Source organism: Amia ocellicauda, chromosome 9 (genome assembly GCF_036373705.1).
Source record: "Amia ocellicauda isolate fAmiCal2 chromosome 9, fAmiCal2.hap1, whole genome shotgun sequence".
Classification (NCBI taxonomy): domain Eukaryota; kingdom Metazoa; phylum Chordata; class Actinopteri; order Amiiformes; family Amiidae; genus Amia; species Amia ocellicauda.
Genome location: NC_089858.1, coordinates 17,115,274 through 17,255,515, shown reverse-complemented (window position 1 = coordinate 17,255,515; position 140,242 = coordinate 17,115,274). Strand labels below are relative to the sequence as shown.

Genomic DNA, 140,242 nt, shown 5'->3' with positions numbered 1-140,242 from the left:
CTCTCGCCGTCTGGTCGGGTGTGGAGGCGCTGCAGCTTTCCCAAACTGACCTACACGCTGAATTTGTACCTGCCTTTTATTATATAGCATTTATTTAGGTTTTCTGTGTGTGTTGACATACCCTGTGACAGTATGTGTAGCAAGTCATGGGCATAGATACATGGGACGAGGAGCTCTAATTTTAAAACAAATCTATATATATATTTTCTCAAAATCCATCTGATGAGCCATGCAAATTAGTCACTCTTTCCTGTCCATTGCACCGTCTTCTCTGTAACAACATTTGGTGCTGTGTCTCCAAATGCATAACTTCTCGTTTTAAGATTTTATTTTAATTGCTCAAGGCATTTCCAGTCTCTCTGTGTGTAAAAAGTATTTGTCTTATATGTAATGTATATATGTATACATACAAATTCTAAACATCTCTTCCCTATAAAGCAAGTAGAACTGAGGTTTGCCATTCATTACAAATTATTTTATTCAAGATATTTACAGAATCCTATTGGTCAAGACTCTATAGTTATTGGAAATCATGTTCCTCATGACAATTACTGTGTACTGTATGCTTGTGCTGCAGTTTGTCACAGTTTGCATTGGGTGGGTCGTGCCTTTAAACAGTTGTGGCCCCAGACCTCTGGCCTTGCAGACCTTTGGACCATTGGACTGCAACTTCCCATCCACTTCCCAGAGGCCTCTGTCAGACTGCAGATGCTTTATCTGTAAGTTATGGGCTTATTGGAAGTGCGCTAAGGGCTTGGCACAGCACAGCCTCTCTGCTGGAGCAGTTAAGTGCTTGACGTGGCTGCCCACTGCCCACTTATTGCGGAGCCACGGGACCTGCTTTTGCCTCGGCACTGGCATCTTTAGGTGTGCGTCGCTGCAGCATTTTTTTTTGTTTTACTTAGTTTCTGCCTGTTTTGATGTCATTGAATGCCTTTACAATTAAAAAATGTTCCAGTCTTCAGCCTGGTCCCCCTATATTCTATATTGTGTGGTAGTCTTGCCACAAAGCCAGTGGCATGCACGAGGTTAGGCAAAAAGACCTGCCGGCTATGAGGCACAAAATTGTGCTTATTGTATTAATCAAATATGATCTTCATTCCTCCCACTTCCGCAACTCTCCTTTGTGCTAAACATTGACCTTGGTTCTGCGGTTTAAACTGGCATCTGTAGGTGCCTTTTTCTTTAATTGTTGGTGAATATGTTAATGTAGTCCTGGAGGGTCACGAGTGCAACTTCGTAGGCAGTCATTTTTCAGTACTAATTGTTGTTTGTTATTATAATTGGATTATTATTAGATTCGATGACTAGTGTTGAAGCGCATTCAGTGTTCTGCCCAGTGTGCTGCATGCTGGTTTACAGTACTGTCTGCAGAAAAAGTTTTATTTTGCTTTAATTTCTGAGTAACCAAAAAAACATAAATCTTAGAGAAAGGGAGAGAGAAATCACAGTGGTGCATTAAAATGGCGGAGTCAGGGGGAGAGCCTTCCTCTTCATAAAGGCAACTGTGAGAGGAGAGAGACAGCACTCACACTGGCCACCACAGCATATGCTAATGAGAGCTCTTACAGGAGAGGAAGGAAATAGCTCTACATGTACCCGTATATATTGTGCCACCCCAGTGATGCATGCCTATGCGGTAGCAGCACTTTTGCTCATTAACAAAACATGACAGCTAAAAGGATTATTAGCCTAATTTCAAGACAGGATGTCGGAAGGCATAAAAAAATAAAAGAAATCCATTATCATAATTGCATTGCGCAAGGGAAAAAAAAAGGAAAAGGAAGGAAGGAAGAGAGAGGGAGAGAGAGAAAAGCAGGGGGGGGGAGGTTGGGCAATCTATTCTCCTCCTCCCATACTCTGCTCCCCCCTGATTCTGAGAGTTGACATGGTATATTCCTCTCACAATAAAATACCCCTCACTGAAGCTTCATGTTGCACATCACTTACTGGTTTCAGACCAGTGACCTCTAGTCTGGCAGGAGACACAGCAGCGGCAGGGAGGCAGCGCAGGGCCGTCTTGCCCATACTGGGCTACACCTGAGCTGCCATCCTGCTGTTTTGTTGTCCGTATTCTGAGGTCTGAAAAATGAAATCCAGGCTGAACTGCAGCCTACGATCTTGTACGATACCAAGGAGTACAATAACTTTCAGCAGCGCTGTCGCATATCCACAGCCTACAGCTCTGCAGCCTTCGTATCGAAACTCTGCACAGCTTGCCAAGCCATCTTTAGGTAAGTTTTTTTTTTTTTTTTTCTTTTCTTCCTCTCCCCTCCTGTCATCGGATGCATGTTAACAGATTTGCTTTTCTTCTATTTCTGTTCTCTTAATTGTTGTAATTATTTTTATTTTTATTAAGAACAATTAGCACATTGTGAGGTGATAAGAGACACAGTTATGCTCTACAGCTGTCTGGGATGTCCAGATAAAAGGGTGGGGTTTCTTATGAGAATCATTGTTCTGAATTATAGGAAAATCAACAAAACACAACTGAATGTCTCGTCCAAGACTGATCCTCATAAGATATATTTTTTTAATGAAATGTAACAATTCTGACAATCAGAGCTGGGTATTTGCATTAGATACATAATTTATTTACATGGGTGTTTTTTGTTGTTGTTGTTGCTTTAAATGTATGCGTTTAGGTTTACATATACATACATGTGTTAGAGTGTATCTATATGTACATGTTAATATGTATATATTCAGGTTGGTGTACTTTAGCAAATAGGCTGTTGTATGCTTTATAATGAGATGGATTCATACACATCAACTTTGAAAGAGCCATTTGGTGTATGCAGGTTTTTCGCAAAGTGTAGATTTGCCCAAGACCATACTGTAAAACATTTTTTTTAATTATTTTTTGGCTCACAAGGGGCGAGTTCAGCTGCGGTGTCTGTTCTATCCAGGCTGTGGAAGCTTGACTGTTTTGGCGTGTTCTGGAAAACCGATCAGCGTTCCATTACAAAACAAGAAAAATGCAAATACTCTCCATGTATTGAATGATATGAAGGGAGAATTTGGCAAATGTTATCCCATATGTTTAGAGACTTCTAGAAAAATGGTAGTGTAGCTACTATCTGCGAAAGATGCTAATTTCTCTCTTCACGGGATGTGGCTCACACTGTACTTGCGTATCCCATTTAATTTCACGTTCAGTGTTTTTGAGCCATGCATGGCTGGTAACAATTAAAATGATGCATAGCATGGTTTATTTTTAAGTAAATGTGTATTTCATGTCTTTAAATCGTTTACATTTATAGATTGTTCTAAATTGCATACATACATTTTCTCTCTAGTGCTAAAAATAATGTAAAACATGTATTCTTTCGTGTGACCCCTTGGTTAAGCTCCCTGCCAAGCAAATGACCTGGAATAGCGAGGCAGGAATTACAGATGTAAGTGGAAGGTGGCGGTAAACCCATACTTCATAAGAGTTGTTTTGCTTTGCTGGTAGAAACGGCTTATCGCTGCTTTTTTGACAAATCACCTAATCTGAAAGCGGTTTTAATTTGTCAGACTGAATGCTCTGAGAGAGTTCTAGAAAGTACAGTAATTGATAGTCTGCTCTCCTGGTTACATGGATGGTAATGGCTTGCCATCATTATCAGTTGCGTTAGTGGGAGGGAATCTCATTGTGGACGCCATGTCTTAGGCTCCTCTGCGACGGAGATGGGCTTGGATCTTGCCAAGTGGGCCTCTCCCATGTTGCATCACCAAAAATTATTTATAAAAACATCTGTATATAGTTTGGGGAAAATACATTTAAATAACCTGTGGATTTCTTCATGTAACCCTGAAGAGGGTTCTGTGTTGTTCTCTGACCATCACGATGGGTCTTGTCTGGCTTTTCCTATTCCTTTTTTTTTTTTTTTTTCTGGAATCAGGACTGTGTGCACAAACTAGACCTCGCCCAAACCCACGCAGTTAGCCCTGGTTTCCAATTGCCAACCAGGGCTAGCTTGAACACCGCCCCTGAACATTTTGGGTGGGAGGGTTGATTTCTGTCCATCCCGGACCACAGCCCAGCTGATGTGAATCAGGCCTCTGCTGTGCTTTATGGGGGTGGCTGAATGGTGCAAACCTCTCCCTTTCTCTCGCCCTCTCTCCCCATGTGGGCTTTGTGCCAGTGACGTCCAGTCCTTTCTGTCTTATACAGTGAGATTCAGTGCACACATTGAGCACAGATTTATAAATAAATAAATATAACTTGTTAGTTAAAAAAAAAAAAAACGTGTGTGTGGCGGGGGGTATATTGTGACCGTGAATTGTGACTTGTAGCTTATCCAGAGTCAGGCCTTTGAAATCAAAGATTAACCCAAGTTATCTTTATACATTTCGTAACCAGAATGAATGGAATTACACTTTGAACTTGTATGTATGTATGTATTTATTTTTTGGTTTATATTCAGCTCAGGTCTTACCCAGAGTTAAAAACTGAGATCTTGGTCACAAGCGAAATGTCCAGAAGTCTCAGGTCCCAGTTTGTTGAAGGCAACTACCCCTCCCTCCCATTGCCTTGATTGTGCACTGGGGGAGGCAGAAAGCCACTGCAGTGTCGCACTTGCCTTGTGGAGAGCTGCCCATTGAAAATGCAGGGGCACCACAGACTGGAACCAACTGCATTGCCATTGTGGGGATCTTGGGGAAGGAAGAGGACCCACTCTGTTGAATTGGGGTTAACCATTTCACCTGCCCTCCATGCGTAGAGGTGCCAGAGACGGGGAAGAGCCTGGTCTTTCACCCATACTGGAGTCGACCGTTTGACCACAAACCACTTCTTATAATTTGCCTATAATATGATGTCTGGTAATTAGTTTAGCATGTACTCTACTTTCAGTAAAGCTTTTATTCCCAGCCATTAAATAAGACTGTGCCTTTGCTGTTTTGCTCAGTCTTTTACCCACGCATTTCCAGCACTGACAGGGTGCAGTTCCCTCTTCCTGCCCTGGGTGTCTGTAAGCCCACCAGAACAGCCTGGCTTGCAGAAAATTCCACGGCCTTCCCAGCTGACAATCAGATTCTTATCAGATTGTTCTGCGGAAGGTTCACTCATCCCTTTAATATTCTAGAAGGGTGATGGTGCCTCCGAATGGATCCTGATTACTGGAGACAGTTGGGGAGGCTTGTGTGTGATGCACCATAAAGTAGGTTATTAAATTAACCCTTTCACGTCTGTGTGCCTCCAGGGCTTCCTGAAGAACGAGCGAGACAATGCGCTGCTGTCAGCCATCGAGGAGTCGCGGCGGAGGGTGAGTGGCAGCCTGCAGTGTGGGGGCGATGGTGCAGTGGGCAGAAGCCGGGCCCCTCTGCGTCTGGAGACGGCTGCAAAGAAAGGATGGGTTTAGTTTCTGTGTTCCTCCCAAAAACGTGATGAGTGCCACCGCCCTGCCCCACCCTGACAGCAGTTTGGGTGGCATGGTGGCACTGTATTGTTCCTGTGCCTTGTTTTCCCCACACGTCTCTGTATTTCAGTATATCATACATACAAGTGTTCCTAAATTGACACCTCTGAAAACTCATATAATGTCTACAGCCCCCCCCACTGATTTTGGGGGGAGGCGTTTCACCAGCCGCTTATGAGTGACATCCTACAGGCCGCATGCTCGAGGCCACGCCCTCTGCTGCACCAAATATACACCAACATTTTATACAGTGGAGGGGGGACGGCGGGAAGGGGACTGATAACTTGGGAGATAAAACTAAAAATATGAGCTGAAGCTTAAACATGAAATGGCTGATAACACAATATGTGAGCCTGTTACTTGATCCGCTTCAAACAAAGGCTGATGAATAGAACAGTTCATGTTTGGTAAGGCCAGTCACTTGTTCTCTAACACCCAACATCACGAGCAGGGCTGAGGATGCGGGCTGTACTCTGGCATGGCTACATTGCCAGATCAGCCTTTTCTGCAGCTTCTAGACAATGATGTGCAGGATCCTGAACACGGTTGAGCCCGTTCTTCTCTCAGAGTCGCGGCCAGCTCACGTTGGCGTGGCGAAGGCAGTCCGCGCCACAGCTTACGTACAAGATCTTGGCTGCCAGCAGTCGACAGTGTAGCACTGCCCAACCTGACGCCCTGATTGCCCGGTTTATCTATACAGTACTCCTTCTCAAATGCGACATTTCCCTTGATTGATATTCAGCTAAATATAAGACCTTATTACCTTGTTACTAATATTAATACTAATATTTCTCTGCTAATATTCCCCATTCCTCCTCCTTCTATTACGTAAAGTTCATGCCAGTTTAATTAGAATCCTTTTGCAATTATTAAGTGTTCCCAAGGTGTGACAATTAATAGAAAAATGTCTTCAGACCGTAATGAGGTCCAAGCTAAATCGGGAGCAGTGGAGTCCTATATAGCGCCGGTTTCCCTCACTTGGCGTTTTGTTAATCCCAGCGGATCGGACCTAGTTTGGAACCTCCTTGTTGCCTCCCAAGGACAAGCAGCGGAACACAGTTAATCTTTTCCCAGCATGGATTTTATTGTGTTTTATTTTTAATATGCTGTCAAATAAGACCCATTATACATAACTCTAGAGACCTGGACCTATACTCTTTGGTCACTTTTTTTTTTTTTTTTTATGCATCAGCTGCTTTCCATTAACAGTGAGGCTGTGTGTTTAATTATTCAGCAGTCAGATAAGATCCACAGGAAGTGGGAACCTCATTCAAACTCTTATCTCCATTATTTTTAAATGACAGGCAGTCAGAACCTCTGAACTACTGCTTGTAGTTTTATAGACAATAAATAATCTGGAGTCTCTTTATTCCTACTTATATTTCTCTCTCTCTCTCTCTCTCTCTCTCTATCCCTTTCTCCCTTTCTTTTTCTCACCCTCCCTCCCTCAGACATTCCTGCTGGCGGAGGAGTATCACCGCGAGTCGATGCTTGTGCAGTGGGAGCAGGTGAAACAGCGGGTCCTGCACACCCTGCTGGCCGCTGGGGAGGATGCACTCGACTTCAGCCAGGAGGCAGAGGTCAGTCAGCCTTCCACTGCCTTTTGTGGGAACTGGACTAGGACAACATCTCGTTGTTGCCCACAGCTCCATCCCGTTCCTTACACACCCCTTGAAGAGATGCTGTCTGTGATGCCAGTGGATTTTGTGCAGCTGCTGGCGTCACAGTTCAGTGGAGTGGAATCACCAGGGGGTGGGGGCGGGGGATGTAGGGGATGAAGGAATTCTTCTTGCAGTACAGATTTCAAGCACAAGCTATTAAAGTTATTTTCACCCCAAAAAGCAAAAAGCCAGCCTTGTGTGGCCCGTTTTAATTATTAACAAGTGGTTAAATTTTGCATGTGTGACCTGCCGTTCACTCCCACCGTAAGCCTTCCCTCACCCCCCGCGTTGCCCCAAAGACTGATACAGACTGGGGGGGGGTATTCCTCACAGCTACGTGCTGTATTTCTAGCCAGGGACCCCAGAGGCATTCGCCTGTAGATCCTGCACTGCTCTCCTATGAAGGACGGCTCCAAAGTGTTTCTTCAGAGTAATGTGGGAACCACAGGAGACCACCGCTGGGCACAGTAACCAGGCCAGTTGCGCGAAATAACAAGCAAGAACACTTCAAAAAGAGCCGCCACCGTATCTCCAGGACTGAGACTGGGATAAATCATCCCTTTGAAGGAAGCAGATAACTCGTTAACTCGGTAACTGTACCCTATGTATTTGCAGCCCAGCTTCGTGAGTGAAGTGGGGGCTCCTGGCCGCAGTGCCCTGGACAATGTGGAGATGGCCTATGCGAGACAGGTAAGATGCACCTTTCAGTGCCCTCGTAACAGGTGTCATACATCACCAGGTCTGTCATACCTGGTGCACTGAATTCCCATGTGTGAACGTGTCAAACCACGACTTCGCATGGATGTCATATTTACATTTTGGTTAATTTATCTGTGTGTTATATTTTCGTTAGTATGTGACGTGTGAGTTTGTATGAGGTTGAAGGTGCTTTGAACGCACTCCTGTGCCCATGTGCCCCTGATAGCTCCCGCACTGTGATGTCTGGCAGCACTCTAATCCGTGCCGAGCACCAGAGTCTCGTGCACAAACTAGGGCATGCTCTTCTTACGTAAGCTAGCGCTGCTCCACAAAGGCTTGTGACTGACTGACTGAGGGAGGGAGAGTGTGTGATGGGAATGACTCTCCGACATGCTTTAGTGAACAGAACCAGGTAGGGGGGGCACCCATCAGCCCTGCAAGTCTAGTCTTCATGGAGCCAATTTCTTGGCTAAATCACTTTTAGTGGTTGTGTTACTCTGTTTAATCAATTCATTATCTATTTATTTCTTATTTGTTATACCCCGGCAGATTTACGCCTTCAACGAGAAGATCGTGAGCGGGCATCTGCATCCCAACCTGGGGGATTTGTGTGCCTCCGTTGCCGAAAGCCTGGATGACAAGGTAGGCCCACTGCTGGCCCAGTAGAACCCATTGGAACCCTGTGAACCCCTTTTACTGTTTCTTACACACTCCTTTAAGGAAGAGCATCCTCCGGTGCAGGAAAGCCACCCAAATGGGCATCCCGAGACACACGCTCCTTACAAGATCACTGAGCCCCAGTCTAAGGAAACTCATACTGAGTAATATCTTAGAAGCTCCTGCAACAAAGTGCACTCTGACTGCAGTGATGTCAGCAGAATTGCACCCCCCCCACCACATTATGCGTTTATCACAATACATGGTCTGTATGGACCCAATCATTGCAAGCATTCCCACACAGACTGCCCACCACCTCCAGTTATTTAGTCTGGAGTGGCATCAGGGAGGCTGGGTGGCCCCCCACCCACAGGTGTGTCTGAGCTGCTGATTGAGCTCTGTATGTGTCCTGCAGAACGTGATGGACATGTGGACAATGGTGAAACAGATGACCGACGTCCTGCTGGTCCCGGCCAAAGAAACCCTCAAGAGCCGCATTGCTGTGGAAATGGAGATGGGCTTCGTCAGGCAGGCGCTGCAGTTCCTGGAAAACAGGTCAGGGGACCAGAGGAGGGAAGGGAAGGGGTTAGAGGGAGGTGAGAGGATAACAGGAAGGAAAGGTACAGAGGGAGAAGGAAGGAGGGAATGAGAGAGCAGACAGGAGAGGGAGGGCAGTAGACAGACAGACAGACAGCCTTCTGTCAGTCATCGAGGGGCAGGCGGTGCGGTGTGCTTGTGTTGCAGAAGTGGGCCGGTACGTCATTCTATATCCACACCAGTTTACAGTCCATCCGTCCGTCCGTCTGTCCCAACACTGAAATATGCTCCTAATCCTGATGCAGTTGAAGAAAAGCAATGCAGAGCACACAGCGTCCAGCTCTCACACTGGGCAGTGGGGCCGGGGGGCTCCTGACACTAACACACTCGTACCCTTCATTCTTCCTGCTGCAGCTACAAGACCTACACCATGGTGACGGTGTCTGGGAACCTGTACCAGGCCCAGCTGGGTGGCGTGCCGGGCACTTATCAGCTGGTCCACAGCTTCCTCAACATCAAGCTGCCAGGGCCCATGCCAGGAATGCAGGTAAGCACACGGTTTGGCAGGATCGGAGCCGCAGGGTTGGTGCCAAGGCCGTCGCGCATTGCAGAGGGAGGCATGAGAGGGCACTGCAGCATGCCCCCTCCCTGCCGGGCTGTCTGAGTGGCCATGACGCCAGCAGCTGCCAGGAAAATGTTTTGCATTTTCATTCACCCAAGGTTTTCTGCGCTTTTGATAATTTGTCGTCTTAAGCTTCTGTTGAGTCCAGCTTCAGTCATCATCCCTCGTGTTAAATTGTTGAATTTCATTCGTTCATTTATCATTTCTGTGATTAATAATATGCATCTTTATGTAGGGTTCAGTTTAGTGCTGTTTTCCTCATCTTCTCTCCCTGCCCAGGCTGCTGTCTGGAATCGCACTCATTGTTGTCTCTCTCCAGGATGGGGAGGTGGAGGGGCACCCAGTGTGGGCTCTCGTATACTACTGCCTGCGCTGTGGAGACCTGTCCGCTGCCATGCAGGTGGTGAACCGAGCGCAGCACCAGCTGGGCGAGTTCAAGAACTGGTTCCAGGAGTACATGAACAGCCCTGACCGCCGGTGAGCCCCGACAACCTGCCTTTGCCAGCAGGGTGCCCAACACATCTGCTTCCTGTAAGAAAGGAAAAAGAAAAAAAAAAAAAAACTCTTGGTGTCCTCGTTCAATGTAGGACGTGCCAGAGGTTTATATTGTAAACCAGCGTGGGCTCACAAAGATGCTGGGGTGGGGCTGGAGCCGGAGGAAGGCAGAGATGAAACGGTCTGTCTAACCCGCTCTGCTTTAAATCCCTTCCACTCCGCAAGCGCTCGTACTGCTGCTCGAGCCACTGCAGTGAAGGAGGACCGGCTCGTAACGAGACAGCGAACGTGTCATTGAGCAGTTAATTATAGTGATAAGACTGACACGAATAAAGGGGCAGGCTAAAGCCAGCTGATGCCGGCTGTGCCAATTGCTTGGATTCCCTTGTAAGGCCCTAAGGATAATTGATTGATAGGTTGATGGCAGGTAGAATGATGTACAAGTCATTTTGGGCATATTTCTGGTTCATCACTTGTCTTCAGTCGGAACCCTTTCACTGTTAAATTGAAATACTTAAGTGGAAATGAAGATACGCACACGCACTGAAGACTTTTGCTGTTGGGTTCGTGTCTCGGCCCCCGGATCGAGTGACTCTGCCCAGCACTCTGATTTCATGCTCTCTCTCCCTCCCCGGCAGGCTGGCCCCCACCACGGAGAACAAGCTGCGGCTGCATTACAGACGGGTCCTGCGGAACAGCGCTGACCCGTACAAGCGAGCCGTGTACTGTCTGATTGGCAAGTGCGACATCGCTGACAACCACGGGGAGGTGGCCGACAAGACCGAGGACTACCTGTGGCTCAAGGTTTGTACCGATCGTATTTTACAAAGACGGCGTACGGGCAGGACTGATAAATCGATTAATGACTGTACTGTACGGTGGAGTTAATGCCTGCTGTTCTGTGTGTAGCTCAACCAGGTGTGTTTTGAGGACGACACCAGCAGCTCCCCCCAGGACAGGCTGACGCTGCCCCAGCTGCAGAAACAGCTGCTGGAGGACTATGGTGAGCTGGCGTCTCGGCTGCTGGCCTGTTGGTCTTCAGCGTTTGTTACTGTGGTTGACAATGCTTCTCTTCTCTGTGTGCGTTTATCTTGTGTCTGAGATGACGTTGCAAAGCTGCAATGTGTTAAATTACACACACAGACACAAGAAGTTAAACCATTAAATAAACATAAAATGTTACTTTTTTGCCTTTTCACAATAAATGTTGCTCTGCTTGTTGTACCCTGCACATCAGTGTGGATTGGAGACCAATTCCACTTAATTAAACCTTGTGTCTAGCGCGAACGGGTCATCCTGCAGGAGTAATTCTGTGTGCGTTTGTGTTGTTTATCTTCTCAGGGGAGTCGCACTTTGCGGCCAACCAGCAGCCCTTACTGTACTTCCAGGTGCTGTTCCTGACTGCGCAGTTCGAGGCGGCCGTGGCGTTCCTCTTCCGGGTGGAGCGTCTGCGCAGTCATGCCGTGCACGTGGCCCTGGTGCTGTACGAGCTGCGACTGCTGCTCAAGTCCTCGGGGCAGAGCGCCCAGCTGTGTGAGAGAAACCTCCCCTCTGCTCCACCTCTTTCTGTTGCAAACTCTCCCCTTCTCCCCCCTCAGCTGTCTGTCACTGGCCCCCTCTCTTTGCCGTCTGTCACTAACTGTCTCTCACACTCTTTCTCCTCTCTGTCTTCCATGTCTCACCATATCTTGCCTTCATGCAGCACATCTGAAATCCTGTCTGTGATACTCTTGGTTGCCACCAGGTAGTGCTAGAGGCTGGACTTTAGCTGAGTAGCTTCCTGTTGTTCATTACAGAACATCTTTCTATTGCAGTGAGTCAGGTGCCTGGGGACCCCCCCATGATTAGACGGCTCAATTTCATCCGCTTGCTGATGCTCTACACACGCAAGTTTGAGTCCACGGACCCTAGAGAAGCTCTGCAGTACTTCTATTTCCTGAGGTGTGTTTATTGTACTGTTCATATGCTTATTTATGGGATTTAAATATATTTTTGGTTACTTGCACGGGGTTAGAGATTAAAAACTCAGAGTTCACTTGAAAAATAGTTCAGTTGGTGCCGGATGATTTGGGCTCAGGATTTGGCCTCAATTCTGGTGCTGAGTCTTTTAAATAGCCTCTCTGCTGCATGCGTTCTGGGTGGGGCTGGAGGCATTATGGAAACATCTGGAATCATGTCCCCCCGTGTCTCCCTGCAGGAATGAGAAGGACAGTCAGGGGGAGAGCATGTTCCTGCGCTGTGTCAGTGAGCTGGTGATCGAGAGCCGGGAGGTGAGTGCGGGCGAGTCGGCACTATGCCGCGGGGTAGCAGGGGTTCATCTCCATTATCTTGTTTGTCAACATGACCGTTTCAGCCCAAGGGCTCAGATTGCTGCTGACGCTGCTCTGTTTTGTTTTTTTAATCAAGGCATTAATCTGTACACACACACACACATATATATTATTAACATCTGTATCACTTATTCAGATTGTTTTAATTTATTTCCCAGTTTGACATGCTGTTAGGTCGGCTGGAGAAGGACGGCAGCAGAAAGGTAATTAAAATCTCCTCCATTAGAAGAGAATTATCTGGGAATTTGAAGTGCTTGTTTGATTATTCAATATAAAAAAAAAAAATGTTTTTATCTCCCATTTCAATTCTGTCAGCCTGGAGTCATAGATAAATTTGCCGGAGACACCACAGCCATTATAAGCAAAGTTGCGCTTGAAGCCGAGAACAAGGGGCTGTTTGAGGAGGCTGTGAAGCTGTACGAGCTGGCCAAGGTGAGGTTAAAAAAAGTCTTCTGGGTTCTGTGTGATACGTCACCCTAGGGAGAGTCCCTGTGAAGCCTTGGTTGACCTTTACCGAATCTGCATGCTACACGTGTCCCGGAGCCGTCCTGAGTCGTGTGCTTTTGACAGCGAGATTTAAACGCATGCACTCCCAGGTGTCGTCATTTCTAAATGTGACGTATATGCGTGGCTGTACCGTGCTTTTCTGTCTACGCTTCTGTACTCTATGCAGGCTGGCTATGTCTTTATTCAGAGCTGAAAGACTAACCCCCAGCCGTGACATTTCAGCCCCTTAGTACCGAGAGACCTGTACCATATGGACAGAGACCATGCTCTCTAGGCTTCAACCAGCATTTATATACAGTATGGATACATATTGAATAATGCATCTGTTTCAATGAAGCAATTGATTAATTCTGTAAAGTATATGTTTAAAATGTGCAAACTATCACTATGAATTTGAAAGTCATTACAAGGAAGAGTGTGTGGATAGAAGCTCAGACTTCAGCTTGGACATCCCTCTTGTCTAAGCAGTGGTCTTTTTCTCCGGTGCAGAATCCCGACAAGGTCCTGGAGCTGATGAATAAGCTGTTGAGCCCCGTGATCTCCCAGGTCAGCGCGCCCCAGTCCAACAAGGAGCGGCTGAAGAACATGGCGCTGGGCATCGCAGAGCGGTACGCTGGCCCCGGGGTCACTGTGTCCAGTCTATTTGTCTGTTAATCTGTAGGAAGGCTTTGAACCAGACATCGGGGTTTCTCAGGCTTTGCTAAAAACTGTCAATGTTTTTCTCTGGTTGTGCCATGTAACTACTGCAGTGTTTTTGTGGATTTGTGTAAGTGTATCTATATATAACAATCGGTGACACTCAGTGGGGTAGTTCATCTTTGAATCTGGAAGGAGTGATAATTAAAAGGTTCAGCCACAGTAGGTTTGTGTCAGGTGGAGCTGTGGTTCCCTCCGTCCTGTGCGGTCCTTCCACTCTCCATCCCCTGTGTTTGTCTAGAATCCTCTCATTGCATGCAAGTCATTGGTATAAAGTCTCCATTGTCCCGTGTTCTCACAGGACGTACTGCAGTAAAACCTGTGAACGTCCCACTGAGCTGCAGCTGACCAGGGCCTAATACTGCGCACTCTCTCTCTCTCTCTCATGCAGCTATAGGACTCACGGCATAGCTGGAGAGAAGTCTGTGGACAGCACCTTCTACCTCCTGCTGGATCTCATCACATTTTTCGATGAGTACCACGCAGGGCACATCGACAGAGCGTATGACGTGAGTCCCGAGATCAGTTGTTTGTAGTGCTATGAGATCTGTGGCACAAAAAGCAAAAGCACAACTGTAGATCATATCTCATTGACTCCCAAGAGAGATCTGTTAATTCATTATATTTATGTCCGTGCCTCCATGCAGGTGATGGAGCGGTTGAAGCTGGTCCCTTTGAGCCAAGATAGTGTGGAGGCCAGAGTTGCTGCCTTCAGGAATTTCAGTGACGAGGTGAGACTTTTATTTATTCATTTATTTTGTATATATTTATCCATGTATGTATTTTCTCTGTACCCTCTAATCTCTCCCCTGTTCCCTCTCTCCCCCTCCTTCTCTCTTAGGTGCGGCACAACTTGTCGGAGGTGCTGCTGGCCACCATGAACATCCTGTTCACGCAGTACAAGAGGCTGAAGGGGGCCGGTGCCGCCACCCCTGGCCGGCTGCAGCGCTCCATGGAGGACAGGGACTCGGTGAGCCGGGGCACATTCCCACATTCCCGGGCTGTCCTGGATGACTGTTCGATAAGGGGCATAAACGAGAGGGAGAAATGCATATTGCAGTGCCTTGGGTCTTTGTTTCAGGGAAATTAAGGGGGTGGGGCAGGGGGGGAAGGGAGGAGGAATGGAGAGACCCTCAATTGGTACATCGGCCTCGATTGGTGTGGCCCCCTACAGCTGCGTTCGCCCCAGAATCTCATTCAGGGGTTTGATGATGCGAGAGATCCTCAAGGATTTGTAAGAACGCTGCCCTTGACATTAAAATTGGCAATTAAAAGGAAGTAATAGCATTTATTTGTTTTAATATAATGTTATGTATTTCTTTATTTCCCCCCCAGGAGCTGCGCAGTCAAGCTCGCGCCCTGATCACCTTTGCTGGAATGATCCCCTACCGCATGGCTGGAGACACCAATGCCAGGCTGGTTCAGATGGAGGTCCTGATGAACTGACTTCTTCTCTCTCTCCCTTTCAAACCCTCTGTTCTTTTAGGGTAACGCTTCCCCTCCCCCCCGCCAGATTTCTGTTTTGTATTTTTCACCAATTTAAATAAAAAAAAAAAATGCTTTAGTTTACTTTTTTTTGTTTCATGATCATTTATTTATTTCATTTGCGTTCTAATGAGTTCAGTTTCTGTGTGTGTGTTTGTTTTGGTTCTTTGTGCTTTTTTTTTTTTTGTCCTTCAAAGTCATCAAAGTCGTTCCCGAGTTATCTGCTTGCTCACAGCGTTTTGAGTTTCACATCGCAGTCCCAGTGCTCTTGTCATGTCCGTATCGCTCCTCAGCGGCAGTGGGAGGCTGTCCTCGTGTTCACTTACCTCTTTGATTGCTGTTGCTCAGGTGCGGCCCACGGTAGCTAGATTGCAGTTTTGTGTTCTCATCCAGAAGAGACTTCTGACTCGTCTTTAAGAGCACAGGTGATGTGTGATCTGTACATTAATCCACGCCCTTGAAATACCAAAGCTTGCCCTACTACTGTTCATATTAAAACAGACATTGTGAAGATGGGAAGCTGCACTGCACCTGTTTGTTGCAAAGACAGTAATAACCCTAGCTGGGTTTGGCACAGAAGGCTTTCACGAGTGGAGGGTTTAGACTACAGTGGGATTGGACTCGCACTACTTTTTTAATTTTATCTTCAAGATGTGTTCCGTTTTAGTTTTGTTGTTTTACACCTGAGGACACCAGAGGCAATATTTGCAAATCTTTTTGTTTTTTGTTTTTTTTCCCTTATGCAAATTTGCAAATCTGTGGAAATAAGTATTTACACAGCCTTGACAATGCAAATGTATTCAGATCCCAGCACCAGTAAGTCTATAGTATAAAGGAAAAGCAGACTGCCTTTTTTTTTTTTTTTAGTTTAGTTTTTCCCCTTGGGGCGTTGGAGGAATGTATGGATTGATAGTACTGGATTGATGTTAACTGGTATTTCCTGATGTAGCCAGTAGGTGGCAACATACTGTTAATAGGAAGTGTAATGTAATAGAAGATGAGTGCCTGTCCTAATAGTCTTATTAGTCTAAAAGACTATTAAATACCAGATGTTACACCACGGGAATGGCCTGCTCCCTCAAAGGGGTAGATTATATGCAAAACTGTATTTATGTCATTCCTGTAACGCAAAAAAGCACCAGTGTTACCTGGAAATGTTTTCAGGACAGTCATGCAGAAAATTATTCTCTGTTCTCAGAAAGGTATTCCTGAGGGCTTGAGTTAGCTAGTTACTCCCTTTTAAAATGAAGACAGTCCATTAAAACCAGACTCCTGGTTGACAAAACCCCCACTTTCTATGAAAATTAAGCTCAAGCTAGTGAGACTGGAGGGAGAGGCCCTTTAAATGGCCAGCCCTGTCTCTGCTTTTTCATTTGTTTTTATTTTGAATTGAAGACTTGGGGTCTGTGTGTCTTCACAGCAGAAAGTAGCTTTTTGTGTGAGATTGTGTTTATGTGAGTGTGCTTGCAATGTTTACCTGTTGCATTTCCCGGTCCCCACTAAACGCTTTGAGTGTAGAAAAGACGGGGCTCCCTTGCTGCGTGGCTTGTGAATCTGTGAGATCTGTGATTTTATTTACAGGTGAAGTCTGCATTTCACACAAGTGCAGGGTAACATTACAAAAAGTCAAACAAAAGTCAGAGATGCATGTGCATGGAAGGGCAGGAATGCGCTGCTGTTGGCAGATTACAAATATTGAAATGGCTGTTGCTCGATGCCTCGTACCCAGGGCCTGCGTCAGGGAGCGAGCACCCTGTGTTGCACCACGGAAATCTGGCGGCTGTGAAGAGCCTCACTCTGGCCAGGTGTGGCTGCTGCAGCTGGTGTTGTGAATCAGGCCGACGCCACACACCTGCTCTTACCCGGCTATTTCACAACACCAGGGTGGCACCACACCACTGACTTCAGGATGGGACGCAGCCCCGGAGCAGAACAGCCGCCTGCAAAGAACGAGAACTGTACCTGTGAGCGCATTGCACTGGAGCGCCCGCCTCAGCTGTGCTGTGCTGAGAGTGTGACTGTGCAGGTCTATCTGTGGGGGGGTGTGAGAAGGAGGGCGTTAGAGTACATGGCCCCAAAATCCCAAGGACCCACACTTGCAAAACTTGTTCTCTCATTTACTTCTCTTCTGCTGCCCAATGTATCCTGCATACTGGGAAAACTGACCTGACATGTTGACTGCCCTTTTTGATCAATAAAATCAGTACACAAAGAATAATGTGCTGGTGCATATTTTGTTTGTTTGTTTGTGTGTTTGATTCTATTTCTTGCTTATTAGTTTTAAGTGAGGGGACATATTGATGTAATTTAATAAGCTTTTTTTTAGAATCTGCCCAGAATTTGTATTTATTGTACTTAAAATAATGAAGTTTTTTACTATATGATATTTATTATACATATTCTATCTCTTATTTTCTTTTAACAAAAACAATGATTCAATCCAGTACAGACCTACAATAATATAGCAAAGCCAAGTAACAGTTATGAATATGCACTCCTGTGAATCTCTCCACGGGTGAGCTGGTTTACTGTGGCCAGGAGAACAAGACACCAGAGCATGTGTAACGGAACAAGTTAATGAGAAACAAAATGTTCTTTTCTGCAGTGATGTAAGACAGATTTACTGAACTGTAACTTCCTTTTCATGATTAATCGGCACTTTGTCACGGCCAGCGGTGACGGAGCGAGAGATGCCAGACAGGCGCCTGTGTCTCCCCTCCTCTGTAGAGGCAGAGAGAAACTTTAAATACTCTAACATAACTCAAATGACTGTCAAACTGTCGCAGTCTGTCATACTAACTGTTAGTTTTGAAACAGTTTTCATCTAAAATCACAAAAACCCAGTGGAGTGCCTGGGGGGGAATCCTATGTAGACTTAAGCGGTTCTCCACAAATTATTCTTTGCCTTCAGTCAGACAGATTGCTTTGTGTTATTTTATCTCTGGTGAAATAAAACCCAGAGAGAAACATTACTGGCTGAGCACCATTACAGAACACACACAAATTAACATTACACTGGGACCCAAAGTTAAGACATTATCAGGTTTTCTGGAAGTGCAGTTTTAATCATAGAAAAAGACTGGTGACTGATCTTGATTTGACCTTTTTGCACAGCCCTTTTGAAGCTCTAGAACTGAATGTGGAATAATATTATGGGATGTACAGGCATTCTGTGGCACACCATGGGAAAAAGTACATTACAGTGCAGTGAGATCATGGTAAAATCTGATGCAGCCCTTGGGAAACCATGGCACAGTGTGAGTCTAGGGATAGGAAACCACTGTGAGGATTGAACTTGTTAAGCTGTCATGATGGACTGGTTTAAAATATTCTATGGTGATCCTTCCATAGAACTGGAGATTTCCTATGGAACTATGGTGCCCTGTTCAACTCCGAGGCCCACTCTAAATTCTGCTGGCTTCCATTTCGTCCTGACAGTGGTCCAGCTTGCTAGCTGGTTCTCTCCTGTTTGCCCCTTGTGACTTTGTCAAGGCCTTTATCAGAGTGCAGATCTTGGAAGGTAACTGAGGCGTTTCGCTACACAATCTCCTTGTGGCTGAAATCGCCCCACGGTGGTAATTCCACCCCTCCCCCCTGAGTTAGGGGAAATTTCCAGGCCCATCCTGCCAGGCACGAGCTGTGAGTAACATGGTGGAAGAAAAAATGTAAATAAAAAATTAAAGCAGTTTTCGCTGGTTCGACGGGGTATAAAGCCCTTCTGGTCTCCTCAGCTTTCCCATTTCATCAAACTCTCTCCTTGGCTTAATGGTGTGAGCTGGGTATGGCCGACGTCCCACAGCCCGCAACGATGGTCAATGGAGGCCAGCTGTCCCCACGAGGGCGATTCCAGGACCGCTCCTTTGTGGGTGAGGATGACTCCAAATCCAATTATGAGAAGTCGGGGAGCAGAGTCAACAGCCTGGTGTCTGAAAACCCCTCATTCTCAATGAGCCCCTTCGGCTACAACACACTGGATGCCGTGCCCAGCCACGAACACTACGCCAACACTGAGGTCCCTGGAAGAGTCCGCAAACAGAGGCCATCGCTGTTCCAGCTGACTATCGGCACAGAGGTGAGAATACAGTTCTCCAGCATTTCTCTCCTGCACAGGAGGAGGAAGGGCCGTAAGCTGCAGAGTGCACAAGCTTCAGCAGACCCCTGTTGTTATAGAGGTGATAGAGACATCTGTCTTGAGTATTCCCAGGGTGATCTCAAATGTTCCTCGGGTGTTTGCTTTGCAGCTTCCCACGCACCTATAAGATGCACACATTCAAGTGTGTGGAGATGATGAAAAAACGAAATGTGGGATATTTATAGAGATTTTCCTCTAACTATAATCTGTTGTGTGCACCCTTTATTCATTACTCTCAACCCAGGTCAATCTGAAGCTGTTTTATTTTTGTTTTGTTGAGTCTATGATGATGTCCTGTCCTGTCCTCTGTCCCCCAGGAGGACAGCTGCCCCCCGCCGGTGTACAACGACGTGAAGAGTGAGCAGGTGGATGGGGGGAAAGAGGAGGAGGGGGAGCAGGCTGCTGGGCTGATCGTGGAGCCTACGCGGTTCGGCTGGGTGAAGGGTGTGATGGTAAGGCTGGGACCGTTAAAATTACCAATAACCTACTCTTGGATGTGCGACACAATGGCCATGTTCCGCTTTGTGGGATTAACCTAAAAGATATATATATATTTTCAGAGACATTGACAAGATGCCCAGCCAAAGCTTTTGTTATGTTTTATTTTGCTTTGAAGTTTGTGCCTAGGCTAACTTCTGATATGCAGAATTTAAACTTGCCGATCAATGACCTTGGCACCTCTGTGAAATACACCATCTGTGAGACTGGACAGGTGCCTCTTGTCCCAGCTGTTATAGTCAGTGAGTTTGTGCTTTCTGAGGATGTTGTCATTGATGTTGCTTTCACTCCATGCACGGCCTGGGCGATCCCATGGCATGTGGGTCAGGGCTGACTTCCAAGTCCTGGAGAGAAAGTAATGGCTGTTATTTCTCTGCTCTCCAGATCCGCTGCATGCTCAATATCTGGGGCGTCATCCTCTACTTGCGTTTGCCCTGGATCACCTCACAGGCAGGCATTGGTATGTGTGTGCCAGGGTGTACAAATGTACTGGGGCAGACCAAAGCTCAACACGTAAGAATGCTACAGGATGTTCCCCAGACCTGCTGCAGTAAAAAACTTATTTGGCAACACTTTTTTTATTTCTGTGGGTAAAGTTGCACAGTTTTGTAATCTAACATAAGGTCACTATAAATATTTGTGAGACACCAAAGTGCTATTTCTCAGAGGTTGCATTTCTCTAAACCAGCAGGTCACATTAATAAATAAAAGAGGGGCGAGAGTCAGTTGCTGGGAAATAGTCTGTGTGCTGGAGTGAGATCCTGCTGTGCTGAGGATGGAGCAGTGCACACCGGCTGTCTGTGTAGTGTGTTGTTGCCTGCCTGGCAAAGGGGTTGTGAATTTGCCACCAGATTGTATCACTGTCCATCTTCTAAGTCCCATTTCCACCCTCAGGGCTGACCTGGATCATCATCCTGCTGTCTTCCTGTATCACCGGCATCACCGGACTGTCCACCAGTGCCATCGCCACCAACGGAAAGGTCAAAGGAGGTACGGCTGCTCTCCTCGCCCATGTGGGCCAAGCCGTGATTGTCATGCTGTTCTGAAGGGGTGACTACCTTGGTCACGGAGAGCTGTGTTGTGGTCATTTTGAAAGGCAGACAGACAGGCAGACAGGTAGACAGACAGACAGGCAGGCAGGCAGGCAGCTTGGCAGGAAGACAGGCAGGTAACATTACTTGAAATTGTGCTGGTGCTGCAGCTGAATGCCAGCTATGGCAATTACTGGGCTGCTCTCTGCTTCCTCAGTAAAAGGAGTCTCCCCTTCTCCTTCACTCCGCAGGCGGGACATACTTCCTGATCTCCCGCAGCCTGGGGCCGGAACTGGGTGGCTCCATTGGGCTTATCTTCGCGTTCGCCAATGCTGTGGCCGTGGCCATGCACACTGTGGGCTTCGCCGAAACCGTGCAGGTTCTCATGCAGGTCAGGAGGAGGCATGGGGGTTGGGGAAGTGGGCAAACATTAATCGGCTATTAGTTAGCAGCTATTTAGTTGTCAGCTTTCTGTTTTCTGTTTTGATTTAAATAATTAACCTGAATTTGATGTGCCAGGCAAAGTCTTTGAGGAACAGTTCTTTATTTGCATTGTAAGGGAGACCACTTCTGATATTGGGGTTGTTTTCAGTCACCGCTTTTTTGTTAGCAAGTACATATAAATTTGACAAATATGGTTAGTTTTGGGGTCTCCAAACAACAAATGAGTCTCACTGGAGGGTTCTGGGCAGTGGGGCTTCTCTAGTGAAGTTCCTGTGTTACTGACATCACTTTCTATCTCCCAGGAGAACGGCTCCAGTATGGTGGACCGCCTCAATGACATTCGCATCATCGGGGTGATCACTGTCACTTTCCTGCTGGCGATCTCGCTAGCTGGCATGGAATGGGAGGCCAAGGTGGGCACACACACACACACACACATCTTCGAGGAGTGTCAAAGGCAAAAGGAGTTCTAGTCTCAGTCTGTTGTGAGCTCTGCAGAAGACACTTAAGAGGTTTCAATGAAAATGCCTGGGAAATCAGACCTGGTATATTATATATAAACCCATATTTTTGCAGTGTAGAATCGTAAAGGTCTGTAGGATTTGTTGATGCACTCTGTTGCTCTGTGATGCACAGAGTTGGGTTTGTGTACTGATTCAAGTGTCATTGTTTTATTTATTTATGTACTGTATGTATTTATTTTGTGCAGGCCCAGGTTCTGTTCTTCCTGGTCATCATGATCTCCTTTGTGAACTACATCGTGGGGACGATCATACCTGCGACTGTGGAGAAACAGGCTAAAGGCTTCTTCAGTTACAGAGGTGAAGCTGCTGTTTTCTCTCTCGGCGTTCTAGAGGCCTGCACTGCAATCCACACCATTCCACTGTCGTGACTCCCGAAGTGCCAAAAAACAAACAGATTTGCCTTCTTGCTGTATACTTACCTGTGCTTTGTCTTCATTAGGGTGTGCTTTTTCTGCTTTAAGTCGAACAGTTTTGTTCTCTATTTACTGGAACACCAATCCCATTACAGTCTATCCCTTTTCCAGCTGACATTTTCGCTGAAAACTTTGTGCCACACTGGAGAGGAGCTGAGGGGAGCTTCTTTGGCATGTTCTCCATATTCTTCCCCTCCGCAACAGGCATCCTCGCAGGAGCCAACATCTCGGGGGACCTGAAGGTAGGCGGGGAGGTGGTAGCTTTTTTAAGTATTGCACTACTGGTTGCTCCACTTTGCAGGTGCAGGTGGGGTTTATCGCTGGCTACAACCAATCAACCCATCTCTCTACCTCTCTGCTTGTCTCTCTTTCTCTTTCTACAATCTCAGGACCCCGCGGTAGCCATTCCTAGAGGAACCATGCTGGCAATTTTCTGGACAACGATATCCTATCTCATAATCTCAGCAACTATTGGTGAGTCAGAGCAGCCTAACTTTTTCAAGTCTAAGTCAATTCTGCTGAACATAAATGGGCGGCACAACCCCCCCACACTGGCTAATGAATTGCAATATCCGTATGAAGTGGAGATTTCAGTGTTTAAGAAAAAAATCACAATAAGAGAAAACTAAAACAGGAATGTCAATGTCAGATTTGTAGGTTCAGTATTTATTTAATTGCATATTTTTGTGTTTCATTCTGTGTGTGTGTGTGTGTGTGTGTGTGTTCTCAGGATCGTGTGTCATTCGTGATGCTTCCGGTAGTATAAACGACACCCTGCAGACCACTGGGAAGGATTGCGTGGGTCTGGGCTGCAATTATGGCTGGGATTTCTCCGAATGTACCAACAATGGTACATGCCCCTATGGTATCAGCAACTACTACCAGGTAACTGAATAAAGGCTGATAAGCAAGGATTCGGAAACAGCCAGATTAACTCCTCTCTGCCCCACTGATCTGTCAGTCTGCTGCCCTGGCTTAGCTGTGCGTGGGTCGATCTTGCCCAGAGGTGTCTGTTCTCATTTTGCAGCTACTGCTTTCAAGTGGGGCCCTGGTGCATAGATATATGTATAACTATCGAAGTATATACTTGAAAACAAAATCTGTGAAAATCTGCTGACGTGTCATGGTGGTTTTTGTAGTGAGAAGAGAAAACCTGCGTGAAATCAACACATTCATTTTATTTGCTGTATCTTGCATACCAGTTGTGGATCATGCATCATTCCTACATGGAAATGTCTCTGTGTCTTCCCAAGCACTGACACAGTGAGTCCTGACTCTGGCAGGGCAGTGGGACAGTGGGGAAATGCCAGGGGGGCTTGTACTGTGCGTGGTGCCCTCACTCACACACTCTCTGTCTTTCTGTCTCTCTCTTGCTCTCTTTCTCTATGCAGAGTATGAGCATGGTGTCTGGGTTTGCTCCTCTCATCACGGCTGGGATTTTCGGGGCGACCCTGTCCTCAGCCCTGGCCTGCCTCGTCTCAGCGCCCAAAGTCTTCCAGGTACAGCCCTCCCCGACCCCCTCCACTACCTACATCCCTGCAGCAACTGTTTCTGTTGTGTATGAGGTCAAGCTTGAGCAGAGAAAAATCCCAGTTTTTAAGTATTTGCTTTTTAATTGGTGTTTTCAAAGATATGTTTTTGTAAAAATGTTGAGTTGCTTTTGGTTTTACAGTTGTACTGAAGTTACCCTCCTGTTAAAAAGAACAGGATTAAAATTAATAACCTACAATGCACAATAAGGGGAAGTAAATGATTGTCTTGCAAAAGGCTACATGCTGTTTAATTTTGTTTCTCATTAAGGCCTCAGTTTTATCTATCTGTAAGACTTTGTTCTTTATTTTGTTTTACATGAAAGTCCAACAAGGTTGCTTCCAGCGCAGGAATAACACTGCGTGGGATCAGTTATGTACAATTTGAGGGCTTTGATATTTTATTCATGCAACAAAATGAAGGCCTTCTCAAAGAGAAAATGTGTGCACTAATTAGTTCCCACTCGTCTGTGTTTGTTTACAGTGTCTCTGCAAAGACAACCTCTACCCTCTAATCGGCGTCTTTGGCAAAGGCTATGGGAAGAATGATGAGCCAATCAGAGGCTATATTCTGACCTATGTCATTGCCGTCTGCTTCATTTTGATTGGTAGGTTCGCCCCTTTAGTAGTCCATGAGGTCAATGTGTGCAACAGAGTCACAAGCCCCTGCATAAGGCGAGGATGACAGTGTAAATAACCTTCTGCCCATCTTATCCCTGACCTGGGGCCTTATCCATCTTAGACCGTTGTTTCTCTTTTCCATGCCCAGCTGAGCTGAACACCATCGCTCCCATCATCTCCAACTTCTTCCTGTGCTCATACGCTCTCATCAACTTCAGCTGCTTCCACGCCTCCATCACCAACTCCCCAGGTAAGGTTGTGGCGCAGTAACCCAGACTCCCCTCGCCCGCCCACTTCCCCGACGTAGAACACCACTGATTGGAATTCTTGGCTCCAAGATTCTCTGCTGGCAAACTATTCTATTAAATCTTGAATTCGTAAGCAGAACTGAGTTTTGAAAACACAAACAGAAGAGTAAGCAGAGTCTCTCCCAGGCTCGGCCGGTGCCACGCAGACACTGACACTGATCTGAACTGTGCTCTAGAGCAACTGTGGCAACAACCGCTACACTGTGCTCTCCAGCCCTTTACTGTATTCCAGAGCTGTGTCAGATTGAAATGAGCGGCCTTGGCACTGAGACAATACAAGTGCCTCAGTCTTGTACTTCCTGCTGGGTCTGAATGTAGAGAGGCCATTGATACCACGGAGGGAGGTGGGGCTATTTCCAATACCTGACTCTGGCTGGCTCTTTTCTTAGGCAGTTTATTCTGTGTCTTCCTGCTTCACCCCCTAGGGTGGCGCCCTTCATTCAGGTTTTACAGTAAGTGGGCGTCTCTGGTGGGCGCCATTGTCTCTGTGGTGATCATGTTCCTGCTGACGTGGTGGGCGGCTCTGATCGCTCTGGGAATCGTTATCTTCCTCCTGGGCTACGTGCTCTACAAGAAACCCTGTGAGTCCCTCCCAAGAGGCACAATAACAAGAATACACACACACACACACACACACACACACACACACATTGGCCCTCGAGACACACACCACACACTGCCACTGCTAAGACCTTACCTTGACCCTGATTGACTGTCTTCTGTTGTGAATTTCAGCCGTTAACTGGGGTTCCTCAGTCCAGGCTGGGTCATACAACATGGCTCTGTCCTATTCCATCGGACTGAACCATGTGGAAGACCACATCAAGAACTACAGGTGATTACCCCAACGCTGGGGTTTAATTGTGTCATCACACTGGGCTTGTAAGTGGTGGGTCATGGGCTCAGATCCTGGGTGAGACAAGGTTCTCTGAGGTGCTGAGCAAGGTTCTCTACCCAGAATGCTCCAATGAAAACCTAGCTATGTAATAGTGTACCTGTGTAAGTCACACCAGCAAAATAAATTAAATTAAGTGTGTTTCTGTTACAATTCTGCGGTGGGGCAGCAGGACCCTCTTCAGGACCCTCTTCAGCACTCTTCAACTCTAGCATTGTCTGGAGTCCTAGAGGTTAGTCAGCCCCTGACTCTCAACACTATTGCAACTCAGTGCCTGTGGTTTGTGATGTGCTGTCTCTCTCCCCTGCCTTAGGCCACAGTGTTTGGTCCTCACTGGGCCGCCCAGCTGCCGTCCTGTCCTCGTTGACTTTGTTGCCACCTTCACTAAAAACCTGAGCCTCATGATGTGTGGAAACGTTGTCATTGTGAGTCCCGCTCCTCCTTCTCTGCCATTGATTTATTTCCTGTACCCCTCCCGCATGAGCACAAGCAATTCCAAACTACTGGAAAGGAATTACAATATTTGTACGGCTGACCATGAAGGACCGCTCATGACTTTGTCTGGCTCTCTTCCTTTCAGGGGCCACCCACTGTGGATGCCCAGGAGGTGGCGTTCAGCAGCAGCCATGTGACCTGGTTGAACCAGAGGAAGGTGAGGTCGTTCTACCATGGGATTGTGGCGGAGGACCTGCGCAGCGGGGCACGGATGCTGCTCCAGGTGAGCCACCAGCTTCCCCAGTACCAGTGTAGGTCCAGCAAAGTGAACAGAGCTGGCTGATGTATGAAGACGAGGCACCATGTGGGCCCAAACACACCCAGGCTCCTTTGTCCTGTCCTGCTGTGCATTATAGTTGATAGACATTTGTTTTCCACCTGTCTCTGAAACAATCCATCTATATATCTTTATTTTTTTTAACTGAAGTCTGTCTCAAACTGGTCCCCTGACTTCTTTGTGCAATAAATTAAATGTTGCAGTTCTTGTTGTTTTCATGAAATGCCTTTCTGTGTGGTATACATTCAGGCTGCGGGTCTTGGCAGGATCAAGCCAAATGTCCTCTTAATGGGATTCAAGAAGAATTGGCAGAGCGATCGACCCTGCAACATTGAGAACTATATCGGCATCATACAGTGAGTGGAGCATAGTCCTCACTCTTCTCCCCTGATGCGCCCACACTGCCATTCCCAGAATCCTCTCTTTACTTCAGGATTTGTGAGAGTGTTTCGATGTAAAGACACCGATTCCTACGACGTGAAAATGGACTTGCAATTTGACTACCAGCGTGTGAATGCTTTGGTGTGTGTTTTTATTTCTTCTTTCCAGCGATGCCTTTGACCTCCGCTACGGAGTCTGTCTGTTTCGAAAGAAGGAAGGCCTGGACCTGTCAAGAAGCATGCAAGCAGACAGTAAGTGAAGAGCTACCGAGAATAAAGCAGAGCAGCAGCCGTGGAAGGGGGCGGGGAGAGAGTGCAGAACATGGGTTTCTGGATTCAATTCGCTTCAGTTTCACACCCAGCTGTGGAAACCCTGTGTCCAGCAGTAGTGTGTCTCTGATAATTCGTTAGTAATTGTATCTGTTTGGGGATGAAGTAGGCAGTATTTGGAAGTACAAGTAATGTACCTCTCTCATGTCCCCACTCAACCCAGTATTTGAGCACAGAACCCATCTCCATGGCAACAGAACCTCTCCAGCACATGGGGGATTTTCGGTGCCTCCTGCTTCACATGGTACTAAAAATACATGTGCTCTCACTCTCTCTCTCTGTCCCTCTCTCTAAATATACATGTATTCACAGAGATGATTGTGTATATCACTTATTTATACTTTTGCATTGTATACCAATGTTTGGTTAATGCATTGATGTAAATTGACTGCAACATGTCCACCTGATGCGGACTGCTCTATCCCAGGGATTCCTGATATGTTAGGGCCCGAAGAGCAGCCCAGCACTGCTTTCCAGACCAAGCAGGGCAAGAAGACCATTGACATTTACTGGCTCTTTGACGATGGGGGTAAGTCAACATTTATCCATCATGTGACCTTTCAAGAACCTGTAATGAGAAGTGTGAGGGGAGAGGGTATGAGGACGTGTCTCAAATACTGTTGTCTTGAGACTCTGACCCCCATGTGCCCCAATGGACTTCTGGTGTGCATTGCCACCTGGTTTCAGACCCCTTAGGAAACATTTATATGGGAATTCAGCGTAGCGTGTGTGTTGAGCCATGTGTCCCCCCTTGCCTGCAGGCCTGACCCTGCTCATCCCGTACCTCCTGACGCGGAGGAAGCGCTGGCAGACCTGCAAGGTGCGTGTCTTCGTGGGTGGAGAGATCAACAAGGTGGATGAGCAGAGGAAGGCGTGAGTACTCCACAATCCCTCCTCCATCACCCTCGACTGGCCTGGTGCATGCTGGGTACTGCTCAGACTTTCTTCTCTATGGCACACACTGTGACAGACAAATGAATTAGATTATTCTTTAAATATATATATATATATATATATATATATATATATATATATATATATATATCACATCTAAGCTAACCCTGCTGACATACAGCTTGAACTTGTTGTTGTTATTGTCCACAACAATAGCATCTGGCATCTAGTTGCAGTTACGCGCTCTGAACAACACAGCCTAAATTACGTAGACATTTCTGTAGCAAAATCCCAAATGTGTATCTTGCAGAAGCCTCCAAATGCAACTAACTGCTTATGGCGCTGTCAGGATGAATAGAATGAGTGGGGCTTCACTCTGTAACGGCATGTGCTTCCCACTGTGGGTTTGCTCTGGCCCCTCTGGGCAGATTAACTTCAGTAATATGGGTTTCCTGTGCTGAGGTATCAGAACCTGCTCCCTGTCTCCTCTCCAGGTTCATGGCTCTGCTCAACAAGTTTCGTCTGGGTTTCCATGATGTCCAGGTGCTTCCAGACATCAACGAGGCACCACGCCCTGAACAGTGAGACCTTTTGTCTTTCTTTCTTTCTTTGTTTTCTTTCCTCTGCTCTTGTTTTTCCACATTTGCATTAGGTCTCTCCTAATTCCTGACATTTTGTCACTTTGAGTTTTTTTTATATTTTTCCATCAATTGAAATTATTACTTTTTTACTTCACTTCTGTTTACTTCACGTGTTTTTAGGTCCCTGTAGGTTTCAGCATGCACCTGCCTTCCAGTCATGCCCACACTTTGAGGACGGGATACAGAGACTGTCTTGCACGTTTTGTGTTCATGATGAGATATATATACTAATATTAAAGTTAGTTATGTGATACATGCAGACATCTTAAACAACTTCTCCAGTCTCCCTGCAGATATGTGACTATGAATTGGAGCTCTGTCTGTTTTCATTGCTGATCTCTATCCTGTGGGGCTCCGGCAACACTTGTTTTCTTTGCATAGCTTGAAGAGATTTGAGGACCTGCTGGGACCTTACCGACTGAACGGCGTCTTCAAGGACGAAAACGTGGTCAATTCAATGAAAAGAGAATCCCCCTGGATGATAACAGATGAAGAGCTAGAGAGAAACAAGGCCAAGGTGAACGTGCACTCCCTCTGCCCTACTAAGTTGATTCATGAAGCCAGTGATAAAGTGCTCATACTACTTCAAATGGAATTCACAAACAAATAAGTGTAGCTGGAGATTTTCTTTCTCTCACAGTCCCCGTAATTAAATTTGGTAGAAAAATGTTACTGACGAGATCATGCATATTGATAGCTATTCTATCCTTTTGCCAATGGTGAAAGTTAGATTAGAATGACTTTCAATAAAATGTGCTCTTTCCTTTCACAATAGTCCCTCCGACAGGTCCGTCTGAACGAAATTGTGCTGGATTACTCCAGAGATGCAGCGCTGGTCGTCCTGTGAGTATGCAAACTGGCACAAGGGCACACAGCGATCCCCAAGCATAATAGGCAGAGCACCACGCCACACAGCTCTGTGGGGTTTATACTTAAAACATTATCGCAACAATTTTGAGATCTGCTGATAGGAGGCTGTTGTGCCTGGGGGGTTTTATGGTTGTTTTTAAAAGCATTTATCATCAAAAACCAGTGTGGCATGTGGCTCATTTGCATTTTTAATTAAAAAGAATATAGAGGTCGGTAGGGGTCAATTTCTTTCTTAATGACCATCAGACACGCACCACTTTAGACCTTCCCACCCTGATTTCTATCTCACTCAGATCATTAATGTAGCAAGTTTTACTGTTTTACAAGGTCCCATTAGTTCCAGCCAGTGCTTACCCTTCAGCCCATGTTGTTTTACAGTGCTGTTGAATGTCAGCGTGTGTGCTTAGATTGCTTTCCTGCGCCACCCTCTAGGCAGGTGGGTGCTGTTGAAGCAGAAGGTCTTATTAAGAGTCTAGCACAGCTTGCAGAGCTTCCTTGCAGTTTAAATCTGTACAGCATAACAGATGCACAAGCTCTCTGGCAAAGACACTGAGCAGAAGAGGAATGGGGCCCTGGCTCTGGCACAGAAGTGATTTTGACTCACCGTGTTTATTCCAACATCTTCACTGCCTGCCTGGCACTGCCTATGAAAGCTTCAGGAAACCTTGCACCTAAATCGACTGTGAAAAATGTTCAGTATATCATTATATAGTGATCCCATTGATTGAGACCCCAGGCTGCTATTTGTCACTCAGGAATAGGACTGCTATTGATAAACAAGCGAGTCTAGAGGGGTTGGTGTGGGCAGGATTTCTGCTGTGTGGGTGCAAGTACTGGGCCTGGCCTAGGGTTTCACTGTTGCCTCTCTCTGCCAGGACCATGCCAGTGGGCCAGAGAGGGAAGTGCCCCAGCACTCTCTACATGGCCTGGCTGGAGACCCTCTCCCAGGACCTGCGACCCCCAGTCCTCTTCGTCAGGGGCAACCAGGAGAACGTCTTGACCTTCTACTGCCAATAGCACTAACACACGGGCTACGCTCTGCTACTGCCCTCACACACACACACACTCAAACAGACGACAAACCACACCTGGGACTGGTCTTCTTGCCAGCAGCACAGATGCAGAGGTCCAGGAATGGCCCTGATTGAGGCGTCTCTGGGGAGCTGGGGTGAGGGAGAGGGTAGAAAAAACATTTCCAATTCATGTTACCAAGCCTTTGTATTCTATTTTTTATTTATCATATTAACAGTATCCATTATCCATATACCCTGAGGACTGCAGCATAAACTGTAGTGTAATATTGAGTCCTCAGACCTGCCCTGTGTATATAACCAATAGGACCTCAGTGTAGTAGCTAATTGCTGTTTAACCTGCAGTTCTGAAGAAATCTTCTTATGAAGATTATACATGTATGTGTTTGAAATGTAACATTCTAAATAAAATTGTTTGTTTGCACTCTATTCCAAACTCCCGTTGCTGGTAGGTCAATATACACGCTATGTCCTGCTGAAGGTATAGGTTTAATTGGTGAAAAATGAATTAGACACGAGGTAATGGACTTTTGAAAAGCCAGGCTTAAGATGTGCAAGAAGTAGAAGAATAATTGTGGGGTTTGGGTTTTTTCAAGACAATAAGTTGTCAGGCTGATTTTCTTCATATTTACACCATTTAGCATAATATCACATTCAAGCACTGTACTGGACTGCACAATTGTGTTTGTGTTAATGTTAAAAGGCAATGGGGTTGCTGTTATTTCAAAATAAACGAAATAATAACAGTCCTGGCAGCGGGATGCAGGGTAAGCATTTTGAATCTTTTATGGACTTTCTTTCCTTCTTTCTTTATAATTGTCAAAGTTGCCTTCATTGCTGGAAAGTCCTCGCACCGAGACTGGCGCACATTGCATCATTCCTACACTGTATTGCTCTCTGCCTCTTCCCAACGCGCCTGCGCACGACGCGGCGCTCCTTCGGAACCTCCACGTCTGAGGCGAGCTGCGTCTGGCCAATCAGAGCTGGGTCGAGCTCCAGCCGGCCAATCAGAGCTGGGTCGAGCTCCAGCCGGCCAATCAGAGCTGGATCGAGCTCCAGCCGGCCAATCAGAGGCGGCCACAGTGTGTTTAGGAAACAACCCTGCCCGACGCTGTATTATTACCCGAAACTTCCTCTCTGCGGCGCCGAGAAACTTTACACAGAGGCGGGCGGCTGGCTCTCTGATCGCTGTCTGTAATTAAGCAAGACAAAGGGCTTCTAATTGGGCATCTGCTTTTGAGGACGAATCGTTTTGATTTGAGCCACGACCCGAGTTTCTTTGCGTTACTCGAACCACTGTAAGCTGATCTTCATTTCTCGGGGAGGAAACGAAACATTAAAAACAAAATGGACAATCCAGGAAATCCCCCCGAGCTGGGGACGATCACTGTGGTGGTCAAAAGCCCCAATCAGGCTCATGAAGACCGGGTGATTGAAGGCGTGCAGCTGGCGTGGACGGTGGGGCAGCTGAAGACGCACTTGTCACACGTGTACCCGACCAGTCCTGTGAGTTACTGTGTTTACGTAGCAAATGCGTGTCGGAATTACGAGGCGCTTACTACACTCCTACTATAATAGTAGTAGTAGTTATCATGCATACTGCAGTTCACTGGTAAAAACGACAATGTGTTACTCAGTGTTCCTCTATGGGCACATCTCTGGGTATCTGTGTAGGTATGTTCAGTATATGCAGTCATCATCTCAATAATAAGACCTTTTTAGAGTTTGTCTGCACTTTGTTCTTCTGCAGATGCAATTAAACCAGATATCCACTCGGAAAACAGCATAGTGCGTTTGAAATGAGCACTTTTGTTAAAAATGTCGAAAGTGTGTGTGTGTCGATGTCGTTTTCGAGGTCAGGCACTGTAGATAGTTGGTCTTTTTGTGTGTGTGTGCATTGCATTGCAACTTGCATATCTACACGGGTTGGGGGGGAGAAAGTCCACCTGGATAAATAGGAGGCATGGGGCTCTTCCCGTCACCTGCTGTAACTCACCTGTCTCTCCTGCGCAGCCTGAGAAAGACCAGAGGCTCATCTATTCCGGGAAACTGCTGCCAGACCACCTACACATTAAAGACGTGTTTCGAAAGGTAAATTGTATTATATTTATTTGAATGCCCCCTCCCAAAAAGCACTGGCTGGCCTTGATATGCAAAGAGCTCTTCACAATTAAGCTTCTGCAATGGTGAATTTCAATGTGGGATACACACACAAGAGGTTTTTACAATTGCATTTAAGTTTCCCCCCAGTATTTTAAGTTCAGTTATACAATACAATGACGTTTAGTGCTGAAATTAGTTATGCATTGACAGGGTTAGAATCCCCATTAAACTTAGACTTCCTTTAATGTTAGGATTGTACTGAGTTAGTGGGCATAGCTTCAGATTTTACTGTTGGCTAATGGCTTAAAATGGTGCAGGTTTTCTATTGATGTAGTACAGTGGTGTCTGATGGTTTGGCACTACAAGGTAGTATCGCAGTTCAGAACTGAAGATTCTCATGGGCCTAATATACTGTTTTCCCTGTGAGGCAATAAGGAAATTGAAATGTAAATTTAGAAATGGCCACTCAGATTTTGAGTAATTGTTATACAAATGAGAGAGAGTATTACTAGTCAGATTGCCAGTACCCTGAGACTCGCTGTACTGCTTTTCAGGGCCGCTGTTATATCGTGCTTCTCTCCCAGTTAACCGTGGAACCCTGTGTTTTCCTTGCAGTCGGACTCCATGCCTACTATTCACTTGGTGTGCAGCTTCAAGCCTCGTCCAGGAGCACAACAGGGTTCTCACTCCAAGGCATGCAGCTTTTCATTTATTTGTTCTTAACCTACCTCATCACTGTGAGTTTTGCTGAGGTCTTTGCACTGCTTTAATCCTGGAAGTGTTTCTTGCCATCAGTCTCAAAAGCACCTGCAGCACCACAGATGGACACAATTATCCAGTCCCTTCCTGCCAGAGAAACCTGAGCATTTGAATGGCATTGTGTAAAAAAACAACAACAAAAACCTGTAGGGGACAAAGCTAAAATGAAACTGAGTATTGTTTTGTTTTTAGTCCCCCAAATCCCCCCCCCTTTCTTGTTTTTCACCTGCCTTACTTATTGCTGGAAGAATCAGGTTCTGAAACTTGGCTAGATTTTAATGCCTTCAGAAAGGGCATTACATTTTTTCAGTTCTCTAACCATGTAGCAGCAACAAATCCTGTGTCCCTGGTGTTTGTGCCGACTTGAACACCTTCACTCCGGGTTTGTTGGGATGGATCACCACACATGCACTTTAACCACTAACCAGCCGATAAGCAGCATCACACACTTGCTTTACTTGGGTAGTGTTTGGCCTGGTAGCGTGAGTGAATTCTCCTGGGCTTACGTTGACGTGTTCAGAGAACAGCAGGTGCTTATTTATCTGTCAAGGTCCTGTGCTGATAATTTGCATTCTTTCTGGAACTGTTCTAATTATAGAAAGCTTGAATTTCAGATGTGTATATTAATGTGCATCTTTCAGTCTTGATAACAGTGTTTGTGCTCCTGTCTGGGGTTTAGCTTACAGGAGCCTCACAGCACGGGGAGACGGCGCACATGGAGTCTGGGAATACTGCCTCCGCCACTGCCCCCCCGCCCCATGAGGATGGACTGCGACACAGAGGGAATCCCCAAGGTGTTTCTTCTGCCACGTGAGTGTGCCCTTATTCTAAAGCAAACCCACAGCGCAGTCTGCAAAACCACCCACCAGCAGAGCAGAGGGCACGGGGTGCTACGCCCTGTATTCTCACTTTCTTCACTGTGGCTTTTCCAGGCTGGGAGCAGCTGAGATGCACCACCCGGCTTTTGCCACTTACTCCATGTACAGCCCCCAGCAGCTCCTGTGGCTCCAGCAGATGTATGCCAGGCAGTACTACATGCAGTAGTAAGTACAGTTGGGTTGTATTAGCAACTCATTGCTTGTGTATGGTGGGAGATGATGCTGTAGGCTTGGATTCTTCAGGTGGGATGTTGATCCACCAGGGAATTGGACTGTGTACATGGTTAACAAAAATGAGATGAAAAGCTTTGATGGTGTTCCTGCCGCCTTCTCATTTATTTTGTTGTTGTTCTTGTTGTTGAACTCCAGTCAGGCGGCTCTGGCAGCTGCTTCCTCTTCCTCCTCCCACGTGACTGCTGGAAGCCCCTCCTTGCCAGTGGTTTCCCCGCCTGCCCCAGCTTTGGCGAATCAAGCACCGGTGGACAACCTCCCAGCCAATCAGGACGCACCACAGCCCCAGCTCATCAACCCAGGGGCCAATCAGAACCTGCGGATGAATGCCCAGGGCGGGCCGGTGATGGAGGATGAGGAGGACATGAACCGTGATTGGCTCGACTGGATTTACACGGCTGCCCGCTTCTCGGTCTTCCTCAGCATCTTGTACTTCTACTCCAGCGTGAGCCGCTTCGTGCTGGTGATGAGCAGTCTGCTGATTATGTACCTGTGAGTATGCATCGCCTTTTACTGGCCCTTACCGATGTTAGAGCTGTGTCTCACTGGGAAGCCATGTGGGGAGCAATGCCTGCTAAGCTCCATGGAAGTGCATGGTGCTGGGGCGCCAATAGCTGAAGCAGGGCCAGTTTGCATGTGCCTGGTACACAACCTCGGCACAGTGCTTGTACAGTGCATTAAAACAAACATAGACCTTGGTGCACATTTCAAGGGGCTCTGCTATACTTGAGCTGAGCTTAAGAACATAAGAAAGTTTACAAACAAGAGGAGGCCATTCGACCCATCATGCTCATTTGGTGTCCATTATCCAAGTCATCCAAGGATCCTATCCAGTCTATTTTTGAATTTTCCAAATTTTCAGCTCAACCACATCGCTGGGGAGTTTGTTCAGATTGTGACGACACTCTGTGTAAAGAAGCGTCACCTGTTTTCCGTTTTGATGCCTTGAAGACAAATTTCCATTTGTGTCCCCGGGTGCGTGTGTCCCTGCTGATCTGGAAAAGCTCCTCTGGTTTGATGTGGTCGATGCCTTTCATAATTTTGAAGACTTGATTCAAGTCCCCACGTAGTCTCCTCTGTTTCAGGGTGAAAAGGTTCAGTTCCTCAGTCTCTCAGTAGGACATTCCCTTCAGACCTGGAATAAGTTTGGTTGCTCTCCTCTGAACTGCCTCTAGAGCAGCGATATCTTTCTTGAAGTGTGGAGCCCAGAACTGTCCACAGTATCCAGATGAGCTCTAACTAGGGCATTGTACAGTCTGAACATCACTGCCCTTGTTCTCAATTCTACACTTTTGACAATATACCCTAACATTGTTTGCTTTTTTTTTTATTGCTTCCCCACATTGTTTGGATGGAGTAAGCGAGGAGTCCACGTAGACTCCTAGGTCTTTCTCATGCGTTACTTAATCTAGTTCTATTCCTCCCATAGTGTAATTATAGTGGACATTTTTGTTACCTGCATGTAATACCTTGCACTTGTCCACATTGAATCTCATCTGCCAGGTGTCGGCCCACAACTGAATATTATCTAAGCCCCTTTGAATAGCCTGTGCTGCCAAAATTGTATCTGCTGAGCTGCCTATTTTTAGTATCATCTGCAAATTTGACAAGTTTGCTAACTATCCCAGAGTCCAGATCAGGCTTAGCTAGACTTAGTGTGAGGCCCAGCCCCACTGTTTGTTTGTTTGCCGGCACTGTGTGTGTGTGGTGTGAAGAAACTGGTGGAACAGGATGGCTGAAGGAGGAACATCGTGACCTCGCTGGAGGTTTGGCAAGGATACAACAGTTTTCGCTCTATAAGAAAACGCTCAATTCACACAAAGGTGGAGTGTTTAATATTTAGTTTTGGAGGTACCTCAAGGTGTTCAGGATGTTATTAGCTTGGTTCTGATCAGACTCGTGTTTGACTCATAGATGTCTTCGCTGTCTGCTGTTTGTGTAGTTAAGCCCTGTGTTTACACTGAACGGGCTGTTCTCCCTCTTATCAGTGACGGCTTACATAATTGTCAGCATAGCTGGCATTCTACTGCACGGGTTCTTGAACGACAGCATGTCAAACTCGGTGCACAGCAAAGTAAGCCCGCCCGCCCCAGGCAGGTATCGCAGCCAGGGCCACTCTATCGGGGCTGTCTGCACTCTGTCTGTTTAAAGGAAGTTATTCTGTACTACTTCAGTCACCATGACTTTTTAGTAATTTTTTTAACAAATGCATAGACTGTGTTCAACTTGATGCTTCTAGAAAACTTTTTCACGTACATTAATACTTACCCATTGTTGACTTAAGATTAAAAAAAAAAAAAAAAAAGATTTGCAATTCAAGGGCATCGGTCGAGCTGACATGAGTACTTGGAGTAGTTCTAAACGCAAGGAGCTTATAGCGAGGTGAGGGAAAAATAAACAAGAGAAAATCCTTATCTTCATGTTGATTTTATGGGCATTTAGGCGTTGCAGGAAGCTGACTCAACGTTCGAAAAGCTTGAATCGTGGTTGTGTGTGCTCTTCCAGGTCACTGGTGGGACGGCTTGCTATCATCTTGTCTGCTCCATTTCGGCCCTCTGATATTACTGGGCGTGAATTTGTGAATCGATTTACTTCCCCTGAAATCTGAATGGATCACGACGCCTTGGTGAACGGATTGCTTTCTGCCCATATGGCCTTACTTATTTCCGAATGTTTGTGTTCCTCTTCCTCTCAGGCACACCGCGGGCTGGTTCCCCTTCAGACGGAGAGCGGCGCAGCCAGGCCGTGACATCCCCCTGCCGCCCGAGGTCGTCCAGAACCAGCACAACCAGATCCGAAACCAGCTCCAGGTAAGGACGCTGACACCGGATAAGGGAGTCCTGGCGTGCCACGCAGCAGGGGGCCGGCAGGTGCTCCGTGATGCAGGACGCTGAAAATGCACCAGTCTTTTTGTGAGCAGCTTCTCACACCTCAGAGATCGGAGCCGTGTCAGTCTGATTCTGCAGAGCCGCCCTGGCCACAGACCCAGCAGGCTTTGTGGGTCACCCTTAAATATGTCTTTGATTTAGATAAAGCAGGTATTTGAATAAATTAATACATTTAACAAATTTGCAAACAAATGCCTGAATCGATAACTAGCTGGTCTATATTTCAGGTCTTGCCCGAAATTGGTGATTCAGGGTTACCTATAAAACTGAACTGATTTCCGGACTGGTGCTGGACACCCCTGTCTTTGTGCATCAGGGCTGTTCTGTTTCCTCGCCTATCTTTGCTATTGGACAGCCTAGTTTAACATCCCACCACCCCCGCTCCTTCCTTCTCTGCCCCCCAACACAGACAGCCGTTGTCACTGTCCCCCCACAGAAATACCTGTGTGTGCATCTGTTGCCGGGGGTCTCAATGTCTTAATTGTCTTCACAGGAGGAGCAGCTGCAGCCAGAGGGGGATGGGCAGGAGGAGGCCACTCTGCAGGATGTAGACATGGAGCCCCAGAGGGTCTCGTTGGTGGGCATGGCCTGGGTTTTCTTCAAGACTTTCTTCTCCTCCCTGATCCCAGAGGGACCGCAGGCCATGGTCAACTGACCAGGCCCCGAGCCCCGGGCCTCCGCAGGGTAACCTTGAGCATCATTGTAAAGATGTATCAACATTGGGCAGGACTGCACGGCCTCGGGTTGAAATGCCTTTCCTGATGAATTCCCTGGCCTTCAGGAAGAAGTCTCCTGTGCTGGAAGAGTCTTCCCTTTGACATGTGTATTTAAGAAAAAAAAAGAAAAAATCCCATTTCCTCAGAAGCCACAATGCTTGCCTGTCATTGGCTGGAAATAAATTGTTAATGTCCCTGTTGCAATATTGTAAATAATGTAAATATGTGCAGGCAATGGAAATATCAGAAATGGTTGTACAGTTGGAGAAGAGCACTTTATGTAGAAAGGAGAATCAGTTCGACACCTCCCCCCTCCCCCTTTTTCCTTATAATGCTGCTGTACAAAATGCTGTTTAGATACGACGAATTCTGCCTTGTGCTCCCCATCAACGGCTCTGTCTGCAGAAGGACTTTTAGGTGGAAAGGCCTGAAGTAAGAGGCTGGTAATTGGAAGTAAATACATCCTGCAGAATTTCCCTGTGTCTCTCCAAGACATCTTATTCTTGTTAATGACCAATGGACTGAGCCATTCACTAGTGTCTTCTGGCTCAAAATATGAAGCTTACAGGAAGAAAGGGGGATTATGGTCCTGTACCTGTATATGTTTGTTTAAAAAAAATTAAAAAAATTATAGTAATTGAAAACCTGTTAAATCTTTGGAATTATGTTTTTGTGTGTATATCTAAACTTTGTATACATGCAAGTGCAATCCTTATTCCTTTTGGGATGGTTTCTTGGAAAATCACAGACCTACACTGAGTGTAATTTGTGACCTTACCCTTGTAAATTGATGAGGCTTCTTAATGAGCAGTGTTGCCTGGCTTGTACCATAGAACCACTTTATAATTGCTATTAAAATATATATTTGTGGAAGATTTATTAAATAAATGCATTTCTTGTATCTCTCCTCCTTCGTCTTCTCCTGTTATAAAGAATGTGTTGGTGTGGCCAAGCAGAGGTGTGTTGGTTATAAAACACAGCCCCTTATCAGACCTGCACCACTGTGCTGAACAATGTGTGAATGTGGATGTGTTTATTTTGACTTACGGTCTCGGTCCCTGCTCCCGTACTTGAGAGCTCCACTTCTACGGTCACCCTCGGCATCTCCAGTGTTTATTTAACCTTGTGTTCAGTTGGTGGTTCCCAGGCATGTATGACTGTAAGGCATCAGGGTCACTTGCATATTTGAACTGAATGTCATGGTGATTATTAAGAGGATATACACTGTGTAGTGGAAAAGCGTTTCACTCTCTCCCCATCCCGGGTGCAATTTTGCCTGAGACTTGTCTTGCTTCTAGAACAGTTTTTAATTCAAAATGGAGACTTCAAAGCAAGATATTCCCAGCCAGGTAATGAAGGAACAGCATGTCAGCCATCGTGGGTTTAAAAAAAAAAAAAACTTTCATGACCATCTTTATTTTTATCCTTTACCCTTGAAACATTAGACATCCCCTGCTTTTTGTAATGAAAGGGCAGCAGTTCAGTTTAAATCCCTTATTAAAATTGATCTCCCAGGGGAAGTGTAAACTATGTTACTCTAATCAATAAACAGAACGTTGAGCTCACCAAGAACTTAGTTCGGTGCCCAACATGCAGGCTGTCACCCAGTAAAGTTGCCAATTATAGCATCCTTGCAAGTGTGTGTTTATAGACCTGCTTTTCCTTTCCTTACAGTCTTTTGGTTTTGGTTTTAAGTTCCCTTCAGAAGCCAATTGGCTCAGCCCCTCATCCTACTGTGACTTCTGCAGTTCAATGACCTGTAGAAGCCAGAGAGGGGTTACTCTGTGTTATTCACCTTCTGAACTCCAATCTTCCTTAAATTCTGGGAAACAATAGTATGGATGGGACCAGGGCTATCTGCAGGGTATCTAGTGAGCACAAAGAGGATCAGGCCTGAGCAAAGGCCGTGCCCCCCTTGCTTTGGTCATCATGGGTACTGCATCTTGATGACTATATTTTTAATACAGGCTGATCGTTGATACTGCATGAACATAAGTGATCTATTCCACAATTTCCCCCAATTTGCAGGAGCTTTAAGAGTCGACACCATTAAGCTTAAATGTGTAGAATTTGAATGGCGCAGAATCTGTAAAAGCTTCCAGTGGGCTAATGAGTACATGTCCAGTGTCCATCGCAAGCAAGTAATAATTAACCCCTTTAATTAGTGCATTGCACAAATGTTCCCTACTTACACAATTTTTCGACAGACTTTTATCTTCTCAGAGAAGAGATCTTCACCACCTTCCAGTCAGCATCCCCACGCTTCTGTCAACAGAATGTACAACCGCTCTGCTCCTCCAGGCTCCTTAAACAAACAGCCCCGGTGCCGAGAAACATGAGCCTTTGCAGCCGCCCCCCGACCCGGGGGAGAGGGGGCTGCACGTCACATTTCCTCTGCGGAGGAGGGCTCCCAGCGTAGAGGCCCCTGTCTGTGTGCTGTGCTCTGGGCTGGGTCAGTCAGCTGCTGGGTGCGTCTTGTGCATTGTAGAGAAGATGTTCCCCATCGTGTTGCTGTGGTGCTTCGCCGGTATGTGTCTGGCTTGTCTGGACAACCAGGATGCCGCCTTTAAAGCCACAGGGATCGCCTGCAGGATCACCAAGCCGGCCGCCCTTGTGTGTGAGTACAGGACGTCTGTGGCCAGTCTACAGGGACTGCTGCCAGCCAATGCTCACTCAGTCTCTGATGGTACCGGCTCCATTTTAACAACCTGAATTGGATTCGTGCCCATCAATCCAATTTCCTAGTTTTAACCATTGATGGTCTGTTTAGCATTTTGCATCGGTGTTGGATTCTAAGTAGGACAGACAGTTTGCAGTAGTATGGTTGGAGAAAGTGGGGTAAGTGCGTCTGTAGAAGTCCTCCTGAGAAGCCTGCAGGTATGTGTCCACTTCACTCATTGCTTTCATGAAGGGGCACGTGTTTCCTTATGCAAAGTTAATTTAAACCAATCCGTTCAAATGCTGTGAACACTTCCATAAGAACTGATCTGAAGATGAGCGTCATACATTCACAGTCTCCCATGCCAGCAGGTACGCTCAGTCTCTATACGTAGACACACGGGACAGAAAGACGGAGTGATAAGGTGCATTTAAATTAACAATTAACACTGTATTTTCTTTCAAATAATCTGTCAGGCTTTTTATCCATTTATTTATTCTCTCATTAACCCGATCTGGGTGGCTGAAGGAAGGCTGTTTGTCGTTGCAGTGAATGAACAGACCACTAATGTCATCCAGGCTGCGTTTCAGCATGCCAGGTACCCTGACATGAAAGGAGAAAAATACATCCTGTTCATTGGGAAGGTTTACTACGGTTTAAACAAGTAAGTGTTCCAAATCACCCCTTATTCTTTGAGTGTGTGTCCTTATATATTGTATAACAAACAAGAAGCAGTTTTGACAGAAGGCTTCTTGTGGACATCTATCTTTGTATCTTTATATTGCTATATGTGTAAACTATTTACAATTCAGCCCTTTAGGATTTTACAATTTTTTCTCTAACAGTTTGGAGATCCACAACCTCTCAATTGGAAAGAGTGAAGTGGAGCTGAGGCAGGACAACGACGTGCTGATTGACATTGCAAGCATCAGTGTCACCTTCAATGGCACTCTAAAGTATGGTTATGGAAACTGGCTGTGAGTACCGCTCCTCGCCTGTCACTCTACACACGAGCCGTGCAGCCGCAGAGGGAGCTGTACTTCGAGTAACCTGTACATCTTGCCTCAACAGGTTTGACATGGGGTCGTTTGTGGATTTTGAATTGGAATCTCACGTGGATCTCAAAATTCCAACCGATCTGTGTGAGTGCAAACTTGACGTCACATCTCAGTCTACCTTTCAGTTAAATCTGGACCCTCACCTTCCCCCCACCCTCTGCTGCAGGGAGCTAAGAGGCCTCCCTGCAGGTTCCTGCTGCTCTCTGGCTCTAACCCCCCGTCCTCTTGTCTCCTCCAGACTGCAGTAATGACCGGGTTGCTGCAGACACCACTGGCTGCTCTATCAACTTCCACAAGCTGCAGCTGCACCTCCAGGGGGACCGGCAGTAAGTTGGCCTGCACCTTTCATCAGGGGAAATATGGCTGATGCACCATAGATTGATTCACCACAGAGAGATCACAAAATATGATACTGTTTATCCTGCTGTTTTAATTCTAATTCCAAGTTTATAATTTATATTTGTTTGTTCTTTTCATTATTACAGGCCAGGATGGATAAAGAGAATGTTTACAGATTTTGTGATGTTTACAGTTAAAAGGACCGTCGGTAGGCAGGTAAGAAACTGACCTGAGTTTTTTTGTTTGTTTTAGACTTGCTCATAAAATCAGGAAAATCCATAAACATTCACTCACTCACTCACATGGCCTGTAACTCAACACTGCCACCTTCTGGACTAACATTTGTCTGCTTGTTTTCTTGGATTAAACAAATAGGCAGCTCAGTGATATGGGCCAGAAAATAGTTTGCATCCACCTAGTAGCAGGCAGCTCTGCATGGCTGGTCAGTGATGGGTGAGATCTTTGGATGCTGAACACATGAGCGAGATGTTCTTTGTCTGTATCTTCCCGGCAGATCTGCAGGGAAATTAACAAGGCGGCGGATATCCTGGCGGAATTCATCCAGCAGCGGGCAGGTAGGGTATCCATCACTGCTGAAGGATGCCTCGCTGTGGGTCACACAGGCAGGCAGGGCGCAGAGAGACTGTGGAGGGCACTCACACACACTTACACACACAGACCAAAACTGGGACTGCTTTGCACCAGGATCTATTAAGTCACTTGAATACCATAACCCCTATACACACCCTGACACGTACATTCATAAACACAAAGCAGATGCCTGCAGATAATGCTGCAAATTCAATCAAAAAGTCTGATTAAATCAAAGTCCCCCCGTGCACAATAGTTAAACAGCCGCTTGCCTCTCGGCTCAACGCACAGACTTATAATAATGATCCTTCCTCCCAAATCTCACAGAGCTATTCCTGAGCGATGGGGATATAGGGGTAGACATCACCCTCACGGCCTCCCCTAAGTTGACCGACCACTACATCGAGTCTTACCACAAGGTAGGCAGCCGTGTCAGGGGTAACAGGCCCCTGCGTTGTACCTGTGCCAATGCAACATGCCTGCAGAGGGAGTGCATCTTACTGCCCGCTCTACTGACCGTTATTCTCAACTACCTTCTGCCTTTGCTGTTAAAAGGATGTCTGAGCTGGTGAGCCTGAGTTCTAAATATAATATAAAAAATAAACATAATTATAATTATAGAATGACCATTCAAAAACCTGTGATCAGACATAAGTTTAATTGTGCTTTACACTCCGAATCTCTGCCCTTTAGTAAAGACTGCGTGTCTGTAATACAGCACGCTACAATGTGAACAGTATTGCCATGAGCAAACAGCCTTCTCAGCTCTTAAATAAGTACGAACCCCAGCCACATCTGCAAGGTCGACTTCTGCCCTAGATACCGAACTCCTGACCGAATAACAAACGCTGGTTGATGTGAAAGCAGAATTGTGTGCACATTGTCTCTGTTCAAATCTGCTTTGTCTGCATGTTCCTTATATACAGTGGAGTATAAATGCCTTATTCAGAGTTAAACAAAATAGAGGACTGGCCTGTGTGCCCTGGCTCTCCCAAGGCCTTTGTAATAAACCTGCTGATTCCTGAGTCTGGACTCTGACTCCATTTGTAAGAGAAAATACTAATACTACAACAATAATAACCGTTTGAGTAGCAACAGCTGATCGTCTTACTGCTCCAATTTCCCAGACATTAGAATTGCATCAGTGTGTTTATGCAATTGTTTTACCCCTTGTTTGCATCCCCCCCAACCCCCTCACCATGCACAGGGAGTGGCCAGGGCCATGAACATCACGGTGCCCATTGTTGACTCTGGGTTCTGCCCCACGCTGCTGACCGAGCATCGGATGCTGTACTTCTGGATCTCAGACCAGGTGCTGCAGGGGCTGGTGTCCTTCGCTCACCAGGGCGGGCGCTTCTCTCGCTCCGTCGTCGGCCAGGAGCTGAAGGTCTGTGGTGCTGGCAGAACATTCATAACTAAAAATCAATAGATATCTGCATGTAAAGTCACTTGAATGCATTTCTAACAAAAATCATAATAAATATTTACATTAAAAAGTTGAAAAGATAATATCCTGAGGTGGGGTCTCTGCCACGGTGGAGTTTCTGTAAATGAAATACATATACAAAAGGTGTGCATTGTCAAAATCTATATTATTTCTGTTTAGGATCTTTTCCACGTGAATCTGGACGCTACCACGCCGCAGCTCGTGAGCCAGGTGAGTGAGCGCGTTGGAGAGTGTCGACAGCAGCCGAGCCAGACATTTTTTATGTAGATAAAGCAAATACAAAAAACTGCAGCGTCATCCAAGATAAAAAGATATGGGTGTCAGGGTATCTGCTTGGAGAGAGGCACGTGTGGCTGGTTTGACTAGCCCTGACATTTTAGGGATGTGTTTTGCCTGAAGTATTGTTTTTCCACCTGCAATTTGAAATATGTTCTGCTTAAATACACAGAACAAAACAACAACAACACAAAGAAAAGCTTTATAATTTGTGTATCTCTTTCACATTTACATAAATCCAGTGATTGACTGGAGTTGAATTTCTTTTTGAGTGAGCCGGGAACTGTGACTCAACAATCTAGAGTAATGAACAAGATTATGTCACTCGATGTTTGTCCATGTCTGTGACTTTGTGTGTCTCTCTCTCTCTGTCTGTCTGTCCGTCCATCTACCTCCATGTGTCTGTCTGTATGTGTCTGTTTCTCTGTCTTTTTGCGTGTGTATCTGCCTGTGTGCATTTGACTCTGTGTCAGCTCCTGTCCTCTGAGCAACCGCTGGCAAAGATGTGGAGCCTGTTGCCGCCCCAGCTCTGGACCACCCCACAGGGCACCAGTGTCAGGACCGTCGCTGCTGTAGAGCTGAAAAGCAGCTCCAGTGACCCCGAGCCATCCCTGCTCTTCCACACGGTCAGCTGTCTGATTGACTGATAGCCATAGATTACTTGTAGTTTCTATCCATATATCTATCCCTCTCTCTGCCTGTGTTTATTACTCTAGTGTAGAAAGCGGTCCGAGAGAGAACACCACAGCCGTCACTCATGGTTTTGGAAGGACAGTCAGTCAGTAGCTTTGGGCCCAGATATTGAATCTATTCTCTCATAGTGTAATATTGTAACTTGGGTCTTATATATTCCTGAACTATCTGATACAGTCTATAACTGATTATATGAAGTGTATACATTGTCTGTTCTGAATCTGAAAGTAAAAAAACAAAAACAAAAAGATTTCTGTCCGCTTGGCACAACCCCATTTTATTTGGTCCACTTGGTGCCGCAGGAGGTTGAAGTAGTTGTCCAATCCTCTTACGCTGACAAGCAACTGATCCTGGATGTCAAGCCGACAGAGTGAGTATCAGCCTCCTGTCCAGCAGTCGCACCATACTATACTTTACTATTTATTACCATTTATTACTTTACCACATGTTTACCATGCTACACCACACTGCACCTTACTGTATTTGTATCCACAGTACACAGCATTTCAGTCTTGTAGGGGACAAAAGTGTCACAGCCTCATATTTGGCCCATGGTAATATATCATGCAAAAAGTCAGAAAACGTAGAAATCAGCGTCTAACACAGTCATTATGTCTGACTTCTTCCCTAGGATCGTCATCCTAAAAACCTTGACCGCCGGAGGGCAAGAGCTGGTGAGTCTTCAATGGATTTAGTTGGCTTGACAGTAATGGCAAATGCTTTGGTTCTGGTTACAGAGCTCTCGAGAGGGATATGAAATTTGTATTCACTCGTAGCATCACTTTTGCTACTTACTTTAGGATGAAGACGTGGATGTGGAGTACCTGAAGGAGGTGGTACGAAAGATTGGCATCCCAAAAGTGGTGTCCGGTAAGTCACACTCCGCAGGTCTGTCTCTGGGCCACGTTTAATGAGAGGCTTCTTTAAAGCTCAGGGGGCAGGCATGTTCAAATTACTTAGTGCTCTGTTATTTTCCACAAAAACTACACTGACGCTGCCCAGTGAGACTTCCTGGCTGGAGGAAGCGGGTAAATGTCTGAATAGTTAATAGTAACAGTGTCAGCTCTCCTTCACTGAAGCTGACGGTGTGTGGTTCAACTAGACAGAGTTATGGCAAATCAGTATCTGTTGTTCATTCCAGCTTCATGTGTTAGACTTTACTTCCCCTAAATAATACATTCCTTTTCCTGCATCAGATCTCGAACCCGGGTTGACCAAAATGATGGATTCTCACGGACTACACCTGTTTGATATCATCAATCCTGAGGTTATATCACAACAGGTAAGTGTGGTCTTAAAATTATTAGTGTGAGTGTTTGACTGTTTTCATGCACAAGCGAAATATAACAAAATTGCTCTGCTAAATGCTAAATGTCTTTCGTTTGTTTATTTCCATCATTTGTATAAAGCACACTATAATTTATAGAAAGCCACCTTGGATATAGGCATCAAACAAATGAAGAAACAATAAGCAGACAGAGGGAGACAGAGACACAGTGGCAGAGATGTGTGTTGAGGTATTCCTGCAGTCCGTCACTGGGCATGTACACTGAATATGAACGGTCTGTTTCCCTGCAGGGCTACGTCGTTGTCCAGCTGGACTTTGGTTTTCCTCATCATTTGCTGGTGGAATTTCTCCAAAAAACTCTGCAGAGTAGTGCAGCCTCCAGCACAGCAGAAGAAAACTAGCGTTGATTTACCCCTGAGACACAACAACAGTGCTTTAACTGAAAGGACTGGACTGCAAAGAAATATAAACATACTGTATATTCTTTTCTTCTTGTTTGTCTCTTTTAAAACAATGTCTCAACTAATTAAAAGCCATTTTGTTTTATCTGCTGGTCCTTTTCTTATGGGTTTTGTTTTTGTTTTATCCTGATATTCCATATCACAGTGGCAGAGACCCATGTGTTAAACCCAGACAAAATTGTATTGTTTGTGTTAAAGTGGCAGAGAATGCTGCATCTACATTTGTAATACAGTTGCTGGTGTAACTTATAGTCAGCTTGTTTTGCCAGAGAGTGAATATGTATTGACTAAATCTTTATAAATTGTGTATCTAAAATATCTATTGCGTACAAACCATATCAATCTATTTTTATTGTCATCTGTTGCGATTAAAAACATATTGTCTGCAAGCTGGTTCAAAATCTACAATTTCTCATCCCTTTGGTTTTGAGATCAGTTTTTATTTTAGGAGTATGTTCAGGTCTCTTTCACTGCCTGGCAGAGAAAAATCCCAAGAGGCTTTCACACCACGAGGCATTCCTTAAAACGCATTGTTAAAATGTCTCCTATTGTTGCATCGGCACCTGGATCCTTTGGGACTGGGAGGCCTGGCTTCAAGACTTCACTGTAGACTACATAACTATGAATAATGGCCAACATGTCTTGAAATCAAATGTCTAGTCCACTGGTTCTCAATCCTAGTCCTGGAGACCCCATGCCCTGGTGGTTTTCATTTCAACTGAGTTGTCAATTACTTAATTGAGCCCTCAAGAACCACTGGTAGTCACAGAAATGACTCTAAACTGAATTATAAGCTCATTATGCTTTTGGGAACAGACTCGGATTTTCAAATCACTGACACAAAGCCATAAAGAAAAAGGTTTGCAATGTAATGCATTGATAGTAGATCATTAAATACTGTTACATAATTGCTGAGGTGTCCATTAACTGTATTAACTGCAGCTCTGGGTCTGGCCCTTGAGCGGGACCACCTCATTAATGCAATTTACTCATAAAACGTACTCTTAATAATTTCTCTTATTTTCATCATATATACATTTATTTCAAAATTTACCATGAAAACAAAATAGTAGTCAGTTCCACGTATGCTAAAAGAAGTGTTTCTGCACATGGTGAAGTTTTCACAGAATAAGTTAATTGTTGGAAAACAGGATGTTACATAAGCTTAAATGTAATTTGCAAAATACACTTGAGGCACTAGAACTGAAGACAGGTTGGGCTGTAACAATATATTGGGCATGTAGAAGACTTTTGACAAGACACGGTACTTTGGTCACAGTCTGCAGCGTGATTCTCACGTTCAAGAAACAAAACTGGACCAGATGCCAGTCCATCACAGGGCAACACAAAAGCACACGCACACATACATGCACACGCACACGTACACACACACGCATGCACATGCACACGCAAACTCAAAATGCTCAACTACAGGGCAGTTTAGAACAACCAATCTACCCAAGCATTCCAAAAGCCCCTAATCTTTGAGCACCCATGTTTAAAAAACATTGTAAAAAATAATAATATGAAAGGCTTCTTTTAAAGTTATAAACTACCTAAATGCACTGCTACATGTACTGCTATTTTCTGACCACTAGATGGCACACCAGGTCAATGTCAACCTGCTCCCTGGGCAGAAACAGATCACAGAAGGGATTAGGCCAGTTAAAATGAAGGCTTATGGAGGCAGTGAAAGTAAAACTGTCAAGAGCAAAGAAAACATTCTTTTCAATTATTTTATGGTTCATGTCAAATTCTCGAGATATGTATATTGTATTACACATTTTATGTTTTACCTGGTGTTCAGTTTGTTAAAAAGGCAATAGATATGATTGTGACAACCAACCCCGTTACGGGCCTGGATGTCACAAGTGCGCACTGTCTATTTAACCAGTTATAAATGTATGCTGAAGTAAAGAGTGAAGATCTAAACAATTTCTATTTGTAAATAAGATATTATTCTTTCATGTGGAATTGAAAACAGTGGCATATGATGTATGGGGCCAGAGAAATATAAGACTGAGCAGATTCAATTAGGCCACTCGCCGGTTAAATTACAGACCTGTTTTATGATTTATAAACCTATGGATATAGTAGTCGCGGAAAATGTGGGATTAGTGTATTCCAGCATTACGTCATGATGCCCAAGATACTCAAGTGGCATGGGCTTGTGCACTTTATTGCAGAATATCGCAGCCCTGAATGATCATGCGACACTATCACAAACAAACCAAAAACCTTGAACTTGACAGCTAGACTCAGTTAATTCTCAAAATGAAGAGGCTGCGGCTCTTCTGTCCCCTGCCACAGCAGTAATGCGGTGTGGTGTAATACTGTGGTATCACACACTCATTTCACCCTATACAACCCCATAGCATTTCCACCTGGGAGTCGCTCTGGAAACTTTGACTGGTGTCATGCTGGTGTTTCATTGATTCGCCCCCTTGGAGAAAGAAATCTAGGTACACCGCTGGGTTGGAAAATCGCAAATAAAGCATCACTGACCCGGTTTTAGTGGAACCGGGAAACTACATCAGCTCCTGTTTTAAACTAAAGCGCAAACTAGAATAAGCACTAATACAAGTGCAATATGAATATCAAAAACACACCCAAGTGTAACAAGTGCTTGTGTGTTTGTTTGTCTTTATCCATGAAGCCTTATCTCTCCACTGGTAATCTCATGTCTGTGCTGGGTCTGTCCACACGCAGCCTCAGCTCTTTTCAAACAGTGGGTCGGGTGGGGGTGCAGCACCGGGCCTGGCAGCGCCCCCCAGGACCCCCGTGTGCCTGTCACCCAGCACTCAGCGGCATTTGTGTGTGCGTGCATGTATGTGTATATGTATGTGTGCAGCGTTTAAGCGCTGCGAATAAACGGATGTGCAAACACACGTACTGCGTGTAACATTAACACAAACCTTTGTGTATACACATAGAGGATGAAGTCCGAGTTCTTTCCACTTGTAGCCATAAAGAGAGAAAGAAAGAAAGAAGGAAAGAAGGAAAGATATACCAATAGATAGACTGATACCCACACACAAACATACGTGCATATGGGCATGTGTAGCCTAGAAGTGCCCACTAATCCAAAATACTTGTTTATTTTAATTATTATTATTATTATTATTATTATTTTAATCATCTATCTGCATCTGCACCTCGTAAAATGGGTCTGCACATCTGTATATCAACAGTGTAGAAACATTGTGTTGAATGTAACACAAACTGTAGATAAGGTGTCTAAAAACAAGGGTAAATAAAGTACTAACGCAATAGTGTGTTTTCAGTACAAATATGGATGTATTTTACTGATTTCAAAAACCTACATGGGCTTGTTAGCATTAGCTGCCGATATAAAAAACACAGTTTTATTGTGTATGCGCGGACATATTTAATCCGAAAATAAAACTTTATCTTTAACTTTCACTTTCGTATTCCCACAAATACTGAGGACGGTCCGGGGCTGGTAAGCGTGTCCAAACGTGCTTTTTGTTCTGTATGTATTTCATGTGTGCATATGTTTTTATATGAGCTCATTTTGTATTGCTCGTTACAGGGCTGTGTGCACGCAATTCCGCACACTTGTAAAGTGCTGTTAAAGATGCGGGTTTTTGTCCGCTGGGCATCTTTGTTGAGCCGCATGTTGTCGATGGCGAAATGCTTCTGGATTCGGGAGTTAGAGAGGACGAGACCCGCGGTCTTTAACGAGAATAAAACCGTCCCGAACCAGCACACATGAGGCGGGATTGCAGTACCGGCTCGGTGCGTGAGATCCCACAGGCCCGGCGGAATCCTGGGAAGCTGCAGACCCGAGCTGGCGTAGCCTCTGCGCCTCATCCTCGCCTCTTTATTCCGACACGTCGCTGTGTTTATACACCAATACGAGTACTTACTTATTTTCGGCTCCTGCATTGATTTTATTTCATTGCGAGAAAATCCGATGGCGAGGGAGGCGCGTTAACAGCAGCCAGGACGTTCAGTACAGAGAGCAGCTGAACCGTATTACTCAAAAGAAACATCCCAAACACACCGTTTCAATACTGAAATGCATACATACATGCTTAGGCTACATATACACACATTCATACATATATACATACATGCACATTTATATGTGGAAAACTATTAGCCAAACAGCTACATTCAAAAGTTAAATCCACGGAGGACCTCCTGCTGGTGCCCCCTCAGAGCCCACCTGCCAGTCCACCTGTGTGGCACCCTGCTGCCAGCCTCCCTGCAGCTGTACAGCACAACCACACACCCCTCAGATGGTTCTGATACTGTGCTGTGTTGTAATTTTTGGCATATTTGGTTTTATGTACTCTAAATATAGAAATAAAACAAAATATTAATTATATGTTCTCTTGTGGATTTGGATTGAGAGTGAGTTTCCAACGCCCACACACTAAAAACACACTAATACCTGGATTGTACGTTTGTGCAGTTTCCTCTTCATAATGGAATTGTCTTGAATGTGAGTTGCCTTAGATAAAAGCATCTGACCAATAAATACACTTAGAACGAATGTGTTAAATGTAACACTGTCTGTGTCAGATCAAGGACAATACAACGGTGGTAAAATTAACCAAAGCACGACACAATAATGTGTATGTTAAAATGAAACATTATTGTGTTGTGCTTTGGTGAATTGTAACTCAAAGTTGTATCTGACACAAAGCGTTTAACACTTGTACTAATAGTACAGTGCGCGTCATTGATCTTTTTAGATACAGTTTTACTGTGAACAGTCGAAAAATAGCTTGTTTAAATTGTTTAGATTTTTTTCTACTGTTAACTTTAAACTGGTGTTGAGTGGGTTGGGTGATGTGTGTTGAGATTTTTTTGTTTACTTTTTCTAATAATATTATATATAATAATATAATACTATCTATATTATTATTATTATTATTATTATTATTATTATTATTATTATTATTATTATTATTAATAATAATAATAATAATAATAATCAAGCATTTTAATAAACTAATTTGGCTCCAACTCAAATTAATAAATACATACACACTTATGCTAAATAAGCCTACACACAAAATAGGTAAATTAAGAACAACAACAACAATTATTATAATATTATTATTGTAATGGATATGTGTGTTTTTTCTGCAGGGCTGTCGGGATGGAGGAGGTAGAGGAGCCGGATCTGGTGTCGGAGCTGCGGCTGGTCGGACCCCAGCTGGCGGAGGCGCTGTCCCGGGTGTCGGATGGGGATCTGGACAGGATCATGTGCCTGTTGCGCACGGCGGGGCAGCAGCAGCTCCGGCTCATCCCTGACAGGACGCGTCGGGTGTCCCAGATGGTGGACCTGTTCCTGGGCGAGACCGCCGCGACCTGCCGCCGCTTCATCCACGCCGTGTGCCTGTTCTGCGCGCTGCCCCTGGCGCTGGAGACGCAGCTGATGTCGGCGGCCGGAGAAGGTGAGACACCGCAGTGGAAATCGTTCAGGAGAGTTTCTACAAGCGTTGTGCTCCACATGCAACTTTCTAACCCAAATACAGAAACTACAGCAGCCAAAGCCTTGTTATGTTACAAGGGATTTAATGTGTATTGCTGTTAGTTCATTAGTTAGGTACTGGTTTTTTTCATCACATGGAGTTTATTTGAAAGGAGAGTAAATCTTGTTCTCTAACAAAGTGCTTGATTTAAAAGTCACACCGTGTGGGACTCAGACAAAGCAGGACAGTGGCTTGTGTCGAGTGGGACTGGTAAGAGTGGGAAAAGTACCTGACTAGAGTTTGAATATCTGAAGATGCCTAATGACAGTACGATTTGCATGAAGTATTTTCATATGTATTCATTTAAGGGTAGTAAGCAGGTTGATATCAGTGATAGTTAGTAATCGAGGTAGTAGTAGAAGTTGTACTATACTCAGAGAGGTTAGACTAGGGATGTCCAGCCCTGGTCCTGGAGAGCCCAATCCACTTTTAGGTCACCTTAAATCACCAATTTCTAAATACTGGAAACACATGTGAGTGATTAATCAATTAAGCAAGCCAAGCAAGGGGAACTTTCTTATGTTCTTATGTTAAAGGACTGAGTTTACCACCTGTTTCATTGATCTGAATGAAATAAGATCAGGTGTTTATAAATTGGTAATAAAAGGGTGACCTCTAAAACCTGCTGGATAGCAGCTTTCCAGGACCAGGGTTGGACACCCCTGACTTACACCACATTGGTTTCCAGTCAGCGGCTGTGTAATTAATTATTTTATTTATGTATGTCTGGTTGCCAGACACCAGCACTGTAGAGATGGAGTGGAGGATAAGCTTTAAACTTTAAGGATCAAAGTACAACTTTAAAGCATTACAAAACTGCAGTAATCAGTATACAATACAATAAGCTCATATCCAAGTAAAATGAGATAACAAGTGGAGACAAAACAGTTAAGTTCTACGTGTTATAGGGAGGGGGAGGCAAGAAATTACAGTAAAACAATGGAACTGCTAACAATACAGAAGTACATGGAAGCTAATTAAGTGTAAAATAGCAAGAGTGCTGAGAAGCCCATATTAGACTGCTGTATTACACATAGAGATGGGACAGATGTGTCTGAAGTAAATGCTGGAGGGACTTTGCAGTCCTGACCTTGGTTAGAAGGTTGTTCCACCACAAGGGAGGTATGAGAGTCTGTAGGTAGCTGCATGCAGTCTGGTCAAGACAACAGTAGGTAAGAGCCATGCCTTGAACTGGATGCATGCCAAGATCAGGAGCCAGTGAAGCGAGTGGAGTAGTGTAGTAGCTTGTGTAAATTAAGGCAGAGAGAGCACCAGAGAGCAGCCGAGTTCTGGATGAACTGGAGCAGGAGGGTAGTTGTTGCAGGCAGGCCGGCTGGGAGTGAGTTGCAGTAACACAGGTGGGAGAGAACCAGTGTCTGGACAAGCAGCTGAGTCGAGTAGTTGGTGAGGAGGGGATGGATTCTGTTATGTTGCTCAGGAAGAATTGTCAAGGGTGTGTCAGAGTGGAGATGTGCTGGGAGTAGGACAGAGTGGGGTCAAGGGTGACTACAGGATCCTTAGAGAAAGAAGAGGCGGAGAGTGTGGTATATTCCAGTGGACTACAGTGGAGAGATCAGTAGAAGGTGAACAGGAGGAGGGAAAGAAAAGGAGATCATATTAGTAATGGTAAAGCTTGAGATGATTCGAGTGCATCCAGGAGGAGATAGCAGAGAGACAGAAAGAGATGCGAGAGGGGATGAGGGGAAACTAAGCAAGATCCGGCATCATCTGCATAGAAGTGGTAGGAGAGCCCATGGGATGCGATATGGGGGCCCAGAGAGTTGATGAAGAGTTGGCTCTGACAACGTGGTCGGCAGGAACACAAGGTCGAGGTTTATATAAAATATCCTGTGATTTATACTGCTATTACTCTAAGACAGGGGTTTCCATTTCCCAGGACCAATATGCAAGTAGAAGATCGGCTGTAAGATCTTAATTGTGAAACCGTGAAATATAAGTAAAATATACCGTTTTATATATTTAATAATAATAATAATAATAATAATAATAATAATAATAATAATAATAATAATTACTGGAGTGACACACAGATCGTCAAGTGAGCGATTTGCATTTAATTTTTGTATTTATTAATCCTGCCGATTCCATTGGTGGAGCAGCTCAGATCAGATCAAATCTGCGCTGCACGGACTGGATCTTAATGTTATAATGACTGTTTGTGCTGCTGTGCGGCACTGTGGGAAGATGACAACAAGTGTGGAAGTCTGTCCTGTTGTGATTCATTGTGGGCAGCAATGGACGTTTATTGAAGCATTTTGTTTACCGTTATCTCCTGTATCAAATGGAGATCCCACAATCATTCATATATTATTATTTGTATTTTATTATTTATTTCTTAGCAGACGCCCTTATCCATATTAACACCCCGACCATTTTAAAACTTCATAAAGTTAGCAAAAGAAAGCTGTACATTCTCAAAAAATAATAAAATGTGCCTCATTGTTATCATTAAATCAGTACCACACACAGTATATTAATCTACTACCAGTTTTAGTTATTTTTGACAAAATATTTAAATATGCGTTGATAAAATCGATGAGTATGGCAGCCTCCGGTCAGACCGCTGTGTTGCTCTGTGATAGAATGCAGGCGAACAGTGTACGTCTGTGACGTCACCAACCACGAGTCCCTTTGCTGCAGTGTAATGCATTGTGGTTTTAATGTTGTTTTTTAAATGTAGTTTAGTATTTTAATTCTCAAACTTAATGATGAAGTGAGATTCATGTATTTTACTGCACTTTAGCAATACAACATTTAAATTATGTATTCATCGTATGATGCACTTTTTCTTTAATGTTATGACATGCTTTGGAAATGTGTTCCACTATGTACAATTAAGCATAATGGATTTTATTTGAATTAGGATTAAAGAAGCTCATTGCCCAAAATTAAATGAGACATATTCCGAAAATGATCGAGATAGTGAAGTGCTATTACTATTGCTTTTTTATATTTGTAAATGTACAATAATCTGTGACCAAAAATGGAACCTGCATATTTATAATCTGTTTCGGAAATATCTCTCAGTGCCTCGCTTCATTCAGCTTTACATTCAGCAGCAGAATTCCCATTAGCAGACTGGAGCTCACATGCTCTCCAGCCCACAGAGGGATATGGGGGGGAGTTCAAGGTGGGGGGATGTTCGCAGTAGATACAGGTGGCGGGAAGATGGGTGGAATGGTTCTATTTGTCCATAGCTTTTTGATTATCTTGTATCGTAGATTGGGGTTTCTTTCATTGGCATGTTTGATTAATAACTTAATTACAACAAAAATAAATATAAATATTGTATACAAAAATTACCGTTTAGCCCTTGTATACAACTTTTACAACCATATTTTATCATTGGTACCCTTTGCCACTTCGCAAAGTTAACAAACCAGACCTTTGAGCCTTTTAGACCTTTTAGGCAAATAAAGTAGTACAAAAAGTTTTCATGCATATATGTATACACACACACACACACACACACACACACACACACACACATATTTATATAACGATCGAGTAAAGTGGTCCGGACCCCAGAGCAAAGATTACATAGGGTAAATGGACCTTCGAGAAATAATGTTGGGAGCCCCTGCTCTAACATATACTCCAATTTGACATTGTTTGATCGCATATGATACTTTTTTCTGTTCCAGTTGGACCTTTTGCTGCCTTGTACTGCAGTTTGTCTGTCTGTTGCTTTTTTCTGTCTTAAATTTCGAAAGCAAAAGAGATGTAAATTGTGTAATCTTATTGAAGACGCATAGTACGAATGTGCGCAGTTGACCGTTTTCTCCTCAACCACATACGACTCATATTTGACTGTATTCAATAACATTTTAAACAATGCAATTCACTATTTATTATTACTAATAATTAATAATAATGTTGCTGCGATCTGGGACTTTTCGTGACTGTTGTGTTACATGAGGTGTTGCAGTGTGTTTGTATGATTATCAGGGTTGCAAGAAGCAATGCTGAAAATCCCCCTGGTGGTTAGCCAATTTCACAGGTTCCCCACCAATACACAAACACACTTATTAGAGATGGGAAAGTAAATGTGTAATTTTATTGACTTTTATACGTTGCATATGAAAGTTTTTAATGCAACACAAATGTATTGCACATTTTTCTGTACCCAAAATATGAACTAAAGTAAGTGTCATTAAAGGGTAATTTTACTGATGGTGGTTCTGTTCTGGTACAGCAGGTAATTCGCTATTCTTTTCTGACTCTAATGCTGAGAAGATTCACCTGAGGTGCTTTTAGCCCAGTCTCCTCTTGTGAAGGTGTGCATTTAAATGAGTCTTTAGTGTATGATAGTAGGATGTTTCCCTGATGGACTATGGTGCATATTAGTCATATAGTCATAGTCTTTGACAAGTGTGTTCACTGTTTTAGTCTGATATATATATAGTAAAAGATTGTTTTGACATTTTTATTTTTTGCCTTTGAAAGCTGCAACAGAACCAGTGAAATATATTTTAAAAATAGTAGTACAGTACCTGTTTACTGCTTTCCCTGCCAATACAGCTGCTCTCTTTTATTACCTTATGTTTTATTCATGCCGGTGATTCCAGGTCGCAAGAAACCTGAAACGCTACATTATTATTATTATTATTATCGTTGTTGTTGGTCTTGTTATTCGTAGTTGCTATTGGTGATGATGATGATAATAATGTCTGAATAGTTTTATATCATATGAAACTGAAACTATTTTCCTGCTTGTAACTGAAGTGACTCTTCAGAAAAATTGAGCCTGTGTAAAACAAACAGGCCATACAGTAAGATAAGAGTAAGATAAGCGTAAGATATGTGATCAGGGCTGAGCGATGACTGCAAATGGATGGGGAGTCTGATTAGAGCCGGGCAGCCAGGACGGAGATCACATGCTGATCCAAATCGGCAGGAACAAATATCCTGTGATTTCCGTATGCAAATGCATTTTGATATCCGTATATGCCATGTACACTGTAAATCTTCACTGCTGATTGGCTATCGACCATATGACATATATGACGTGTCGAATAATTATTGATCTTATCTGTTAAAAAAGCAGAAGCAACTTACAAGCATGGTGAATTGCTGTATGGAGATTTTGCTACGCATACCAAGAAGTGTGGGAAGAGGGTGTGAATGGCAGAACAGAATAGTAATCCTAATAAAGTTCTTGCAAGAGACCAAAATTGACTGGTTAAACTTGATTGCCTAACAAGAGTTATTATTGGGTATTGCCAAGTCGATTGCATGTTGTAAACAGAATAGACATATTAACAATTAGTTTGATGTCCATTGATGTTGTTTTGACTGCTGTACTTCAGGTTGTCCAACTGAACCAATTTGTGAGAACGAGCAAGCAGACACAGGTAATTAAACACACTAACGCTCTGGAGATATAGACCTGTAGACACCTACTGCACAATACTATTTAATTTGGGGATCAGTAGTCAGCCATTTTATGAACTGTACCCTGCTGGGATTTGGTAGTGACGATCACATGCTTTATCACATTTTCTTTTTCTTTTTCTTTTTGAGTGGTTCATAAAAAAAATCAATGGAGAGGGTTACTCATGGAGCTGTTTCTATTCGATCAGCTTGTTTTTTCACCCTCTGCTGTGCTGGGTGGGTCACCTCACAGGAGATGACACACTTGTTTTACTTTTGCATGCTATCTGCACCACTGCTAGCTCATCATTGCAGGCCGTAGGTGTGATGTGAACTGATTTGTGTTGTTTTGTCTCAGAACCACCAGACAGAAACAGAAAGCGTCGCCAAGAAGGAAGCTTCCCTCCTGTGCCAGAGAAGCACCCATGCATAGGTAAAACACGAACATTATAACTATTTTGATATCAAAGTGAACATGTATTTTTCTTGTTTTGAGTCTCTCCTGTTCCCTTCAATGAGCCTTTTTCATCGTCAGCTCCCTGTGCTGCAGGTTTCTGGCCATTGCAGAAAGTTGGGCCTCATTTAGCTCAGCCATGTTGGCATAAACTCATGTGCTGCAGGATTGGATGACCTGATCACTTGCTCCAACTGGACAACAAATCCACTCGCATAGTCAGGGCGGTTGAGTGGTCCAGTGACACAGCCCTCCCAAGTCCACATGACTATACATGAGTTAGTGGGAATTTGCCTGCTGCAGACAGGCCATGGGTAACCTGCAAGTTGACAGGCTGTCCCATTAGCAGACAGTCCAGTGATGTGAAAGCTGTTTCTGTTCCATCAGAAAGCCTAATAGAGAGATGTCCCCCTGCAGCTTCTGTGTGTTCCTTCCCTGCTCAATCAATGCAATAACCTATCATGTTTTGTCAGCCCAGTGTACACACCTTATCCCCTGTTACTTTTCTTTGTATCGTTCTTCATTAAGTCTCACCTGAAATGTACAAATCCACCATGAAGCGCCTGCTGTTGCAACGGTACCAAAGAGTCAGCCAGGGGGTCCGGCGGCTGGTGAGGCTGCATGAGACGTGTGTGAGCCTGGTCAACAGGAACACAGTGAAGCTGAAGGAGAGGGTGGACCGCTTGTGGGGGGACACCCCGGGACTGCAGGACTCTGATGATGGCGTTGATCGCGTGGTGAAAATAATGGACCTGCTGCAACCCTCCACTACCTCCCAGTCACGGGTCATTGTGCTGCTGGGCAGTGCAGGAACAGGCAAGACTCTGCTGATGCACTGTGTTGGCCACCATTGGGCACAGGGGGCCTTTGATTCATTCCAGTTCTTCTTCCTGTTTGAATTCCGACAGCTGAATTTAATCAAGAGGACCCTGTCTTTGCAGCAGCTGCTCTTTGAGTTCTTCCTCCAGCCCGAAGTTGGTGAGAGGGACTCTATGTTTGACGTCATATTGGCCAACCCCCGGAGCGTTTGCGTTGTGTTCGATGGCTACGACGAGTTCTGCTGTAAGTTCACAGCCCTTAGAAGGGACACGCCCGTAGACCCCCGGAGGCCCCTACACATGGCTGAGCTCTTCTCCAGCCTCTACACCGGGCGGATGCTGCAGGGGTGCACGCTCGTTGTGACCTGTCGGCCCAAGGACGTGATGGACTTGCCTCTGGGAGCTGTGGACGAGGTGGGGGAGGTGCCGGGATTCGACCACCGGCGCGTGCATGAGTACGCCCAGGACTACTTCAAGGACAGCCCGCACAGGGAGCAGGTGCTGGGCCATCTGATGAGCAGTAGGACTATTCTGAACATGTGCTATGTCCCAGCGCTGTGCTTCATCAGCTGCGTCTGCCTGGAGTACCTTCTGCGCCAGAGATCCCCACTGACTAGTCTCCCCCACACAATGACTCAGTTCTATATCCAGATCATCATGGCCTTCCTCAGCAGGAGGCAGGTGGGCCACCTCCCAGAGGGGCCAGGGCCACCGCCATCGCTGCTGCAGAGGTCCAGGCAGGAGATAGAGGAGCTGAGCCGGCTGGCCATGGAGGGGCTGGAGCAGAGCAACATCGTGTTCTACGCCCAGGACCTGCCCCCCGCTGTGCTGAAGTTTGCATCTGACTCTGGGTTTTTCTCAAGGTTCGAGGTCAAGAAGGAGGACGGCTCTGAGGGCATGGGCTGCGCCTTCGTCCACCTGACCATGCAGGAGTTCTTTGCCGCGCTGCACCTGATGACCAGCGAGGTCGTGCAGGAGGCCCAGCTGAAGAAGAAGTTCAACCTGAAGTCCCGCTGGACCACCAAGACTGACCCCAAGACAGTGTTCACGGACACTTATCACCTGTACGTGTCCGGCCTGGCCTCCCGAGACTGCGCCTCCTTCCTGGGCCAGCTGTCGCGGCACAGCGCAGCATGGGTGGAGAAGCGGCAGAGCGCCATCCTGAAGATCCTGCGCAGCCTGGCCACCGGCACTCTGACTGGGCCCAAGCTGGTGGAGCTGTGCCGTTGTGCCTACGAGACCCAGGACGACAACCTGGCCGCCTTGGTCGGCAACCGGTCCCGATATGAGCTGAGGAACTTCCGGATCTCCCCTGTGGACATGATCGCACTGGCCTTCGTCATCAACAACGCCAAGAAGCAGGTCTGCCTGGACATCGCTGGATGCTCTGTGGAGCCCGACTGCTTGGACATCCTGCCCACCTGTAACTACATAGACTCGCTAATGTGAGTGGTGTGCGCCCCAGCATCGTCACTGTATTTAGATTATTAAAATTAATAAAAACCTGATTAAATAAGCAATACACTCTTGGATTAGACAGTAATCTGTTTGGTTTGTTAGAGACACATGGCTAGGTGTCACATTCTATTATAGGTATAACCACCATGAAATGTAACGGTGAACTAGTGACACCTTTTTTTCATTTAGCTTTATGATTCGAACTCCAAAACTCAAACTCATATAAACAAACAGGGCTTTAGAGATTAACCAGAAAACATACGAGCCAGAGACCCCTCAGAGATCTGTGGACAGTTACTCACACTACTGAAATCTTCACAGAAGGTGGATGTTGTGCCTGCATGTGCATATGAATTTGTGTTGGGGTTTCTTTTTATATACTTTTAATATCCTTTTTTTATAAATATACTTTGCTATTCATAGACTATCAACTCAATTTCTCTTTTGCCTTTTGGTTGTTTTTTCAGCTTTCGGAGTCGGAAATATGATGACAGGTTTGCAGAAGCGCTGTCTGACATTCTTCCCAGAGTTGAACGTCTCCAGAAACTAGAGTAAGCGTGGGCCACATTTATTGTGGAAAGCAGTTTTGTTTATTGTGGTGCACAGAGAAGAGTGTGGAGGTGGGGTGTTTGCAGGTGTGTGACACAAGAGGCCAGAAATGCCTTCATGCTGTGTCCAAATAAATATCTGGGAAGGTTGCAATAAATAAAGAAAGAAAAAAAGCTTTTACAGGAAGTAAGGGTTACAGAATCAATGGTAAAATCGGAACTGAATATTTGCAAGCTTTACCGAGCCACGCCTCTTCCAAAACCCAGACAGAAATTTGCAATTGCACTGAAAATAAAACCGAAACTGTGTTCACACCAGCCTCTGTTCTGGCTTTAGGTTCGTCAGTGGGAGTATTGGAGAAGGGGGGGTGGCAAACCTGGCCCGAGCACTGCAGAGCTGTCCACACCTCACCGAGCTGAAGTAACCCTTTCAACTTGTCAAATTAGTCCTTTTAAAGATATATTATCCTAGGATTTTATGGGATGCAGCAGATTTGCAATATAAAAAACTAAACTAATTGCAGATCATAATTATTTAAAGAGAAAAAAGCTAAGTAAAAATGTCAAACAATTGTTTTGTGATGTTACTAATTTATTCTATGTGTTTTTTTTTGTAATATGTAGTTTGAGTGATAATTTCCTGACTGACAGTGGGATCTCATTAATTGCAAACACTTTCCCAATGTTGAAAACCATCCAAAGTGTTAAGTGAGTTTACTGTTTATCCTTTCTCTCACTTTTTAATCCATTGTTTTATCCTGGTGGTCAGACACACAAACATACATAAATGTTGTTCATCTCAGTTTGGGCTCAGATCAGATGTTCACTGCAGTAAAAAATCAGAAATCAAGTACTGAGCTGTTACAGCTACTGAGATAGTGTTACAGACGCTGAAAAAAACATATATATATATATATTAAAAAAATACAAGCACAGACACAGTGTATATTGTGTTTCAGTTTGGGTAACAACACCTGCACAGTCGATGGGATCATCAACCTTGTCAAAACAATGAGCTCTTGCTTACACATCCAGGAAATACATGTCAAGTAAGTTGAATACATATATATGTACTATTTGCCTGTATCTGACTGGAGATATAATCCATTATATAATTGTATATAGCTAATTGAAACATACTCTACCTTTCAAACGTTTAGGGTCATTTAGAAATGTCCTTGTTTTTTTAAAGAAAAGCAACATTTATGTCCATTAAAATAACATTAGATTGATCAGAAATACAGTGTAGACATTCCTAATGTTGTAAATTACTATTTTAGCTGGAAACGGCTGATTTGTAATGGAATATCTACAGAGGTGTACAGAGGCCCATTATCAGCAACCATCAGTCCTGTGTTCCAATGGCACGTTGTTTGCTAATCCAAGTTTATCATTTTAAAAGGCTAATTGATCATTAGAAAACCCTTTTGCAATTATGTTAGCACAGCTGAAAACTGTTGTGCTGATTAAAGAAGCAATAAAACTGGCCTTTAGACTAGTTTAATTGTTACTTGAGTTAGACTTGAACTGTTTAAGAATCTGGAGCATCAGCAATTGTGGGTTCGATTACAGACTCGAAATGGCCAGAGACAAAGAACTTTCTTCTGAAACTCGTCAGTCTATTCTTGTTCTGAGAAACAAAGGCTATTCCATGTGAGAAATTGCCAAGAAACTGAAGATCTCGTACAGCGCTGTGAACTACTCTCTTCACGGAACAGCGCAAACTGGCTCTAACCAGAATAGAAAGAGGAGTGGGAGGCCCCGGTGCACAACTGAGCAAGAGGATAAATACACTAGAGTGTCTAGTGTGAGAAACAGACGCCTCACAGGTCCTCAACTGGCAGCTTAATTAAATAGTACCCGCAAAACACCAGTCTCAGCGTCAACAGTGAAGAGGTGCCATATCTCAGACTGATTAAGATCAATATGGGCAAAAGAACACAGACACTGGACAGAGGAAGATTGGAAAAAAGTGTTATGGACAGACGAATCTAAGTTTGAGGTGTTTGGATCACAAAGAAGAACATTCGTGAGACGCAGACAAAATGAAAGGATGCTGGAGGAGTGCTTGACGCCATCTGTCAAGCATGGTGGAGGCAATGTGATGGTCTGGGGGTGCTTTGGTGGTGGTAAAGTGGGAGATTTGTACAGGGTTAAAGGGATCTTGAAGAGGGAAGGCTATCACTCCATTTTGCAACGCCATGCCATACCCTGTGGACGGCCCTTGATTGGAGCCAGTTTCCTCCTACAAGAGGACAATGACTCAAAGCACAGCTCCAAACTATGCAAGAACTATTTAGGGAAGACAGCTGGTATTCTGTCTATAATGGAGTGTCAAGCACAGTCACCGGATCTCAACCCTATTGAGCTGTCGTGGGAGCAGCTTGACCGTATGGTACGTAAGAAGTGCCCATCAAGCCAATCCAACTTGTGGGAGGTGCTTCAGGAAGCACGGGGTGAAATCTCTTCAGATTACCTCAACAAATTGACAGCTAGAATGCCAAAAGTCTGCAAGGCTGTAATTGCTGAAAATGGAGGATTCTTTGATGAAAGCAAAGTTTGAAGGACACAATTATTATTTCAATTAAAAATCATTATTTCTAACCTTGTCAATTACTATATTTCCTATTCATTTTGCTATAGGTCCTATTCAAATTCATTTCATGCATGTTTTCATGGAAATCAAGGACATTTCTAAGTGACCCCCAAACTTTTGAATGGTAGTGTAGATGCAGTATACAGTATGTGCAGTATGTCATAGCAATGTAATAGTGCTTCCCTCCTTAAGGAGTGTTGTAGAAGACTGGATGCTAGCACGAAAACAACAATATTTTAAACTACACACAGATTTATAAATATTTTAGGATTAAAGTACTGTCCAATGAATGGTCTTATGGTGACATTTAGTAGAGTCATATAGGTCAGGTTAGAGTTGGGGATGGGGTTTGTTTTCTTGGTAAACTTAGACTTCCTCTAGGAATAGGCGTGTGTTTCCATAGGGGCTTACTAGGACACAAGGACTGGGTATTGGCTAGGGTTAGGATTCTGGCTAGTATAAGGGTTGCTAATAAGGTTTTAACTGTTCCCCTCTCTCTATCTCTCTCTCAGTGGAACCAAAGAAGCAAAAGTCCTGTTTTACATGGATTCAGATACCCAGAGGTAAGAGTAGCTGAATTACTTTGTTTGTTTTCTGTTTCTTTACTCTCCATGTAAAGAACCTGCCTTTTGCTGCAGTGTCACTTTCTGAGGTTGTGTCCCTCATGTGGGCTGTGTATTGCGGTTCGCTCTGCAGTCAGCTGGTGAATTCCATGCAGACGAATGTTTTATTTGGGTGCTGGGTTCGTGACTCCTTCCTCTTTCAGTATTGCTGAGAGTTCTGTCTCTGTGCTCTCTCCTCTGAAGCTCTGCTGAGGCGCAACGCAGGCGTCGCACTGGTGCCGGACGCACACTCAGGTATGGGGCATTCGTTCTTGTGACCGGGAGAGGGGGTGGAGTTCTGTGTGAGAGGTTCTGTGTAAAAGCCCATTTCTTGTGCCATGTCATAGCAGTGGCTTGGCTACTATTGGTATTGCTGACACTGCTGACTGAGACCAGTCATGCAATAATTAGAACAATTGCTAAAAAACATCAGCCCATATCTTTAATTTATTAACTTACTTTTTTGGTTTCTTACTACCTTTCTTCTGCTTTTTCATGATGATGCTGTCTTTTTGTTCATTTCCTTTCTTTCTCATGCACCTCAAGCCTTCTGAACTGCACTTTGACCCCTAAAGACATGAAGAACCTGTGTGAACTTCTGACCAGATGTCCAGGACTGTCTGATGTTAAGTGAGTGTTCTGAAATACATATTAGTAACAAGCCATAACAACAACAACAATAACAACAACAGCTTTGAAATCTCACAGTGGATAGGGTGGTAGGGTGGAAGTAGTGGAGGAGGAAGTCATATGGTGTGTTTGCAACAACGGACAATTTTCCAGTCTGTTTGAGTTGATATACTGCAGACTAAGTGTGAAAAAAACATCAACAGGAGGCTGTTTCCTTCTGCAGTGTGTCTGCAGAATACAGCTGCAGTTCAAAGTCTGCTGTTAGGTGGAATCCCCCTTCCCTGCAGTGGAAAGTACTGTACTGTCCTGTGCCTCGCATAGGTCTCTGTTGGCAGAGTTAGAAAGGAGTCTGGAAGCACTCTTTGCACCCCTGTGTGTCTGTGCCAGTGTGGTGTAGGACCTGCCGTGAGTGCGCCCTGCTAAATTGCCACTATGTTTGTGTTGCGAGTGCAGCCTGTCTGGGAACCTGCTGAAAGACCCCGCCTTCAGGGTGCTGGGGGACTTCCTGCCGCAGGTCAGCGTCTCGGGGCGGATCAGGTGAGTCAGCGTGCCGCTCCACGCAGCCGCCGCACTGCGCCCTCCTCACACTGCTTATATTTTTTCACCCAGTGTAGCTTAACAGACTTCAGAATGGAGGTGCATCAGTAACATGAATAGTTGGTGTGTGTGTGTCAGAAGGGTCGGGGGGGGGAATTTAGCTCTTATACTGATTGGGTTAAACATGGTATTAAACATGGCCTCTACTTCTGCTGGTCACCTGGTTAGAGGATCACATGACACAGGTGTCACATTAACTGGTTGCAGTGCCTGCATTTTCAGTGCTGCTGGGTTTTACGTACCTCTTCATCAGCAACTGGTGTCAGAACTGTCTGCTGTGATCGCTGTACCTGTGCTGTCTTTTTCAGCATCTGCAACAACACCATCTCTGTGGAGGGGATGTGCTGCCTGGCCCGTGCTCTGACGCTGTGCCCCAGGACAGAGGCGCTCGAGATCAGGTAGGGGGCGTCTCGCACTCATCTGACATGCCTGTACAGTGCAGCTCTGTGGGTGAACACCAGAGCAGTCCTTTCTATTGCCACACCCTTGTGTGCTGGGCCTTAGCAGGGCAGTGGGCTCTTATCAGTTTATTTATTTATTTATTTTGCAGGTGCTTGTATTTGCTGATTAAATTAATTGATGTGTGGAGAGGTTTCATTATGTGCCTTTCACTATGCCTGCCTACTTCTGCTTTCAAACCTCCTGTTGTATAATATTTCAGCCCTCACAGCAGAAGTGGTGACTGCAAGTCTTGCTACCTTCTTGCGAGAAAGGCCCTGATCCCAAAGCTCCTCTCCGTCTTCCCCTAACTGTTTATTTTCTTTGTGTTTGTGCACTTGTGTTTATTAGTAGTAGAAAGTGGTTTACGACGATAAATACAATTGCATTTTTAAGAACAACTGGTTTGTAATCCACGTGTGAATGTGTGAAGCATAACCTCTTAGTCTAGGCCTTAACTGTGTTTGGACACACTGCACACCTGCCAGATGGGGGCTGGTTTGCAGTCTTCCTTTCTGATTGTCAGTGTTGCTCCCACAGTCTGCAGCAGGGCAGCCAGATCATTGTGAAGTTTGCAGGAGAACCACAGAAGGGTGGGGGCTATCCTGGGTGAGCAGAGTTTTCCTCTCTTTCCATCATGACTAATATTCATAAATGAACAGATATCATCGATTACAGGTGAAGCATGTCAGTGGTTTAGTAATAGACACCCGTTATCTTAAACAGTTCAAGTCTAACTCAAGTAACAATTGTACAAGTGTACATCATGTCCAGTACTGTACTTTGTGTTCAGATGGAAAAATATATATTTATTTGTTGATGCCGATACACTTCAAAAACATGATTTCCTTTATGTTATTTCCTTACACACTTGCACTCTTGATGGGTGTTGTTTGTTTCTCCTCAGAGTGGAAGACAGCACAGGCCAGCAACTTCCTGTGGTTTCTAAAAGACTCCAGTAAGCTTTAACAATGTATTAATGTATTTGTTCTGTAATCATGGAAGTAATTATTACATTTAATGATTTAGTAATTAACTACTGCTGCTACTATGACCATAATAATAATGCTTATTATTATAAAAAATAATAATCACCATCATCATCTATGCTCCATCTCATGGCAGTTCATTTCCCACAGGCTGACTAACTGCAATATCCAGCCCGGACACCTGGACAGGCTGTTGAAAACACTGAAGGGCTGTGACAGCCTGGAGCTGCTAGAGTGAGTGATCGGTCACAGCTGGGTGTGAAGGGGAGGGACGCCACCAAATCATCGGTGGCGTTTCATCCAGGGTTGGGAGGGTTACTTTTAAAAAGTATTCCGTTAGAGAATACTGATCCCTTGTTTTGAAAATAATCTGTAACCTAATCCAGTACATTACTCCAAGTCAGTAACATAATCAGAATACTTTTAGATTACTTTTTCCTTTAACAAAAGCAGCTGAGTTCAAAAAGTGAAACAAAATGTTCTACACATTCTAATATGATTGACGGATTGTCCGTGGCCCCTGGGTAACTCTGTCATTTCCACAGCTTGTCAGGCAACGCCCTGGGGAACAGGGGCCTGAAGAAACTGCTGGACGCGCTGCCTACACTCCGAGGCATCAGAGAGATCGAGTAAGTCCCATGAAGGGTCCTTCCAAGTGCTGCAAGAGACTGGTTATTCTGCTAGGGCTCTCTTCTGCTTTGAACTTCACCATGCATGCAAACCTCTATGCTTGCCGTGTGTGTGCTGTCAGCCCAGGTGTCTGAGGTCAGCAGGGAGTCAGTGAGAGAGCACAGTGTATGAGTGGGTGCAAGATGGCACTGGTGCGGCCCTGACTGAGCCGTCGCTCTCCTCTCCCTGCAGCGCTAGTGACGGCAAGGTGACGATGGAAGGTGTGATCTGGCTGGCCGACTCTCTGGGCAGCTGCAGAGACATGAGCGACGTTGACGCGAGGTAAGCCCGTCACGCTGACCAACATCACGCCGAGCCTCTGGCAATCGGGCCGCATGTCCAAACATACGGCCCTGTTCAGTGCTCAGACAAGGTCGATGGTGTTTGCCAAATGTAATAAATTGTGTAGTGTACATTATTATTTCACACTTTTCTACTAGTTCTTTGGTTGTTTTCTTTGCAGCTGTGGAGGTTCAAAGAGGCTCATAATCAGGTTTCACAGGAGTGCCAGGTAATAATGCAGGGAAGGTGTTTTTTCTATTTACACATTCATGTATTCGTTCATTTTTCCCCAACATCAATCTATCACCCAACAAGACAGTGGCCTCACTCTCACAGCACCGTTTAAGACTCTCTGATGTTTTCTATGCAGACAGCATTTTCACTGACGCACTGACACACTGAACTGTCATTTCAGCAGACCTGTGGGGATCCCTCCTGCTGAGACAGGACCTCAGGGGAATGGCCATGGAGTGTGTAAGACATTGAGGTACGGCGCTGGCAGCAATAGCCCACCTGACTCTGATCTAGAGCACGACACAAATTCTGTTTCGGGATTTAGTTTTCCAAACCACCCTGTTGTGTTCTACTGAGTGATATCCCAATGGATTGTGTTTAGTTCAGTTTTGATATATTCTTATGTCTACGTTGTCTCCACACTGTATTCTGATTGATCTGTGCCCAGCTCTTTGAAGTCACGGGCCTCTCTCACCTTCTTTGTTTTGCCAGGCTGTGCAGCAGTGCCATCCAGTCGGCCGCCATGGACAAGCTGTGTGCGAGACTGACGAGATGCCTGAGTCTGTCTGAACTGGAGTGAGTTCCTCAGCTGTTTTAAGATGGACTTACACTCACTGCACGCACACTGAACACTACAGCGGCTCACTGCACAGCACGTTTGCATGTTTGGAATGGTAGGGCCCCAGAGCTCAGATTATTTACTGATTGATTGGTTGGTTGATAAACTAACACCACCGCTTTCTCTTTTTCGCAGTTTTTCTGACAACAACCTGGATGAGGCGTCCATTGAGAAGCTTCTGAAGCACCTTCCACAGATGCAGGAACTGAAGCTGCTGAAGTATGGGAGGGGGCGAATGGGAGGCATCAGTGTCCCGGGGGGTGGGGGTGGGTGGGGGTCTTGGTGTTTGGTCTCCTGTACTGCCTCTCTTGGTTCATCTTGTGAATTATTATTAATGTTGATTCACAAGTACATACACAAGTACCTCCCTCTCCTTATCTCTGTCTCTCTCTCCCCTTACCAGTATTAGCAACAGCAGGATATCTACAGATGGCGCCCTGCTGCTGGTCCGATCCCTCATAGACTGTGAGCGTGTCAGGGAAGTGGAGCTAAGGTACCCACCTCTTCACCAGCCACACAGAAGCTGGCTGATGCAGAGAACAGCCCAACTGGAAGAGATGCATTGTGTCATCGTCAAGACTTTTGTGAAAAATGCAAAATTATCAATCATTGTTGTTTTTTCATTGCATTCTTCAGACCCCAGGGCGAAGCTTTCATAAAGTTTGTGAAAGTAAAAGCAGAGCAAGCAACATGCAGGTAAGTCTGACATCCATGCCTTGTCTATGCTAATAAGCAGGGTGGCTTTTTGCTTGACTAGTTTTGTAGAAACATGTAGTTCACACACAGACATGCAGCTGCTTTGCGGGTGCTGGTACATGAAGGCTCAGTTCTTGTGGGTTCTGACCAGTACATATTGATGTTCTGAGCATATTTGCGATCAGTTTTATTTTTCTTCTTCATAGGAGCACATTTGTTTATTTTTTGTTCATGCATTTTTGTGTTTCCAGGGATAGGAATTTCATGTTGTCCTTGTCTCTTCTAGGTTGAATCAGTACAACCTGGACAGGAAGAATGTGGAGAACCTGTCAGGCATCCTGGAGAAGTGCTCCCGGCTGGCTGAAGTGGAGTGAGTGTGAGCGACACGGGAGGCGCGCTGGCCTGACTTGGCTGTGTAAACAGTGTAGTGTAAAACGCACACAAAGCAGGGCTAAAGGTCCAAGCAGCAGAAGCTCTGTGCCACGTCAACACTGGCTGCTCTGTAGAAATCCAGTATTTGGCCCCACTTGTTGGCACATGGGGTTCACTGTGCTCCTGGTCTAAAAAGTTAAGGTTTGAACCCATGTGAGGGATGATGGAATTCAGGTTATTATACAAAAAATTGCAGTGCTCCTCTGTAGAGCTTCTAATTATTAATCGATACTTCATTTGAAATGCTAATTTGCTTTAGTTTTTTTTTTTTTTTAAACATTCAACTTTGAATATTCAATATTTGAAATCTCCAAACTCTTTAAAATAACTCAGAACCTCTTATTAGGCAAATTATGAATTTAATTAAGTGTCCGATTAAGTCATTGAGAGTTTGGTTAAAACCAAAAGCATCAGAACAGTGGGGCCCTGGGAGCCGGGCGAGAGTGCTGCCTTGCACTGCCTCACTGATTTACATGTTCTTGTTTTTTTTCTGTTTTCATGGTTTCAGACATCTTATTGTCATTGTTATTCTTGTTACTTTTCAGCTTGTCCAGTAACGTACTGGAGGATGAGGGTGTGGGCTGCTTTCTGCAGTCCCTTCCCAGACTTCATATTTCAAGAGCTATCAAGTAAGCATCATTATTATTATTATTATCAGATGTTGTTGAAGTATTGTTATTAGTATTTAATGAAGTTCACCAACAAGTATTATCTTCAAATCCCTGCCAGCGTGTTTTGAGCATGTCTCTCTATGTGTGTGTTTATTCATTTTGCAGTCTCAACAACAACCGCCTCAGTCAGCTGGGAGTGCTGTACCTGGTGAACTCGATGAGTGTCTGCCAGCGAGTTGTGGAGATCGAAGTGTGGTGAGCTCTTTGTCTTTAGCAACACCCCCCCACCTCTCCTCTCTTTGGGCCCAAAGGGAAGTTAAGTTAAGGATGCAAACGCAGAGAAGTGCCTTAATTCAAAGCTGCCCTTGTTTCTCTTTTTCCACGTAGCTTGGGAACGGAGGAAAAGTCCCTGATTCGATTTATGCAAGATGAAGATGAACACCAAGGCGTCAGGTAAAACCGCAGGGCTGTAACACAGTAATGACAAATGTATAACAAGACTGTAATACCATCCAATAGAAAGCTTATAATCAGGGGGGCAGAATTTTGTGTAACAGCAAGAACCCAGCTCTAGAAATTCTGCAGTTGTCATCTCAGTTGTGCTTGTTTTTTCATATTTCTAGCTCTGCACATTGTTTTGCGAGGTTTGTACAAGGTTAATTACCATGGGAATTAGCAGGTGATGTATAGATTCCCAGTGTGCAACAGGAATGTGACAAAGCCAAGACATCTTGTCTGTGTGTGCTGTTTTGCAGGAGTATTGTACAAGACAGCCACTCTGTGTATGAGACCAAAGCTCATTGTACAATAGCAAGAAGAATCAGGTATGTACATATTATTATTATTATTATTATTATAATTATTATTATTATAGTTGATTGATTAGCATTCACTGTAAAAATGGGTCACAAAATGTCCCAGATGTTAACCCCGACCCTTCTCTTTCTCTCAGCCTCAGAGAATGCAGTTTCACCAAGGAGCATCTCGCAAAACTCGCTGACATTCTCGATAAGTGCGCCCAGTTAGTCAAACTAGAGTAAGTGTGTCAATTACAGAAAAGCGTATGAAGAAAGAGAAACGAGTGAAAGAATTGTGAACTACGTCTGTGTGTCCATTGGTGCCCCGGAGTGAGAACGTGTGGAGGAACAGCAGGGAGAAGTGTGGCGAGAGCTGGCGATTAATGACCCTCTCTCTTTCTGAATTTTCAATTTTTTTCAATGTAAGGAGCTTTATTGGCATGACAAACAAATCTGTGTTGCCAAAGCAATTGGACATTATACACATGTGTGGAAAATAAATAAAATAATAAATCACAATGCTTTGTAAGATGTATTAAAGTATAGAAAAAATTAAGAAAATGGCTATAAATTATATTTTATATATAGAAAGAAAGAATAAAGATAGTAATCTTAATATACATAAACAATTTACCTTTGTGTTTGTTTTTATCAAACACAGAAATAACAAGAATATACATCAGAAATGATTATTTTCAATTGCTCTGCCAGCCTGTGCTTGTGTGCAGAGTGTCACGTCGTGCCCCTCAGGCTGTGGCAGGCGGCGAAGTATTGGGCAGCCAGGAGGACTGACAGTTTTTCTTAATTATCCATTTAATCAAAGATTGGGTGGGCATTTATTATTGTATTAAAGAATATGTCCCTTATCTGGGCATATTTATTGCAGTGCAGGAGGAAGTGCATCTCTGTCCACCTCTCCAGTCTCTCAGTGACACAGCGCCGCTCCTCTCTGGGCAGCCAGGTGTGTCTGTGTCGGCCCGTCTCTATGGCCAGGCTGTGGTCACTGAGCCTGTACTTGGTCAGGATCCGACTCTGCTTCGAATCTCTGACAGTGAAGAGATACCCTGCCAGGGTGTATTCTAAGTTTAAGGCAATCCAGTTTACTTTGGGATTTGGTTTAATTGACGCATTGATCCAGATAGGAGGTTTTGGTTTGTTCTATAATTTGCTTGGCTCTGATTGGCTGTTGTTCAGCAGTGCTGGGGGGTCAGTGCTGTCGGCTTCAGGGCCAGCTGACGGAGGGGACTCTTCTCTGGGCTCAGCTCTGGGGTATTTAGGGCTTTATGTTGTAGTGAGTCTCGGGGGCTGATTTTTAGGTGATTTCGAAATTTGAGTGCTCTTTTTTGAATATTGATGAGAAATGGACATCTGCCTAATTCTGCCCTGCATGCGTTGTTGGGTATGGAGGGTGATCAGTGCCAAAATTAAGATGAACATGAAGATGATTATGAACATGAAGATGAACATGAAGATGATTATGAAGATGATAATTAACATTAACATGAAGATGATTATGAAAATGAACATGAAGATGATTATGAAAATGAACATGAAGATGATTATGAAGATGAACATGAAGATGATTATTAACATTAACATGAAGATGATTATGAAGATGATTATATGCATTGGATTAGCCAATAAGCACACTGGCTACCACCCACTAGCTCTGATTGACAGAGTTCAATGTTTTGTCACATTGAAAAAGAAACCATGAAACCATGTAACTCCATGAAATTAAATATATTTGTAAAAAATGTATATACCTAAAAAACATCATCCATACATCATAATTCGAACCCACAAAATATCAGTCTCACAGTTGTGTGCCTTAACCACTACATATAGCCTACCTATATCTGTATATGTATGTGTTCTATAGCTCCACAATACATTGTATAAAGCCTAAAATAAATGCAATATAGTAAAATGTAGGACTTAATTTAACACCTCCCTTTATCTATAGATACCGTGTGAGCGAGTAGATGTGTCTCTGTAAAATGTCCCGAATAAAAACAAACAAAATACAATATGGAAACTATTAGGTTTTAACTTCCATTGAAACACATCTGTCCGCCATCGCTCTGCGTCTGACTTCCGACGACTTTCTATGGCAACATTGTAAAAGCTGACAGTCTGCATCTTCATCCTCATCATCATCACTGGGATTTTGTGGGTTCGAATTATGATGTATGGATGATGTTTTTTAGGTATATACATTTTTTACAAATATATTTAATTTCATGGAGTTACATGGTTTCAGAGTATGGAGGACTATCCATACTGAAATTTAAAATAAATACACATTGAAAATAAATACATGATTAAACAAATACATGGACATTTAGGCCTATCTATTTATTTATTCATCTATTTATTTGTTTATGTATTTCAACATTTATTTATTCATGCATTAGTTTCAACATGTATATATTTATTCCCTGTTTGTCTCTTTGCTATTCACATTTGTCAGTGCGCTTCTACATTTCGTAGCGTCTCTTGTATTTCTTTTTCTTTATCAATGTGACAAAACATTGAACTCTGTCAGTCAGAGCTAGGGGGTGATAGCCAGTGTGCTTATTGGCTAATCCAATGCATATAATCATCTTCATAATCCTCTTAATATTCACGTTCATAATCCTCTTCATGTTCATCTTCATAATCCTCTTCATGTTCATAATCACATTCATCTTAATTTTGGCACTGATCACCCTCCATATTTGGAAGTGTTTCTCTGTACTTGTATTATGATTTTACAGAACTCAGACTGCAGGGTTTCTGCTGGGTGTTTTTCCCATTTGGTGTAGTCTTGCTGACTGAGTGGACCCCACACTTCACTGCCGTACAGCGCAATGGGCTGCATCACACTGTTGAATATTTTACACCAGGGGCGGGTTGTACTAACGGGATCTGATCTTGATCTTGATCTCAGTTGTGTTGTACTAAACGGATCAGGGCTCAATCTGAGCTCAGCATATTTAACCTCGCAGACATAATTGATCCTGTTTTAGGACCTACATCGAAGCGCAGTCATGCCTTACCAAAACACTTGAAGCTGTTAGCACTGAGAGATTTTGCAACCGGCAGATTTCAAATAGGTAACATTAAATGTAAATCAGGGTTTTTTTGTGCCTGATGTTTTTGGTTTGGTAGTTGTTTTTCTCTGGTTTTTGCATTCGTCATCAAACCATTTCTCAGCTGCTTTTGGTTGGATGTTAGTTTTGTTTACTTTTTTGAGTTAAGCCTTAATCGCAGCTTTTTGGAATATGTCATTGATCTATTGAACTGCCTGGTTTATGTCAGTCTGGTTTGGGTGGAATGGCGTTAAGGTATGGATGAGGTTTGTGATTTCAGGGGAATTGATTGCATTGGTGAATTGGTCCGCACTGTTTGGACCCCATCTGTATGTCTGTGTGATTCTGTGCTGTCCTGCTCTCTTCAGGAATACAGTGATCCGACAGTGGTCTGATGAGGGGTTTCTCTCTCTCTTTCTCTCTCTTTTCCCTCTCCTCTGATCCCTTTCTCAGAATGTGTGACAACACCCTCCACAGCGAGGGCTTGCAGACACTCAAAAACACCCTGGCCAGACTGGGCTCCCTGCAGAGATTGGAGTAAGTGGTGACCACAGGACTCCGGGGCCGGGCTGACCAACCCTGTTCCCCTGGAGAGCCACAACCCTGCAGGGTTTTCAGGCCTCTCAAACTCATTACTCACTGGACACCCTGAACGCAGGGAATTGGTCAATAATTAAGCCCAACCATTAACTAATTTAAGAGAACAAAAACTAAAAGGCCCCATGGCTCTCTGGGAGGTACAGAGGCTGGCCTCCCCTGTTCTAGGGAAGCCCTTGTGCAGCTGAATATTAAACACGTGCAGTGTGTGTGACCTCCTGAATTTGTTTTGCTTTTTCTCCATTTGCCTTCGTTAGGATAAGAAACAATGGCATTAGCAGGGAGGTGATTGTGAACCTAGTGCAGGAGCTGAGAAACTGTCCTAAAATGCTGTCCCTGAGGTAAGGAAAGTGCATTTCTGACATTAATTATGTTGCAGGCGGAAAGATGATATTTGAGTGTGTATACGGATGTGTGTCAGTGCATGTACCTGTGTGTGTGTACATGTATGTGCATGTGTGTGCAAGTGTGTGTGATCTCTGCTGGTCTCTAACTTGCTTGTCCTGTGTATCAGAGTGAGGGAGTCATGGATTACAGCTGGAGAGGCAGCTGTCCTGGTGTCCCAATGTCTGGACCTGAATCACAACATACAGGAGATACGGTGAGCCTGCCAAAGGCAAAGCAACTGGGTGGCAGTAGAAAACAATAACTGCAATCTCAGTTATTTTAATTTGTTCCCTCATTATTCACTGAATACTCACTGGCAGGACCATCCTCACTTGACTGTAACTGCTTTTGAGTCCAGTATGATATGATCAAACAAAAACATATTACAATGGAAGTAGAAATCAGAGCTGCTTATATTTTGGTGCTGCAGGAAACAGCTGCTCACCATGTGGTTGTCGTGGAAGGTAACATACTGTGTCACCCTGCAGTAAGTGGTATTTCTATAGTTTCTCATAATATGTACAGGGTTATACAGCTGATGATGCCCTGTTTCCAAGAGGAATCGATGTCTGGGGAAGCAAACATTAAAAAATGAGCACCTTTAAAAACACACACTTAGTGGTAGTCAGTGAGCGTTGTAGGGATGAATTGAGCCAGGAAGTGTATTTAAGTCTTGTAAGTAATAATGAAGCTATACTTAATACTGGCCATAGTTTTAAAAGTAAAAATATATATGTGTGTGTGTGTTGTTGATGTTTTTATTTGGGTCTGGATGCCTGCTGCTCATTTCCAGGGTCAACAGGAACACTCTCCACATCACGATGGGGAGCTGTCCACCATGCACAGAGCAGGAGAGGGACTTCCCAAGGTAAGTCAGCTGCCTGCCTCCCCGGACACTGCAGCTGAGAGGTGTCCTGTGTATAACAGCCCTCACACACACACACACAATGCTATGAGTGGACAGTGTCGTGGTATGTGGTGGATTGAGACACGGGACACTGCATGACACTGAGGCTCTAATGGTATGTGCTGCGTGTTTTTTGCTGTAGAGATGGGGGCCTGGGGGGACCGAGCTCCACGTCGGCGGTGAAGTCACTCAGGTGAGAGATGGGCACTGCCTCCTCCATTACACACACATGGTGGGGGTACAGCAGGGCTTAGCACTTTTTGCAGCTGAACCTACAGGGGAACAGGTCCCACCTTGACCATTGTCTGCAATGGGTTTTTGCTTTTTCCTTTCTTTCTTTTTAACTAACACCTGCCTGAAAAACATATTTTTGTTGTCGTGGTTAATGTTCTGTGATTCTGTGGCTGCAGTGTGACCCTGCTGGCTTGTGTGTGTCCAACAGCTTTGTGGACTGTGGACTGCAAGGACATCACCTGTCCTTCCTTCAGGAGGTCAGCCAACATTGTCCCCAGCTCCAGGAGTTAGAGTGAGTGTTGAGGCAATATGCTTTCTCTTGGGCATCCATCCGTGGCCTGTCACTTCACAGGCAGTATGCATGCGCGCGTGTGTGTGTGTGTGTGTGTGTGTGTGTGTGTGTGTCAGTCACTACCTGGAGAAGTCATATCCTGTTGTGAGCAGCTCTGATCTTCTCCCTCTTTCTTCCAGTCTGTCCCACAACAGCATTGGCGCAGAAGGGGCTAAAACTTTGTTATCTGTCCTCCCCGCCTTCACACACTTGAAAAAGCTCAGGTACCCTGTTTTAGTCAGCTGTACCGCACACATGCATTCTGAAGGCTCTGTGTTGTTTCTGATGGCCTTGCTGAATCTCCTGTCTTATAAGGGAAATTCTCTTTGTTACAGCCTCGAGTCCAAGCAGACCACAGAGTGTGAGATCCACCTGCTGGCTATAGGACTGAACTGCTGTTCCAACATCCAGAGCTTGAAGTAAGGGGCTTCCTCCACTCCTCTGCTATAGGTGTTGCTTGGTCCTTCACAGCTGACACAAGCTTAAAACGCTCCTTTGTGCCAAATGCATCGCTCCTTTTCTATAATCTTCCTCATGAATGGTGTTAAAAGCAATACTCCAGCTGCACATGCATTTGGAATTTGTGGACTGACAAATGTGAATCCGGGGTCGGAAAGCTGGGGCCCGGGACAGTTCAGACTGAGACATGGCCCCGGATGTGGATGTGATAAACAGTGCTGTGGCGATGCACACAAACAATGACAGGTGTTACAAACACAGCCCTGCTCTGTTCCCTCCACAGCTTCTCTCACAACAAGATTGGCGATGAAGGGGCCAAGGCGCTGGCGAGAGTCCTCCCAACACTGCGACACCTGAAGGGCATAAAGTATGTATTGGAGCTCAGCCTTCGGTCTCTCTACCCTGGGAAGAACAGGCTTAGTGTGTCAATAGGTTCTCCCTCTCAAACTATGAAACACAAGAATGCTTATGTTTATTTTTGTACCTGAGACTTGAATGTAGGTTTTGCTAAAGCTGCTATACAATACAAATCCATGCATCCATATATTCAGAACACAGACATCACAAGTGGTTATGTTTGGCATCTTACAGTGTGACTCTGGCTATCTGGCAGGATGATATTATTACCCCCTTCCCCCCTCTCTCTTTCAGTTTTTCCCATTGCTGTTGTCTGACGCCCATGGTAGGATTCCAGCTCGTCCAGGGGCTGTGCCAGTGCCCTGCCCTAGAGGAGCTCAAGTAAGATGCCATTTTATTTTCTCTATTATGAATCCTGCACTGTTGACTCAACAAACAAGGCGTTTCAGTTACTGGTAGTTATACGCATATAGAGCAGCCACTTCATTCACCTTCACTGAGATGAACTATAAAAACACAACTGATTGCAAAACCAGTTTTAGGGGATTTCTCCAAGATTGTTGTTTTGATGTGTCTGGTTTCGCTTTCTGTTTCTGCTTGTGTTTTGGACCCCTGCTGTGGCCACTAGAGGGCCTCATTCTCCACTGTACTGCTGCAGACGATTTCTGGAAAGACTGTTGTGGAATATTGTACATGCACTGGCAGCTCATTTGTAAAAGCCCTCTCCTCCCCTTCCCCTCCATGCGTTTTTCAGCTTAGACTCTGTGCAGCTGGACGACAGGGGGATGGCCTGCCTGGCTGCTGGACTTGGGCGCATGGCGTCAGTGAAGAGGTTAACGTAAGTAAAGCACGCAGGATGCTCGGCTGATGCTCGCCATGGTGCTCCTGTAATGCAGTGGGCAATTCCAGTTCCCAGCCGGGTTTTCACTTTGTTTCACTTTGTTCTAAGGATTGTTTAAATGCCTACTTTACATATTAGGGCAATTAGCAGAAATCAATTACCTTGGTAATTCAAATTAAACAAAATTTAATTGGTATGGGTGAGATTGTTCCTCTGAATAATGCCCCTGAAAATAACACAATTAACATTTATGACACACACATAGAAAGCTTTATAGAATTGTAATTAAATCACCTCGAATCAATGTTTTATGGCATTGTCCTTTGAGAGACTGCTGATTAAGACTTTAGTCCTCACGGCACAAGCTGCCTCCTAAAGCATTGTGTGTTTCGTGCTGTTTGCAGATCAAATACAGCGCTGCAGGTGTTTTTATAATGACCTTTTTTAATATGTTTTATTCCAGTCTGAACAAGATCACCAGCAGTCCAGAGGAAGGAAGCCAAGCAGTGCTGGGAGTGCTGGGCTCCATGCGGACGTGGCGTGGGATTGAGGAAATCGCGTGAGTGCCCTGCCCTACCTCAGGCTGTGTTGGTACAAGCGTAGCCGTCAGATGTCCCGTATCTCACAGCAGGCATGACAGTGTTACGAAGCACAAAATAGCAAGAGTAGATCAAGAAATCAAAACGTTCATTCAGACAGACTGGCCTGTGTGTGAGTCGTCGAAGTAGGTTGGCCGTGTCTGAGGATTTACATTCCAAGCGTGTTGTTGATGAACTCCTCTGTGTTCTTGCTGTGTTTTCCCCCTGCAGTTTAAATGAGATCAGAATGGGTGATAAGGGCATACTGGAGCTGGCCTGCCACATCCCGGCCTGGGACCGGCTGAGGAAGATCAGGTAGACTCTGCAGCTGTTCAGCAATCCCCCGATTTAGATATTAAGACAGGCAGCATAAGTCACTGTGAAAGTGTCAGATTTCTCTATAAGATGACACCCCAATCTCAGCTCCGAACTCTACACGCCTTTGTGGGACTAATGGCTAAAAAATCCAATAAACAAAAAATGACATAAATAAAACATTGCTTCCCTGGGACTGGGCCCCTAGCAGAATTGAGGAGCAATGTAAATTTGCTGTAGCACTAAGGTCTCCCTGAGAAATGAGCCCCAAGGCAGAGTTGACAGTGAGTTATGATGCTCTCTCCACTGAAACAAACTCAGCAAAACTGTCCTGTGTCCTGGTAGCCTCTCCGAGAACAAGATCGGTGAAACCGGAGGGGTGAGACTGACGGAGGCCCTGGTCGGCTGCAGGTTACTCGAGGAGATCAAGTGAGTGTGGAAAAAGGGACGGGTGTTCATGAGGTCGTTCGTACTGTCCGTCCGTTAGTCTGGTCCGTGTTCTGCATCCATGATTCAGACGGGCTTTATTTCTCGACTCCCTAAGGCTACGTTTTAAAAATCCCCCCTTAGACTTCCTGTTGATTTACATCTGGCTGTAGCTGGGGTCCTGTGTTCTGCATGACTGGAATACAGTTTTTAAAAACCAAACGAGTCAGGCAATACACAGGGCCCTACATGTAGCATTGCAAGTCAAAACCCAAAGGTGACTGACATCGCATAGTGAATAAACCTGTATTTTCAATCTGCTCACGGCGAGTGGTGCTGTGATGAAGACTGGACGCTCTGGAGACATTGGCCACAGGTCTCTGCGATGGTGCCAGAGCTCCTGTTGAGTATCGCTAGCTGGCTGATGCACAGTGACCGAGCGCACGCAGTTCAGACACTACAGCCCTAAAGCTTGTCCCTTTGTGCGCAGCCTTGCGAGGAACAGCATCGGGGATACCACGGCGGGCAAGCTGTCTGAAGTGCTGCCGGCAATGCCACGCCTGAGAGTGCTGATGTAAGTGTGTGCTTTCCTGTCCTTAGAGGCAATACCGACTCAGTCCATAGGAGTCAGAATAATTAGTGTTGTCTAGTCCAAGGGAGATGTAGCATGCATGTGTCTATGTATCTATGTTTTTGTTCTAGTGCTGTACATCCTTGCATTTAAAAAAAAAGTAAAATCTCTCTGTAAGCTCTCTCTCTCTCCTGTTACGGCTGCTCTACTGACTCCGCTCACCCAGTCCTGTTTCTCTGCAGCCTACAGTCCAATCGTATCGGTCCGATGGGGGGGGCGTGCCTGTCCCAAGTGTTTCCTGCTTGTAAAAACCTGGAAGAGATCAGGTAAATACAACCCCCTGCTCGCCTCAGACTCAACATCTGCCCGGCTTTAGTCATAGAGAAAGGAGGCCCAAGTTCAGTGTGTTATTATTATTATTATTATTATGGTCACATTTTACAATAATGGACACAAATTCTTAATGAATGAATGTATGGATCCCACACGAATAACACATGAATGCCTCATGTACTTCTACTGAGTTCTGATGCTGAACACCTGTATAAGCCCTGACCCCAAATCTAGCCTGTCCCCCTCTCCCAAACCCTGATCCTCACCTCGTTATTCTTGTGATTAAAGGCAGAACTCATATGAAGTGCATCAGGTATTCATGTGTTATTCCTGTGCTATTCATACATCATTTCATTGGGAATTGGTGCCCATTATTTTACATTGTGATCCCTATTATTATTTTAACATACAGAAGTCTTTGTATGCATCAGTACAAACACATAGGCCATTCCTTTTCCTTTTACACACCAAGCCCCAACCACTGCCTCTTGATTTCACAGCCTGGCAGAAAACATAATTGGGAGAGATGGAGCGGTGAGCCTCTCAGACGCCCTGGTCCAAATTAAGTCCTTGAAGAAACTTGAGTGAGTGCATTTCAGATTCATCCCTCTTCTGATCAGAGCAGCGGGTGCATTCGTGTCTGGTTCAGTGTGGGTCATAGTAAAGCGTGTGCAGCTGTGGTGCTGAGATGGCTTTACTTGTCTCCACAGTCTGAAGCTGACTGAGCTGAGCCCAGATGGGTCCGTGCGTCTGGCTGGCAGCCTCGGCCACTGTGTCCGTGTGGAGGAAGTCAAGTGAGTGTGATGCCCTCTCCCAGCCGGGCAGGGTCTGCAGTCTGGCTTCACTGCGATGACCCAGAATGGCCACCACGCTGACGTCAGCCCAGACTGATGCCTCTCACCTGAGGGAGAGAGGGGAGGGAAACCACTCAAGTGGAGGTGGTGGGGTTTGGGTTTATTATTCATGTTTTGTACAGGTTGTAAATGACTCCATCCTATAAAGAGATGTGCACTTTCTCAGATCATACAAGGACTTGATATTAACACCATCGCTTTGTGTTGCTGCTGATTTCAGTTTGTCGTGGAACAGCATAGGAGATGACAGTGCCCACAAACTAGCCGAGGTTCTGCCAAGGTGCCAGAGACTCAGGAGCCTGGAGTAAGTATCAGATTCAGTGAAACCCTTTGAAATAAGTGAAGGTGGTTTTTTCCAGAGTCCTGAAATATGTGTATTTTCACACTAATTAAACCATAATTTTCCATGTTCATAATTTATATCTAATATATTATTATTAATATTAATACAGCTAATTTTGTATGGTGTTTCAGAGATCATTAAGGGCTATTTTGGAAAGTCTTTAAATAGCTGGCAATACTGAATGTCTGCTTTTTTAAAAACATTGGTCTTTACTACATGAATTAGCTAAATGCACAGAGTGGCTTTCAGGGGGATTGTATTAATACACCTGGTACTGTGTTATTTTAATTTGATTTTTTTAAATAGTGTTCTATATAGCCAATCACCTAGTAATGACATGTAAATGTCACCAGCATCTTCACCAAATTCAAATCTTTTCCAGTTTGGAGCGAAACGCAATTACAATCATCGGAGCTGAAGCCATCGCGGCGAGATTGAAATCTTGCTCTTCCATTGAAGTTATAAGGTAAACATTTTAAAACACATCTGCGGATACTGCCAGGGGATGCAATACTGGCTATTTAATGCAAAGTGATTTTGTCTCCCTTGTCAGCTGTCGGATGGAGACGTTGCTGTCACTGTTGATAAACAAGGAGATTAACATAACTGTGTTTGTGTGTGTGTGTGAGAGAGAGAGAGAGAGCTGTAAGCAGGGGTTCAGGTAGCTGCAGATAAGGATGTGCACATACTCATGGAAGAAGGAGAACATGCTGAAATGCACCTGATACACTTTGTAATTTGAACCTAATTCTATCACTGATACACTAATAACACTAATAATGATGATGATAATAATAATGATGATGTAATGATGTTTCACTGCGTGCTTGCAGGCTGTGGGGAAACAAGATCAACAAGGACGACTTCCCGTATCTTCAGGAAAAAGATCCTCGGCTGAACTTTTCTTCCTGCTGACTCCAGCTGCAGTTATGACACTGAAACCTTTCGCACTGAAGACCGGGACGGTTCCCCAGAGAAGGGCTTGCACTGGGCCCCGTCACGGAGACTACCTCGAGCACACCGGCTCTCTGCACCTCCCCGATCTTCTGTCTTGCACACTTTCCCCTTTTCATTTGCCTTTTGAAAGAGAGAAGAAAATAACAGATAGGGAACATATCAAAGGGTGGTGTATGTATGTGTGTGTGCATGTATGTATGTGTGTGAGTGTGAGTTTGTATACAATTGGAGAGCACTTATTTAAAAATAAAATGTATTCCTTTTCAAACACACACACACAACTAAAGCTAGGAGTCGGTGACAATAGTTGCACAAACACTGCTGAGCTCTTGGAGGCAGATGCTGAAACCCTGTCCTGTCCTCTCGGGCTGGACCAGGCCGCGCCCTGCCATTCGGTGAAACAGCTTCTATGACCTCATCTCAGAGCAGGCTCTGACTCAGCATCAAACTCAATTCACAAATCAGGCAGCACAAGGACAGCCCCATACTTGAAGAGCCCACACGCTCCACACACGAGGGTTGGTCACCTTAATATGAATGACCTCATTGTGTGTGATTCCAAGCTTCACACCCTGCATCACACTGGCTTCCTGGCCTAGCTAGCGCTGTGTTCTCCATTCAGTCTCATAATTTATTACAGAAATATCAATCCCTGGATTTTTGTTGTGGTTTTGTTTGGTTATCTACTCAGTTGGATGTGTGTTTGACAATGCTTTGGCGAATGCAAAATCTCATTAACAAAAAATCAGTCTCTAATTGAGTTTTTGTGAAACTGATGATGGTTGTGTTGTTCTTGTTTTTTGATCAAGACCACTTTGCCATTTTCTTTTTCTTACAGAATAAAATGTATTCATTCAGTTGTGTGTTTTTCGTGTTTCGCGTGCTAAGGTTTGTGGTCCCTACTTCTACTACTGTTGTGCTACTGTATATTCAGTGTGGTAGGAGTCAGTCTAAGGCACACATTCCCCACTAAAGCTCAAACAGATGACTCTCCAGTGAATTGTTTCTTTAGATGACAAACACAGTTTTCCCACTGTACTACGGACCACAGGGAAAACTGTCAGTATCATTATAGTGAAGTATTATGCAGATTACACAATCTACCTGTTTCTGAGTGGGCAGGGAAACTGAAGGTAGGTTTCACAGGCCTGCCATTGCATAACATCATAGCAAGTGCGCTCCTCCGTTCCCCCTCAGGATGGCAGTGCACATGCAGACAGGAAACTTGCTTTTCCGCCCAACTTGACACCAGCATGAAACGGTGTTAAAGTTAAACATGACATTGTGGTCTCCCTTACAGATGTGATGATTCCAGTGCACTCTGGAATGTGAATGGGGAGTTTAATGAGTTTCTGTTTCAAATACTTTCTCATACTAAGTGTTCGGGGTTTTCCATTAACTCAATCGTGCACTGAAGTCTGGAAAACCAAACAAACTATAAACTGTAGGCTGAAAATAAACACGACTGAAGGAAACCACCGAAATTAAATGTACGATTATAACGACAGGCACATGGACAGTAGTGAGAGAATTCACAGCCACAGATAACGAAAATGGATAACCACAGTGGTGCTAGTGTCGAGTGAGACTCACAACCGCTGGCTACACCCTCACTCAGCTCAGACACTGGCATGCACCGATCATCATGAATCAATTAATTAATTAACTGAACAATTAGTGTATTTAAGACTAAGTAAGTAAGAGTCGCTAGGGTAAAGTTAGTCCTTGCTCAAATATAGCCTTATTTCTTTGTATTATTACTATGACTATTGTTGTTTTTGTTATTATTGCTGTTGCTATTGCTTGAGCTACTCTTTTTATCCACACAGAGAGTGTGCAATGTGTGTATAATGCCCCCTCAGTTGGAGGGTGTTTTCCGAGGCCGTGCGGTCCAGTGATCTGTCTCTCAGCCCACTCCATTGTCCCACACTGGGAATTGAGAATTAAACCGCATGGCCTTGGCTACACGAATCTGATCAATTTTAATTCCCCACTCCTCACTCCTTTTCACAGCATGAACGCCAATATGTATGGTTTCTGTATGATTTGATTCTGTTATTTGGACCTGTGTAAGAGATGCATCTATGTTGTTGCAATGTCATGGTGGAGTGGCACCAATCTGGGCGTTTCAGTGCGGGACAGCCTCCATGTGGGCGGATGTTGCGCCTCCGAGGAAACGATTAGGGAAGTGGAGTAATAAATATGGCATCAGACATCATCCTGCAACCATGTCCCCCTGTCAAAAAAAAAAAAAGAGTAGAATAATTACCAAGACACAAGCAAGCTATGTGTTTCATTTGCAAAAAAAAACAAAACAGTTCAATAGATGTGCCTGGTTGGAAGTGCATGTAAAGTCTGGGTCACTGATGACGGTATGCACACACACACACACACACACACACGGCTGTGGAGGCTCGGTGTGGAGAAAGTGAGCCGCTGCCGTTCGCTCCCCGGCGCTGGGCGGAGTCCCTGACGCTGGAGACCCGCGGATCTGTCACTTTCGCAGCGCAGTCGGCACAATCTGACAAGGATTAAAAACCGAGGCGATACAAAGTGTTGCTACTGTTACTAATATCTCATTTGCTTGTTTCGCCGAGAGCGTTGTTTCCAGTGCAGACTGCAGTTGTATTATATTTTTTTTTAATGCAATGCTTCAGTCATAAACGCAGGACATTTCTTGAAAACTTCAATAATATCCGAAGACTGAAACTGCGGAGCGCTCGGCTGCATTGGGTAAGAAACTGAGAGAGGGGTGGGGGGTGAAGTTCAAAATAAAAATAGTTCTTGTGCGGGAAGGACAGAGTAAGGAAGTTTTTAGAAAGCGTCCATGTCTGTGTTAAAGCCAGCAGGAACCTGTGCGTGTTGTTTTGGGACGGTTTGAAGTCGACGGTAGTAAACAGTCAAGGAAAGCATGACAGCTGGGGAGTTAGCGCTGGCGACGTTTACGGTGCGGGGAAATGCGCAGAGCTGCCCGGGGAACCGCGCTACAGCCCGGCCCCTCTGAGCGCAATTCCGCTTCCACCTCCACTGGACGGGGCTTCAGAACAAGGGGGCGATTTAGAGAACAGGTCTGCTTTAAAAACGGTCCAGACGGTGCCAAGATCCTTCTCCAGCTGCCGTGGACTCTCCTCTGGGTAGTGGACAATAATGGAGTGATATAGAGGTACAGGACAGTGGACAATAATGGAGTGATATAGAGGTACAGGACAGTGGACAATAATGGAGTGATATATAGGTACAGGACAGTGGACAATAATGGAGTGATATAGAGGTACAGGACAGTGGAAAATGAATAATGGAGTGATATAGAGGTACAGGACAGTGGAAAATGAATAATGGAGTGATATAGAGGTACAGGACAGTGGAAAATGAATAATGGAGTGATATAGAGGTACAGGACAGTGGAAAATGAATAATGGAGTGATATAGAGGTACAGGACAGTGGACAGTAATGGAGTGATATAGGTACAGGGCAGTGGAAAATGAATAATGGAGTGATATAGAGGTACAGGACAGTGGACAGTAATGGAGTGATATAGGTACAGGGCAGTGGAAAATGAATAATGGAGTGATATAGAGGTACAGGACAGTGGACAGTAATGGAGTGATATATAGGTACAGGAGAGTGGACAATAATGGAGTGATACGGGTACAGGACAGTGGACAGTAATGGAGTGATACGGGTACAGGACAGTGGACAGTAATGGAGTGATATAGAGGTACAGGACAGTGGGCAGTAATGGAGTGATATAGGTACAGGGCAGTGGACAATAATGGAGTGATATAGAGGTACAGGACAGTGGACAATAATGGAGTGATATAGAGGTACAGGGCAGTGGACAGTAATGGAGTGATATAGATGTACAGGGCAGTGGACAGTAATGGAGTGATATAGAGGTACAGGACAGTGGACAGTAATGGAGTGATATAAAGGTACAGGACAGTGGATAGTAATGTCACAGAAACCCCATAAACTGGTTAATTGGGTTAGTAGGGCTCCGGGGGTACTTTTTGGCTAGTATTCCTGTTCCTAGCATGCCTGTCTGCTGGCTGGGTGCTCCTTGTTGTGGCCAAGCGACTGACACTGATTACACACCTGCTCGGAAACGATGACGGACGCATGGTAGGGGAAGGGACACGTGTGAATTGTTCCTCTGGGTGCTGTAGTTAACTCTAACTGGTGTTCGTGGAGTAAGCTGTTCCAGCTCTCTGTAGTGTAGTTATTTGTTTTGCATCTGAATTTCATTGACATACATATATAAACAAACAAACATACATGTATTGTAAAACATATTCCTCTCACTGTAATGTTCTGGATAACTTACCTAGGACAGTGTTTCTATTTTCAAGCATAAATCACACGTACTTAACATGAAATCTTGTGTGCCCCCCCTTTTTTAGTTTTAGTTAGTGGCAGGTACCTACTAATGTAATAAATACAATGTTGTATATGGCAGAGTCCCTCTTTTGAAATTGCTGTTTTCATTTCAGTTTAAAGGTTCTGCTTATTAACTAGGTGTCAGTTTCATTCATTTTTATCCCTGTATGATGTGAAGGTTTCTTAATTCTTAAGGGATGTGTGGAACATATTGATGTAATGCAGTAAGGCACACCTACTCAAATTAACACATTCTGTGGCACATCAATCTTAGTTTAATTCTGTCTGATTTAAAAAATATATTTTTTAATTTAAAATTAACATGTTATTCTTTATGATTCTATTTTTGTCACTTTTCAAATATTGTGTCGCACACCTGTTCGTGCCTTATGTACGCACCGATGCGCCACAGCCCACTGGTTGGAAAACGGTGCCAGAGGACATGTGTAAATTATCCTGCCCCATTTAGCAGTGCTGAATTAGCAATAACAATGAGGATTGTCAGGACCGTGTTAAACCTTAGCTGCCATAAATATTTAATGTTTGCATTGTGTAAAAGCTTCACGGTTCTTCACTACATTCATACAGCAGCTGCAGAGATCCACAGGTTTTAACGCCTCGTTCATGACGAGTGTCAGTCTGTTAGGATACATATTTTAGCAGCAAAATCCCAAGAGGAGGATTGTCTGTAAATCTCACTTGGAAGTGACAGATGCAGTTGTTAATTCAATATATCAGACCGGAAAGCACGTTCATAGTAGAAGTCTGTAATTTAATTTAGTCTGTAATCATGGTTTAACCGAAACCCAAAAAGAAAAGCAACTTGAATTGACTGAAGGCAGAGCCTGCAGGTGTGGGTGTGGTGTGAGCGGGTGAGGGGGTTGATCGGGGAGGGTGCGCAGTCCTGTGTGTAACCTGAGTGATGATGGACAAAAGCTTTTTACGTAGGATTGTTAATGCAAGGGGCGAACAATTTGGTAAGAAAACAAAACGACAACTGAAGGAGCGGTTGAGCTGTGACACGGCAGCACTCCTGTGGATGCTCTTTGTTAAGCAGGGGCAGGCAGCCAGTTCCCACCCGTGGTTCAGCAGCAGCCCAGTAGGCCGGCCTGTCTCCAGCTCCTATATCGTCACGTTGTCTCCCCGTTTATCGTCATCACCTGTCCACGGCTGCGTCTGCTGCCCCTCCTGAACACTAAGGTCATAAGCTCATACGCCTGTCATGTCAGTCAGCGCGCGCTATTCAAGTTGGCATTTGAGGGCGATGGATGAATCAGTTAAAAGTGCTGTCAATGCATCATTCGCACTGCGTCACACCAAACGCAGCGTTCCAAAAGACAAGGTTTTTTATTTCGTGTGGTTGAGTCATCTGCGCCAGTGCTGCCTGTCCTTCTGGTTGCAATCGGCTTTCTGAGTCCGTATGGGTTCTGTTCTGCCGGGTGGCATGACTGCAAATACCAGCCTTCGACACAGAAGGGAAACAGATAAGACTCCCATTGCTTAGCTGCTGGATCCGTTTCAGGCTTTTAAGAGCAGCCGGATCCTGAACAAGCCAACGCCATGTGCTGGGTAACTCAGGCTTGTCACAGTGCACACAGAGGACATTACAGTGACAGATGTTTGGAATTTTAAATAGTATTAAATATCTTGCTTTTATGCATCTTCGGTACAATCTGTACCAAATTGATGTAGCTTGTAAGAAAATAAAAGGTGAGGGGAGGAACATTTGTGTACTTGTGTATGTGTGTGCATGTGTGTGTTCTGTTTTCCTCTCAGTTCGTCTCTACAAATGTAATGGCAAATAGTGGTCGATGCATTTCCTCTGAAAATATGACACCCTCTACACTGTGTCACAGTATGGTGTGTCCCTCTTCCAGCCAGGCTGACAGGGTTGCCGCCAGTCCTTCCCACTAGTGGCTTCCAGGCTGGCATTCGAGTCCGAGCCTCAGGCCACAGTCATCCCGCAACTTCAGAGAATGGCAGTAGTGACATTGTGCGAATGGCAGGAGGTTGTATGGACGCAAGAGGGAACAAGAGGTGTTCAAATTATAAATCTTGTCAGACGACAAAAAACTGAAACAGATCAAATGGAAAATATCTTATTACAGCCACTGCATGAAACCCCACCCTTGTGCAGTCTATATGGCTCTCTTGGTTAAACACGGAGGGGGCTGGGCACTGCTCTGTAAGTCTCCTCTGTGGCCTGGCTTCTCCAGTGGGTTATAGAATGAAAGAGACCATTCTCGGGGTGTTTCAGGGGCGTTTCCTCAGCCAACACACAGGGCTGCACCGCTGCCAGGATCCTCCCCCGAGGGTGAGTCATAGCAAGAAAAAAACAGAAGTAGCAGCTTTTTAGAAATCTGTGTGAGGTCAGACTTCATATGCTCAGGGGGACGGGATTTGCCCTGCCCCCGGCCCTTTGCCTGCTCTCCAGCTCCCCCTGCCCTGACACACAGCTCAATTGACTGGATAAGATCAGAGCCAGAGCCCCGTCGTCTGAGTACTACAAGAGAGAGAGATGCTCGGTCTGGTTTGTGTCGTCTGAGGCACCTGAATCAACAGAGACTTTAATTGTTACATGATTTCTGAGAGGCCCAGTAAAGCACGCTGCCAGCATAAAAGCAGCACGGCTTTTCTTTGTGATATTATAAAAATAATAGGGAAAAAACCAAAGGAAAATTGCGATTTAGCAAACATAGATGCAGCACATATTTATAGATTTCCAGCAATTCTGTTTGTGTTTGTTCAGTTTCACAAGTATCAATACCCAGTGTAGAGGGTGCTTCAGTGTCCACTTGTTTACCCATTCAGACTTCTCCTTCACACACACACACTGACTGACAAGCCAATAACCTATTTCCACACTGGCCTTAACTGGAGAGTGTTTGTGGACCCAAGTCTAGGCGGCGTATGTTCCTATTTATTTTTTAGCTCAAAGTAGGAAGTATCCGCTGCATGCATAAACAAACAGAAAGTTTAAAGAGGCAAGGGGCCTGGCTGTCCTCCCTGTGTTGTGTGCTTGGTGTTTCAGTGACTTATTGATCCAAGCAGCTCATAAAAACATTTCTTGAAGGATCTGGAAGGAATGCCTAGGTCCTCAGTGGCTGACTAGTGACCCCTGCCTCCAGTCCTCAGTGCACTGTACTTCATTCCTGCTTGGATGCTTTATATTATAAATGGAGGCCTGTGTTTTCCTCTCTGCCCCCTCACCTGCATGTCAGATCTGATGCTCTCTGAAAGCACATGCACTGACACATGTGCTCAATTTATTTATATATGTGGTGTTTATATAAGTATGTGTGTATATATATATATATATATATATATATATATATACACTCACCTAAAGGATTATTAGGAACACCATACTAATACTGTGTTTGACCCCCTTTCGCCTTCAGAACTGCCTTAATTCTACGTGGCATTGATTCAACAAGGTGCTGAAAGCATTCTTTAGAAATGTTGGCCCATATTGATAGGATAGCATCTTGCAGTTGATGGAGATTTGTGGGATGCACATCCAGGGCACGAAGCTCCCGTTCCACCACATCCCAAAGATGCTCTATTGGGTTGAGATATGGTGACTGTGGGGGCCAGTTTAGTACAGTGAACTCATTGTCATGTTCAAGAAACCAATTTGAAATGATTCGACCTTTGTGACATGGTGCATTATCCTGCTGGAAGTAGCCATCAGAGGATGGGTACATGGTGGTCATAAAGGGATGGACATGGTCAGAAACAATGCTCAGGTAGGCTGTGGCATTTAAACGATGCCCAATTGGCACTAAGGGGCCTAAAGTGTGCCAAGAAAACATCCCCCACACCATTACACCACCACCACCAGCCTGCACAGTGGTAACAAGGCATGATGGATCCATGTCCTCATTCTGTTTACGCCAAATTCTGACTCTACCATCTGAATGTCTCAACAGAAATCGAGACTCATCAGACCAGGCAACATTTTTCCAGTCTTCAACTGTCCAATTTTGGTGAGCTTGTGCAAATTGTAGCCTCTTTTTCCTATTTGTAGTGGAGATGAGTGGTACCCGGTGGGGTCTTCTGCTGTTGTAGCCCATCCGCCTCAAGGTTGTACGTGTTGTGGCTTCACAAATGCTTTGCTGCATACCTCGGTTGTGACGAGTGGTTATTTCAGTCAAAGTTGCTCTTCTATCAGCTTGAATCAGTCGGCCCATTCTCCTCTGACCTCTAGCATCAACAAGGCATTTTCGCCCACAGGACTGCCGCATACTGGATGTTTTTCCCTTTTCACACCATTCTTTGTAAACCCTAGAAATGGTTGTGCATGAAAATCCCAGTAACTGAGCAGATTGTGAAATACTCAGACCGGCCCGTCTGGCACCAACAACCATGCCACGCTCAAAATTGCTTAAATCACCTTTCTTTCCCATTCAGACTTTCAGTTTGGAGTTCAGGAGATTGTCTTGACCAGGACCACACCCCTAAATGCATTGAAGCAACTGCCATGTGATTGGTTGGTTAGATAATTGCATTCATGAGAAATTGAACAGGTGTTCCTAATAATCCTTTAGGTGAGTGTATATATATATATATATATATATATATATATAATCAATTCATTTGCTGACTAAGTAGCAGGTCTGCTTACACATCATTCCGTTCTGTATCTGCCGTTTAGAATTAATTACACAGACTGTCCTGCTCTGGGAAGACTGATGCAAGTTTGTTGTGAAATCGAGGGAAGCAGCAGAACAGCCTTGTGATTACAGGGTAGCAGGATGAGCTATAATGGACACAATCTGGGACCTCCAATTATACAGCCCAAGTTGTGCCTAAGGACATGCAGTTAGGCCACAGCTCTTCAGATATCTCAATTAGCTGCTTTCACTGCCAGTTCAGCAATTGACAAGCAGTACAGCAGAAGTGTGCATCGATCATTTCACCTGTGTATGTTTGTGTGTGTGTGTCTTCCAGTGCTCCATCACCCTCTATAGGACCCCCCTCTGCAACTGACAGGCACAATGGCTGTGTTGTGTCCCTGCATCCTGAACGGGGGTTAATTATGCCAGAAAGAACAGCTCTGATGAATCTCAGTTTTCAGTGAGATCTGATTTGCAGCCTGGAGGGAAGCATTCATGTAAGAGTCAGGGAGCTGAGCAGATTAACAAAGACAAGAACAAAACAAACAAAACGGATCCCAGAATATGTGTGCAAAACTCAAAACGGTGGAACTGAATATGAAAATAATCTTTCATAGCAGTTGTATCAATGAGGTTTCTGTTGTGTGGCTCCATAGTCCATTGCGGCCAGGCTCCTGTCCTTAGCTATCCAGTGTTCACAGGGAGCAGTTTTCCTGTACTGCTGTTTTCTGAACAGACCAAGATTCGTTCTGATGCACACTGTCTGAATTTGACTATAAGTGCACTGGAAACGCGATCGATAAGGAGGATGTTTCTCACTGGGAGCTGCAGAGATAATGCATTGGCACACAAGGTGGGATAGCACATGTTGGAGCTGGTGTGGGTCTCCCTTTCCTCCTGTCTGGGAGACACGGTTAGTGTAATGGTGAGGATTACATGGATTTGCAGATTGCTTGCTGGGATTTCTGGTTTAGATACTGAAATCTCTTTGTTCACCAAACAGGGATAGTGCCAGGAATGGAAACAGGCAAAACCACACTTTTTCCAAAGTGCATCTGTGGGTACGTCAGCTGACTCCTCACTCAGCCCCTGAGTGAGAGCCTGACTTCTTAACCTCATTTGATGTCTTCAGTGGGTCATGTCTCATTTATCCAGCTACTTGTCTGCCAATTGGCTGTGCTCCTGTTTAGTCCCCTCCACCCCCCAAACTTTTAACCAACTAGGTCACAGGTCAGCACCCCGACTCCTGTAAAGCCATGGGATCTTTGGGTCTCCATTCCAGCTGTGTTCCAGACTGCTTAAATTGGGCCGATGCTTTGCTTAATTAGTCCGAGTTAACATGCTTAACTATTCTGAGTTCCCTATATAAGTCTGCAGGCCTGTGACTCTGACCTGGGTACTCGATTATTATTAAATCCCCTTCCAGAAATATGAGCTCCGAGGTTCCAGGTGGCTGCAAGGGACTGTCCCCGCCTCACTTCGCCCTGCAGAGCATTCCTGAGCAGCCTGCCCACACTCTCGCTCGTGCCGCCTCACCTCGCCTCACCTCTCCCACCTCAGCTCCTCCACCTGCAGCGCAGAATTACATCAGACACAGAAAACAGCAATTTTGACTCGAATCCAGTTCAAATATACAGTTTTCACAGCTTGCGAGGTGAAAGCGGTAATCTTAGCAGGCTGCGCTTTTGAAGACACAAGCTCTGAAACTTTCTTTTTAATTAAATTTTAAATGTCTGTATATTGCCTACTGCATATGAAGTGGATTAACAACAAGATGTGAAGCTGTTAATGCTACCCTCTATGGCTGTGCTTTAAAATTCCTTCACTGTTCACACTGTGTTTTACTAGAAACCAAAAGCAAACAAAAGAATGTATTTATACATAAACAGACCAGAATTCCCCTGAATGTTCTGTGACACCTACACACAAGGGCGTCCGGTGACTCTGCCCTTGGAATTATAGGTATTATTTTGGAGTGTGTAACCTGCTCGATAACCATCCGCTCCACTCCTCTCCTCGCCTCTCCTCCACTTCTGAGAGGCTTCAGGGCCACTCGGGCTCCTTACAGCCCAGTGACCGGGTTCACCCCCCGAAAGAGAACTCTACATACCGAGTCTACACAGCTGTTTCCGCTCAGCAGACCGCATGATAAAGGTGCAACTTGTAATTAAAAAAGAGTCAAAAGGGATTTTTAGTTGCCGGGTAAACGGTGATTACATGTTGAGAGAGCGCAAGGCAGAGTTTCCATTGACCACTTTAGGGTTTTTGAAGATTACACCGTTGTTGTGTCTGGATGGAGTTTTCCATCACGTCACAGTCTGTTCCCCGACACCGTATCATATGGGATGTAGCAATGATCATCAAGGTGCCACTTAGGGCTGGGTTATATATAGGAGAGCAGCAGGGTTTGGGTCTTAAGCGCAGCAGCACTCCCTATGGCTTCAGTAAGGTTGAACGGGAGACGTGCACAACTCGCCATGCACATGCTATACGGACTGAAACAGTGCTTCGGCATAAGAGGTGAGTTGTGCTTGGCGCTGGGTTTGTGTATGCGTGGGGGGAAGTCTTCCAGAACACGATTCTGTTCCACATGTTGTCTTTCAGTGTAGTGATCAGCATTATCAAGTTTAATCTGTGCAGCTGGAGTCAGCGTTGTCTTGTGAGGCTGTGATGAGGAATTTTGGATTGCCTTCTCTCTCTTCAGTAACATCAATGGCTGTATGTGAGTCAGCTAGAGCGGGGAAGCACAGTGTTCGCCATGCTGTCTGATCTGTGTTATGCTCTAGGCAGCTGTGGGCTCTAGAACTTGCTACAGACATTGTTGGTGGTGTTAAATATCCACTTACAAACAATATATAAACCATGAATGCGTTCAAGACAATGAGTGGGGTAACATGGGCTCAGATGCTGGCATTTCCTCCTCTCCTGTTGGACAATGGAACAGTATTTATTCTTGTGCTGAATCTCTCCACAGGACAGAGATTGTCAATTGATATTCTGTGCAACTGGCTCTTGAGATCCTCTTGAGATTCAGAGGCTTCACAGCGGCCATTCGGAAAGGTCTGAGCCTGACTCATCTGAGGGTCGCTAGTTCCTCTCCACTTCTGGCAGTATTTCAAGATTTCAAGCCAGTTCCACTTTGTAGTTGTTTGAGAGTTTAACATTGTTTCCTATGGTTGTGGAGGGTGTTGTGATGTTTTATGGGGAGTTCTTAGTGGCTTTTGGTGTGTGAAGCAATCAATGTCTCTTCAGTTGCATATGAGTAATACAAAACACAAATCTTGTGCGGTTTCTTTTTTTGTTTCTGTTTAATTCTGGAAATTTAAACTTTTAGAGCAACATCTGGAGAGAGAGTGTTTCTCTGCCCTTATTACGTGAGGAATTTATTTCAGTTGTGTTCAGTTGGTGAGCAAGACCCGTCTGTTCTGTTCATTGCGGTCTCGTGCAACTGCTGGCTGTTGTTTAGCATGGGTGTAAAGATGAAAAAAAAAAAAGATCTGTGAAGCTACGTGAGGGGAGCTATATTAAACCTCTGAGGTTTCTAGAATGTAGTTCAGCTGCAGTGTTAAATGGCATGTGTTTGTGTGTGTGTGTGTGTGTGTGTGTGTGTGTGTGTAATTAACTGCACATATGAGGGCACCCACTTATTTCCTTTTCTTTTCGAATTCCCACCTGTAAAAGAAAGTGCTGTCTGCCTTCCGTAGCTGGCTTCGATTTCCTACATCTTGTAATGAAACCAATGCTGTCCGAATGCCAATAGTGGAGAAAGCTGTAGCTAAGCGAGCTTTGCTATTGGGGGAGTGCCTGTGTACAAGTGTGACATTGTGTGACAAGTGTATTATCAGCATATTCCTCAGCCCCAGATACAATCACTTCTGGATGCCTGCATTCATAACTGCTGGTGCCACCTACATAGCCATGACTCTTGCTGCCCTATACCTGTCCCCCTCTTACCCTGACCAGCTGGACCAGGCTCTCTGCAAGCTGCATTCCCTGCTCTCCTTTGTTTGCTAGAATAAGAGAACAACTCACAAAACATTGTGTCATGCCTTGCATCTCAAACTGGGGTGCGGAAATAGTCGGCTCTGTTTTTACAGCAGATTGCCGATGCCGTCTGTTCGTTGTGGCAAAGTCAAACAAAGGCAGGCTCGTTCTCCACGCAGCTTCAGCTGGCAGCGGCTGTAGTCGGGGGGAAAGTGCTGATGTGTTTGTCCGCCCTCATAAAAGTTTACTGCTGTAAATTGACATGGTAGTGTGGCAGTTTTCCCATAGTGCTCCCATGCACACTCTTGGCTTTGCCGAAGGCTCCCTTGGGCTGGACCGAAATCTCTCCTTTCTCCAACATTGTAGTTCAGCTATAGGGTGCTACAATAATCTTGTACAGGGGTGTAATGATGCACGCTGGGGGAGCTGCAGTTGCCTTCTGTTCCCTCTTGGTGCAATGACAAGCACTACGCTTGGTGTGGCAGTGTGGCAGTGTGCGTGTTCATGTGTGTGCGAGTCCCGCCAGCCGCTCTGACACAGAAGGTCGGGGGACAGAGAGCCGCTAACAACCTGAGGCCACCTGTGTCTCTCAGTGCTCGCAGAACAGGGTTTATCAGTTACATAGCAACAGCAGTCATTACACTATTGTTAGTGTCCCAGTTTGACAGTACATGTTCTCAGATCCTCATAGAATAGTCTTATTACAATAAATAAATACAACTTTATCATTATATATATACACTCACCTAAAGGATTATTAGGAACACCATACTAATACTGTGTTTGACCCCCTTTCACCTTCAGAACTGCCTTAATTCTACGTGGCATTGATTCAACAAGGTGCTGAAAGCATTCTTTAGAAATGTTGGCCCATATTGATAGGATAGCATCTTGCAGTTGATGGAGATTTGTGGGATGCACATCCAGGGCACGAAGCTCCCGTTCCACCACATCCCAAAGATGCTCTATTGGGTTGAGATCTGGTGACTGTGGGGGCCAGTTTAGTACAGTGAACTCATTGTCATGTTCAAGAAACCAATTTGAAATGATTCGACCTTTGTGACATGGTGCATTATCCTGCCGGAAGTAGCCATCAGAGGATGGGTACATGGTGGTCATAAAGGGATGGACATGGTCAGAAACAATGCTCAGGTAGGCCGTGGCATTTAAACGATGCCCAATTGGCACTAAGGGGCCTAAAGTGTGCCAAGAAAACATCCCCCACACCATTACACCACCACCACCAGCCTGCACAGTGGTAACAAGGCATGATGGATCCATGTCCTCATTCTGTTTACGCCAAATTCTGACTCTACCATCTGAATGTCTCAACAGAAATCGAGACTCATCAGACCAGGCAACATTTTTCCAGTCTTCAACTGTCCAATTTTGGTGAGCTTGTGCAAATTGTAGCCTCTTTTTCCTATTTGTAGTGGAGATGAGTGGTACCCGGTGGGGTCTTCTGCTGTTGTAGCCCATCCGCCTCAAGGTTGTACGTGTTGTGGCTTCACAAATGCTTTGCTGCATACCTCGGTTGTGACGAGTGGTTATTTCAGTCAAAGTTGCTCTTCTATCAGCTTGAATGAGTCGGCCCATTCTCCTCTGACCTCTAGCATCAACAAGGCATTTTCGCCCACAGGACTGCCGCATACTGGATGTTTTTCCCTTTTCACACCATTCTTTGTAAACCCTAGAAATGGTTGTGCATGAAAATCCCAGTAACTGAGCAGATTGTGAAATACTCAGACCGGCCCGTCTGGCACCAACAACCATGCCACGCTCAAAATTGCTTAAATCACCTTTCTTTCCCCTTCAGACATTCAGTTTGGAGTTCAGGAGATTGTCTTGACCAGGACCACACCCCTAAATGCATTGAAGCAACTGCCATGTGATTGGTTGGTTAGATAATTGCATTAATGAGAAATTGAACAGGTGTTCCTAATAATCCTTTAGGCGAGTGTATATATATATATATATATACATACACACACACCGATCAGCCATAACATTATGACACGTGCCTAATATTGTGTAGGCCCCCCTTTTGCCACCAAAACAGCCCTGACCCGTCGAGGCATGGACTCCACTAGACCTCTGAAGGTGTGCTGTGGTATCTGGCACCAAGATGTTAGCAGCAGATCCTTTAAGTCTTGTAAGTTGCGAGGTGGGGCCTCCATGGATCGGACTTGTTTGTCCAGCACATCCCACAGATGCTCGATTGGATTGAGATCTGGGAAAGTCAACACCTTGAACTCGCGATTCATCAGACCAGGCCACCTTCTTCCATTGCTCCGTGGTCCTGTTCTGATGCTCACGTGCCCATTGTAGGTGCTTTCGGCAGTGGATAGGGGTCAGTATGGGCACCCTGACTGGTCTGCGGCTACACAGCCCCATACACAACAAACTGTGATGAACTGTGTGTTCTGACACCTATCAGAACCAGCATTAACGTTTTCAGCAATTTGAGCTACAGTAGCTCGCCCATTTTTCCTGCTTCTAACACATCAACTTTGAGGACAAGATTTTCACTTGCTGCCTAATATATCCCACCCACTGACAGGTGCCATGATAACGAGATTATCAGTGTTATTCACTTCACCTGTCAGTGGTCATAATGTTATGGCTGATGGGTGTATATATACACATACATACATACACACACACACACATATATACATACATGTACAGTGCAAAAGTTTTAGGCAGGTGTGAAAAATTGCTGTAAAGAAAGAATGCTTTCAAAAATATAATCTATTAACATGTCTATTTATCAATTAACTAAATGCAAAGTGAGTGAACAGAAGAAAAATCTACATCAAACCCATATTGGGTGTGACCACCCTTTGCCTTCAAAACAGCATAAATTCTTCTAGGTACACTTGCACACAGTTTTTGAAGGAACTCGGCAGGTAGGTTGGCCCAAACATCTTGGAGAACTAACTGCAGTTCTTCTGTGGATTTAGGCAGCCTCAGTTGCTTCTCTCTCTTCATGTAATTCCAGACAGACTCGATGATGTTGAGATCAGGGCTCTGTGGGGGCCATACCAACACTTCCAGGACTCCTTGTTCTTCTTTATACTGAAGACAGTTCTTAATGAATTTCACTGCATGTTTGGGGTTGTTGTCATGCTGCAGAATAAATTTGGGGCCAATCAGATGCCTCCCTGATGGTATTGCTTGATGGATAAGTATCTGCCTGTACTTCTCAGCATTGAGGAGACCATTCATTCTGACCAAATCCCCAACTCCATTTGCAGAAATGCTGCCCCAAACTTGCAAGGAACCTCCACCATGCTTCACTGTTGCCTGCAGACACTCATTCATGTACGGCTCTCCAGCCCTTCGGCGAACAAACTGCCTTCTGCTACAGCCACATTTCAAATTTTGACTGATGAGTCCAGAGCACCTGCTGCCATTTTTCTGCACCCCAGTTCCTGTGTTTTTGTGCATAGTTGAGTCGCTTGGCCTTGTTGCCACGTTGGAGGTATGGCTTTTTGGCCGCAAGTCTTCCATGAAGGCCACTTCTGACCAGACTTCTCCAGACAATAGATGGGTGTACCAGGGTCCCACTGTTTTCTGCCAATTCTGAGCTGCTGGACATCTTCTGATTGCGAAGGGAAGTAAGCATGAGGGGTCTCATCTGCTGCAGTAAGTTTCCTTGACTGACCACGAGTCTTCAAAAGAGCTTGGACAGCACATCTGGAAACCCCTGTCTGCCTTGAAATGTCTGCCTGGGAGAGACCTTGCTGATGCAGTAGAACTACCTTGTGTCTTGTTGCTGTGCTCAGTCTTGCCATGTGTATGACTTTTGACAGTAAACTGTCTTCAGCAACCGCACCTTGTTAGCTGAGTTGGGCTGTTCCTCACCCAGTTTTACTCCTCCTACACAGCTGTTTCTGTTTCAGTTAATGATTGTGTTTCAACCTACATATTGGATTGATGATTATTAGCACCTGTTTGGTATAATTGTTTAATCATACACCTGACTACATGCCTACAAAATACCTGACTTTGTGCAAGTGTACCTAGAAGAATTGATGCTGTTTTAAAGGCAAAGGGTGGTCACACTAAATATGTATTTGATTTAGATTTTTCTTCTGTTCACTCACTTTGCATTTAGTTCATTGATAAATATAATCTATTAACATGTCTATTTTTGAAAGCATTCTTACTTTACAGCACTTTTTCACACCTGCCTAAAACTTTTGCACAGTACTGTTTATATATATATATATAGTTTTCTACAGCTGTGAATTGTCCCAAAAGAGAGAGTGAATGCCAATGTTGTTTTTCACTGTGGTTTTCAAGAGGTTCAGAGAGGAACTCACGTGCCTTTTTTCCTTTTTTTACCTTTCTTTCATTTTCTCTGTCTAATATGCCCTTCTCTCTCTTGGTGTCCTTACATGTGGTTTTTATGCAGAAGGTTCTTTGACATAGAGTCCTTCAGTTGATTTATTATTTATTTGTAGTGGATTTATTATCCAATGAGACTCAGGATTCAAGTTGATTGTCAGCTCCGGATATTTTTTTCAATGCAGGGAAGGGAATCACTTATTAAGCAATAAAGCAACTCTTAAAGAAAAGGCATAAGAAAAGACAAATATACATGTAGTTTTCATGGACATGTTGATTAGGAGGGTATACAATATACTTTGTGGAACCTGGGAGTGTCCAATCTAAGGTGAGACAGAGAAGGAGCTTGGGAAAGTACTGGGTCTTTTATTATTATTGATGCAAGCAAACAAATAGGAGCTACACACAACTCTTGTGTGTCTGTGGGCCTGATTGGGAAACCTTTCTGTAAACATGCGCTGCACTCAGCTATTGTCTTTACACAGACCTGATGCCCAACCTGTCTTCCAGTAAGGCCTACTACCAGCCATTGTGTTTAATGCAGAGTCAAGTCTGCCTTTTAGGAAAGTTCAGTCTGGCTGCTTTCACATCATTTGTGATCAAGACAGTAACAAATGTGCATTGTCTCTGTGTCTCTTCCACAGGCTGTGGGAGAGAGGTGTCCCGGGACCACATGGCGTACACTCTGAGCCCTAGTCCAGGAGGGCCAATAGGGACTCAGCACTGTGTCACCAGGGTGGAGCTGTCAGTGAGCGGGGAAAACCTCCTGGACAGAGATGTCACCTCAAAGTCAGACCCCTTCTGCGTGCTGTTCCTAGAGGTGGAGGGGAAGTGGGTCGAGGTAAGTGCAGGGGGCAGCTGGGGGGTAGTGTGGCTAAAGTGGGGCAGGTATAGCCCAATGGGTGCTTTGTAGGGGAGTTTGCTCTCATTTCTCTAAGAGGCCTCGGCTCTGACAGTGTTTTAAGGATCCACGTGTGCGAGATAGACAGGGCTGTGGAGGACCTGCGGAGTGTCTTGACACTGCATACTTGAAACGCCCATGTTTGGGAATCAGTAAGTGTGGGGCCCAAGTCTCAAATCATCGAAAGTCTGTGGGAGTCTGGCAGCCTCTACCTGTACTGCTGACCCAGGGCAGTGACAAGGCCATGCCCAGAGCCATTTGAACGCGGCTGCAGAGCGGAGTGTGTAGAGGTGCGAAGGCACACTGGTTCTGGGTCATTAACAAAGATGGAGAAAGAGAAGGATAAAAAAGGAGAGGAGTGACTTCCCACTCCACAGCTGCATCTACCTCCAGCTGTGTGGCTCCGCTGTGTTGATGCACCACGGCCACCTGCAATGCACTGAATTACATCAATTTTCCTGCTGCCTTCATTTCAGTTTTGTTTTTGGTTTTCTTGTAAAAGAAAGAAGCTTGTCCTTACCTTTAAATAAATTTCATCCTGAAGGTGGACAGTTAACTGCAGGTACTTACTATTAGCATTAGGTTAGCATACCTTGGAGGTCTGTGTGGCTGGTGGGGGGGATCTTCCTGTGAAGTCTAATCGCTGTGACAGCTCTAGCCGCTGTCATTCTTCCACACGTGTGATAACAATTCACACATTGGAGCCACAGCGGGAGCACTCCTGTGTTACTTGATAATCACTCGCCTCCCATATTCCCTCACCGTTTTGGGTTGCTGTGAAGCTGCTGGGCCTCTGCGGAATGGTCCGGAATGCTTTTGTGGACATTTTACTTGACTAGCATGGAGAGGACATGCTCAGAACACACCCTGTACCCTACAAGATCCCGCCTGGGAATTGTAGAAAAGAGCCCACACTGAGATTGGAAAGCCCCAGTGAGTCCTCTCGCCCCTCTACAGAGAGCGGTGCCTGAATTAGCACTGCTGCCTCCTGGGATGTTCTGGATAACACCAATCTTCCACTAGCTTTCAATAAGTTTTTTTGGGTGTTCTTTTTTTCAAGCCAGAAAGAAGCTTGTTCTTACCTTCAAAAAAATGACATATTGAAGGGAGCCCTTTCTCTTTGTGATTATCGCCCCAGGACCTGTCAATTTTCAATTATATTTGTCATTTTTGAACGTGCTATTCTTTAACAGCTATCTCGATCTCAGATACACATTCTCGGCAGTGCAGCCTTTGAAAGATACCTCTAATCTCTAACAAAAAGCTACTCACGAATGCAGCTGATTGACAGAAATAGTTCCACCGGGTACATAACATCTAGTTTCGCTCTAATTAAAGGGCAAGCTTACATAACGGCTCTATTAATTTCCCCCTCTGCTTGAAACTGCTCAAGTACACCCAGAACAATAGAAGCATTCTAGCAGCATTCTAGAATAAGTGACCTCTGACCTTGTTGCTGTTTCTAGGCAACTGGACTGACTACTGTCAAATGACATCACTTAGCCTGCCTGTGCACACCTTTGAATTGAGTAAAGTAACATTCTGAGGCTCGATGGTATAATCATTGCAATCTGATTCATCTTGAACACAGAGTAGCTGCACAGCCAGAATATGATAATCAGCACAACCAGCTCTGTGTACAAAACACAACCAGAAGAAAGCAAGAACTCTTATCTGCTATCTGTGCTGGTGCTTTGAGCATGACTCTATTTGTATTTTTCACGCTTATTCTTATGCGAGTGAATGCACAGATTAAAACAGCAGCAGGAGCTTGTTTACAGTTACCAGCCCCTCTGTGGTCTGCTTCAGATTGCAGGGGGACCGTGGTGCTGACTGGGCTCTCTGATAGCTCACCTGAGTTGTGAGGAGCATAGGGGGGCTGAGAGGGCTCAGAGCCTGGATTTTGATGCACTGGATTCAAAAGACAGTGCCTTCGGAGTGATTCACAGCCCGCCATTACCATTAGTCATTCGTTATCCCACCAGAAACGGATTCTCAATTTAACATTCTAAAATGTCTGTCGTATTAGCATTTTCATCATGGCCACCGTTATTCTTATTTCCTCAAATTACACTAAGTACCAGTGGACTCTCATCATGGAAACTGTGAAATAAACAGAGCCTTGTGCTGTCTGATGACACAGCCCACAGGGAGACATTGTGCAGCGTCCCGGAATCCTCTGTTGCATTGTGTCCTCTCGCCAGCCTGGGATTGGACTGCAGAAGCAACCGCTGCCCTCCAGCCCTACAAACTCAGCCAATCAACCAATCCAATAAAACGTATATATAGCCCCTTAGACACAAACAAAATGTCTCAAGAAGTGCTTTACAAGGGAAAAGACCAGCAAAACCCACATACAATAAAGTAACAACAACAAAAAACACTAGTTAAGGGCCAGGTCTGGTCTCAATTTGGTTTGGAAATGGGGATACAGATGAGATCCCCCTGACATGTCGTGAGTGAGGGAGCTGCAGAGTCTGGGAGTGTAGCGTTGAAAGGAACGGGCAGGGAAAGCAAACTGAAATAGGGAACACAGGGTAAGTTTGCAGCAGTGGAGTGTGATATTCGATTGGGAACATTACGCCATACGTTCACTACACAGGGTCTGATCGGGGGTATTTAAATTGGCGGTTGCACACAGGGGAGGAAGAATGAATATAGGCGACAGCTATGGAGTAGCAGCGCCGAAAAAAAACATCAAAGCATGCGAAGAAGCGATTAACGTCTAACTTCTGTTTCTCTACCCTCCTTTGTTGTTTTGTCTCTCCACAGATTGGACGGACGGAGACGGCTGTGAACAATCTGAATCCTGTGTTCGGGGTGAAGTTCGTGATCGACTACCACTTTGAAGAGGTCCAGAAGCTGAAGTTTGCATTGTTTGACCAGGACAAGTCCAGCACCCAGTTGTACGAGCACGACTTCCTGGGGGAGTTCACCTGCACGTTGGGAGTGGTAAGACTGCACTGTGTGCAAGAGCCACGCCCGTGCCAGGCTTCTGTAATGCCGTCATCAGTCCGTCAAATCCTCCAGGGTTTGGTATATACGCCTGGGCCTGGCGCTGGAAGTTTCTAGACTCTATTTTACTTTCCATGCCACCGCCTGCTCCTCATAGATGTCCCTAGGTATTTAATGTACTTGCTGACATAGTAAAACTTATCTGGAACACGTCGTCTTTTAAAGATATGTCAGGAACTTAGATTCCAGGAACTGCTTTTCAAATGCCAGATGAATGCAAAGGCACTGACATTCATGGGAGCCATCAGCATGAGTTAACATCATCCCCCCGCAATGCGCCCAGTCGAGTGCCAGGTATTGATCTGAGGACGGGCCGAGGCACGGGGCCCATCAGCGCAGCAGTGATGGCCCTTCCTGCTTGACAAGGAAAAATAGGCCTTATGTTCTGCAGTGAATATTCACCCCAAAGAATTCGACAAAACAAACACAAAAACTCACACATAAAATCACGCAAGCACATCTTCACCATCCTTTTCAAAGAGCTAGCACCTGATGTTGAACTACAGTTTGAGCCATTGTAGCTTCTACCCCAGTTTATTAGTCAGCACCCGGACACTGGACATTTTTAGGCTTCATACTCTTGTTTTAAGTGTCCTGGCAGGGACAGACAAGTGGCATTAAAATAATACTAACAGTGTCATCTTCTCCATACCACCGCCCCGCATTGCTGGTGTCTAACATGGTGTTCTCTGTGTCTTGGCTACTAGATCGTCTCTAGTAAGAAGCTATTGCGGCCCCTGGTCCTGGGCAACGGGAAGCCAGCTGGAAAGGGAACGATCACGGTAAGCATTTGTTATGTTTGAGGGCTTGTTGTTCACAGTACTACTGCACACTGGGGTCTATATGAGTTCTAGTATTTGAGCCCTAGTCCTAGTACTGATCCCAAGCCCACCTCTCACATTTTAGAAGTAACCCTCCCATGACAGGTTTAGTCCCGGGTCGTGCTTTCTTGCCATTCACTCTCCGGGTGCTGTGGAGTGCTAGCTGTGAGAAGAGAGCATCTCTCACACAATTGGGTTCCTGGCCTTTGGTTTTTTGCTAGTACGAGGACCTAGGTAACTGGGGGCCTTCTGTAAGGAGGGACGGTGTGAATCTGTGTGGTTCTTGCTTTTGCAGGTTACAGCACAGGAATTGTCAGACAACAGAGTAATAAATCTGACGATGTGCGGGAGAAAGCTAGACAAAAAGGTAAGCCTCTGACTGTCATTCAGTTGTATGAAATTAAGGGCAAATACTACTACTACTACTACTAATAATAATTGATTGTATTACTATACTTTTATAATGCTATAAAATGTATTTTGTACTAATTGCATTACTGCACTTTTGTATTGCTCTACAATGTTTCTTGTGAAAACTGTAATTGCCCTGGTTAAGGGTGTCTGTTCAGAAATAAATAAATAAATAAATAATAATAATAATAATAATAATAATAATAATAATAATAATAATATCATTTTAAGATTGATTGCTATTTTGTGTGATCGCTTCTTTTGAATTTCAGGATTTCTTTGGCAAATCAGACCCCTACTTGGAGTTCCACAAGCAGGGCGATGACGGGCAGTGGATGCTGGTGCACAGGACAGAGGTGAGGCTGCCTGCTCTGTGAGAGTGTGTGTGTGTGGGTTGAAAACATCCCTTGTTTCTCACCTGGATGAATGTTGTTTGGTTGTTGAGTTGTGCATGGATCCAATGTTGATTGATTATGGCAGTGAGAGAGGCTCAGGAGAGAGGATGCTGTCTGAGAAGCAGGGAAGATAGAAAGACCTTGCAGAGCTGTGTGTGTGAGGTTGTGTCTATGTTTGTCAGTGTGTGTGTGTGTATGTGTGAGCATATTTGAGTATGAATGCATATGTGTGTGCGCCTGCGTGGTTAAGAGTGTGTGTGTGAGCATGTGTATACACAATGATGTTGTCGTACTCGCAAGCTCTCTAAAAAAAAAAGCCTTTCCACTTGCTTTTAAGTAGGGCCCCTACATTTTTCATTTCTTCTTGGTGTGAGGAAGTTGATTTCAGCATAACTGGAAAAGGTCTGTTTGGAAGCAGCACTACACTGAGATTCAGTCATCACAGAAGCTTCTTCTACCTTTGGAATATATTCATAATAAAACAGCTTTTTTATAGACAGAGGTTTATTGTCTTTTTACAGACACACGTTTAATGCATCATGACTATATCATGTACTATATTTAGACTATGTCTTTATTTTAAATTACATGGTTATTTTTGAGAGTGAAGTTTAAACACAGTTTAAATCCTGCACACACCTATTTTCGTGGAGGAAAAGATGATATTATTGGATGACTCATTCAGACACCGCGAGCCGTTCTTTCCCTCGCTGCATAAATCACAGGGCTGAACTGCACAATGCCAGCGCAGTCCCAAACAGTGTGAAGGAGCGAGACTCGAATCTCTCCGCTCAGAACACACTTTGATTTACAACCACGACATTTGATCAGAACATGCAGAAATATAGGAAGGGGAAGCAGCTCTCCTCTCTTTTGCAAGCCAAAGAAGTGTACCCCATATGGAAATCCCACATATGAACAATATATGTTATGTTTTCGTGTGTTTGTAATATATTTAGAATACAGTGTGCACATATAAATATATTTAATAAATATTGGTGTTTTCCATGTGGGGCTGAGGGATGTGCATGTAGGGCAATGGAGAGTTCCCCTTATAGGGATGAACTTTAAGGATTTGAGGTAATTCTGTGTGTATATCCATACCCAGGCATACACAAATGTCAACATTAATTATTTGTTTATATATCTACAGGGAAAGAGATAGACAAACAGACACAGAGCATCACCCAGCCTGCAGATGCTCAGGCATAGTGGTCTCACAGGTGTCTCCAGTCAGTGGTGTAGCTCATGTTTATTGTGGTTAAATAAGACCAAGAGCATACATGTCTTGATGGGCCTGTCTGGACACTGATGCCAGCACACACTCATCCATCCACAGTCCTCACAGCTTGCCAGTGTAGTGGGGTGTACAGGGGTGGGGGTGAGGTATCTGGGCTACAGTACTTTAGAGAGAGGCATGAGATGATGTCTTGCTTTAGCTCCAGGCTAATTCTGTGACTGAGCCTGGAGTGTGTGAGCGCACTTTAAAACATTCATGAGAGCTGCACTCGAGCCCTTGCGCGTTCAAGTTTTTTTAGCCAACATCCTGCAGCTGTGAAGCCTCGTGTCAGGGGAGCTGACTGACAACTCTGTCAGCGCCTTCCTGGCAAGCAAGAGAGCACCGCAGGAACGGCTGGTAGAAAGCACACAAAAAAGTGTCACCTGCACCGGAAATGTATTACCCAGTAAATAAATGATCAGGCAAAAACCCAGGTCATGAATTCTGATAGGCTGGTGGTGAGGGATTAGGTTTGCCGCCTTTTGTCTGTGTGTGTGTGTGTGTTTGTTGTTGTTGTTGTTGTTGTGGTTGTCTGAAACTGTTTGATTGAGCTGTGTGCCTGTCTCAGAGAGGAAGAGATCCTATGGGCTGCTGTATTCTCTATACCTGGCTGAGTACTGTCTCTTTGGTGCCAGGGGGATTTCAGCTGTAGTTTGTGCTTGGTTTTGCAGGTTATAAAGAACACACTTGATCCTGTCTGGAAGCCGTTCAGCATGCCCCTGATCTCTCTGTGCAACGGTGATGTTGAAAGAAACGTCAAGGTAGGTATCTCCCTCGGTAGGAACCCCGGCGCTGTGCAGATGCAAGCACAGATCAGAGTGAGGGTCCATCCAAAGCAGGAGTAGCTTCAGTAAACTACTTCATAATGAAATAACAAGAAAACATGATTCAATAAGTGCAGTGGCAGCCAAAGAGCTACTTCAAGTTTTTTATGTTTTATTCTATTAATTTTACATGTTTTTCCCCAAGAGACAAAGCCGAGTTTGTGATGGCTAGGGAGGTATAGCAGCCTGTCATTTGAGGAACACTTAAAGAGCCCCGACTGATCTTCTCTGTCTCTCTCTCTCTCTCTCTCTCTCTCTCTGCTCTGCGTTTTCAGGTGATGTGCTATGATTTTGACAATGATGGCGGCCATGACTTTATTGGGGAGTTCCAGACCACCGTGGCCAAGATGTGTGAAGCGCAGAACTCCAGAGAGGTGGGCTCTCAGATAGCCAGCACACACTGTAATAGACAGTACAGGGAGCAGCAGTGCTGGGAGGGGGGGTTTAGTGAGCTGAGCCTCAGATCCAGTAGGTCAGTCAAACAAACAGTTGCCCCTGGGACCCAGTTGGACTCCTTCAGCGGGTCAGCCCTGAGTGGACTGTAACGTCATCTTCTGGTGGCCTCTGACATTATTTGCATTTAGATTAGTTTCCATGTTATCATCAGGGTGTCTTGTGGTGCACATTTGTTTGTTTGTTTATACATATATTTTATACCGGAAGCAGCAGGAATTAATTATTGACAGCAGCTCTCCTTTGACATGCAAATAGGCTTATTTATCTGTTTGCAGGGTCTGTAGCTCTGGCATTCAAACTCCATGCATAAAAACGCAGACCCTCTTTGCATGAATGTCATTATTGCAAACATATGCCTGCTCTCCGCACAGGACCTGGCAGCGGGGAGGTTGTTCGAGTTTTAATTGTAAGGCTGGTAAGATACAATAGCGTGAAGCTGCGGGTGCTGTTCTTTATGCTGTTGTTCTCGTGCTGAAGCAAGCACCTGTGCTTTCCGATTCCATGCCTTCTCTTCTCATTTTATAGAGACACACACACTCAACGACGAAATAGTGTTTATACCACGGAATGAACATAATGCATCCTGCGTGATCAGAGATCAGTGCCATGCTGAATGAAATATATATATTTTTCATACACCCCCAAGCAACAACAGTTTGTAGCTTCCCTCCCAAAACTCACAGCTTTCATTGGACTTGTGTCTGGTTTGCGTGACGGTGTATTTGGTTTTGTGCTGCCTCTGCCCTCTGGTGAGAGGGTGGCATGTGTCGTGGTTTTAAGGACACTGCTAACCCAGCTGCCTTCTTGTCGCAGGTAGAGTTTGAATGCATCAATCCCAAGAAGCAGAAGAAAAAGAAGAGCTATAAGAACTCTGGGATCATCATCCTCAAGTCGTGTAAGGTAAAGCAGCCGGCCCCGCACCCCCACACATCTGCAGTTCAGTCTCCTGTAATCAGCTATTAGCGCTTTAATTATGCAAATCCATCCAGAGTGATGCCAGAACAACCTGCTTTAAATGCATTAGAAGGCGTGCAAAATAATTATGCACACAGTTAACGACCTGTCTCGTAATTGAAAATGTAATAAGCCACAGGACCGTTGCGCCATATGAGGCTTTTTACTTTACGCGCCACATTGGTGTCAACAAACTTGTTTATGTAAAGAAATGTTTTTTGTTGTTTTTGATGTTGTTTGACTTTGTTGTTGTTGGGTAATTCTTTCAGGGATTTGTTTTACACATGGATTTTAGACTTATGTGTGAAGTCTGGATAGACTGTGGAAAATACAGGTGTAAACATGTCTCTGTGTGTTTTTATCAGGTTACAAGAGACTACTCGTTTTTGGACTACATCCTAGGAGGCTGTCAGCTCATGTTTACCGTAAGTGCGCACCTCGTCTGTCTGTCTGTAGTCTCTGCGGTCCTACTTAATGCTGTGCAACTCTTTCATACCTCTTAGAAATTGCTGTTCAGTAGTTAATTATAAGCTGGTTCCTTTTTATTTCCAGAAGTGTGACTGACCCATATTTGGCAGGGCAGTCATATTTGGGGAACATTATCAGTGTGCCGTGGGTAATTAAGTGAAGCTAATTCCAGTAGCTCTCCCACCACACGCCTTGAGTCATATAATGACAGTGGTGTGTGCTGCGGTTCAGTCCTGCAGCAGTCTTCAAGGTCTGGTGGACCTCCCCCCAGCAAATTGAACTCACTATCAGTGCATCCAGTGCCTTCCCTGTTAGCTAACCTGTCCCATCTTGGCCTGCGCACCGTGTGTCATTGTTTGAAGCACAGGGCCCTGTGTTTCACAAATATGCAAATCAGTACCCCTGGGTTGGCCTGTATGATAGCGGCACCGAGGGCTGTGTTTGTGTAATTAGTAATAATCTAAACTTAGCCATCAGTGCTTTGCTCCGACACATTTACCTAATTTAGAAACCCTTCAAACTCTTCTGTTGATTTTCAAAACGCAGACGAGATACACATTAAAAAGAAATGAGCCTTGGATGGGCAAAAGGAAAATGAGATGTCAGTTGTGGTGATACTTATGCTTCTACTAAAGGCCCAGCTGAGACTTCTCCAATAGGGAGACTGCTGATCATGGGTGGCTGAAGGAGAGGACTGTCCTCCGCCAGCTGTCGATACTGTCCCTGTCTCCCTGCTATCCCTGCAGAGTGGACTGGCTATTGTGCTAGACAGACCCCTGCCCAGGGAGCATCGAATCTGTGGGGCACCGCCTGGTAGATCAAGACTCTATTGCCTGCACTGTAAATATTTCAAACCTTTTGTTTAAAAACACGGGTAAAGTTCACCAGGGAAAAGGTACTTTGCTTAATCACCAGTGCCCGGCAGGTCCCTGACTCTGTCAAGCTCATCACAGACACACAGAGGCAGGGAGGCAGGGTGCGAATGGCTGCGACCTGGCTGCTTGTTTCTGAAGTAGGTTGTGTTCGACCCAATGTTGCTGAGTGGCTCACAGCACACTAGCAGACTGTACCAGCTCCACAATGGCCCATTGATTTGTCATACGTCAGTTTGTTTTTTATTCACTCAAATCATTTCCTTTCACTGTGCTGTTGTAACTATTTTTTTTCCCCTCCCCTGGTGTTTTTTTATGTTATTCTTTTCTTTCTTCTTTTAAATGCAGGCCTTGGTCCTGTTGATCTGGGCAGTTTTATATAACAGTGTGATTTTATTATTTACGTGCTTGTCAGAGAAAGAGAGAGAGGGAGAGACGCAGGAAGACAAGGTAATGTTACCATAGAAACCACAGGCCCGTGCAGAAGCTTTCTGCTGGTTTGGACTAAAAGAGAGAAACATAATAATGATTCTGAAATAGCGAAGGCCATGACGCCAGTGAGTGAGGAAAACAGGAAGAAAAAATAAGGTTTATGGGGGGAGAGTGTCATGAAAATGCATATTTATGAGGCAGCGGGATTTAGTTTTGTATCACGAAATAGCTTTTTATAAGTTTTATTTCTGGTCAGATTATAACTTAAGGACACCCACGAGCATGGAACGCTTTAATCTCGGACTCTGTATCCCACAGCCCTGTATAATCCCTGCTTTTCTGTGAGGCTGAGCAGCCTCTTAGTTTTCTATAGAAATCCCTGTTCTATGCGCCTACTGCCATCAGAGTATGTGGGGATGGATTTATCCGATATTAAGAAAATGATCCCCGCAGTGATGTAAATTCACGTTGGCGAGAGTGACGGTGCCTTTTTGGGTAAATGATTCGGAGTGCTCTTCAAATGGGAGTTTAGTGGACGGGCACAGGTGTGGTGGAGGCGCTGAGGAGCCGACAGGAGGCACAGCTCCGTCCCACGGAGGAACAGGCAACCAGGGCGAGGATCAGAGCCGCCCTGCCCTGATCTTGCTGGGAAACGGTATAAAACATTCTGAGTCTTATCATTACGAGCCGGTGAAAGCACCTGAACGGCCTCACTCAGTGCTGGAAAACATAACATTTGCCCACAGGTCATGTGGTTTCTGACAGTGGCGGCTGGGCTAACGGCCGTGGCGCCATCGTTTAGTCACTGAGACATGCAATAATGTGAGAAAGGGCTGTATTTCCATTCAGTCACCTTATGTGTGGGCAGAAGTTATTGATTTAAAATTATTGATCTCTTGTAAAGAAGCCAGTATGGAAGTTTACCCCACTTGGTCCAGGTTCCATTACTCCCTGGGATGACATAAACTCTCATTCACAAAAAAACAACCTAAGAAATATATAAACATATATAACCATATATATATATACACTCACCTAAAGGATTATTAGGAACACCTGTTCAATTTCTCATTAATGCAATTATCTAACCAACCAATCACATGGCAGTTGCTTCAATGCATTTAGGGGTGTGGTCCTGGTCAAGACAATCTCCTGAACTCCAAACTGAATGTCTGAATGGGAAAGAAAGGTGATTTAAGCAATTTTGAGCGTGGCATGGTTGTTGGTGCCAGACGGGCCGGTCTGAGTATTTCGCAATCTGCTCAGTTACTGGGATTTTCACGCACAACCATTTCTAGGGTTTACAAAGAATGGTGTGAAAAGGGAAAAACATCCAGTATGCGGCAGTCCTGTGGGCGAAAATGCCTTGTTGATGCTAGAGGCCAGAGGAGAATGGGCCGACTGATTCAAGCTGATAGAAGAGCAACTTTGACTGAAATAACCACTCGTTACAACCGAGGTATGCAGCAAAGCATTTGTGAAGCCACAACACGTACAACCTTGAGGCGGATGGGCTACAACAGCAGAAGACCCCACCGGGTACCACTCATCTCCACTACAAATAGGAAAAAGAGGCTACAATTTGCACAAGCTCACCAAAATTGGACAGTTGAAGACTGGAAAAATGTTGCCTGGTCTGATGAGTCTCGATTTCTGTTGAGACATTCAGATGGTAGAGTCAGAATTTGGCGTAAACAGAATGAGAACATGGATCCATCATGCCTTGTTACCACTGTGCAGGCTGGTGGTGGTGGTGTAATGGTGTGGGGGATGTTTTCTTGGCACACTTTAGGCCCCTTCGTGCCAATTGGGCATCGTTTAAATGCCACGGCCTACCTGAGCATTGTTTCTGACCATGTCCATCCCTTTATGACCACCATGTACCCATCCTCTGATGGCTACTTCCAGCAGGATAATGCACCATGTCACAAAGGTCGAATCATTTCAAATTGGTTTCTTGAACATGACAATGAGTTCACTGTACTAAACTGGCCCCCACAGTCACCAGATCTCAACCCAATAGAGCATCTTTGGGATGTGGTGGAACGGGAGCTTCGTGCCCTGGATGTGCATCCCACAAATCTCCATCAACTGCAAGATGCTATCCTATCAATATGGGCCAACATTTCTAAAGAATGCTTTCAGCACCTTGTTGAATCAATGCCACGTAGAATTAAGGCAGTTCTGAAGGTGAAAGGGGGTCAAACACAGTATTAGTATGGTGTTCCTAATAATCCTTTAGGTGAGTGTATATTTGTGGTCTTTTACACACAGAATAAAGAAATGGAAAAGGAAAAAGAACCCTTTGCATTTCGGCGCACTGCGCTGCCCCGGGGGGATGCAAAGTGAGAAGCAGAGGTGTGATGTAGAGCAGACCCCACTTACTGAAGAGATGATTTCTCCATCAAATTTGTTAAAGAATGCAGACGGTCTCTATGGTGATGTGGCATGGTATAAAAACACATCGCAGCTAAGAGGAGCACTTGTGTTGGGGTGGAGGGAGGGAGGGAGGGAGGGGGAGCAGGATAGGGTGTGCTGTGATCTATTCGACAGAAGCACAGAATTTAAATCCCTTCAGAGCCCTGCTGTTTAATCCTTGCACGGTTCTCTGTCCTCCCCATGGGCTGAAGCATTGTTATAAGAAGATGGACTAGGAATTCGGCAATTTAGCCCATGAAAATCCCATAAGGGGAGACCATGAAAGCCTGGGCTGCGTGTGGCATCTGTTTGAATCCCTGACAGCTTCCTTTACCAGGCTGACTCCGCGTAGGAGGGGGATGGCTGTCGACGCAGAGCCATGCTTTCTTTGGTTCGGAATACGTCTGCAACGGGGGGAGGGGGAGGGGTTGAAAGTCAGACGTGATTTAAACTATTAAAACTGTGTAAATGAGGACCTGCTCTTGCACACCCTCAGAGCGCCCTTGGAGTAAGACTTCTAACACAGACCAAGCTGGTGTGGCCACTGCAGACCACAGATGCATGTGCTCCTCAGCACTCCAGCGCAACGCATAAATGCCACTGCACAGTGCATTATCCGTTAAGTGGCGCAGGATGAATACCCCAGATCTGCTGTAGAGGCTCTTCTCATATCATTCTTTGGTTTTCCCGACCGGATTCTTTTGCGCCTTGAATATTTTATGCTTTTCAGTTAATAGTTTATTGACTCCGAATGTCTGTCGTGTAGTGTGGTGGAGCGGCTCGTGAGACTGAGGCCTCCCTTATACCGTCACACATATATCCCTTAGAGATCACAACGTTTTTTTTAACATATTGGCCTCCCTTATACTGTCACACATATATCCCTTAGAGATCACATGAAGTTTTTTTAACATATTAGTACCATGTGTTTGCTTTGTCTCATGCTCTACTGTGCTTGTATTGCTCCTTGCTGCACATTGATAGCACTCTTCCTACTCCTTTTTGTTTCAGGTGGGCATCGACTTCACAGCATCCAACGGGAACCCGCGGGATCCCTCCTCCCTCCATTACATCAACCCCATGGGGACCAATGAGTACCTGGCCGCTATTTGGGCCGTAGGGCAGATCATTCAGGACTACGACACGTAAGTCCAGGGCGCAGGAGCTGTGTGGCATGGGAGGGGGATTGAGGGAAAGGCTGTACACCAGGGGAATCCCACATGGCAGCTAACGTTGAATTCTGTGGTTTATTTTCGGCTGGATATCTCTTCATTCTCCGGAAGTGGAACAGATCTCCACATTAAACAGAGATGCACAGGGGCCCAGGCTTTCATAGCTCACATTCCTATTGGTTGTCTGCCATGCCCAGGAAGAAACTAGCTCAGAGAGACGCTAGAGTATTTCAGAGGCAGCGTGCTGCAGTACGTTCTGCTAAATTATCGGGATGTGATCCTTTCATGTTTTAATGACATATACCGAAGCCAGCAAAAAAAAAGAGAGAAACACTTTCAAACACCAGGCAAGCAGACAGGGATGCTGTCCCACCTTTGATTGCGGCGCTGATGCTCAGATGACGAATGTTAGATGCCAGTAACACCACACAGATACAACTACAAGCTAAGTTGTCAAGCTTCTTACGTACTTCCCTATAGCATCTCTGCCTGCCAAGCGGCGCGCACGTCCCGCTCTCTCCTCGGCTCGCTGTCTTCGTCGTGTGCCGCTCACATCGTCAGCGCACAAGAGTGTATCTCATTAGTGAGATGCAACAGGCTAGCCTTCTGTTCTGGGAGGTGAGTGCCTGTCAGCCCTGGGACTACTTTTTTGTTCTTGATCCCTAGTCCCTGAGACCTAGCTCTCTATGACCTGTCTCTTTTTACCTGTGTATTTATTTAACGTCTTATTTATTTATTGTCATTTTTTTTCAGAGACAAAATGTTTCCTGCTCTCGGTTTTGGAGCACAGCTGCCTCCTGACTGGAAGGTAAAATCTGAGTTCTCCGTAGTTCTGTTGTTAAGAATCCCCCCCCGTGTCGATCGTCACACTCCTTACATATCCCCCTGGCTGTTAGAATGGGGGTGTGGGTGTTATGACAGTTCTGTTCCTGTTCTAGAATAACACAGAATAACAATGCTTGATGATATCATGACAGGCACATCCCGGGGTCAGGTGACCAGTTTAAAGGGTGAGCTGGACCACAGTTCTTCATTTGTTCAGCTCATTCGTAGGACTTAGAATGTTATAGAAAGATAGATAGATAGATAGATGCATATGCATTTCATGAAGCTTAGGAACTTGTGCTTATGAACCCGGGTTCTTGTGCTTAGGATCTGATTGTTGTAACCGAGGACAGATGATTTGTACTTTAGCACTCAGTTGTTCCGTTCTGTGAGCTTGTGTGGCCTTCCACTTAGCTGCTGAGCTGTTGTTGCTCCTAAACATTCCACTAGCAAGACAGAAATTCAGCAGACTGACTTGTTGGAAAGGTGGCATACTATGACGGTGCCACGTTGAAAGTCACTGAGCTCTTCAGTATGGACCATTTTACTGCCAATGTTTGTCTAAGGAGATTGCATGGCTGTGTGCTTGATTTTATACACCTGTCAGCAATGGGTGTGGATCAAATATCCGAATCCACTAATTAGAATTAATTAAATATCTCCACTTTAGATGTCTAAGCCATTGTTTTTTCCACGTCAACAATATTTTTGGTATAGATATATATATCATTAACATTCTATTGAACTTTATTTATCAAGTAGTTGAATGTTAATAGATTTTCAATTGAATATCTATTTAATATTAAATTGGGCCATGTAATCTAAAGCGTTACCGAGATAAATTAATGCAGTGGAGATGCTAGTTATTTAGGGAGGGGTAGAGGTTCTTCCTTGATCTCAATCTGTGGAGATTAAACAACCCTCTTACACTTTCATCTGGCCTAATGTGCTCTGAATTTCCCAGTCTGGTTAATCTGCATTGTTTCCCTGTAATCTGATCTCCCTGGAACTAACCAGGTCATTACCACAATTAAAGCTGCCCTTAAACAAGTTTGAATTGGCTGTAATTTTGTCAAAGTAAGGAATGGTGGTGCTGCTTTTATTTTACACTTCTTTGAGTTGAATGCCTCAAGGGGTAGGATGAACAGGGCTGATGTGCAAGTCTGCCTTCACTGGGAATCTGGGCAGTGGCCTAGCGTGGCATCATGCATTTCCACTGCAGTCGTGGTGGAGTTAGTTCCTATAGAGGCTGGGTCTACACTGCACAGTGTAGGGGAGTAGGGTGGTGAGGATGGGGGGAGAGTGGGGGACTGCCAGGAAAACCAAATGAGCTCAGGAGTCAGTCTGGAGAACAAAGGCAACCTTGTTTTCTCTCATCTGATACTAACAGAAAAACCAAACAGTGGATAACTGAATACATGAATATCATGCAGCATGCTTTTGAGGTCTCTGTGTTGACTGATTTATTTATTTATTCAGGCTGTTTATTAGTTTGGGCTCTGTGTTTATCTGTTTGCAATTTACCATGATGTCGGGATATGTTCCTTAAAAAATGTAATCCACGGGAGACCGTAGGCACGGTGCTTTATGTGAGTATGCAATGGATCATTGTGTGGCTGGGGTTGCCATGGCACTGAAATGCAACCAAAAAAAGAAGAGGAAAGGGAGAGAGGCAGGAGCTGGGAGGGGCTCTCGCTCAGTCCTCATGCAAGGTAACACAGAACCAGGGAGGGCAACAGCAGGGAGGGCAGCGGGCAGCCTTGCTGTGACAGTCTGCCTTGACGTGCACTTTTGGCCCCTGTATGCTGTATGCACAAGCTTACCACAAACGTCCTGTTGCCTGGAGCACAATTTCACTGCACTTGATCTCACTGTCCGACCCTGTGGTCACAGTGAGTCTGAAGCATTTGCAAATTGGGGATCATGGTATTATATATAAGAAAGGACTGCAGCACGTTGATGTACACTAGGGCCTGGGTTCACACAGAATCCGTAGTGCAACCCCTACTAAGCCACATTATCAGGAGGTCCTTTGTTGAATTTTTTCTGTGATGAATCTAATGCTACATTTGTGTTCTGCTTTGCTGCGACAGGTGTCACATGAGTTCGCCATTAACTTCGATCCCACCAATCCCTTCTGCTCAGGTAAGCAACCTCAGCTGGCATCAGACCAGAGCTTTTGGTGGGGGGTGGGGTGGGTGTGGAATTCGCGGTGGGTGGAGGGGGGATTAGGTCTCATGTCCTAGCTTGAACTAGGTGTGGTGTGCTGCAGTGGATCCACAGAATTCCAACGCAGTGATGGATGGGTGCTGCCGACTGCTGCCCTCTGACCTGTTGTCTGTCCCCCAGGTGTGGGCGGGATTGCGCAGGCGTACTCGACCTGCCTGCCTCACGTCCGCTTCTACGGCCCGACCAACTTCTCCCCCATTATCAACCACGTCGCCCGCTTCGCCTCGCAGGCCGTGCAGCAACAGGTGGCCGCAGTAAGTAAAAATGACTGCTGTGTATTCACAATATTATACACTAGGCTCCTGAGCTGGACTGAGAAACGCATCAGAGTCCCTCTCTCTCTCTCAGATTGGCCTCCTTTTACCTATTTTTTTTTTTTTAATTTAATATAAAAAAGGTTACAAAAGCACAGCAGGTCCCTAACTGTCAGAACTGACTGTTTTAATAATCTAAATGCAGTCGCTATGACTTGATGGAAAATTGCTGTAATTTAATAATTCGATGACACATTACTAGGCTGTTAGTTTTTAAAAAAAAAATTTACACACAAAAAAGAATGTCTATATAAAAAAATTCCATTAGTTAATGCCAATTCGTTTTTTTCCGAGCCGCAAAAAAAAATCCACCTCAGCTTGTACTCATAGAATACAAAGGGGGTGTACAAGGAAAGCACTCCTGCTCCCAGAGTCTCTGGTTATTTTTCCATGTCACAAGTACCTGACTCTTCCCACTCCCTGTCCTAGTGCCAGCACTGTGTGATTCCCTCTGTGGCTCACAGTAGCATCCAACTCAGAGTGGCCACAGATGTGACCATGAGCTGGGGAAGCTTTCTCAGTGAGCCCTTCCTTATGGAAACATGCAGGCTTTCTGTGAGAGCGATTCCCTTCATCGGCATAAATAAACAGCATTTCCCTTGGTCGTTAATTCTCATGAACGCGTGTTCCTGTGATCCAAACCAGAAAAGAGTCTAGACTTCCCAGTCTGTAGTTCTTCCAAGGCATGTGTGTGAGTTGCGCTGGGGGGGGGGAGGTTGCATCAATGCAAGTCGTCTTTAGAAGAAGAAGAAGAATCCCGTCGTTTTGCCGTAGAGCGACTGGTGTTTAAAATCGTGGGCCCGGCCCTCTCTCTCAGCGATTGATAAGGTCTGTGCTATTGACACCGCTCATTGTTCCAGCAACAGTGGCACGATGCTGGGACCCCAGTGCAGAGCAGGGTGCTGCTGCTAATTGCACAGAGCACCGGCAGCACATGCTGGCTGAACTAGTTCAAAGTACACAGAGTGGCTTTGAACCTCTGCCTTTCATCACCAAGCAAAGGCTATTTTAAGTCCCTTTCAATTAGGGATATTTATAGAGGGCATTCTATTAATGACCGATCTCCTCGCTAGCAGTGTTCATTTGGTTAAGATGTTCCAATTGAGCAGGACACACCAATGAGTGACCGTCTTCAGGTCTCCGCCCCATTCCTCTCCGCAGTAGGGCGTGCAGCCTTAAGAGCTCCTGTCAGCGGCTCTTTACAACTGTGTTCATTTCCCAGGCCTGCAGAACAGGGCTGCACCAACTTAAAATCCCCTTTTACAATCGGTGTAAATTCTCCGGTATTGTGGTTCAAAAGTCATGGAATCACCAGCCACAATGCGCACTGCATACCTGGGTTGGGTCAGGACACACCCGGTGCCGTTTTCAGCACAGGAACCGCTCTGAACCTCCTGGGTACATCCAAGTATATCTGGAGCGAGAGGGTGAGATTCCGAAGATTTACGCCAACCGAAGCGTGCCCCTAGAGGAGCAAGGAACTGCACTGTTCACCCATCTGACTGAGGAGTGAGGGAGGATCATTGAAAACACTGACTGTAGACTGCAGACTGCAGCAGCACAAGCTTGTCAGAGGGAAGGCTGACAACCTTTTCAAACCTATTTTGCCAGTGTGGCCGAGAGGTCCAACTGCCAGGACACGGCGCTGACATTACAGTGCTGCTCTCCATCACCTCTGTGGACGTGTCCTAGTCACCTAGTGGACTGGGAAGCTTCCATCTCACCGACAGCAGAAACACAAAAACGCAACGAGGAAGAATGTTGTTGTTCCAGAACTGTACAGGGTTCTTTAGATGTTTTTTGGCAAACTAATCTGGTCTTCCTGTTTTGGGGCTTACCAGTGGTTTACATCTTGTGGTAAACCCTCTGTATTTACTCTGGTGAAGTCTTCTCTTGATTGTTGACTTTGAAACAGATACACCTACCTCCTGGAGGGTGTTCTTCATCTGGCCAACTGTTGTGAAGGGGTTTTTCTTCACCAGGGAAAGAAATCTTCTGTCATCTACCACAGTTGTTTTCTGTGGTTTTCCCGGGCCTTTTGGTGTTCCTGAGCTCATCAGTGTGTTCTTTCTTTTTAAGAATGTATCAAATAATTGGCCAAACCTAATGTTTTTGCTAGGACTTTGATTTGTTTGTTTTGATTCCTCAGACTAATGATGGCTTGTTTCACTCGCAGTGGCAGCTCTTTGGCCATATTGAGGGTTAACAGCAACAGATTCCAAATGCAAATGCCACACTTTAAATCAAATCTAGAACTTTTATCTGCTTACCTGTAATTGAACTAATGTGGGAATAACATACACCTGGCCATGGAACAGCTGAGACAGCTGAGCAGCCAATTGTCCAATTACTTTTGAGCCCCTAAAATTGGGGGGAGCACATATAAAAATGGGTGTAATTCCTACACCGTTCACCCAATTTGGATATAACTACCATCAAATTAAAGATGAAAGTCTTAAATCTTGATTGTTTAGTTTCAAATCCATTGTGGTGGAGTACAGAACCAAAATGAAGACAATTGTTTCACTGTCCAAATATGTATAGACCTAACTGTAAGTAAAATAAAAAAAATGGATGGACATCTGCTGAACCCGAGGCAGCTCTGACATGCTGCCTTACAATGATTTTGTTAATCTCCGCGCAGCACTTGGGATTTGCAGGGGCCTTTTCACAGTTGTTTAAGAAAAAGAACGAGAAAGGGGCCATGTGATGCGTCAGTGTTTCACGGGCGTTTGGAGTTGCAGAGCTGCGAGAGCTCACCCCACGCTGCAGACAGCTGAGCACAGCCAGAGAGCTTAGAGGAGATAATAGCTAGTCATTATTGTGTTTCTGCTGGAAGACTGTGAAAGCAGAGGGCTTTCTATTCTTAATTGCATACTGTCACCTCGCATGCAGCAACACGCTCTTTCAGTGTATTGCGTGGAGACATAACAGCACCGTCTCTTCAGCTGGCCATTTTATACAGTCTTCAGGCAAGACAGAAGCTGGGTGGTATAGCCAAGGCAAACAAATAGGAGTCCTCGCCCCCCCCCCACCCCACGTTTCTCCCCACCTGCAGGACGGCCACACAAACATTTCAATTGTTCATCTGTCCTGTCCAGAGCAGCCCCTCCGACCTGAGGATCAGTGCCAGATGGGTTATTTTGGTGGAGTAGTGGAGTAGTGGAGGTTGCTGGTGGGCCATACTGCACGAGAAACACTTTTTGGTGATGGAGTTCAGAAAGTGTTCCTCAAAATGCAGGCCTGCGGTTCCCGTACATGCCATGCAAGGACAAAGCTTGATTCTGCCTTTTTTTGGGGGATGTGAAGCCATGTGTAATGGTCTTTTTGTCTGCCATGGCTAATGAGCTCCCTATAATTAGGCCCGTTAGCACATTAAAGAGGCAGACATCAGAGGAAGAGCCGCGGGAGAGAGGGGCTGGCTATCACACGCAGACGGGTGGAGGTGTCCTCTTTCAGGCAGCGGACTGGATAACGAACAGCAGGCTTTGATAGCGGGAACAGTGGTGGAGATCTGAGGGACTACCCTGTGTCTGTGTCAGAGAATGTGCCCAGAAATTGTGGTTGTAGAGAGGGGTCAGCCGGTGTGGGGCCGCACAGCAACACTAAAGATTGTGTGTGTGTTCTTATTATGTTTCTTAGCAGGTTCCCTTATGCAGGGTGACTAACAATTGTTACAATATATCAAATTATTTTTACATTCAATTACCAATTTATACAGCTGTGTGTTTACTGGAGCAATCTAGGTAAGATACCTATATAAAAGGTAAAATAGCAATGGTACTCCACCTGGGATTGGACCTACGACCCTCCACTGAGGAGTCCAGAGCCCTAGCCACTACTCGACACTGCTGCCCCCTGTATGTTGTGTGTGTGTCTTGTGTATGTGGTATGTGTGTGTGTGTGGGGGGGTGTTGGAGGGGTGGGGGGTTTAGGAATGAAGGTCAGTTCAAGCTCAGATAGAAATGCACAGCGTCACTGCGTCACAGAGTCGCAGGGTCACTCTGTCAGCTGGCCTCCTCCTCATGAGGAATGCAGGGTGGGAGCTGGGCTTTGGACCTTCTGTATTCGAGGCCGCAGCTCTCCACTGCCTCACACACGGGCCCTGCAGAGAGGGCAACCTCTGTTTAACACCATTTAATGTAATTGGTCTCCTCCTGTTAGGCTTGCCAATACTGCAGGAAATAGCGTCCTCTTAAAGCCTGCTGCGTCTCCAGGAAAGAGCGCAGTGTCCGTTTTTTAACCTTGTGGAGCCTGATTTCGGCTTCGGTGCGGTTTTTCTTTGCAGCGAATCACAGCTGAAATGATTGTGCGCTCTGTGGACTCTGTCTTGCCATAAAGCCATCCTCATGGGCCATACAAAAAGTCTATATCTGTTCACTCATTTCAAAGCAGTTTTTGGGAAGCGTATCTGACAAATTGGTTTTCAAGTGAGGCACTTAACCTGACCTAAGCATTTCAATATGCTATGAGTTTACGCCAACCTGGGAGTAAGCTATTCATACATCATTTGTACATTCAGGGTTCAAAATCCACTATAAGCCCACTGCAGCTGTCTAGTGTCAGTTGTGACTGTCTTGGCAGTCTGCTATGAACACTGCACAGGCACAGTGGAGCTGCAGGCTGGGCGATAATGGCAGAAGCAAGGCCTGACCGCTGAGGTTTGAGGTGGACCGGTGATGTAACTGAAAAACGTTTGACAGTGCGCTGTCATATCTCTCCAGAGACACTGATTCGGTATTCTGCCCAGTCCCCCATGCTTATAACAGTGCCAGGTGTGATATCTGTGTCAGGGGCAGAACTCAGGGGTGAAATGTCGCTGTCCTTGTGTGTGAAACTAAACCACGACTGATGGTGCAGGGTTTGTCATTTGCAAGTGGAGTGAGACAGAGGTGTGATGTGGTGCGGCCCCTACCTAATATTAGCAAAATTACACATTGTATGTGACGCAGCATTAAACACACCCCTGTTGATAACCTGATTTCCCCTTCCCCCACAGCAATACTTCATCCTGCTGATCATCACGGATGGAGTGATCAGCGACATGGATGAGACGCGGCACGCCATCGTCCAGGCCTCCAAGCTGCCGATGTCCATCATCATCGTGGGTGTCGGCAACGCGGACTTCGCTGCCATGGAGTTCCTGGATGGAGACAATCGCATCCTGCGCTCCTATACCGGGGAGGAGGCGGCCAGGGACATCGTGCAGTTCGTCCCCTTCAGAGACTTCAGGAACGTACGTGCTATACACACACACACACACACGCTTGCACCACTCCATTCTGTCTTTCATCTCTCTATCACTCTCTTTTTCTGTCTCTCTCGTGCTCTCTCTCTGTCTTCCTCTGTCTCTCTGTCTTTCCAACTCTCTCTTTCTCTCTCTTACCCTCTGTTTTTCAGAATAAGGGTCCTAAAGCTAACCACTTCCTCAGTATATTTCCAGTAATATGCTCCGTGTGTGTGTGCGTGTGTGTGAGAGGCTGGGGTGTATGCGTGTGTGTGTGTGAGAGAGAGAGAGAGAGAGAGAGAGAGAGAGAGAGAGAGAGAGAGGGGTGGGTGTGTGTGTGTGTGTGTGAGTGTGAGAGAGAGAGAGGTGGTTGTGTGTGTGTGCGTGTGAGAGAGAGGCTGGGTGTGTGTGTGTGTGTGTGTGTGTGTGTGTGTGTGTGTGTGTGTGTGTGTGTGTGTGTGTGTGTGTGTGTGAGTGTGAGAGAGAGAGAGAAAGTGGATGGGGTGTGTGCGTGGGTTTGTGTGTGTGTGTGTGTGTGAGAGGCTGGGGTGTGTGTGTGTGAGAGAGAGAGATAGGCCAGGGTGTGTGCGTGGGTGTGTGTGTTCTGATGACACATGGCTGCAGCTCGAGCAGGATCAGTAAACAGCCTGACAGTGCGCCGAATTAAGGCCAGACTCCTGCCAGCAGTGTAATGTGATTACAGGAAGTGTGAAAAGGCAGAAGTGCCGTCCTCAGTGCCAGGCAGCTACAGCTGAAGCACTTTTCAAAAGAAAGCGAAAGAAAGCAGGCCCGGCGTGCCTGCCCGTACGCTGCAGAGTGATTTAGTGTAGGTTCTTGTGGCAACAGAGCAGGTTGGTCCTTGAAATCGGGAGTGCAATCAGTGCTTCTCAGTTAAGGACACACAGAGCAGCCTACGCACACTGTCTACAGAACAGGGCTGCATAGTCTTACCCCTGGAGGGCATCAGTGTCTACAGGTTTGCACTCTTCAGTACAAAAATCAGCCTGATCTCGACAAATGTCCATGTTGTTAATACATCTGATGATTGACAGAGACCTATACAAGCCCTGTGGCCCTGCAGGCCCCACGGAGGCCCTGGGGTCATGTGCCACTGCTGAGGAGAACCGTGCTTCCTGACTAACCCTCCCTTCTCTTGACTCTTTCCAGGCACCGAAAGAAACGTTAGCCAAATCAGTGCTGGCGGAGCTGCCCCACCAAGTTACCCAGTACTTCAAGCAGAGGAACCTGACCCCCAGTAGTGCCGAGCCAGAGTAACCTGACACCCTCCTCAAGAACTTTGCATGTTTGCCAAAATCTTTTCATTGTTTACAAATCAAAAGACGACGAATCAAAAAAAAAAAAAAAACTGCATGGAAGTAATTTTTATTTGCCATGTCTGATTTTTTTAAACTACCTTCTTAAACTGAATGCCAGACTTTTAGAAGACAACTTTGGGTGCAGGCACTATAACAACTAACACTACGCAGGGCCCAGACACTTTTAGGCCGGGGGCGTGGGAGGAAAAACTATTGAAAAAGTATTGAATGTACCTTTGTACTTAAGTTCTGTATGATTTTATTGTTTTTTTTTTAAAGGTTATATTAATGTTTAAACACATTTTAAGTATCTTATGTAGTCAGTGACTTGTAATCTGTGATACAAAAAAGTACTTTTGTCCAGTTCATATGTTGGCTATTTTATACAGTTGACTTGTAATTTTGTCATACTCAGGTTTATCAGTCAATAAACTTTTAACACAACGGACACGCTGGAGCGTTCTGTCTGTCGTCTGCAGGGAGAGAGAGCCCTGCAGTGTCTGCGAGACAGGCAGGGTGGCGGTGCGGTTTTCACTTGACTGGTTTAGGTGTCAGTGTAGATTGACACCCTTATTGCTCATGGTAATATCGGGACAGAACTTGTGATCTGTCAGTGAACAGGACAGGCCCCGGAGTGCTGCACTGTTGTGTTCACAGGATTACAGACAGGACTGGATGCTGGACGCAGAGGTCAGCGCAGTGTTTGTGTTTGGGGAGCGATGCTGTCAGGCACCGCCAGGACAGTATCACGGTGTATTGCAATGCAGGCGCCCCCGACTGCCCGGAGACCGCGGCTGTGTGGCACACCTACCTGTGTAGCGCGCCTCCTCGGCACACAGCATGAAGCTGTCCACCATTTGCTACTCGCATGTTCCGGGGCGTGTGTTCAAGAACGCAGCTGCTCCACTGTCGGCAGGAGGGACGTCTCCATTATCCACTTGAGCCCCGCGCACCGAGAGCCCTCTCCACAACACTCAGCCGGGAGACGGAAGCACTCAGCACAACAGCGGTGCTCAGCGTGAGGCGTTTTCAATAGAATTTGATCGAAGGCTATGTAAATAAGTATGTATATATAGATATATATGCACTCAACACGCACATTTAATTTAATTAACAGTACATGCACAATGAAGGCTTAACCGTTGTGAGTCACCAACCAAGGAGACAAGTGGGCAGATAGCATTTGATTTCTGTACATGCATATACATTAATCTGTCTGTTAGATGTTCATTGAGATTCATGAATTCATTAAGAATTACTCTGCACGCCCTGGGTGTTGGGGGCACACCCTCCCTCTTTCTGTCACGCCTTCCTTCTTGCCCAGCTGTCTTTGGTAGTGGGAGCAGTTCGAACTGACAGACCAATGGAAACACAAACCCCCATAACCTTCAGCCAGGGGGCGCATCCTGAACACACAACTGGGCTCAGGTGAGCTGGTCAGCAGATCTGGCCAGGTGAGGGAGGCTGCAGCTCTATCCTCTACACTTCAAAATTGTTTCTATCTCAGCGCAATGGATTGATGGATTACTGGAGTGTAACTGTAATGTATGTACAGTGGGGGAAAAAAGTATTTGATCCCCTGCTGATTTTGTAAATTTGCCCACTGACAAAGAAATGATCAGTCTATAATTTTAATGGTAGGTGTATTTTAACAGTGAGACACAGAATAACAACAAAAAAATCCAGAAAAACGCATTTCAAAAAAGTTATACATTGATTTGTATGTTAATGAGGGAAATAAGTATTTGACCCCTTCGACTTAGTACTTGGTGGCAAAACCCTCGTTGGCAATCACAGAGGTCAGACGTTTCTTGCAGTTGGCCACCAGGTTTGCACACATCTCAGGAGGGATTTTGTCCCACTCCTCTTTGCAGATCCTCTCCAAGTCATTAAGGTTTCGAGGCTGACGTTTGGCAACTCGAAGCTTCAGCTCCCTCCACAGATTTTCTATGGGATTATGGTCTGGAGACTGGCTAGGCCACTCCAGGACCTTCATGTGCTTCTTCTTGAGCCACTCCTTTGTTGCCTTGGCTGTGTGTTTTGGGTCATTGTCATGCTGGAATACCCATCCACGACCCATTTTCAATGCCCTGGCTGAGGGAAGGAGGTTCTCACCCAAGATTTGACGGTACACGGCCCCGTCCATCGTCCCTTTGATGTGGTGCAGTTGTCCTGTCCCCTTAGCAGAAAAACACCCCCAAAGCATAATGTTTCCACCTCCATGTTTGACGGTGGGGATGGTGTTCTTGGGGTCATTCCTCCTCCTCCTCCAAACACGGCGAGTTGAGTTGATGCCAAAGAGCTCGATTTTGGTCTCATCTGACCACAACACTTTCACCCAGTTCTCCTCTGAATCATTCAGATGTTCATTGGCAAACTTCAGATGGGCCTGTACATGTGCTTTCTTGAGCAGGGGGACCTTGCAGGCGCTGCAGGATTTCAGTCCTTCACAGCGTAGTGTGTTACCAATAGTTTTCTTGGTGACTATGGTCCCAGCTGCCTTGAGATTATTAACAAGATCCTCCCGTGTAGTTCTGGGCTGATTCCTCACCGTTCTCATGATCATTGAAACTCCACGAGGTGAGATCTTGCATGGAGCCCCAGACTGAGGGAGACTGACAGTTATTTTGTGTTTCTTCCATTTGCGAATAATCGCACCAACTGTTGTCACCTTCTCACCAAGCTGCTTGGCGATGGTCTTGTAGCCCATTCCAGCCTTGTGTAGGTCTACAATCTTGTCCCTGACATCCTTGGACAGCTCTTTGGTCTTGGCCATGGTGGAGAGTTTGGAATCTGATTGATTGATTGCTTCTGTGGACAGGTGTCTTTTATACAGGTAACGAACTGAGATTAGGAGCACTCCCTTTAAGAGAGTGCTCCTAATCTCAGCTCGTTACCTGTATAAAAGACACCTGGGAGCCAGAAATCTTGCTGATTGATAGGGGATCAAATACTTATTTCCCTCATTAACATGCAAATCAATTTATAACTTTTTTGAAATGAGTTTTTCTGGATTTTTTTGCTGTTATTCTGTCTCTCACTGTTAAAATACACCTACCATTAAAATTATAGACTGATCATTTCTTTGTCAGTGGGCAAACGTACAAAATCAGCAGGGGATCAAATACTTTTTTCCCTCACTGTATATAAATTATATTATTTTAATGCAATGAAGCAGAGTGTTTTCATGGAGCCGTGGTGGCACTGAGGGCCGCCAGTTAACTTGCTGGGCTGCAGCACTGGTGACTGTGGGCTGGCACTCCACGTTCAACACTCTGCTCATCCCACCTGCCAGAAACACACAGCTGGGGCCCGAAGTAGACACTAGAGGAGCCACCATCTTCAGAGCAGTATGGAAAAGGTAACCTTGAATCTTTCTGGAAGGAGTTGTATTTGGTTTTGCATTTGGTCACAATGTTCAAATGCATGTCTGATGCTGACTTGTGCCTTTTGTAAATGTATGTTGTTTGTGCTGTGTAACAGGGCTGCAGACACACTTAGGGTGATGTTTTTTTTGGTTCTCCACAGTATATCAGTATATTGTCCTGGTGGGCTAGGGAGTTTTGACACAGTGGGTGTGCTTGTTGGGTATGCTTGGGGGTGTGCATCCAATTGCAGCAAGTAGTTTTATTTCCACACAGCATCAGTGTAATATAGACGCTCGGGAGTTCAGACAACCCCAATAGACACATGTAGTAGAAGGTAAATAGTTTATTTTGGCCTATTCTACCTTGATTGAGGGAACAAGGATCTGGACATGAGGACAAGGCCATAAACCCCCCCCATGAGCCATCACACTATGGCAAAGCTGGCATTTGGGGTGGAGAAGGGATGCAAAGTGATGCATGCTGGGAGAGTGTGGGTGTTGCTGGATACTTAAGCTTGTGAGGGCGAAAAAGCCAGGCACGAGATTGGGGATTGTTTTCCTCCTGAACCTCAGTTTATAAACTCCATTTATGGCATGACAGAGACCAGTCTTTGGCTCTGTTCTGTCTCTGAAAAGGATATTTTTCTTGAAGGCCTCTATTGTGTTGAAACCTTAACGCACTCAGGCCCCCGCATGACCAACTGCAGAGTATTTTCCTGCTGCCACACAATTTCGAATGCAGCTACAAACAAAACTGAATTAAAGGGCAGTGTTTCAATGGACGCAAAATCTGGTCATCGCAAAGAAAGGAGACAATTAGATAACACATAACTTAAAAATGTATTTATTCAGTATTTTACCAGGCATTCACTTTGCAACCACTGAGCTCACACATTTTATTTTATGTTATGCTTGTACATACAAAACACAAAAACATATCCAACTATCTCTGAGTTGTGGTTCCAGTTTGAATTATTTTGTTTAACGTTTTAAAGGAAAGGGTGGGAGGGGAAAGAACAACAGCCCAAAACAAACAAACAAAAACACCTCTTTTTTCCCACCACAGGCAGAGACATCTCCGTGAGCTTTAACACGACCTTGTGCCGTCCACTTGGTTGGGTCCTCGAGGTACTTAACTGTCCTTCACATTATCTCTGCAAAAGCACTGCGAAAATCTTCCGTTGACGTTGGGGGAGGGGGGCTGCCATAGGTTAAACTGCGTGGAATGTAACACATGGGTTGTTAGAGATACAGAGCGGGGGGAGCTGAAAGGAGGGGGGGGGTAATGTAATGTATCAGCATGGCTCACGGCAAAAACAACGACAGTGATGGCAACGGCTACAATACAGCGACAGCAGCACGGGCAATGGGGGTCTGGCTCAGGGCGTCGTGGGGAGATGCCTGGAATGCAACACAGAGGAGAGAATGTTCCCGGCCGTGCACAAGGTACCTTCGCTGTCACTGCTGGACTCGGAGTCGCTGCTGCCGGAGTAGGCACCCAGGCCGGGTAGGATGCCCACGCACACCGATGCCGACGGCCGGTGGACCACAGCCCTGCCGCCCACCTCTCTGGCCCCCCCGCCACAGTGCACGCTGTCTGCAGGGCAGCAATGCACAGAAATCGAGACAACAGGGAAAACTATGACATGCAGCACACGCTGGTCTGCATTGACTGACAGCACCCTCGACCCGCCCTGCATACCAGGACAACCATCCTGATCTAAATTGCAATTAACTCAACAAATACTTATTTACTATTCTAACAATCCATTTAAAAAATATATAATTAAGTTCAAAATTAGACATAGACAGTTCTATTACTACTGTCATCATAGTACTTCAGAAGACATGGATACAGGATGGCCCCCTTGCTCTGGTTAGTGTCAGATACAGTACAGTGTCATTGCAGCCTATTCTCCCACCCTCCTCACCTGGCTGGGTGCTGAGCTCCTCCCCATCCAGCCGCTGCTTCTTCGAGCTGTCGGATGAATCGGAGCTGAAATACAGGGAGCATTGGTTTGTCATTTACTCTCGTGGCCAGATTAGAGGGTGGCACCAGCTCTTCAGACACGGTGCACCGGTACCGAGCACCCTCTCATGGAAATGCAACCAGTGCCAGGCAGCCGCGTGCCAGCCGAGGCTCTGGGTACTAAGGTGCTTTTATTTCAGGGTGTCCGCTGTGAGTCTTGCTTCATTTTACTTTGAAGAATCTGCATCCCTTTAGAGGACAGGAAATGTAAAAGTGCAGAAGTACAAATCGTGCCAGAGAGATGGGGAGGGAAATCAAAAGATTAACTGTTATTGCTTCTTCGGAATTATTTTGCAAAGACAGCTGGTAGGTGACAGCAGCTGGGTAAAAAGCAAAGTCTAGACTGGAGCTAAAAGAACGATAAATAGTGGTCCAGGTGATTCACAGAGTACCAGACTATTGGCAAAGCTGAGCCCCAGCCACCCCTGTTGCTACAGTGCCTGTGTCCCCTGCTGTGGAGGCTCATCTCATTTCGGGCTCTCATTATGTCCCACTATTACTGCGCCAAAGAGCATTTCCTCTGAAGCCTGAATTTAATACAGTCAGCTGCAGTGCTTCCATGGCCTGTCTCTGGTAGAGGGACAGGTATAATTGCAGGACGGGGGTGACTGGGCACTATCAATGGCCTCTTACTACCCACTGACAAAGCGCTGGCGCTGCATAATTGCCCCCATATCAGCTTCAACAAGCAATCCACAGAGACTCTCTCTCTCAAGAGCTGATGCAATTAACATGAAATGAGGTCTGCAGTCTCTGTCCTGGAAACTCTGAAGGACTTTCCATCCTGCTGCAAGTTGATAAGCCATTGGGTTTCCTGACACACACATGAATAGACTCCTCTCACTACAGACAGCCCGTCTGCACCAGTTCTGCAGCTCTTGTATCTGGGTTATGAACCAGCAGAGGACTTGAGAGTTGTCAGTCGTTAACCATATCACAATTTCAGCACCTGCGCATGGGGGGTCCCAACACGTGGCTCCCTGTACAGAGCAGATCTCAGAGCTGTAGCCCCTGATGCTCACAGCCATTCAAAGACACAAAGATAAATTACACACAGATTTTCCACCAACTGGGTGGTTCCGTGTCCTCTGTTAATCAAAGTAACACATACAAAAATTACAAATACCCACACAAACAAACCTGCACAACACACACATTTTAAAAGCCCCCCCAAAAGTCTCCTGCTCTCCTTCAGCCCTAGCCAATGAGCAGCTGTTCCACAATTCATCTTTTCCACTCAGAGAGAGCAGCAGGCCTAGCCGCCCAGCTCCCCGTCTCCCCCGGCCACAGAGTGGTGTAGCACACGGGGGGCTGTGGGGGACTGCAGGGGGCTCACCTGCGGCGCTTCACCGCTCCCGCCAGCAGCCTGGCCTGTGAGAAGGCGCTCTTGCTCTCTGCTGGCTTCACTGTGGGCTTCTTCTCTGGCTCCTTCCTGTTATCGGTGTTTGCTGTCAGTTTTGTCAGAGCGCTGTGAGCCCCAGGTTAAGGAAAGAGGCTGTGACAGGGTGCCCCCCTCCCCAACACACACTCACACAGACACGCACAGATCAAAGGCAACAGGAAGACTGCAAACACACCGCGTCTCGCCCCTATGTCACTGGAGTGCACAGGCATAACTAGCCCTTTGTCTCCGTTCACACTCCCCACAACACCGCAACTGTGACACCTGAGCTCACATTTACTCATTTGACAAACACCTGCTACTCTGCCCCGAACCAACGGCTCCCGGGCCCAGGCAGGCCCGACGGACAGCAGGAGCAGCAGGCAGCTTGTGCAACGTCGCGGCGCTGCAAACCGCTCGGCACATTGCTGCTCCCCTGCAGCCAGGCATTCGGGAAGTTGCAGTTGCCTTGACAACTCCCCTTGTAGTCAACAGACACCCTGTTGGGCAGAATGGTGACAAAAACACATTTCTAGACAGCACAGATCAAGGCTGGAACTCCTTGGCATGACCTTAATATTGTATAATTACTTTTTTTTTTTAAGGAAATGTATTAATTAACAATAATAATAATGATAATAACAATATACCGGCATTTCTTATCAATATCAGCTTTTTCCTGTGTGGTTTACAAGCTAACTAGAGAGCAGAGCCTGGCTAATTTGACATGTACAGCACCCGTGACTAGTGGCCTGTCTACACCCCCGTCTTCCACCCCCAGAAACAAGGCTGCAGCTGAAGAACAGGGTCCAAGCATCACGAAACAAACAAGATCCCCCCCCCCCCCACCCCCACCCCATGCTGGCACCGCGACCGTGTTTCTAATGCAGGGTGGAGAATGCACACCAAGAAGAGGAAGAGGAAGAGGAGAACAAGACGGTTGCCCTCTCCATGTCCAAGTGTCTGGCCTCACACTCACAGCTGACTGAGAAGCAGCACAGTCTCTAGAGAAAAGAAGAGTCCGTCGTATCTTATGGTGGCCTCTACGAGAACACAGCACAGCTTCACACCGGGCGGTAATGGTGCCGGGCCCGGGTGGCGCTGCAGCTGCACTGCACGTCCGTCAAGACGGGCTCTTGCAGAGACATCCTTTGATCAGTTGTCACGGGGCAAAAGTGACTAATCTGGGCTCGTGTTAAACCTGGCCCACAGCCTCCTGATACCATGCGGAAGAAAAATTGAAATTCGCTTCGCCATCCGCTGACACCTCTTCAATAACCGTGACAGCCATTGTGAATCTGGGGCAGGCAAACACTCGGTGCGCTGGGCAGACCATCCTTTCAGAATGAATAATCTACCCGCGTTAGAAAGCCACTAATTATCTCCTCTCTCTCCTTTTATATTCAGAGGAATGGATCTACCAGTTCTAATATCGCCAAGCAAGCGGGAGGGAGATCCTGGGAGAGAATCGGCATGGGAGCGCTCCGTGTGCGCGGAGACAAGGCCTCTGCATTTGCACCGCGCTTTGAGAGAGGAAATAACCCCAGGACTGGCTTCAACAGTGAGGCTGAGCTGTAATTACAATCATAATTATTAATATGTTATTTTGTTTACATTTTAAACTCTTATACTGCTTTGTAAACTTAATAAGCTAACTGGTACAACAACAGTTTGACCTCATGACATTGGTGATATTTGTTCAACAACCACAAACACACACACACTACAAACAGACGGCAGTCTCACTGTTTCATTGTTACCTCACTATCCTGCAGGGAAACACATAGTCCAGACATTGGTACAGGTAAGTCAAATATTGATTGTAGCTGGGAATTATATTGTTTAACCAAAGACTTCATCGCAAATCAGAAGAGAAAGAGACTGGAAGAAAGAAGAAAGGGGAATTAAGTCTGACGATCACACTGCATATAAATCCAAGCAAATCTATTTTTTCCTTCGAGCCTATGAATGGGAATTCACGCAGCTCTGTTGTCAATAAAAAGGCAATGTGGTCTAAAGGAGACTGAAAAATCTGATGAGTAAGATGAAGGGCGATAAAACATTATTTTAGGCTTTGTATGTTTGTATGTTGTTTAAGACACCAGAGAAAATTATTTTTATTCAATCATTTCCTCCCCCTAAAAGCATTGCACAGGCCACTCTGATCGCTAGCATCACTGGCGATCACGGCGTGCATATTCACGACTCTATTAGTTCCTATGGCAACTGTTGATTGGACCGTCACATTTAAAACCAGCTTGGCAACAGGCTCTTACTGAGGGTTTTGTTATTGTTTTTTTGTTTGGGTTTTTTGTATGTTTTAGGAAAAGGGCAGCAGTGAGCAGCACCATTCCCCCTGTACGCTTCCTACTGACAGAGACAGAGAGAGGGAGAGAGAGACCAAAACTTGGAAGGTGAGCACAGGCACTGGCCCTGTGCTGCGGTAGAGCAGATCCCAGAGAGACAGACAAACAGACAGAGAGAGAGAGAGACAGAAAGGATATTCTGTACTCCTTCAGCTCCTTCAGGTCCTCCTCTCTGCGCTGCCTCTCCACCAGCTGCTGCTGCCTGGAGACCTCATCCAGGAAGTGGGACTCCTCCTCATCCAGCCCCTTCACCATGTTCTCTGAGCACAAGGAAAACAGGCCAGTGTGTTATCATTAGTAGTAGTAGTAGTAGCTCTAGTAGTAGCTGTAGAAGTAGTAGTATTAGTAGTGGTTGAAATAGTAATAATTGTAAAAATAGTTGTTGTAGTAGTAACATATTTAGTAGTACAGGTGCACTTCACTTATAATGCACCCAAATGGAAATCAGTACGTTACAAACAAAGCACATTGTAACCATTATAGTAATGAAAATGCTGCCGATATCATTACTTAAAATATAATAATACCAGGAAGCTTCACTGCCAAACAACATGAGTTTATTATAGCCTACATGCTGTTATTTTCGCTCAATTTTGTTGTCATTCTCATCCTACAGTAGGAGGCTGAGCATCTTTGTGGACATTACTGGCGCTTAACTCCCGCCCCCTTTTTATTTTACCATCCCAGACATACGTTTTATCTGGGAAAAATCTGTCTGGAATATGAAAACTATGTTTTTAAAGGAATACACACTACAAAATTCCCCAATGAAACCCTTGTTATTTAGTGGGTACCTGCCTTTCCAGTACTTTGTAAACAGAGGTACTTTCTAACAGGATCCGTTATAACTGCACCTGCACCAGCAGTGTTGCTGACATTGATTCATTTTTTTGTTTTTTTTCTATCCCCCGCCCCTCTCTTTTTCCCTCCCTGTAATTGCCTCTCCGGAGAGACCCTCTAAAACAGGGGTTCTCAAAGTGCACCCTGGGGGCCAAATGCAGCCCTTGAGGATGTTTGGTGCGGTCCCCCAAAGCCAACCTTCAACCACCCCTTTTCTAAACCATTACTATATTTTTACACTTTCTGAACATTTTTCTGTTACAAATTGCACATGTAATTTTGGGGGAAATAATTAAACAACAATTAAAATTCATAACTGTCCCTAACAGAAATGTACAGGAAATAAAAATTGAATGGACATATTTCGTTTTCATCGGTGGTTAATTTTCTTCTGCGGCCCCCTCATCCCATGCAACTTCCATAAATTGGCCCTCCATCACCAGACATTGGGAACCCTGCTCTAAAAACAATCAGTTGACCCCTTTTCACTATCCTACACAAATATGGATCACAAAACCCAAACTGGATGGAAGACAAAGACACTGACTCGTTGCCCTGCCCTCCTGCCCCCTACTCTCATCCTCCTCTTTTAAGAATGGACACAGCTCAGGACATGGGCAAGGTGTCAGGGGTTGGTAACGCTGCCCCCGGAGACAGTCCTGTTCAGTCATAGGCTGCCAGTGACGGCGTGCGGCTGCTCTGTCCCTGAGGGAGAGTGATTCAGTGCAGCTAATTAGCTCTCGCCAAGCAACAGTCACAATTCACAGGAACGCCTGGTGCTCCGGGGGCCACAGGCCTGGCTCACAGGGTGTGTTGTCACACCCATCTGTTAACACAGGATTACACTGTAGCTCAGTGTGCTCCAAAAAGTAATACATTAATAAATTGCTTGATAACTATTACGTAGGAAATTGAGAGTTTTGAGGGGGGGTTACTGATTTATTTTTTCTCTCTGGCAGGCTGCATTAACAAAACAAAAAAGCTATGAACTAAATTGGTGAACAATTTCAGCCTCCGTTTACAGAGGGTCTCCCTGATTCATCGTGAGTTGCTGGTTTATCTGAGAAGTAAAAAAAAACCACCCAATTCCTGAAGAGCGTTCCTGGCATTGGGGAAGTGGTGCAGTGCTGACGTACAGCCACCTTAGCCGCAGCGTTCACACAGGTTTCATTTTCACCTTCCATTAAAATGTGTCATTCTTGGCAGCTGATTTTAAAACCGCATCTTACCGCATCATTCCTATAGGGAATGGCCTGACTTACACCACTAAATATAAGCCTGACTATGACACACCCTGGCAGGGCAGTATTTCCAGGGTTTGCTGCACTCAGGCTCCTGTAGATCAGGTACCATGGGGTGCTAGATATTTTCTGCTATCTAAAAAGTACCGTTTCTGCAGCAGGGGGGAGATCACCACCTTGTTATTTTGTGGGACAGGACGGGGCTGCTTACTGAATTTGAACTGCTCTTCGTACTCCTGCTGCTTCTTGTCCTTCTGCTCCTGCAGGCGCTCAAACAGGGAGCGCGGGTCGTACGCCTCCTCTGGACACTCTGTGGGGACAGCACACACACACACACCAAGAGCGACAGAAATTTACACAAACGAACAAAACAAGAGCATAAAACAAGACACCTGCACAGGCTTACAGAACTGCGCCGCTGTCCCGGCTATGAATAAAAGCAGTGACTGAGATGACAACTGTCATAAGATCACGTGTCCCGGCCTTCTCACATGCTGGAGAGTACAATGTTCCTTCTTGTAATTTTTTTATATTAAATTATAAAATACAAAACACATACACACCAAAATAACAATAGATACAGATATACAGATAGACAGATCTATGTGCACTGCAGATCTTTCATTTCAAACTACTGTGAAATTCAGCTCCCTGGACCCGGGAGTTCAAACATGATCTGCGGTATCGGATTGGATTCAATCCTGCAAATGGGTAGTTCAAAACCAAAAAAGTGGATTTGAAATCCGTTCAGATCAGGTAGTCGAATCCAAGCTATAATCCGGATCAAATCTTCAAAACGCGTAGTTCACAATTGATAGTGTAGGATTGGGATCATTTTGATCCACAAAATCAGGATTACCCAGATCCCAGTAGAAGGGTGGCTTTAGAGTGGATTACTGAAACAAAATGTACTTCAAAAACACATCTCAATATAAATAAGGTGGAAATAAAAATACAATTGTACTTGTAATGAAATGGTTGAAAAATGCATATTAATATTTTTATGTAACATTTACTGTAATGCAGCAGACAACATAAATATTCTGTAACTCTATTCTGAATAGTGGAGTCAACCAAACATGCCCACTAAGTCTGTCATTTAGAGAGACCACAAGCGGGCCTGGATCCTCAACAGGAGCAAGGGGGGCTGGAAGATCCTCATCTTCACCACAGAGGGAAGTCTGCGTCAGACAGCAATGTTGTGCAACACAATACAAGCCAGTATGATGCTGCAGGCACGTTGCGGCTCCATGCGCAAATAGTTAAGGCACGCGAAGCGACTCTTTACAATCCTGTTTATGTGCTCAATAATACACCTTGTTTTTCCGTGTGTATTACTGTAGCGGGTCTGTGAGGCTGTACTTGCTGTGGGAAGAGGTGTCCTCAACCATGGCAGGAGTGGGTAGGCACTGTCACCTAATATTATGCCGTCCGGTCTGTTGGTTTGAAAGCTGCTAAATAGTTGGCTCTCCCTTAATATGTGTGCGTCATGAACTGACCCAGGCCATTTCACTACACAGTTGGAGACGGCAAGGTCAGCATCTCCCACAAGCTGAACATTGATGCTGTGTCTCCCTTTCCTACTGACAAACTCCCATTCCCTCTGATGAGGTGCTTGCACATGCACATGAGTGCAGTCTAGCACCTCAATCCTAAAAGAAAAAACGTGCGCTTCATTGCAGCAATTTCGTCATCATTAGGAAATACAACAAACTGAACATGCTGGCCAGTACAAAAGACGCAGCTTTTACCACTCCACTGACAGTAGTTTTGTGGACTCCCATACTGTCAGCTATGACTTGATAAAATGCCCCAGATGCATAAAGCGCAGAGCAATGACGACCTGCTCTTCCACAGTCAGCACACGACCCAGCAGGGTTCTGTGATGCAATTGTGGCCTAACAAGATCTACTAAGTAGTTAATATCAGCTACTCCAAAGCGAAAACATGCATGAACTTAGCATACTGTAGTATACTGTTGAAGAGGTTTGGGACGCTCAATATAGACTTTTTGGCGGTAAGGGCTTCTTTCAGCATGGTGGAGGTGAACAATACCATAATACCATATTAGAGTGTTCTCAAATTCTCTAACGAATATGAACCAGGTCATTGAAAATATGTGAAAAACCTGATAGAATTGTTAGGGCTTGTGATCAATTATATTACGGAGAACCACTAAAGCCAAGGCTTATAAAAAGCCAGTCTTGGCAACACCAGCAAGGACAAAACATGGATACAAAGGGGCCACATTTTACACCTGCAGAGACCCACTCACTGCTAGAGAGTGTAAGGTCACACTACAGCTCTTTAGTCAGCACTTCAATGCAGAGGGTGGAGCAGCAACATCCAAAATAAAAAAATTAATATGGCTAGAAATAACAGCAAATGTGAATGCCACAGGGTCTGGACAGAAGAGGACGGTGGAGCAAGTGCAGCTGAGGTGGAAGAACCTAAAACAGAAGGCTACTAGAGACCACAGTCAGGCCAAAAACCCAGAAACTGGCAACAAACCCTATAAACGGGGTGAATACACAGATGTTGCACTAGACACCATTGGTGGCCAGGATTCCCAATCACTGCAAGGGATAACAAATGTTCCACAGGGAGGTGAGTACCAGCTGGCTAGTAAACGTGTGTGTGTTGAATCAGCCTGCAGTCAAGGGGTCACACAAATCTGCACCCCAGAAGCTGGACCCTCAGCTAGCAGTAGGCCTACACCACAGCTACCTCCTAGAAAAGCACACCAGGAATGCAGAGAGAAGAGAATCGGATGCCTACAAAACACTTTTACAGTGTGAGACAAAGAGGGCAGAGGTGCAAATCCATCTTTTAAAGGAGCAAATACAGCTGACTCTACTTCAGCAAACAGAAGCCAGACTTCGTATTCAGCTCCTCAAGGCACGCCATGGGGATGCTCTGCCTTTGAATGAAGAGGAGGCCTGAACAGCTTTTTTGTTGTTGCTGTATTATGTGAATTTTTGTTCTTTACAATTGAGGTTTAGATGTTACAATCAATCAGGTGTGTTTATTTAGTACAAAACATGACATCATATAATTACACTACAAGGCCTAAAAATTACAATGTGTTGTTTATATATATGCATCCAGTAGGGGGAGATATACAGCATTATGGCAGTGAAAAGCAGGATCTGGAAATCTTGAAAAGTGTGGATCTGGATCAGGGTGATCCGATCCTCAATTGCTTTGAAAAGATCTTGCTGGACTTTCTGATCCTGAATCACAAAAAATGGGATTTCCAAATCTGATGCAAACTGATAGAGATTAAAAGTTTTGAACTCCCGGGCCCTGGAGACCAGTGTTCGAAGCAGAACAGTGTTGTTCAACGATGCATTTTTGATGTCAATCCACATGTAGGAAAGCACACCTAGCTGAGCCCTGACAGTGTTCCCTGACTGTGAATCGCCATGAAAGCACAGACACACACCCAATCACATGGAGATTCAGCGCTGTGTTTTGTGCCACTTCAACGTGGGGATTTCGGACCAAGTTTATAAACAAAACAGAATGTGTGTAAGCACAGTGAAATTAGATAAAGCCATCAGTTAGGGCAGGGGAGAAAAACAAAAACTCTAACTTGGGCAAAACAAGTCTCGCAGTGCCTGAGGCAGACTAAAGACTGGAGGACCTTTGTTACAGGGGATGTAACATTACTACACTTGAGCAACAGCAGGGTAGGTTTTTAAAAATATGCAGTAGTGCACCGTGGAGTGAAAATCCAGCCATGTATGTAGAACAGAGTGGACGAGTCCTCAGGAGGGGCACAGAAACTAATTATTTCTTAAACTGAACAGGTTTCATAGATTTGTTTTTTCTTCCAAGCTCCCTTATTAGATTTATAAACACTGAATTAAAAAATGCAGGCGCTGTGGCCCTGGGGGGAACAGAGCAGAGCGTCACGTGACGACACTACAGGTGGCAGATTTCAAGCCCAGGCTGGACACGGTGAGAACTGCTCTCTCTGTCTCCTGGTGAGCATCATTCACAGGTACGACAGCGCTTCCATTTCATTTCATTTCACATAAAGAGTGAGGCCCTGTGGGCTATGCTAGGGGAGTGTCTCACCTTCTGGGTCCTCCGGTTTCCGCACCTTCTCCCATTCCTCTTGCCTCTTCTTGCGCTGCTCGTCCAACTCCGTTTCCGAGACAAACTTGCGGGCGATGAAGACGTCCTGTCCCCCGGCTCCAGCCATGCCGACACCTCCTGCACACACATGCACACAGAGACACTGGCTGTAAAACTCCCCAGCAAGGCTGCAAGGTGGAGGCCAGAACGCTGCCACATGCAGGCCTGCAAACACTGAGGCACTGAAAACACACGTGTCCTCACACCTGCAGGCAGCACAGCATCAGAGCCTTATTCATCAACATGACTGCAGATTCTAGTGGGTATCAACCCTGAACCATTCCCCACTTTATGGCACTTTCTTCACACTACACAGCCATTTCACATCAACACAAATACCTCACTACCTTCCTTCTGGAATCTCTGTTTAGGCTGAGGAAATCACACCAGAATGCACGTGACAGCAAGCCAATTATATCTCTGTGTGACTTTTGAGAGCATAATGTTATTAAACAGGTTAAAAAAAAAAATGTAAAGTTA

General features: G+C 45.2%; 7 protein-coding genes across 9 annotated transcripts in view; 6 read left to right on the top strand and 1 right to left on the bottom strand.

The window, feature by feature from the left end:
• nup93 (nucleoporin 93) overlaps positions 1 to 15,178 on the top strand; it is an 18,879-nt gene extending 3,701 nt beyond the window's left edge. For both annotated transcript variants that reach the window (XM_066713512.1, XM_066713513.1), the window contains exons 4-22: positions 5,190 to 5,252; positions 6,857 to 6,985; positions 7,682 to 7,756; positions 8,315 to 8,407; positions 8,838 to 8,977; positions 9,374 to 9,506; positions 9,901 to 10,058; positions 10,715 to 10,880; positions 10,986 to 11,079; positions 11,418 to 11,609; positions 11,891 to 12,017; positions 12,274 to 12,346; positions 12,565 to 12,609; positions 12,722 to 12,838; positions 13,403 to 13,521; positions 14,001 to 14,118; positions 14,257 to 14,340; positions 14,451 to 14,579; positions 14,945 to 15,178. In XM_066713512.1, coding sequence (XP_066569609.1) covers positions 5,190 to 5,252; positions 6,857 to 6,985; positions 7,682 to 7,756; positions 8,315 to 8,407; positions 8,838 to 8,977; positions 9,374 to 9,506; positions 9,901 to 10,058; positions 10,715 to 10,880; positions 10,986 to 11,079; positions 11,418 to 11,609; positions 11,891 to 12,017; positions 12,274 to 12,346; positions 12,565 to 12,609; positions 12,722 to 12,838; positions 13,403 to 13,521; positions 14,001 to 14,118; positions 14,257 to 14,340; positions 14,451 to 14,579; positions 14,945 to 15,055 — 2,166 coding nt within the window. In that variant the 3' untranslated portion in view covers positions 15,056 to 15,178. The remainder of the gene's footprint in view (positions 1 to 5,189; positions 5,253 to 6,856; positions 6,986 to 7,681; positions 7,757 to 8,314; positions 8,408 to 8,837; positions 8,978 to 9,373; positions 9,507 to 9,900; positions 10,059 to 10,714; positions 10,881 to 10,985; positions 11,080 to 11,417; positions 11,610 to 11,890; positions 12,018 to 12,273; positions 12,347 to 12,564; positions 12,610 to 12,721; positions 12,839 to 13,402; positions 13,522 to 14,000; positions 14,119 to 14,256; positions 14,341 to 14,450; positions 14,580 to 14,944) is intronic.
• A 3,673-nt stretch (positions 15,179 to 18,851) lies between these two features.
• Positions 18,852 to 30,836, top strand: slc12a3 (solute carrier family 12 member 3). The gene is made up of 25 exons (XM_066713511.1): positions 18,852 to 19,166; positions 19,544 to 19,678; positions 20,109 to 20,184; positions 20,619 to 20,714; positions 21,007 to 21,146; positions 21,502 to 21,612; positions 21,909 to 22,020; positions 22,248 to 22,378; positions 22,526 to 22,610; positions 22,867 to 23,021; positions 23,528 to 23,635; positions 24,150 to 24,273; positions 24,435 to 24,536; positions 25,020 to 25,175; positions 25,330 to 25,429; positions 25,803 to 25,914; positions 26,070 to 26,207; positions 26,511 to 26,617; positions 26,811 to 26,893; positions 27,399 to 27,500; positions 27,733 to 27,844; positions 28,360 to 28,446; positions 28,888 to 29,023; positions 29,282 to 29,349; positions 30,252 to 30,836. Exons 1-25 carry the CDS (start codon positions 18,876 to 18,878, stop codon positions 30,391 to 30,393), a joined length of 3,009 nt encoding a protein of 1,002 aa, XP_066569608.1. The 5' UTR covers positions 18,852 to 18,875; the 3' UTR covers positions 30,394 to 30,836.
• Positions 30,837 to 31,516: 680 nt separating this feature from the next.
• On the top strand, positions 31,517 to 38,888 carry herpud1 (homocysteine-inducible, endoplasmic reticulum stress-inducible, ubiquitin-like domain member 1). Its single transcript, XM_066713510.1, has 8 exons — positions 31,517 to 31,913; positions 32,421 to 32,498; positions 33,126 to 33,203; positions 33,949 to 34,079; positions 34,202 to 34,312; positions 34,517 to 34,870; positions 37,074 to 37,188; positions 37,760 to 38,888. The coding sequence occupies exons 1-8, from the start codon at positions 31,755 to 31,757 to the stop codon at positions 37,919 to 37,921; spliced, it is 1,188 nt and encodes a 395-aa protein (XP_066569607.1). The 5' UTR covers positions 31,517 to 31,754; the 3' UTR covers positions 37,922 to 38,888.
• A 1,494-nt stretch (positions 38,889 to 40,382) lies between these two features.
• cetp (cholesteryl ester transfer protein, plasma) lies at positions 40,383 to 46,879 on the top strand. Its single transcript, XM_066713509.1, has 16 exons — positions 40,383 to 40,599; positions 41,191 to 41,305; positions 41,487 to 41,618; positions 41,713 to 41,783; positions 41,938 to 42,025; positions 42,185 to 42,254; positions 42,553 to 42,613; positions 42,957 to 43,048; positions 43,837 to 44,016; positions 44,236 to 44,286; positions 44,826 to 44,978; positions 45,348 to 45,415; positions 45,677 to 45,719; positions 45,846 to 45,915; positions 46,242 to 46,327; positions 46,624 to 46,879. Exons 1-16 carry the CDS (start codon positions 40,476 to 40,478, stop codon positions 46,732 to 46,734), a joined length of 1,515 nt encoding a protein of 504 aa, XP_066569606.1. The 5' UTR covers positions 40,383 to 40,475; the 3' UTR covers positions 46,735 to 46,879.
• Positions 46,880 to 50,235: 3,356 nt separating this feature from the next.
• Positions 50,236 to 83,589, top strand: nlrc5 (NLR family, CARD domain containing 5). 2 transcript variants are annotated; one of them, XM_066713507.1, is made up of 52 exons: positions 50,236 to 50,257; positions 51,919 to 52,226; positions 57,635 to 57,679; positions 58,057 to 58,131; positions 58,681 to 60,415; positions 60,896 to 60,979; positions 61,314 to 61,397; positions 61,601 to 61,684; positions 61,936 to 62,025; positions 64,085 to 64,135; positions 64,379 to 64,429; positions 64,721 to 64,804; positions 65,258 to 65,341; positions 65,710 to 65,799; positions 66,380 to 66,448; positions 66,747 to 66,797; positions 66,979 to 67,062; positions 67,374 to 67,457; positions 67,690 to 67,779; positions 67,961 to 68,008; positions 68,195 to 68,266; positions 68,506 to 68,589; positions 68,768 to 68,851; positions 69,036 to 69,125; positions 69,269 to 69,328; positions 69,615 to 69,698; positions 70,306 to 70,389; positions 70,537 to 70,626; positions 70,759 to 70,824; positions 71,127 to 71,195; positions 71,324 to 71,407; positions 74,696 to 74,779; positions 75,097 to 75,180; positions 75,354 to 75,440; positions 76,020 to 76,094; positions 76,276 to 76,326; positions 76,576 to 76,659; positions 76,839 to 76,922; positions 77,034 to 77,117; positions 77,441 to 77,524; positions 77,809 to 77,895; positions 78,269 to 78,352; positions 78,819 to 78,914; positions 79,165 to 79,248; positions 79,594 to 79,677; positions 80,165 to 80,248; positions 80,488 to 80,571; positions 81,079 to 81,162; positions 81,289 to 81,372; positions 81,653 to 81,736; positions 82,158 to 82,241; positions 82,609 to 83,589. In XM_066713507.1, the coding sequence occupies exons 2-52, from the start codon at positions 51,929 to 51,931 to the stop codon at positions 82,688 to 82,690; spliced, it is 5,886 nt and encodes a 1,961-aa protein (XP_066569604.1). In that variant the 5' UTR covers positions 50,236 to 50,257; positions 51,919 to 51,928; the 3' UTR covers positions 82,691 to 83,589. The 2 variants fall into 2 exon arrangements, with proteins under 2 accessions (XP_066569604.1, XP_066569605.1); XM_066713508.1 differs by lacking the exon at positions 57,635 to 57,679.
• Positions 83,590 to 85,130: 1,541 nt separating this feature from the next.
• Positions 85,131 to 124,843, top strand: cpne2 (copine II). Its single transcript, XM_066713506.1, has 16 exons — positions 85,131 to 85,465; positions 100,711 to 100,907; positions 103,740 to 103,919; positions 104,690 to 104,764; positions 105,099 to 105,170; positions 105,487 to 105,570; positions 107,560 to 107,649; positions 107,988 to 108,086; positions 108,982 to 109,068; positions 109,488 to 109,547; positions 114,324 to 114,457; positions 115,238 to 115,292; positions 117,403 to 117,454; positions 117,659 to 117,792; positions 122,852 to 123,088; positions 124,247 to 124,843. Exons 2-16 carry the CDS (start codon positions 100,740 to 100,742, stop codon positions 124,352 to 124,354), a joined length of 1,635 nt encoding a protein of 544 aa, XP_066569603.1. The 5' UTR covers positions 85,131 to 85,465; positions 100,711 to 100,739; the 3' UTR covers positions 124,355 to 124,843.
• A 4,130-nt stretch (positions 124,844 to 128,973) lies between these two features.
• psme3ip1 (proteasome activator subunit 3 interacting protein 1) lies at positions 128,974 to 139,840 on the bottom strand. Its single transcript, XM_066712476.1, has 7 exons — positions 139,703 to 139,840; positions 135,831 to 135,929; positions 133,677 to 133,798; positions 131,128 to 131,261; positions 129,694 to 129,758; positions 129,213 to 129,359; positions 128,974 to 128,978 (listed from the first exon to the last, which is right to left on the bottom strand). The coding sequence occupies exons 1-7, from the start codon at positions 139,827 to 139,829 to the stop codon at positions 128,974 to 128,976; spliced, it is 699 nt and encodes a 232-aa protein (XP_066568573.1). The 5' UTR covers positions 139,830 to 139,840.
• Between the last annotated feature and the right edge of the window lie 402 nt (positions 139,841 to 140,242).

Excerpts from the sequence above, each read along its gene's own strand:
- nlrc5 (XM_066713507.1), top strand. The coding sequence starts at position 51,929 with ATGGAGGAGGTAGAGGAGCCGGATCTGGTGTCGGAGCTGCGGCTGGTC. Across the intron at positions 70,825-71,126 it reads GATGAACACCAAGGCGTCAG|GAGTATTGTACAAGACAGCC; the intron begins GTAAAACCGCAG and ends GCTGTTTTGCAG. Across the intron at positions 75,441-76,019 it reads CACAACATACAGGAGATACG|GGTCAACAGGAACACTCTCC; the intron begins GTGAGCCTGCCA and ends GCTCATTTCCAG.
- herpud1 (XM_066713510.1), top strand. The coding sequence starts at position 31,755 with ATGGACAATCCAGGAAATCCCCCCGAGCTGGGGACGATCACTGTGGTG. Across the intron at positions 32,499-33,125 it reads TTAAAGACGTGTTTCGAAAG|TCGGACTCCATGCCTACTAT; the intron begins GTAAATTGTATT and ends TTTTCCTTGCAG. Across the intron at positions 37,189-37,759 it reads AGATCCGAAACCAGCTCCAG|GAGGAGCAGCTGCAGCCAGA; the intron begins GTAAGGACGCTG and ends TTGTCTTCACAG.
- cpne2 (XM_066713506.1), top strand. The coding sequence starts at position 100,740 with ATGGCGTACACTCTGAGCCCTAGTCCAGGAGGGCCAATAGGGACTCAG. Across the intron at positions 114,458-115,237 it reads ATCATTCAGGACTACGACAC|AGACAAAATGTTTCCTGCTC; the intron begins GTAAGTCCAGGG and ends ATTTTTTTTCAG. Across the intron at positions 115,293-117,402 it reads AGCTGCCTCCTGACTGGAAG|GTGTCACATGAGTTCGCCAT; the intron begins GTAAAATCTGAG and ends TTGCTGCGACAG.
- slc12a3 (XM_066713511.1), top strand. The coding sequence starts at position 18,876 with ATGGCCGACGTCCCACAGCCCGCAACGATGGTCAATGGAGGCCAGCTG. Across the intron at positions 21,613-21,908 it reads GCATGGAATGGGAGGCCAAG|GCCCAGGTTCTGTTCTTCCT; the intron begins GTGGGCACACAC and ends TATTTTGTGCAG. Across the intron at positions 22,611-22,866 it reads CATAATCTCAGCAACTATTG|GATCGTGTGTCATTCGTGAT; the intron begins GTGAGTCAGAGC and ends GTGTGTTCTCAG.
- psme3ip1 (XM_066712476.1), bottom strand. The coding sequence starts at position 139,829 with ATGGCTGGAGCCGGGGGACAGGACGTCTTCATCGCCCGCAAGTTTGTC. Across the intron at positions 135,930-139,702 it reads GAAACCGGAGGACCCAGAAG|AGTGTCCAGAGGAGGCGTAC; the intron begins GTGAGACACTCC and ends CTGTCCCCACAG. Across the intron at positions 133,799-135,830 it reads CGAAGAGCAGTTCAAATTCA|AGAACATGGTGAAGGGGCTG; the intron begins GTAAGCAGCCCC and ends CCTTGTGCTCAG.
- cetp (XM_066713509.1), top strand. The coding sequence starts at position 40,476 with ATGTTCCCCATCGTGTTGCTGTGGTGCTTCGCCGGTATGTGTCTGGCT. Across the intron at positions 41,784-41,937 it reads CAAAATTCCAACCGATCTGT|ACTGCAGTAATGACCGGGTT; the intron begins GTGAGTGCAAAC and ends TGTCTCCTCCAG. Across the intron at positions 45,916-46,241 it reads CATCCCAAAAGTGGTGTCCG|ATCTCGAACCCGGGTTGACC; the intron begins GTAAGTCACACT and ends TTCCTGCATCAG.